Here is a 142,960-nt window from a genome sequence, read left to right as displayed (position 1 = left end):
TGTGACTTTAGGGTTGAGAATGACTGTTCCACTATTTTCATTTATAAATGATAAAGAGGCAGCAAGAAGTGATATTCACTGGAATGAGAGTAATAGTTAATAACTAAACTAGGAAAATAAATATTCTTTTTTTTCCCCTAAAAAAGATTCTAAAAATTACATCCCCGAGCAGCAGGAATATAAGTATGAACAAGGGGGCACCTGGGTGGCCTAGCAGTTAAGCGTTTGCCTTCGGCTCAGGGCGTGATCCCGGCGTTGTGGGATCGAGCCCCACATCAGGCTCCTCCGCTGGGAGCCTGCTTCTTCCTCTTCCACTCCCCCTGCTTGTGTTCCCTCTCTCGCTGGCTGTCTCTATCTCTGTCGAATAAATAAATAAAATCTTTAAAAAAAAAAGTATGAACAAGACAGGAAATGTATTACAAAGCTCACATTCTGGTGGAAAAAATGAACAAGTATCTAAATAAAATCATCCTACACAGGGATAGGTGTTGTGAATAAAATAGGCTAATATGACAGTTACGAGGTAAATGAGCAGGCAACTTTTGATAATGTAGTCAAAGAAGTCCTGTTTTACATGTATTAACATAAATCATATTATACATTTTATTGGATAATCTGCTTTTATCACTTAACAATGTGTGAAAGCTATCCTATACATCTATACACATCTATTACCTATCCTATCCTTTAATAACTATATCTGTCCTGATGGAAATTTTTTACTATTGAAAACAACACTTCGGTAAATATATCTTTGTGTATAAGTATAAATATTACTTTAGGATAAATTCCTAAAAGGGGTATTAGAAGGTCAAAGAAGGTTATATTTGAGGTACCTGGGTGGCTCAGTTGGTTAAGTGTCTGACTCTTGATCTCAGGTTAGGTCTTGATCTCAGGGTTGTGAGTTCAATCCCCACATTGGGCTTCATGCTGGGCGTGGAGCCTTCTTAAAAAAAAGAAAAATACATTTAAGTTTCTGATAGATATTATCAAATTACCCTCAAAAAGGTTGTAAAAAATGAAGCTTTTGCAAAAAGGATATACTTTTTTTTCAAGCAAGTGACAATAAGATCATTTGAATGAAAATATTTTCTCTTTCTATTCTCTGTGAAATGATCGATTCTCAATCTTTACTTGATTTGACCAACCTGCAATATATTTGAATTACCCCTTTTCCCATAATACACTTTCTTTACCTGTCTTCTAAAGCTGTTTGCCTTTGTGGTTTTCCTCATAACACGCTGCACTCTGCTTTTCAATCTACCCTCCTGGTTCTTCCTCACCTCCTTGAATTCTGAATACTGAAGTGCCCTAGTCCTTGGTCCTCTCTCTACCTACATCCAATCCCTTCATGGGCTCTTACCTAATCCCTTCATGGGCCCTTACCTAATCTGTCCTTAAATATCTATTTCCATTTAGATGTCAAAGAGGCATCTGAAAAACTCTAATAAAACTGAATTAAAACTCAAAAACCTCCTCCTGCCACAGTGTTATTTCAAATCAATAAATGACAACTCCACTTTTCCAGTTGCTCAAGCCAACTCCTTTCTTTTATTACCCCAACTTTCTCCTTTCATTCAGGTTTCTGCTCAAGTCAGATTTCCCAGAGAAATCTTTCTTACAGTTCTAAAAGAGTACTCTCCTGCCTCTTAACCACTATTACCCATCCTCTTAGCTTGCCTATTTTTAAAAAATGACATCTCAATATCTAAAATTATATATTTGTTTAATTGATCATTGTTTCACTTACCAGAATATTAGCTGGGGGCAGGAACTTTGTTGGTTCGCTATGGTATCTCTAGCACCACGAGCAGTATTTTTTGTTGTTAGCACAGAAGACACTCAGTAACTATTTGCTCAATGAATGAATGAATTATGCAGGTGATACAAAGATATTATTATTATTATTATTATTATTATTATTATTATATTATTGAAAACCAGGCTGTAGAGGTAGCAAAAGCAATATATTTAGAGACGAAGGAAGGTTTGGGGCCTATCCCAGGAACAGCTATACAGCTTGGGCAAGTTATCCTTCAGTCTATTTCTCCATCTGTAAATTGGGGTTTTGCCATCTTCCTCAGCAAACAAGACAGCTGAAATAGTCAATATCTATTTGGTACTATAAGCCACAGAAGTTTCACTACCTGTAATTTACCAGGAACATTTGGTTCAATTTTCCTCTTAATTTTACTTGTTCTGGTCAAACACAATATAATGGCACGTGTTCAGAGGTCCTCATATTATTATATTATGCCACTATATTATGTTTTATTAAGTTGTGCTTTTTTCCTAATTGTTTTAAAATTTAAATTCAATTAATTAACATATATCATTGGTTTCAGAGGTAGAGATCAATGATTCATCAGTCTTAATAATACCCAGTGCTCATTACCTCTTGTGCCCTCCTTAATGTCCATTACCCCCTTCCCTCCCGCAACCCTCAGTTTGTTTCCTATGATTAAGAGTCTCTTATGGTTTGTCTCCCTCTCTGGTTTCATCCTGTTTTATTTTTTCCTCTCTTCCCCTATGATCCTTTGTTTTGTTTCTTAAATTCCACATATGAGTGAGATCGTATGATAATTGTCTTTCTCTAATTGACTTATTTCGCTTAGCATAATACACTCTAGTTCCATCCACGTTGCTGCAAATGGCAAGATTTCATTTTTTTATGGCTGAGTAGTACTCCATTTTGTGTGTGTGTGTGTGTGTGCGTGTGTGTGTGTGCGTGTGTGTATCACATCTTCTTGGCGTAAATACCCAATAGTGCAATTGCTAGGTTGTGGAGTAGCTCTATTTTTACCTTTTTGAGGAATCTCCACACTGTTTTCCAGAGTGGCTATACCAGCTTGAATTCCCACTAACAGAGTAGGAGGGTCCCCCTTTCTCATATCCTCACCAATATCTGTCGTTTTCTGATTTGTTAATTTCAGCCATTCTGACTGGTGTGAGGTGGTATCTCACTGTGGTTTTGATCTGTATTTCCCTGATGCTGAGAGATGTTGAACATTTTTTCATGTGTCTGTTGGCTATTTGGATGTCTTCTTTGGAGAAATGTCTGTTCATGTCTTCTGCCCATTTCTTGACTGGATTATTTGTTCTTTGGGTGTTGAGTTTGGTAAGTTCTTTACAGATTTTGGATACTAGCCCTTTATCTGATATGTCACTTGCAAATATCTTCTCCCATTCTGTCAGTTCTCCTTTGGTTTTGTTAACTGTTTCCTTTGCTGTGCAAAAGCTTTTTATCTTGATGAAGTCTCAATAGTTCATTTTTGCCTTTGTTTCCCTTGCCTTTGGCGATGTGTCTAGCAAGAAGTTGCTGCGGCCCAGGTCACTGAGGCTGCTGTCTGTGTTCTCTAGGATTTTGATCGATTCCTGTCTCACGTTTAGGTCTGTCACCCATTTTGAGTCTATTTTTGTGAAAGGTGTAAGGAAATGGCCCAGTTTCATTCTTCTGCATGTGGCTGTCCAATTTTCCCAACACCATTTGTTGAAGAGACTGTCTTTTTTCCATTGGATATTCTTTCCTGTCCTATTGAAGATTAGCTGTGTTTCTAATATGTCCTCCTATGCAAATTACCAGAAAAAAATTTCACCCAAAATTCTTTAATTCTACTATGGTGTTGGTTGTACAAGTCTGTAAATATACTAAAAATCATTCAGTTGTACACTTAAATTAGGTGAATTTTCTGGCATATAAATTATACCTCAATAAAACTGTTATTTATAAAGCAAAAATTTGCTCTAATTCCATATATGAGGCTACTGTAAAATATCCTCAGAATTTAGAAATAAGGCAAAAGCAACTACCAAAAGTCTCCTCCACCCCCCCAAAAAGAACACAGTTCAAAAGATGAGCTCTGCCATTAGTGAAACATGCCACCTAAAAAATGGTTTATAAAAGAAACTTAGATACTTGGTCAAATCCAAAGTGACCTGAACAAAATCGCTATCTCAATGAGATATCTGCACCCTCATGATCATTACAGCATTATTTACAGTAGCCAATATAAGGAAACAACCTGTACCTGTAGAGGGGAGAATGGATAGAGAGAATGTGATACACAATCCTACCCACCCACCCACAAGATCATTCAACTATAAAAAAGGAAATGCTGCCTTTTAGGATAACATGGACCTTTAGGGTACCCAAGTGAAGTAAGAGAAAGATAAATACTGTAAGGTATCTATATGCGGAATCTAAAGCAGCCCGTTTCATATAAATAGAATAGAATGGTGATTGCCAGGGCATACGGTTGCGGGTCAAAGGGTATAAACTTCCAGGTATAAGATGAGTAAGTTCTGGGGATCTAATGTTCAGCATGGTGACTATAACCAACAATAGTTAAGAGAGTAGATCTTAAATGTTATCGCCACACACAGGGCTATTGTAATTATGTGAGAGAATGGAGATGTTAAGTAATCTTATTGTAATTATTTCATGTCTACCAAATCATCACACTGTACATCTTAAACTTACATACCTTATGTTAATTCTCTCAATAATATCAGGGAAGAAAATAAACAAAGTGCCCTGTACAACTTAACTTTAGAGCTATCCTGGGATGACTGTAACCTGAACATGGTAAGAACGCAGCTTATTTCCTGGGGCAGAGCGCACAAACGCCCCAGCTCTCTTTGGCAGAGTGGACGCCCGCGGGGAGGGAGTGTCTGCCGTTACGGGTCGCTCGGGGGTTAGTTTACGTAAGGCCCGCGTCCTCTCCAACCCTACATCTGCACCAGGAAGCTGACAAAATCTAGGCTTGCAGAGCTGACGACCCTCCCCGCACTGACCGACCCCGAGGTCACCCCGGGCACTTGGAGCCACGCGGCGCTCCAGCTCAGAGGGTCCTGAAACAGCGCGATGGCTCCGACCCTGGCCGAGCAGGCGCCACCCGAGATTTTTAAAACGGTTAGGGGCGCCATCCCGACCCTCCGACTCAGAATAGGGGTGGGAGCCCCACACCAGTCTGACAGCGCCGGGGGCGATAACGCCAGAAACGAAGCTGCCTCACGCCCTGCGGGTTTCACCTCTGCGAGCCAGCCCTGAGCCCCACCACGTACTGCGCGCCGGAGTCTGCCCAGAACTTCCCCTGGGAAGACGCACCCTCAGCCCCCGGCGCAACACCTTTCCCAGCGCCCAGGCGTGTCCTGGAGACGCGCCTCGCTCCCGCGCGCGCGAAACTGTTCTCCCGCGAGAACGCCCCTCGGGCTCCGCCCGCTGCTCCGCCCACGAAGGGCTGTGCTCGAAACTCCACCCCTCTTCAGCGAGTTCCCCGCCCCACACGAAGGCGCAATCTGAAACGGCTTCTTTCACGAGCCAATCATTTCCACCAGCCACTCATCACCGAGTTCCTCCATCTTTCCGAGGCATGAGACGTCCAAATCCCAGCTCTTGGCTGCATTAGGGCCTCTGTCCTTCCGCATTGCGCACGCTCGTCGAGGGGGGGGGGGGCGGGGATGGGGGGGCGCAGGCGCAGAAGCACGACCTCCGGGGGTAGTCCCTAAACACGTGGGTTGGGTTGTTCCGCGCAGCTGTGGAGCTCGTGGATCCTCAATTTTGGTCGTGTCCATCGTGGGCAGCGGACTAATAAAGGCCATGGCACCGGCGGAAATCCTGAACGGGAAGGTGGTCTCCGCGTAAGCACCTGTCGTTTTTAGGGCATGTTGGGCTGCAGGCGAGGGCTCTGAGCAGAGTGTGGAGGTCCCCACGTTCCCCCCCCCCCTTTTTTTTTTGCTAGAGGGACACACGTAGCGCCAAGAGTAAGGCCAGCCGGTGGGGAGGGAGGGCATAGTATTGAATCCGTCACACCTGAAGATCGGCCCCCTGCAGTCACAGAATGGGGCTTTGGGCACGGTCCGAGTTTCTAGAAAGGCTGCCTGGTGTCTGGGTCTGCTGGCTATTGTGTTTTGGACCAGTACTTTTAACCGGCCCGACTGTGCCCCCAAAATGCAGCTACTGACGGCTTTCTGCCAGAAGAGTGTGGCTGGGACTGTCCGAAGCGCAATAGTCAGAATTCATTAATGCAATTTACCCCCTCACCCTGTAATTCAGAGGTGAGGAGACAGATTAATGAAGTGAAAAAACTTGACAAGGTCATAAGGCTGATTAGCGATGGAGTGACTCCTTCCAGCCTTGGTGTTTTCCACTACACCTGAGTCATCATTTGCTAAGTGGAACCTAGTAAAAACTTCCTTTTCCTTCAGTTTCATGCTCTTCTAAAAACCTTGTCTCCCTCCAGGCCCTGGAGTTACTTTCAAGTTTGGCTTTTGAGTCCTGCGACTATTCCCTATTGCATTTGACCTCTGCTTGTTCTTCCTCTACGGGAAATCTAAATGCCTAACTAGTGGATATGATTGCCAAACTTACTCCCAGGAAGTACACCCTGCTGCTTTTTGTCTGGGAGGTGAGGAATGGAGAAATACCAGAGTAGAAGAGGGAAAGATATATCTTGTGTGACTCTCCTGCCAGTTGATCTTCGGACCTTTGACCTCACCAGTTATTTACTAATTGCTGTATTTGGCAATAGTCATTGTCCTCTGCGAACTTTCCAACTCTGTGAGTAAAGGTTTTTAAGTGTGTTAGGGAGTCCTTGTTGGTGAAACCCACCCTGGGGCAAAATGATTTTTCCTGGAAGGTAAACATGGTGGACAAAGAATGTGAGATGTACAGTAAATGGTAATGAATCTTTCACATTGTTAAAGAGGAACTCCAGACATTTAGACTAGAAATCACAAAACTTACATCTGAGTGCTTTTCAACTTATGCTGTGCTCAACTGCATTGTTTCGGCTTGACTTTGCTTTTTGTTCACTTATAGTCAAACATACTGCCTTTACCAGTGGCTTTTTCTGATAGTCTTCCTTTTTAAAAGGCTGTTTGAAGAGATAATTTAGGCTTGCTTCCTGGCAGGCCACTGAGAATAGGTACTTAATAACGTTTTTGTTGAGTGGAGAGAAGTTAAATATGTTTGCTCCATAAAGGCCAATACATGCATTGTCTTGTTTATGTCTATATCCCAAACACCTAGAAACCTTTCACTCCTTAGTAGTTGTGTGGCTTTAAGCAATTTAGTTAACCTGTGTATACCAGAACTTCCTCAGATGTAAAATAAAAATAATATCTAAGCCATTGAGTTGTTAGGAGAATTGAACGAATTTTTAGCTGAAGAGCATTTAGAATTGTTCCTGGCACATAATAAGTGTTCAATACATGGTAGCTGTGTTAATGATTAGAAATTAGTTCATGTAGGGGCGCCTGGGTGGCACAGCAGTTAAGCGTCTGCCTTCGGCTCAGGGCGTGATCCCGGCGTTCTGGGATCGAGCCCCACATCGGGCTCCTCCGCTGTGAGCCTGCTTCTTCCTCTCCCACTCCCCCTGCTTGTGTTCCCTCTCTCGCTGGCTGTCTCTATCTCTGTCAAATAAATAAATAAAATCTTAAAAAAAAAAAGAAATTAGTTCATGTATACATAGATGATTGATTCATTATCTTTTTGACAGTGATAGCTGCCTTGAGATCAATGTCAGTGATTCTCAACAGTAACTCACATTAAAGTCACTTAGGGAGCTTTTTGTTTTTATTTCTTTTTATTTAAATTAAATAAGAATACATAAATGAGTGTGCCTATCGCAAGTATACAGCTCAGTGAATTTTTTGCCACTGAACTTACCTGAGTAGCACCCAGATCAAGAAGTGGCATTGGCACCCCCAGAAGTCCTCCCTCCTATACCCTCCAGTTACCATCCCCCACAAAGGTAATCATTTTCCTGACTTCTAACACTGTAGATTAATGGTGCTTGTCTTTGAACTTTATATGAATGGCATTGTACAGTATAAAGACTTCTGTGTCTGGCTTCTTTCAATTAACATTGTGTTTCTGAGATTATTTCATATTGCATGTAGTTCATTTACTCTCTTTGCTGTATTGTATCCTATATGAATTTGCTACTATTTACTCATGTGGACATTTAGTTTCTAGTTTATGGTGGTATGAGTTGTAACTACTATGAGCATTCTTTTTTTTTTTTTTTTTTTTAGATTTTATTTATATGAGAGAGAGCATGAGCAGGGGGAAGGCAGAGGGAGAGGGAGTAGCAGACTCCCCACTGTGCTGGGAGTCTACCCTGGGGCTTGATCCCAGGACCCCAAGATCATGACCTGAGCCGGTCAGATGTTTAATCAGCTAAGCCACCCAGGTGTCCATGAGCCTTCTTTTACATGTCTTTTGGTGGAACATACACACATTTCTGTTGGTTGCATATCTAATAGTAGAATTGTAGAGTAGTAGGATAAATATGTCTAATTGGTTTTAGTAGAAATTGCCTGTCTTTTCCAAGATAGTTTTGCCTATGTAGTCTCATAGGGTACTTGTGAAAAATACCAATGCTTGGGTGCCCACACCAGACTGATTTAATTGGAATTGCTAACAATAAGCCACTGGATTCAAATATTCTCTAAATATTTTAAAAGCTCATTTCTATGATTCTAATGCATCCTGAAAGTTGAGAACCACGTACTTAAAACCTTAGGTGTAAATCTAGTTCTCATCATTGAAGTATGGCAGTGATTTGGTTATAAGGATTGAAAACATTTTCTGGAAAAGACTTCCAGGTACTGGAAGGTTCCTCTACCCAGCCCGTTCAGAGTTGACTTGGCTCACTTTTTACATTGCCCTGTGGTGAAGCGATTAGTTAGTTCCTACTAACAATTTTAGACTAAGGTCTCTTTGTACTTATAGATCTTTCTTTCATGTGTTAATAAAATGGCTCAGAGACTGCCATACTTTAGCACCTTGACCTTCATGGAGAGCTCGACTCCAAGAGCTGGTACTGATCACAGTTCCTCAGAGAGAGGGAGCTTTGGAAGGTGTTCAGCCTTCTTGGGTCATGGGTTCATGCAGTCCCCCAGCAACTTGTGCTGAGGCTGCAACAGGCTTCCGACTCTTGGGCTATGGCTCTGGGGGGATCCGAACAAGAAAGTACTTCTTACAGCATGAGTGGGTTGGACACTATGTGCAGCCTCTGGGCAAGGTGTCCCCACCTGTCCTCTTTTACTAGGTTTAGGGACACTCTTGAGAGGAAAGGTAAGTGAACTTACATGGCAACCAGGGACCCTGTAGGGAAGGGGTCCCCTATCCTCCAAGTTTGCAGGTCAACTTTCTTCGTTGCCAGCAACTATCGGTTCTCTCTAGGGATAAATTTGCAAACCTTCAAGGGCCCTGGGCAGTCTTTACCCTGATACAGTGTTTGAACTGTAAAATCTCTTACTTGGAGGGAGAAAGAGTGGGACAGGTCATAGAGTTCCACAGTCAGAATGTCTCCAAAACCCAGTCCACTCAATCCGTCCCATCCTGCAGCTGAAAGTGGTGTGATTTGGCCAAAGGTCACTAGGCTGGTTAATGCAGAGGTTCAGCTGGGACCAAGTCATCTTCTTCGCCCAGTACATGGTGTTTTTCACTCTATCAGGCACTTAACTACTTTGCTAAAAGGGATTTCGTAAACTAATCTTTTTCTTTGCAGCAGTCTTCCTTTCACTGCCATGCTTCCCACTCTGCTGAGAAAGACCGTGCTTGACTTTGGTCTACTTTTATTATTCTTCCTTTATACTTTCCTCGGAGACAGGACTAGACAGAGTTCATCATTCCAGATTCCATCTCTGCCTGTTCTACCCTGTGGGAAATCTAGTTGCCCAATTATCTCCCTTTGGAAGGAAAACCCCCATTTCTCCCTTAAGGGGAGTTCCAAGACCGCACCGTGAGTTTGACAGTTGGGAGAGATCTGAGCGTTAGAGGCAAGTGTGTGTCATTTTTGGATATTTATTCACTTTTCAACAAATATCCATATGCCTCCTGTATGCAAGCACTCTTCAGAGCGTAGAGACTATGGTAACCCGATAGCCCAAAATAGCCCAAATCCCTGTTTGTGGAGTTTGCACCCTCTTGGGTAGACAGAGACAATAAAATAGGTACAAAAATATGAAGTAGTGAGAAGTGCCAAAGGAAAAACCAGAGCAAGGAAGAGGAACAGAGATTTCTGAAGCATGGGGGGACTGTAATTTTAAATATGGGAATTAAGCTCATACTTACCGTAAGGGTGACTTTGGGGCAAATATTTGAAAGTGGTGGAGCTGTGGGCCTCCCAGTTATGGGGAAGGGAGTTCCTGACCAAAAACACAGCCTGTGCTGTGGACCTTTGACCTCACTGATTATTAAATGACTGCCTCGGGATCAACAGTGATGGCCCCAGAGAACCAGACTGAGCAGAGCTGCTGGGTGAAGGACACTGTCATTGGTGGTGAAAGTCCACCCTGGCTTGATGGAGGTGTGCTTTAAGAGATTATTCAAAGTGGGGGGGGGTGTGCCTGAGTGGCTCAGTCAGTTGGGTGTCTGCCTTTGGCTCAGGTCATGATCCTGGGGTCCTGGGATCCAGCCCCATGTCACGCTCCCTGCTCGGTGGGGAGCCTGCTTCTCCCTCTGCCGCTCCCCCTGCTTGTGCTTGTGCGTGCATTCATGCTCTGTCTGTCTCTCTCTCTGTCAAATAAATAAAGTCTTTAAAAAGAGAGAGATTATTCACAGGAGTGGAAATTAGGTGGAAGAACCACCCTGAATTGGTTTTTAGGCTAGAAATTATGATTCTTACCTATGTGTTCTTTTCAAAGTTGAGCCTACTGAATCTTGCGTAATTTGTTTGCCCTTCCCTTCTCTTTGTTTGCTATACTGGAGCCCACTCCCTCCGTTGGTGGCATTTTTCTTGGTCAAGTGTTCTTTTTGGAAAGACTGGTTGTGAAGAGGTAGGGATTTGCTGCTTGTCCGGCCAGTGAGAAAAGGTGGTTTTAGTTCTTGTAGGTTGAGCAGAGCAGGTTAGGTAAGTCTGTAAGCTCCCTGTGGGCCATGTCCCCAGAGCTAGATACAGCAGTGCCCCTTCTGTGGATCCCTGGGTAACTTAGCTTACCTCTTTGTGCCTTAGTTTCTTCATCCGTATGTTGGAGTAGTAATGGCACCTAATTCATAAGGTTGTTGAAATTAAATGAGTCATACTTGTAAAGCATTTAGAGCAGTTCCCTGGCACATAGTGAGTTTTAATGAATTGGTGCTTAGGAAGTACCTGTTGAATAAACAAGTCGTGTTTGTGTTTATTCAGGCTGTATTTTTGGCAGCTGGCTTATAACCTAGAACCTGAAAGTTAGAATTTATCTTGTGGTCAAAGATAAAAATGGAACCGTGGCTATACATTTAGCTCCAGGGCCAGAAGAACTTTTTCTGGAAACAGGATTTGCTCATCACAGGGAAGGGCTACTAAATGTTGATAAGCTTTTTATTTTGTCCTGTAGATAAAATACCCATAGATCTTTTCGTGCTTAAAAAAAATTGCCTATAGTGAGATCCAAAGTGCAGGCCTTTCACAGGTTTTCTGGAGCCTTGAATGGCCAAGCTGGTTTGACTCTGGGAGCCTTGCAGGGGAGCAGGTGGGGCCTTCTGGGAAGTTGTAAATAGTCCCTGCAGCCAGGCTATGGAGTCTAGTTATCCTTGGCAAAGTCTGGAGCTGGCAGCTAACTACCGTGACCATGCCACCAGCAAAAGTCCTGACTGAGGACGTGGTCCAAGAATAAGTGTCCTCATCCTTCAGGAAGGTTGGCTCAGGCAGCTTGGGATTTGGACAGTGAGGCTTTGAGTAGGGGTGTGTCCCCTTTGTATCTCCATTTGCAGGAAGAATCCTCTGGAAGAAGGATCGTCAGCCCGGCCTAACACAGAGGAGGGTGCCTGGAGCAGAGGGAAAAGGCTCCCTCTCCTTCCACTGCCCCTGGTAGGGCCTGGGCAGGGTAGAGATTAAGGCCTTGTGTGGCCAGGGCAAGTCTGTCAGCCTCACTTTCCTCTTCTACACTCTGGGGGTGGTGGTAGCTATGTTTATATCCTGGGGTTGTGGAGAGGATTGGAAGGGTGTGTAATGTCAGGCTTTCGGAACAAGCCTGTGTGCTGTGTTTGCCACAGTGTTCTCTGACATCCGATCCGTAGTGCAGAAAGCCCCTGAGCACCCCTGCACCGTGCAGTTTGCTCCCCCTGCTACTTTCCCATCAGGTGTGTCCTGGTACCGTCTATAAATCCGTGAGCTTGAAGGAGTGAGTGGCTAACGGTGCCACAGGCAGGATTCCTCAGCCACCCAGGCCACCTCGCCCTCCATTTTGCAATTTCTGAAACTCCGGCCAGAAGGAGTGACTTGACCAGGAGTGACAGGCTGGTGGCAGGGACTGCACAGTGTATTCCCCTGCCTTGCCAAGGGCTTGTCACTTGCTTGCTAAAAGGAACTGCAAGCTTGTATCCACTGGATTTGGCTCTTCCTGTTAGGAGATGAATGAATTAATCTGTTTGGAAGGCTTCCAAACTGCTTCTCTTCAGAGAGTCATTTTCAAGGTTGGAGATGCATCAAACCTTGCTGTGTTAGCTAGGCTTTTCTTTTCCCCCTTGATGAAAAGCTCTTCCTGGAGCCTGGGCAGGAGAGGCACGGCTTCGAGTTGCTGGTGCTTGAGGAGTACCAAGAAATAGGGAGTATTTCTGTAAAAGGTTTTGCCAGAGCCTGTAAGAAATTTATCTTTGTTGACTTAACATGATAAACCATCTTTCCTTTTGGTGCCCAAGTACTGGTCCCTGTTTATTTAGTAAGCAGCCTTTTCAACCTAAGCCCTTTTTACACAAGATTTTCCTTTAGCCGTCTCTAAAAGCGGGAAGCTCAGGTCTTTGTGAGGCTTTTCTCAGATAAGCGCTCTGAGCCTCCTCTTCCCCTCCACCCCATCTGCCACCTTCTTTCCACATTCCCCTTGGATGACAATCCAGAGGCCTGCTTGGGACTCGGGGCCATCATCAGCTCTAATGGCCAGACTGTGGTTAATAGACTAATTCTGGGTATTGGGCTCTCACTTACAGATCCTCATACTTGGGGCCATCCCGTGATGTCTCACAACTGTTGCCACCAAATAATGCTTACAAAATGGTGGCCTAGAGGTCGGATATAGTTATATGTTTTGTTGGGCTTACAGAGTTATTTTTAAAAATTGGGTTACTTCCCAATACATTTATGTGTATAATTATACCCCCAAATCTGGATGCCTGACTTTTCGAAAGAAGATGGAAAGCTTAGCAATGCTGTACTCCCTATTCTTAATGTCACCAATTTGTGAGATCAGAGTAGAAGCTGCCCCCTCACCCATGTGAGGGGGGAGGGAGGTGGGACCGCATTGTTCAGGAATCCTACCACACCTGCTTGTGTTCACCTGAACTCTGACACAGCTTTTTTCTTTGTGACCTTTCTCTAATGCACTTTTTTTCTCTCTCTCTAATGAACTTTTAATCCACTTTTAATTGCTACCTTTTATGAAGCCTTTCTTGACTAGTTCAACCTAGTTTCCCAGGTCCTTTGTTCCTTCTAGATCAGTGGTTCTCAAATGGGGCCAGTTTTGCCCTTTTTCTCCATCCCAGGGCACATTTGGATGTGTCTGGAGGCATATTTGGTTGTCGTATGGGGAGTGGCTGTGCGCTAGTGGCATCACGAGGTAGAAGCCAGGGCTGCTTCTACTAAGCACCCTACAGTGCACAGAAGAGCCCCCCCACAAAGAATATCTGGCCCAAATGTCAGTAGTGCTGAGACTGATAAACCCTGATCTAGAAACTTAAGGTAAGTAGTTATTTTACGATTGTGTATATGGATGACTTGTACACTCACTGGGAATTAGAAGATTCATTAGAATTTTATACCATTTAGCCATTTTCATGTCATGAATATCAGGCAATTTACCTTCCATAGGTCTTTGAGAGAGTTTGAGAGAGTTGGGTGCAAGAATTTATATTATAAATATTTATTGGAGCATAAAATAGATTCACATTAAGTGTTCAAATATATATTTGAGGTACTGTCAAATTTAGTATATATTTGCATTAATTATAATAATGCTTATTTAAAATATTTTATTCTTCAACACAATGAAGGAAAGTACTGATATTAGTTGACTGTTCTGTATACTGATATAATGTAGCCATTACTATTATATCACGTATCAGTGAAAACAGTCAGTTTTTTAAAGAAGGTAATTTAGTCTTTTAATTTGACTTAACTAGGAATTTGAAATATATGTATTTCTTGGAACACTAGGTGGCCTCACAATCGCAGTGGTTTTTACAAGGCGCTACATGTTGTTTTTTTTAATTTGAAGTATTTTTTAGCAGTATAAAAGTTGTTATGGACAAACGAAATAAAACAACAAATGAACAACATGAAAATAAAACATTTGTGCTGTATCACACTGTTAAAATTTTACAACAATAATCTACTCCTTGGGAGAAGCAAAAGAAATTTGTGTCCTTTAGAAAAGACCTACATACTAAAGATGAATGTCTCTTCCTTTTTCTCCCTTTTCCTTTTCCACACTTACTCTGTGTACCTTTGAGAATCATTTGAGAATAACTCCTAAGCTTGCGCTGTATTTCAGTGTTTGTTAACTGAGGCAGCTTTATTTTCATCATGTAGATTTCTTAGGTGGTTAAACACCCTTTACTGCCTCCTTTTTCTACCTATGGCTTCTGTGGAAATGTCTCTGTTTGGTTACATTTTAGCAATGCTTTTTTTCTCAGTCAGAAAATGTCCAAAATTTGAAAATGAGCCATCATGTTAAAGAACGAGTTGTAATTTGTAGTGGACTTTTCCAGGAATAATTGTACAAGACTTTGGGCAAAAGAGATCTGGGTGACTATTTACGGGTATTAGGACTCCTTGGGCGTAATGTGATTCTATAGGGAAGTGCACCTTTGACTTTTATTGATTAGGCTCTTTTACAACTGTATGTTGCAGAAGTTGACTCGGAGAAAACCAGTAGTAATGCACATGACTCTTTGTAGAAATTCAAGCACATTTTGACAGGTTAATATAAATGATTTCTACCTTGACTTTTGCCCCTTAGGGGAAAAAAAAAGATAACCCCAAACATTGCATTTTATTGGCCAATAGCAGTGCTTCTCAGCCTTGGGTCCCATTAACCTTTGGGCTCGATCATTGTTTGCTGTACTGTGCGTTGTAGGGAATTGAGTTGCGTCCCTCCCCTCTACCCACTAGATGCCAGTAGCGACTTAGTTAAAACTGCATCTGTGTCTGTTTGTATCTAATTGGCTGTGATTATTTTACTAGTATCGGTCTAACAGGACCAGAGACTGCAATGGTTTACTGCTGCTTTGTCTCACCACATTCACTGGTACTCTAGTACTGATTTCTCCTGCGTTGAGATGGAGGTATGTCTTCCCTGGGGTTTTAGAGAACGTTGAGGCAGGATGGTGAAACTCTGGCATTCAGAGGTCTGCTATTCAGGGATCAAGGGCATCTCTCCAAGTGCCTATTTCTGCCTCACTTTGCCCCAGAATCTTTTCCAGGATAGTGTGACTCATGGGCCATGGCTAGAAATCAAGGCATCTGCAACTCAAGGAAGTTTCTATTGATCTAGGAGGTTTCAGTGATTTAGAAATTATGCTAGCATTTTAGCTTTCTGGAAATAAGGAGCTATAAAAACTTAAGAGTTTCGTGCCATTTAACTCATCACAGCTCTCTGACCCTAAAATAAAGGTAGATAAGGGAGTGTTAACTTTTCTCTCCAGATATGTCTTTTACAGTTTCTTAGCTTCAGGCATGCTTGACACTTGGCTTTTGTTATTACACTTTTCATTTCAGAGTTCTTCAGTTAGTGGCCAGCCCAGAAAACTAAGGCAGGGAAGAAGTTTTGAGGACCATGGAGACCTAATTCAACTGTCTTGATTTTTTTTTTCCTTACTAGAGCAGAAAACTTTCTGCCTATTACTTTAGTGTTCTGAGCTAATTCTTGCTGATGGTGGTTTATGTGCATTTTTAAATGTCTCATTGCTATTCTGATCACATCTCATAGAGAGGCCTAAATGTTGGCTTTTAAACAAATCTTTCTAGTTGGAAGAATATCCTTGCTTAGTGCAACTTCAAAAACAATCCTGCTTCTTAGAAAAAGTTTAAGGGAGTCAGTGTAACTGATCTCAGTCTATGATCTTTTTTAGAAAAAAATTTGCATACTCAGACCCACTTAAATTACAGCGTAGAAAACACAGAACATTTTGGGACACCTGGGTGGCTCAGACGGTTAAGCATCCGACTCTTGGTTTTGGCTCAGGTCATGATCTCAGGGTCGTGGGATTGGGCCCCACTCAGGGAGTCAGCTTGAGATTCTCCCTTTCCCCCTCCCCCTGCTCTCACACACACTCTCTCAAATGAATAAAGAAACAAAAAAAAAAAAAAAAAAAAAAAAAAAAAAAAAGAAAATACAGAACATTTTGTTCTTTGCTCTTAAGCTACTGGGCTGAAATATTTCCCACCTGTACCACCTTGTAGTACGGGGATCTCATAGCTTGCTACCTGCTGGGCAAAAGTATTATTTTTAGTTGTCCCTAGAATCCTTTCTTCAGCTCTCAGGTGGCCATTATTCTAGAACCCTTATAAGATTTGGTAAATAAATTCACAGTATCAGTATGAAATCTGCTCTATGCCTTAAAATATTTGTGGTCGTCAGTGCTTCCAACTCTATTTTACAAACCCCCAAACCTCAGAGTCATCTGTAGCCCTGGCATTTTCTCTGTTTCATGTTCGTATATCTGGAATCCAACCACTTCTTGCCAGCATACCATAGATAGAGTAGTCTAAGACACCATCACCTCTGGCCTGGATTTTTGCAGTTTGGGTAACTTCTTGCTTGTGCCCCTGATTCTCACCTTTCTCCCTATAGTGGGTTCCCAATTCAGCTGCCTGGAGTAATCCTTTAGAAATGTTAAGTCCTATTCCGTCAGCCCTGTTTCAAGTCTTCTCATGGCTTCCCATGACATACACAATAAAAGAGGCTACCTCAGTCTACCTGATCTGGTTACTGCTTCTTCTTGGACCTCATTTACCCACTCAGGGCCTTTGCACTTGCTGGTTTTTCAGCCGGTTGGCTCTCAGAAAGCCGCAGGACTGCTCAGAGCCCATTTCTACATCTTTGGGAAGAGGAAAGCCTCTCCTCCCTTGGTTACCAACATTATTGAGAATCTCAGATACAGGTTTCCCCCACGATTCGAAAGCGTTGCTATGAAAACTTTCACAAGCCAAAGTGGCACAAGGCGAAGAAACAGTTACCATTAATATATATGGAAAATGTTTTGAGTGTTTCCAGACCCAAAAAATAACCTTGCTTAGGCTTTTCTGATACCTTAGGACACATCGTGCTACTAGATGAAGAAAATAAATCAAGATAAAGCACAGATGCTCACAGTCAGAGTTCAGAGCTGCAGCGGCTCGATGCTGAGATGCTGAGCTCCCTGGAAGGGAGCTGGGCAGTGCCTCTGTAAGGGCTTGCTGCAAAACACACACTGAATGCTGTTTTTGTTTTTTGCCTTTTTTCATAAAAGTGAAAATCCTCTGGATTCCTCTGGGTTAGTGAAAACAGGTACTAACGTAGGTCTTTCAGAAAAATGAAGTGGAGAAACCCGAACTGTTGAAAAGCAGGGGATACTTGTATCGAGCCGTTATTGCTGTTGTTTCTTACTATTGTCTTACATTGGGCCTAGAGATGGTTTTTCCCCCCAGTGAATTTTGTTTGGGTTTATTAAAGGAGAGCCAGTAGGAACCTGTGTCTTAGTCTGTTCCCAATTCAGCAGCCCGGAGTAGCCCGCTCTCCATCCAGTCATGCAGGGGAAGCAGCCAGGGCTGGAACTGCTGGGGTGTTTCAGTGGCAGGCCAGTGGAAAACGTGGCGGCTCCAGTACTTCCTCTTCTCTTGTGTCACAGCAGAGCTGTGGCCTCTGTCAGGTCAAATCCCAGGAAAAGAAAGTCCAACAGTCTATTCATTCTTTTGAACTATATTATTGTATAGGATAATTCATACAATTGATTTTTAAAAATAAGGTCACTAGCTAGAAATACAGTTTCGAACTCTTAAGGATGACTTCTTGTATCGTTCAATGTTCTTACCATTGATGAGGCTAATCCAGATAATCTTATTTCTTGTGACACCTATGCCTATTTATGTCAGTGGTTTGTAAAGTGTGGAGAACTGGAGCAGGGAGTAACTACACTAGAAAGAGGGAAGGGATGTTTGCTAATGTCCGTATGTAGTTGTATGTCAGAGGTGGTTAAGATGAAGAAAGGCAGATGACAATAATGGTCCTTCACCAGAGACAGAACCTGTTCAAGTTCATGACTGTATCATAACTGGGCAAAGTTGGACTATTTTGAATATTTTCTTATGGATGTAATTTAATGTACTTGATGTCCTGTCGTATTGTTGAGAAGTTTCATGTTGTTTCATGAGAGGTTATACTTTTGACCTCGTATTTAATCCTTTTGTAAGGAAAATTCTTCTGTGAATTAGAATATAATTTCTAAATTCATAATGACTTTGGAGTGGGATTCATCGATTATCATTCAGCCTTATGTGGATACCCTGTGATCATCTTACCAGGGAAAGTTGAGTGGGTATGAGCTGTAGTTCTTTCCTGCAAAAGTTTTTCATATAGCACCTGGAGAGAGAAAATGTTGAAAAAGATGAGGATTAGCAGCCTTCCGGAAGTGTTGGTTCAAGTTTTCATTTGTTCACTGTATGATCTTGAATGCCGTCAACTAAAATGTTTTTTTCTTTTTTTTTAATTTAAATTCAATTAGTTAACATATAATGTATTATTTGTTTCAGGGGTACAGGTCTGTGATTCACCAGCCTTATATAATACCCAGGGTTCGTTACAACACATACCCTCCCCAATGTCCATCACTTAGTTACCCCATCCCTCCACCCCCCTCCCCTCCAGCAGCCCTCAGTTTGTTTCCTGTGATTAAGAGTCTCTTATGGTTTGTCTCCCTCTCTGATTTTGTCTTGTTTCATTTTTACTCTCTTCCCTTATGATCCTCTGCCTTGTTTCTTAAATTCCACATATCAGTGAGATCATATGATAATTGTCTTTCTCCGATAACTAAAATGTTTTAAACTAACTGTTCTCATACCTCATGGCGCAGTCCATGTGGTTAGGAATTAGAAAAGATCCATGTCTATTTGAGTCGTGGAGAATGGATGGGAAATTCATGGTACATACCATATCAGATAATGTCTATTCAGTGAAGATGTTTTGAATTTAAAAGAGAAACACACGTAATAATCCACATGGCTTATTTGTGCTTGAAACATTCGATGTTAATTCCAACCTTTCCTTTTCCTCTAGGCAAATAAAGGAGAGGCTGCAGAACCAAGTCACTCAGCTGAAGGAGCAAGTTCCTGGGTTTATACCAGGCCTGGCAATTTTACAGGTATTGTGATCGTGTTATTTCCACTCATGTCTTCCTTTCCAAACCTCTCAGTAGCACTTTAAGACAGCGAGCACTTCACATCTCTCTTTCTGTTTTGTTTTGTTTTCTGTAGAACCTCCTTTCAGGTTCTCTCTGCAGGCCGCCCCTTTTCAGCTCAGCTTGTAGACGTGGGGGTATCCTGGCCCTCGGCTGTTCTCCGTGGGCACCTTTTCCCTACTCGAGTGTCTCTTGACCTTTGGTCTTAGGACCGCTTTATACTTTTCGGAATTTAAGACCTTAAAGAGCTTTTGTTTATATGGGCTTACCCATTGATATTTACTGTATTAGAAATTGAAAAAACTTTTTAAGTATTTATACATTTAAAAATGCCAGTAGTAAGTTTATTCTATGTTAGCATAAGTAACATTCTTATGAAAAAAATAGCTTTAAAAAAAACAAAATTCAGTGAGAAGAGGGACATTATTTTACATTTTTGCAAAGAATGCTGTACTGTCTGGCTTATTAGAAGACAGCTGGATTCTCGTCTGCTGCTGCCTTGAGCCTTTTGCTACATGCGGGCTTAGGTGAAATATATGAAGAAAATCTGATCTCCTATATATGTATAGTCGTAAAAGGGAAGGGGTTTTTTTTTTAGTCCTCTTCCCAGATAAGGGTGAATATTTTTCTTTGTTACTACAAGGGGACTCTAGTTTTTACAGGTTAGCTGCAGTGTGGAATCTGAAACTGTATCTGTGAACTTTCATACTTGGTTACATCAGAATCCATTGTATTATGTTGCAGTTTGAATGGCTATTTACCCATGCTTGCTTTGTTTTGTCCTTCATTTCTCATTTGGAAAATAATGGTTCACTGAATTATGCAGATCTTCCAAGTGTTCATGCATTTCATTATGCAGTGTAAAGAAAATCACAAGTGTTAATATTGCCAACAAAGAAAAAGTCTTTAATTATTGAGAAGTTTATCAGGCTCACAGGACTGGATAAAAAAATTCTGATTTTCACTTGAAAGCTCAGATTTTACCATTGGCAACAAATACTGTTAGCTGTTTTCCTTGAAGTAGTGGGCTCACTTTGTCCAATTTTGAGAAAATATTTGCCAAATATTCAAGCGTGAATAATCATTGTTTGTCAGATGTTTTTTCAAGTAAAGAAAGTATTCCATTTAAAAGCGCGGCAGTTCTGCTTACAGGGCCAAAAAGCACAGGTTTTTCCTGGTGATAACCACCTCTGTGTGGGACAGAAGTGCTTTACGAATGCTTCCATTTCTCAACACGGGATTAAAAAGACATGTATGCAAGGGCTCGGGTTTAATAAAATGAATCATTTTTACTGCTTCATCAAGAGCACTTCTTTTTTAAAGATTTTATTTATTCATTCAACAGAGAGAGAGACAGCCAGCGAGAGAGGGAACACAAGCAGGGGGAGTGGGAGAGGAAGAAGCAGGCTCCCAGCTGAAGAGCCTGACGTGGGGCTCGATCCCAGAACGCCGGGATCATGCCCTGAGCCAAAGGCAGACGCTTAACAACTGAGCCACCCAGGCGCCCCAGGAGCACTTCTTTTTTAAGATTTTAGTTATTTATTTGAGAGAGAGAGAGAGAGAGAGAGAGCACGCGCACACAGAGGGAGAGGGAGAAGCAGACTCCTTGCTGAGCAGGGAGCCCCGTGTGGGACCGGCTGAGCCACCCGGGCACCCCCATCAGGAGCACTTCTCGGTGAAATTGGCATCTGTTTTTTCTGAGTATGTGGCCATGACTAGTATAGTTTGGTGCCACGGCCTTGATTTGTGCTGAGTCACCGGCTGTCTTACCCACCATTACCTTTGCAGCGTCAGTACAGATGGCAGTCCTACAGTGAAGAAGGCAGATGACATCATAGTATCATGATGAAGTAGTCTGGCACTCGCAGAGCTTCTGCAAGGGTCTTGGGGTTCCCCCAAGAGTGTGTGAACCACGCTTTGGGAACCATTGCCCCAAATCTGGCGATTTAACCTGGCTCTCAATATCAGCTCTAGATCAGTAGCTTCTAAACCTGGGTTTCTTCTGAATTCTAGACTCTTGGTTTCTAGGACATCTCTCATTTCCCCTTCCTTCCCTCCTCTCCTTTGGTTACTGTTCCTCATTTTCTTGATACCTAAACTGTCTGAATGCCCCAGGGCCCAGTCATGAAGCCTCTTTTCCACCTGTTCTTTCCCTAAGTGAGCTCACCCAGTTCTCCCAGCTGCCTGAGAGAATCCTTCCTGATCTAGGCCCCTCTCTAAGGTTTCTTCCTTGAGCTCCTGATTCATCCAGTAGGAGGCATTCAATAAATGTTTGTTGTATGGACAGATGGACAGATGCACATTTGAAGGGTTGATTTGGATGGCAGGAGACTGATAACTTTCCTTTGAAGTGCCCTTCAGAGATGCCTGCTTCCTCACTTCACATTTCTCTCTGTGTGTGCTAAGTTTCTGTACTGTGTTCATCAAACATTTCAGAGTGAATAGTTCTGAAGTATTTCCCCCCATTACTGTTCATTATCGAAGAGGCCTTAGCTGAGAAGAAAAGCACAGAAGGCCTGTGGTTTTGCCTGGTGTGTTCTCTGCTGTGCTGGTTTTTTTTTTTTTTCCCCTTTTTTTTGCAAATTAATGAGAATCAAAGGTATATGTTGTGGGCGTTCACTTGGTACATTTGGGAGACCAGTTATTTCTTGGCTTATTCTTGTGAATCGTTTGTTGTAGAAAGAGTAAATGTGGTAGGCAAGAACTTTATTTCTGTAAACCTTTCAGAAGGTTTCAGAAAGGAGTCAAAAAAATTCCAATTTTAGCAATACTGCAATTTTTTTTTCCTGTTTTTAAGATTGACTTCTAAATTTGTATTTTAATTTATTGATTCCAGGTGTTTTCGTTACATAAGCACTGTTCTGCAGTTTGCCCCCTGTGTCCTTGCCAATAAAACCGTGGTGGAACAGTTTAACCTTGCACTTCGGCACCACAGTCAGCATCTTCCCATGATGCAAGGCCTACGCGTTATGTTGTAATCCCATCCCCGCTGCCTCCGACCTCTTGTTTTTTCCCCCCTGGTGACTGACGCCATCTTCGCACACACTCGACCAGAAACCCAAGCTCTTCTCTTTAGGATTTCTCTCCCTCAGTCCCTTAAGTCTCCTTAGCGAATATCATGGTACTGATTGTGCCTCTCATAAGCTCTTGGAATCTGTTCCCTCCTTCCAGTTTCTGCTGCTCCCACCCTCTGAGGCCACTGCAGTCACCTGCTTACAGGTTATAGGCTTCTAACCAGGACACTCCAGTCTGTCTTGATAGCTACAGATGCAGGACTGGTCATAATCCGTCCAACCACACCCACCCCATCCTTTATAGAACAAATGACAGTATGTATAGGGTCTCTCCCTCCCCCTTTGCCCCTCTCCCTGCTCACGCTTGCTTGCTTTCTTTTTCTCAAAATAAAATCTTAAAAAAAAAAAACCCAACAGGGATAAGTTAATTGTGGCCCATATCCAAATGCTGCCCAGGTTGGAAAGGGTAAGAATGAAGCAGAAGAATGTATGGCAGAGTGTTTGGACCCCAAAAGCTAAAATATATGCTGTCTGACCCTGTACAGAAATAGTTTGCAGACTCTTGGTGTTGAAAAAACAAAAACAAAAAAGTCCTGAGGTGCCTGGGTGGCTCGGTTGGTTAAGCATCCAGCTCTTGATTTTGGTTCAGGTCATAATCTCAGGGTCATTTGAGCCCCACATTGGGCTCTGCCCTAGCATGGAGCCTGCTTAAGATTCTCTCTCCCCCCCTCTAAAAAATAAAAAGTCCCTAACTTGTTCAGGGATAGGACCTTTTTAGAATATTGTAATTCACCTTTTTCAAGGAAGAAATTAGCATTACTGATAAAATGTTTCAGTGATTTTCTTGATAAACTGATAGGATTAAGATTTGTTCTCAGAAACCAGTCTTCCACCTACTCACTATGCTGTCAGTCAAGAATCGACTGTTCTCAACCATTCTTTCTACATCTAGTCTCCAGTCTATCAATGATTGTATAATCATTTTCCCCTATAAAATGTCCATACTGGGGCGCCTGGGTGGCTCAGTCGGTTAAGCGTCTGCCTTTGGCTTCGGTCATGATCTCAGTGTCCTGGGATCAAGCCCTGCATTGGCCTCCCTGCTCCGCGGGGAGTCTGCTTCTCCTTCTTCCTCTGTGGTCTCTCTGTCTCTGTCTGTCTCTCTCTTCTCTCCTCTCAAGTAAATAAATTTTAAAAATTTTTTAAAAATTAAAAAACATAAAATGTCCATACTGAGAATCTTTGGATTGGCTTTTAAGAGGTCTTTTCCTTTGCATTAGGCTTATAATAAAACTTTGATATATGCTTATAACTATTACACTTTCTTTTTAAAACTGGTGGCAGTTTTGGAACTTACGGTTTGTTGGTTTGTTTGTTTAAGATTTTACTTTTAAGTAATCTCTACACCTGATGTGGGGCTCAAATTTACAACCCCGAGACCAAGAGTTGCATACTCCACCAGCTGAGCCACCAGGTGCCCCTGGGTTTGGAGTTTCAGAAAAATTCTTTCGGAAACATACAGATGGAAAACAGTTACCTATAAAAGAACCACAACAAAAGACTTGAGACTTCTCTAACGCTAGATGCCGAAGATAGCATCTCTGAAGGACGTCCAGATTCAGCCAAGTGAATCCTGTCAAGGGCAAAAACAGCAGAAAAATATTTTCAGATACACATAGACTCAGAAAAATGCCCACATGCCTTTTCTGGGAAAGTGACTTCAAGTTGCATTTCAGCTACCTGGGGGGATGTAGGAAGATAAACGGTAGAACAGAGAAGTTGTGGTTTAAGAAGGACTGGCCATGAGCAGTCAAACCATTTAATCTCAGAGTTAAGTTTGAATAACTCATTGTAGTTATAAATATTAATGAAAATGCGAAGAACGATACTGTTGTATTTGTTCTTCAGTACTTACTTTGCTACTCAGATCTAAGAATCCCAGAGTGTCTCAGATGTGATCACTGAATCCAGGAGGGCTGGGTGGTAGCAGCAAGGAGCACATATAGGAAATGACCAAGGAACAAACATGAGAGGCCCCGAAATTCTAGTGATTCCTCCGCAAGAAGCCACCAAGGCACGGAGGTGCAGGTAACCCCCCCAAAAATCGAGTTCCCCTCAAAGGATTCCTCTGACTCTTGAAATTCAGATGAGCACAAGCAAAACTGAGTCCTATCTGTATAAAGGACAGCTGAAGCTAAGCCATGGCAGGTTCCGTGACCCTGAGGAGAGCTTCCAGTGACAGCAACAACGTGACAAGGACTGGAAGTACTCTGTTCCTAAGGCCCACTTCTTTCTCTGCGGTTGTCCTGTTCAAAGGACTCGTGCATCTGTTATCTGTGGTATCAGTGCGCCTCCCGTGTTTCCCCTCTGCAGTCTTAGGAGAAAACCAAACTTCTGTCGATTGCTGGAATGTGGAAAATATCTGTAAAAAGATAGATGGTTCCATGTGAAAAATTAGAAATATATGTTTGTGATGGAAGAAACTGAGGGAGCATGGCTTCTGCACCACACCTTCCTCTCTGTCGTGAGGGCAGCAGACTGCCCTTTGCCTTCCATGGGTGTCTCTTCTGTGTAAGCTAGAGTTAGTTCCACCCCAGCTGGTTTCTCTTCTCTGTGTAGCTGGGCAAGAGAAGTTTCCACTGCCCCTGGGGGTGCAGAATATACCCTCTGGGTTTTCCTGGCTCCCACAGCCACGGTGTTTTTCTTGCCTGATGACAGTTCAGCCCTCTGTGCTCTGTTCCGGTGTGTCAGCTCAAAGGCAGACAAATTCTGCATGTTTCAGGCAGGCCTGTGGCACCTTCGCTCAGTTTCCAAGGCAGATGCAGATGTCCCCTACTTTTTTTTTTTTTTCTTTCTTTCTTGTGGCTTTTTCAGTGGGAATCCAGTGGGCCTTGTTTGGGGAGGGATTGGTAACACCACCTGTGTTCATATCTCGATTCTGCCCCAACATTCTCCTGTTCTGTAAAGTTCTCTGCAATAAGAGTCTCATGATTAAACATTCCTTTTATCAAAACTAAAATTTTAGAAGCTTTTCTGTACACTTTGCCTTTTCTTGATCGTCTGATTTGCATGTATTTATTATTCTAGGTTGGCGACAGAGATGATTCTAATCTTTATATAAATGTGAAGCTGAAGGCTGCTGAAGAGGTAAAGCCTGGAACAGCCTAGCCGTCACCCCCACCCCCACCCCAGCTTTTGTCAGTGACCCCTTGCCCTTTGTGCCTCTCCCTGTAAAAATTGTCATTGCCCACAGCGGACTTGAGTTTCTCAGTTTTGCAAGTCAGAAATGGAGGACTTAAGCTGCAGTCTCTGGCTTGCACGTGAATGTTTTCTATTCAATGATCTGCTGACTTCCCGAAGAGCAGGAACAGTGGAAGCGAAATTGCTTGAGTGCAGTGGTGACAATGAACAAGTAAAGGATGAATGGGTCCAAACGAGAGACTCATTCTTCAGAACATAAACGAGGCTGAAATGGGGACTAAGGCCACCTGATTTTATTTAGTCATCTTGGTTAAAAGAAATGAGCCTATGTCTCATGTTCTCTTGCCATTTACCTGTTTTAAATGTTCATTTTTGCAGATTGGGATCAAAGCCATGCACGTTAAGTTACCAAGAACAGCCACAGAATCTGAGGTGAGCTGTGACGGGTTGATTGTTAAGAGGACAGCTAAAGTGTGTTCCTCTCTGGCTTTTGGTTTAGCGGAATTTTAGAGATTGGTACATTCACCACAGGGAAGACCTCGAGGAAGTTCTTTCTTCACAGACTCTGCCTCCAGAAAATCTTTGTAAACACCTACAGAGTAAATGGTGCCGTCCTAGGCTATGGCCGCTTCTTACTTCAGCATGTGCTGCGAACCCCATGCGGTGTTCATTGAAAACTTATCCTGGGCCTGTAGCTATTGGCCTTTTAAAAACCAAATCTGTATTCCATTTCTATGATGTTCAAGAAGAGGCCAAAGAGATCATCAGTGATTAAAGTCGGAACTGTGGTTCTCCGAGGGTGGAGGGGGTAACCGTGAAGGAGCAGGCGAGGAAAAGAACTTTCTGAGGTCATGGGAATGTCCTACATCGGCACTGTCCGGTGGGATGGCTACTAGCCCCATGCGGCCGTTTAATTAAAACGAAATGCAATGTAGAATTCAGTTCCTTGGTTGGCTAGACGTGTTTCAAGTATTCAGTCACCAGTACCGTATGTAGTACATGTGATAGAACATTCCTGTCATCTCAGAAATCCTGACCTGGGTGAGTAGCATGGGTTTACTATTGAAGTTCTTACTAGCTCTTTGATGAATTTCTTACCAAACACTGAAGATTACGTCTGGTGTTAGAGTCGCTCTCAGGCCCAAGGGGAGGTACATTCTAAGAGCACTACAGTCCAACTCCTGGGGGAAGATGGAGTGACTGAAAAGTGTTTCTCCATCTTCTTTGTTTCTGTGTATTATACAAATTGTGTGTGGTATTACTTTTAGGTGTTAAAGTATGTTACATCATTGAATGAAGACCAGACTGTCCATGGTTTCATAGTGCAGCTGCCTTTAGACTCGGAGAACCCCATTAACACTGAAGCAGTGATCAATGCGATCATACCCGAAAAGGATGTGGATGGGTGAGTGTGCCTTGGCTCTCTGTGTCACATTGCACGATTCCAATTCTGTTTCTGATTTGGGAATAAACCATATGTGCATCTAAAGGGTAAAGACATCTAATTACTTTCATTTCCCCCTTCATTGCTTCTTTGTTTTAGGTTAACTAGCATCAGTGCTGGAAAACTTGCTAGAGGTGACCTCAATGACTGTTTCATCCCTTGTACGCCTAAAGGATGCTTGGAACTCATCAAAGAGACAGGTAAAAACGAATGAAAACAAAGCACCATGTCTTGGGACTGGTCTAGACACATGGAGGCAAAGAGGAGGTACCCTGTGGGCCCTAAATAAGTGGACTTGATGGGCGCAAGGACCTGTCAACTGGGAGCCTTACCTAAATTCTCAATTTTCTCAACAGCTCTGTGATCCAGGTACTATTATTGCTCAACAGCTTGAGAAAACAGTCTCAGAGAGATGCACAACTGGTCCAACAGGTAGCAGAGGCAAGATTGGAACTCAGGGTTATTTGAGTTCAAAGAAATTTATTTTTTATGAGAAAGTAACTTACCGAATGATAAGGATTCAGACAAAGGGAGAAGTCCCAACCCCCAGAATGGGCCCTGAGTCTCCATAATAGTTTGAGGACTCGACAGATGGCTGGAAACAGATCTCTCGAACAGTTGGCCATGCTACCCCATTACCTAGTCAACATCTTGGTATTTTAATTTCATCATGAACACTTTGCAGAGGTTATTTTTTACAAGGAAATGTGTCCTATTTAAAGGAAGTGGATCAGAAGTTTTAAGTGGAAAGTATTGGCCAACGTAAAGGAAAGTTTTCTGTGGTTGGAAGAAAAGGTCAAGCTATAAGCCTTGGGACAGTTACTGCCGTTCAGTCCGACAACTAACTTTATACGCCAGCATATTTAGCAAATTGTATTACAACCTGATAGAAACCAATCCCGAGCCACAGCAGTTGTAGGCTTCCCACTTCTTATTAATAGTGACACTGGTTGCCCTAATGCAGCTTCAAGTCCTTTGCTGAATCCTAAAAAGTATAGAGTAAGCGACCTTATATAAACACTTCACACTTTGAGGGCTTATGCTCACCATGTTGACATTATGTAGAAGCTTAGCTTTTTTGAATAAAATTAATGTTATTCAAGAAGCACACATTTAAAATGCAACCCACCGTGGGGCGCCTGGGTGGCTCAGTCAGTCAGGCATCCAACTCTTGGTTTCTGCTTGGCTCATGATCTCAGGGTCATGGGATCAAGCCCGTGTCAGGCTCCTTGCTCAGTGTGGGGCCTGCTGGGGATTTTCTCCCTCTCCGTCTGCCCCTCCCCCTGTTCATGCTCTCTCTCTCTCACATGAATAAATCTTTCAAAAAATAGAAATAAAATAAACACAACCTGCCTTAAGTAAGAGATCACTTCAGCTGGACTGGTTAAAGGGGCTCAGGTGGAGTCTTCAGGATCTTATCCCCCCTGTCTTCTGTGTCGTGGCTCCTTCTTGGGCTCTCCTTGTGCCTGACGGAGCTATGGGTCAGGGGCAGAAATGTGGGTGAGCACCAAACCATCTCTATTGAATAGAGTATGTCAGTCCTGAAAAGGACATTGTGATAGTGCCAGAAGAACAAGACATCTTTCTGCTACATTTAAAGTTCCCCTTTATCACTTCCCTGCAAATAACCCTGTGGCTCAGGCCCTATGCGAAAAGAGAAGTGTGGACGAGAAACTGCATAAATACACTTACCAGAGCTGGAAAGACTTACACTCATCTAACTTCCTTTACTTCCCTCCAGCCCATCACATGCACCCTATTTGTTATAACTATTTTCCCCACGTAAGTAAATCTACTGTCTTCTTCCATATGGCCGTTTAGCTGTATGTCAGGGCTGCTTTTTTCTTCGAGTGTAGGTTTTCTTCCCACTCTCCTATGACTCAATGAATGGCTCTTGGCTTAGGCTGCTCCCAAAAACCCACAGCAAGAAGGACACAATACAAGTCCCAACTTGTAACTGAAATCCTAGAGTTGAGAGTGTTATTGCCAAGAAAGGGATGTTTTTAGGAAGATTTCTGTTTGATGCTAAGAACCCATTTTTGTGCACTTGTTCTGAATTTTCCCATTTAGGTGGCATGTGAAGAGGGCAGCTTCTCCCAATACTCTGACTCACCCTGGCTCTTCTTTTAGGGGTGCAGATCGCTGGAAGGCACGCGGTTGTGGTCGGGCGCAGTAAGATAGTCGGTGCCCCAATGCATGACTTGCTTCTGTGGAACCATGCCACCGTGACCACCTGCCACTCCAAGACTGCCAATCTAGGCGAGGAGGTAAGGGGCCCAGGGTGCAGTGGAAGAGGTGTGTGTGTGTGTGTGCGTGTGCGTGTGTGCACGCGCGCACGTGTGTGGGAGGTCTTCTCACATAATGGGAACAGCTAACATTTAAGTGCCGGTGTACTTTGTACTTTGCCTCATTCAATATCTTACTGAACCCCTGTTGCCATTCTCTTGTTTCTTGTCTCATCTTACACGATGAAGGAACATATTCCAATTACCAACTTGCCCAAGTCATGTAGCTCTTGTTCTGATCGTATTCTTTCTATAGCAGCCTGCTTTGTGGTAGATACTAGAGACTGGAGTGGAGCCCTGCAGCCAGATAGCGGATGTGTAATGCAGTGTTGGCCTCAGAGGTGGAGGTGCCCCTGAGGGGCATGGGACAGCGGTCCCGTGACATCTGTCACATCTTGTTATTAGCCCTGCATCAGATTCCTGGACCCAAGAATTCTCACACGTACCGATCCCTGTTGACATGCACGTTCTCTTTTAATCCTCCCCAAGCAGTTTTCTGTGGAAGGTGCTAGTCCCCGTACTCCATAGGAGAGGGAGCGGTCTCCCAGCGTCACAGTTCAGAGCTGGGCCTATGGCTTCAAGCCCATGCCCCTCCCTCCCCCGCATGCTTTCATCACAGTCCCCATTCAGGAAGATGTCTAGTACCAGGGAGCATTTTGGCCTGTGTGGGAACAAGCACAGCACGTTGAAGAGCTGTCAGAGTTCGTGTGTGGCCTGCACAGAGTAGCTGATGACAATGAACAGTTTCATACGAAGCTCGTCTGTTCCACTTCAAGGTTTTGTTGTTGTTGTTGTTGTTTGGTCTTGTTTTCCACTGTGTGATTTCTGAAGTCAGAACCCTCTTTCCCTAGGTAAATAAAGGTGACATCCTGGTGGTTGCAGTTGGTCAGCCGGAAATCATAAAAGGGGAGTGGATCAAGCCTGGGGCAATAGTCATCGACTGTGGGATCAATTACATCCCGGGTGAGTGCTGCTGCAGAATGAGGGTCTTTTCTGAGGGCGGGGTGGGCAGAGGAAGATGTCCGGCCATTAAGTGAAGCCTCCATGAGAATGCCTTGTCCCGTTTCAGGCTAGAAGAGCTAAGGCTCAGAGCAAGTGTGGTGCCCATGGTGCAGGCAGTTGGCAGATGGGAGTCAGGCCAGTGGGGCAGCAGGGCCTGGGATTTTAGCCACTGTGCTGTGCGTTTCCCAGAATGACTTCGTCCGAGGAGAGGGTGGGAGAGGCGGCTCTCACTTTCCCTTCACGTACAGGTCACCCTTTATTTTTACCAAAGGATGGGTGGATTTAAAATATATCGTCACCGTTACGGAGTGCTGTGTAATTCCAGGAGAGGGGCTCACTTTGCCAGGAGTCTTCTGGGCGGGCTTTACAAAGAAGGCGTTTGACCCAGCCCCTTCTAGGCAGCGAGGATCAAGCCAGCCCATTGTCATTCCCTCCCAATCGGTCCCTATATTGGATCGGTTTTTAAATATCGGGAAGGTTTTCCTTTCTTCTGCTGTCGATGTCCCTCTCAGGTGGGTGCACGGCTGTGAGCCGCTTCCTGGTCTCCCCCCGCTGGCTGACTCCCACTCATGGCCATCTGCGTGTTCCTGCCGTGCTCGTGGGTCTCGATGTGGAGCGTCTTCCTCCCACGGAACTTGGCAAACGGCTTAGCCCCACACGAGTTTCAGCCGCCTCTGGGCTTTGTCCTCACCCGCTTGGTGAGGAATACCCGTCTTGGACGGTTGTCACGCAGACCCCGTGCCCTTCTCTGCACATGCCGCGTTTGTCCTCGGCAGCGTTACACCCGAGTCCTCAGTGCAGTAGGCTGTTCCTTCATCGTGAAGTTTTCAAACATAAAGTTTCGCAGGATGATACAGTGAATACTTGTGTACGTGCCTCCCAGACTGGAGAAAGCACAGTCTTTAATCAGACAGCCGTTTCTGTGCAGTCAGGCCCACCGCAGGCCTTGGGCTGAAGCTCGACTTCGATCTTCAGTTTTAGCCACGTCCTCCAGCCTTCTCTCTGCCTTGAAGGCCCATTCTTCTTTCTAAACCTGGTCTGATTTCCCTTCAACAAGGGATCATCTCCCTTTCTCCCTCCCTTCCCTCCTGGAGAACTGGGTGTCGCTTTCATTGTGCCTGGTGTCCTGCACTGTCCTCCCCCTTGGCTCCTGGGCTCTGCGCTGGCCTGTCTGGCTTTGTGCCTTTGAACTGCCGGCACGCAACACCTGTTGAATTGTCAGCGGACTTCGAGCAAGAAGGTTGTTTTTTCTCCCTTCCCGTCTCAGATTTGGAACACAGACGCTAAGCTGCCAGGGACATTAGTCACTGTCAAGCCTTCACCAATTTTAACCTCCCTCCCACTCTCTCTACCATGCTTTTAAGACAGTAGCTCATAATTGATCACTCATTTTCTTATAGTGTAATTATCTAATGGGTGATAAAGAAATTGCTCTCCTACAACTCCTCACTTTGAGTACTTGTGATATGACATTCAGGCTCATTCTGTTTAAAACCTTGCATCTTCTGTATCATATTTCTGCTTTGGGCTTTTTTTTTTTTTTTTTTTTTTTTTTTTTTTTTTAATTGCTCTCCTACAACTCCTCACTTTGAGTACTTGTGATATGACATTCAGGCTCATTCTGTTTAAAACCTTGCATCTTCTGTATCATATTTCTGCTTTGGGCTTTTTTTTTTTTTTTTTTTTTTTTGTCTTTTTCTTTTCTTTTCTTTTTTTTCTGGACTAGATTTGAGAGATGGAAGAAAAAAGCCTGGGTAGGAATCTTGAGTCTTACAAATAGGTATAAAATGTTCAGTTAAACATGAAACTCACTATCCTGTTCACATTTATTCTTCACACAGATGGTGAAATATGAATAAGACCAAGTCAATATTGATCAGCTGTATTTTTATTGATCTGAGGTATATAGGCAAATAACTTTCCGTAAAGCTGGATTTTATTGTTTCCTTCTCAAATTATCTTCAGTAAGCCAAGCAGGAAGAACACTTTCACGTGTTCCTCTGGCCAGTACTTTCTGCTCTGCATTTGAATCTTAAAAGTATTCCTTTTTTTCCCCCAGAAAAAAATTCATTCTTAATTTGGCAAATGACTTAGGATGTTATCCCTGAGGGGACCGTGCGAATGATTTAAATAATCAAAGTATGAGTCAAGCTGTGGTCCAGTTACGGAACACGATGCCTTGAAAATGAACACTTACAAAGAATAGTTTTTAGTTCCTCCAGTGTACCCACCGGTCTGTAACTCAGGGACTGGACTTTATACCTGTAATTCCCAACGAAAGAGAAATTCTGGGGCTGGGGTAGATAACCAAAGTGTTTACTGGTTACTGAAGCCATACACTTAGATTAAGAAGTGGTCGCTTTTTCTGTTGACCACATCATACTTTGCATGAAAACACTGGACGCGTACCAGAGGGCACTCAAGTCGAACAGGATCATGTTTGCTGAAGGAGCAAAACAGAGCTGCTCCTCGTGCAGCAGGCAGCTGTGTGGTGACTGGTATGTGTCCTGTATGTGGAGAAACTAAAATCACTACCATGAATGAAGAGAGGTGCAGCGTATATTAAGCTAATGTCAGTGTTAGCCTCTGGAGACTGCACAAAGGGCAAACCCCTTAACCATAGCTCCTTGGCGTTTTGAAATGACTCCAAGGTTCTGAGAGGAAATGTTCTGCTGTAGCTTACTGCTTTATAGTCTAGAAACCTGACGCTACCCCTCGGAGCTATATTCACCAGCTCGTTATGGTACATATAGAAAATATCTTCTGTATCCAGGATGGGAAGAGAGACCTTTATGTTCAGAGAATGCTTTTTCAATTTCACGGATGTGCACGATTTCTCACTTGATTCTCTGCAAGCTCGTGAAATAGGTCATGTCAGTCCTTCTGGTCATCTTTGGACTTCTGATCAGTAAGGAGCCCACAGGGCCCGAGGACTGGCAGTTAGTAGAAGAGCGGATCCTAGAACTTCGGTGCCTCTGGTCCGACTCTCTGGCTACACCGTCAAGTTGGCACTCTCGGTTGTGGTGATCTGCTCAAAGACAGGGTGAAATGGCTAAGGTTCTAGCAGATCCTGCTTCGGGAGCCTCAGAGCTGCAAGGCTGGCCCTGGCCCCCAGCCCCTCCCGGAAGTGCACTGAAGCCAAGTGTAGGATGTACTTGGTGTGAGTGAGCGGTGATGCATCACTGGGTTTTGTTCTCTTGAATAGCTATTCTTTGCTGGTAAGATTTGTAGTTGTTCTTGTATCCTTTTAAGGGAAGTGTAATTATATTCTTTGCCTTTTGCATACATTTAAGTAGCTGCTTGTCTTTGGAATTGGATGTTGAATTGTTCCTCCAGCTCACGCGTGGAGCTTACAAAATGCTGACAGTTGCTGTAGAAACGGTGTCTGGCAGCTGTGACATAGTTGGAGCTTTGTGCGCCCAAAAAATTCCTTTGTAGGCCTTGGCAAATTAACATTTTAAAAGGCGCTCATTATATACTGGGTAGTTGGTTTTAAGAATAAAAAACACTTGGTATTTTATTTGCCACCTGACTGCAAAAGGATTCTCCTGGTTCTGAAAAACCGCTTAAGCATCTTGTGAAGTTTTGCAGGTAAAATAAGTTTCTACCTTGAAAATAACAAACACCTGTCATCTTACCGTTTGGAAGTAAAATAGGTGCTTGAGCCCTGATGCGACTACACACCCTGAACTACTTAGTTTTTGATACAAGCTGTGATAATTGATCACTTAACTTGGAAGTAAACACCAGAATTATGATTCTCAGACCTTGCTTTGATTTTTTTTCCCCGTTGAACAGATGATACGAAACCAAATGGAAAAAAAGTGGTGGGTGATGTGGCCTACGATGAGGCCAAAGAGAAGGCGGGCTTCATCACTCCTGTTCCTGGTGGCGTGGGGCCCATGACGGTGGCAATGCTGATGCAGGTGCGTGTGAATAAAAGTTTCTCTACTACTGGACTCACCGTGGTGATCATTTCACAGCATATACAGCGATCGAATCATTGTGTTGTATACCTGAAACTAACATTATAGGTCAATTAGACCTCCATAGAAAAGTTTCTGTAATAGTTGTAAAAAGGTGACAGAATTCAAATTACTGCTTTTTTCCCCAAGTAGAAACCTACTCGGAAGTTAAGTAAGGATGCGGATCTGTTGAAGGGGGAAAAAAGGGACTGTTAGAACAGAGGTAGAGAATCAGTCATATTAATAGGGGCAGATAGGGATGCCACAATTCGAATTTACTTTGGAGTATAAGAACCTCAGAAAAAGCAAAGTGCAAACCCACAACTTCGCTAGGTGCTCTTTGTCTTGCTTGCCCTTTTTATTTATTTTATTTTATTTTATTTTTTTAAAGATTTTATTTATTTATTTGACAGAGGTAGAGACAGCCAGCGAGAGAGGGAACACAAGCAGGGGGAGTGGGAGAGGAAGAAGCAGGCTCATAGCAGAGGAGCGTGATGTGGGGCTCAATCCCATAACGCCAGGATCACGCCCTGAGCCGAAGGCAGACGCTTAACCGCTGTGCCGCCCAGGCGCCCCATTACTTGCCCTTTTTAATACACACATCAGCTGCATGGGGGGTGAGGCAGGCAGCCCAGCGCTGTAGCTGCCGTAGCTGCTTGTAGATCCTTGCTTAGGACGGAAGCGTGTTTATAGGTGGATCATAAAGCTGTTCATTTTGTGGTTAGACTGGAGTGACCTGGGACTTGGAATTGAGGTGGTGGAGGTTAAAATAATCACTTCTTCTAAGTTCCATTTGTGACATTTCATTTAGAGCACAGTCGAGAGTGCGAAGCGTTTCTTGGAGAAATGTAAGCCAGGAAAGTGGATGATTCAGTATAACCACCTTAACCTCAAGACTCCTGTTCCAAGGTAAAAATAAAATTTCGCTGGTTTAAAACTTGGTGGATTCTCTGCGTTTAGCTGATGGATACCATGGCAACTACGTGTATGCCCCCCCTCCATAAGCACCACCAGGGTCGGGGAGGGTTGTTGCCAGGATGGGGTTAATTAAATTCGGTGAGTTAAAGATTGATACATATTTTCTGTATTTTTCTTTTCTGTATTTCTTTTAAGTGACATTGATATATCACGATCTTGCAAGCCGAAGCCCATTGGCAGCCTGGCCCAGGAAATTGGTCTGTTCTCTGAAGAGGTGGAATTGTATGGTGAGACAAAGGCCAAGGTTCTGCTGTCCACACTGGAGCGCCTGAAGCACCAGCCTGACGGGAAATACGTGGTGGTGACGGGGTAGGGTGGTTATTCCTTTGCTAATCGAACCGCCGTCCTGATTGTTATTACCGAAGGTTGCATTTGCTCTCAGCATCTATATGTGAAGGTTCCTTTCATTTGGTTTTAGCATTTTCACATGTGTGAAAATTTGATTTCTTATTTGATTCTTACAGTAACCCGTGTAATTCAGAGTAGATTATAAGCCTTTGGAGAGGAGAACAAAGGTTATCCATCTAGTAGGTGAAAGAATTGAGTTTTAAAAGCTGACCTTTTTTTTTTAACCCCAAATTCATTAATTCAGTAGATGTATCGAGCGTTCATTTTTATTGCTTGGCTGAGGTATCTACAAAAGCTAGTTTTTGAGATTAGATTGGGATATTAAAATTATAACAGTGCTTCTCTACAAGATAAAGTGTATTTTCTGCTCACAGAAGAGCTCAAGTACAGCAATCTTTTTAAATGTGTCATTTTTCAGAAACTTCAGCTGAGACTCTTGGAAAAGATTCTTTTCAGATCTTTCCTCTTTGTTACCATTCAGATTAAGAGTCATTCTCTAGGATCTGTTAGGTCTGACTTAGCGATTCACATAAATTTAATTCATACGAATTTAATGCCCCTCTTCTGCTTTCACCCTGAAGGATCACTCCAACGCCCCTGGGAGAAGGGAAGAGCACAACCACCATCGGACTGGTGCAAGCCCTCGGCGCCCATCTTTCTCAGAACGTCTTTGCGTGTGTGCGACAGCCTTCTCAGGGCCCCACCTTTGGAATAAAAGGTATTAATAGGACTAGACTTTGGGTGGCCAGAGGGCACTGCTTCTCCTTCAGTCCTCCCTGGCCCACTTGACCCATGAGTGCCTGTGGGGCCTTCACCTCATTTAGACACCGGGAATGTCCTCCTGGCTCCCCCCCGTCTGGTGCTTTCATCAGATCATCCCAGCTCTTGCTGTCAGTATTTGACACTGCATAGGAGTTCCCTGGGGGGGGGAGGGGGTACTATGTAGCTAGGGGTGCTTTTATGTGACTAATAGTCAACTGTCACAGTAACAATAAAGGTAATCATAGCTATTGCTCATCATGCTGACTTTCTAGAGACAAAGACAAACGCTACAGATGTTTTACTCTTTTGAGAATAAGAAAAGCCTACCCTAATTGAGTATATGCTTTGTGCTGTATTTCCTGTTAAGCAGTTTATGCATTTTACATTATCTTCTAATATGAGATAGTTACTGGTATCTGCATTTTCCCAGTAGCAGCAAGCGGCACCTCCGAGGTAACTTAGTCAAAGGCACTCTTGTTAAATGCCAGAGTGGGTGCCATGTCAATTTCAGGAGCTTTCCCAGGGCTGCCAGCACCGTTTCTGCTGATTACATGAGGATGACATCACTAATCATTCTTCACTTTTAGTTTTTGATAGCTGAGGTATTGCCAATATGCTCTTTTAATTAAAATTATTTTTATTATCAGGGGCGCCTGAGTGGCTCAGTCATTAAACATCTGCCTTTAGCTCAGGGCACGATCCCATTGATCTGGGATCGAGCCCCACATCAGGCTCCTCCGCTGGGAGCCTGCTTCTTCCTCTCCCACTCCCCCTGCTTGTGTTCCCTCTCTCGCTGGCTGTCTCTCTTTCTGTCAAATAAATAAATAAAATCTTTTTTAAAAAATTATTTTTGTTATCGGTTGTTCGAGCTTGCTTTCTCATTTGCTTGGTGCGAGTATCACGTGTTCTGTTTGTTCTAGTGATTACTGCACAGGGTCCACCTTTGCCCTTCTTCTGCCTGTATTAATCTATTTTATACATGTACTGACTTAGCTCTGCTTTTGAGCTTGTCTTAACAACCCTTTCACTTCAGAATGAACCTTTCCCTCATTCTGCCCATTGAACCCAGCATTCTGCTTTTCCTCTCAGTACGAATTGCCCCATTTTTATTGAGTGGTCTCTGCCTCACAAAAAAACCCCACAAAATCTCAACCTCAAATTGACATCTATCTCACTGATGACCTCATAACCAGAAATTTTAGTCTGGTCTTTTGTTAATAATCCAGACGGTCCAGCAAAAGCTAGCAGTTAAGCTGCTTTCTAACATATGTCTCCTATTTAGGAAGAATTGCGGTCTCTGTGTTTGTGTTTGGCATGTATATTTTAAACATTCCTTTTTTAAAATGCCAGAGTAGCGCTTATGAGAGTAGGAAGTTGAACAGGCTTGCCTTTATGTAACTGTAGGCTGGCTCTTTTAACAAATGTTAGGAATCACGGGGAACCTGTTTTTAAAGATAATGAGTAGGTATGTACGTGTTCACGGTTTTGTCATTTAGACCCAAATTTCAGCTGAGACTATTCTGCGTGAACAGGATCAAGTGTTTCAGCCTGGTAAAAGAAAACTAAAAAACACTTGACCAAAGCTGTCCAAATGGTTGAAAGAAGTAAATAGATAATAAGCATAGCAGTGACAGAAACCAGTTCACTTTGCTTTTGCTTTGCTTTGTGGCGAAAGCACACTTAACATGGCCTCACCCTTGACCTGTCCTGTAGGTGGCGCTGCAGGAGGCGGCTACTCACAGGTCATTCCCATGGAAGAGGTAACGTGTCTGGAATTTGGTTTGAATCGGATCCTTTATGATAGCTTTTCCTTCCAGAAATTAACCTTTTTCTGTAGAACTCTTAGTGGACAGATGACTTGTTTCTCATCAGAAGTAACACCTAAGGGGAAAACATCTTAATATGCAGGCTTGTTAGACAGCTTAGTTTTTTGACATGACAAGGACTTCAAGGTCTGGCTTTCAGCGGGAATAATAATTTTAAGTGAGAGATCAGATGAAGCATGAGAGTGGGAAGAACGAACACAAAGTGAATTCAGGGTGGTGACTGCAGAAATGGGAACGCGCTGTACAGGCACGTAGGCTACTCCTCCTGGCTCACAGTTGAAAGGACGTGAGCCCGTCCTTAGTAGTCCAGGGTTGCTGTTGATGCTGGTGGTGTGGCGTGTGTGGGTACGGGACGTGTGCCTAAAGGAAAGCACCGATTTCTCCTGAGGAGAGAGAGTGTAATTTATGTGTCCAGGAGCTATTTGTATTGGGCGTTCGTTCGCTAACTGTACAGTGTTCCATTAGCTTTAACTAGGGGTTGATTGAATTGTAATACACTGATGGTTGGAAAGATGCAGAGAAGTCAAAAGCCTGACGTGGCCTCTGCTCTGTTATAGTTTAATCTCCACCTCACCGGTGACATCCATGCCATCACTGCAGCGAATAACCTTGTCGCCGCGGCCATCGATGCCCGGATATTCCACGAACTGACGCAGACAGACAAGGTAGGCTGCTGGGGCCCCAGGGACACTTTGAAAGGGTTAAAGCACCCAAGTTAATGTGGGCCCCTCGGGTGCTGGTGTTGCAGGCAGCAAGGCAGCTCCTCTCATTTGTAAGCCCTTTTCCTCCCTTTCTTTAAGGCTCTCTTCAACCGTTTGGTACCGTCTGTAAATGGAGTGAGAAAGTTCTCTGATATCCAAATCCGAAGGTTACAGGTAAGATTTTCCCTTCTTCATTTTTCATAGTATATGAAATTGATAAAGAGATATGTATGAATTTGATATTATATGAAATTGATAAAGCTGTAAGGAAGTAAACATCTCCTTAGAGTAACCTATTTTGGATCAAGTTACATCCATAAGCACAGTCTTAAGGTGATGATACACCTAGCAAAGATGGCTGGTAGAGGTTCTCATTCATCTATAAATTATGAGTGCTTAGTCTTGGAATGAGGAGAGCGCCGACAGCCTGCCCTCAGGAAGAAGACTGATACGTCCTTTATCGCGTGGGTAGGAGTCAGGATGCCAGCATCCTGGAGTTTGAATACCTGTTCTTCCCAGCACTGGGGTCTTAAGCAAGAGCAGTTACTTTTATATTTTGTTTGGATTTCCATTATAAATATATAGTCATCAAACATACACTATCCCGTATGACCCAGAAACTTGTGTTCATACAAAAACATGAGTGTTTTTATTATTTATTACTATTATTTTAAAGATTTTATTTATCTTTGTGAGATAGAATACGCAAGCAAGCGCATGAGCAGGGGGAGGGCCAGAGGGAGAAGCAGGCTCTCCACTGAGCAGGGAGCCTGATGTGGGACTCAATCCCAGGACCCTGGGATCATGACCTGAGCCAAAGGCAGACGCTTAACTGACTGAGCCACACAGGTGCCTGAGAAGTCAACTTCTAATCTTACCGTTGATGATGGAACTTTCTGTGAGATGTGGGGAGGTGCTGGACTAAATCTGTCTACTTTTAAACCTGTCTGATCCTTTAAAAAGCTCTAGGATTTGAAATCAAGGGACTTGCCCGAGACCACAGTACCCCACATCAGGTTGGAGCCTTTCCTGGATCCCCAAGCATCCTCTGTGCTCTCCCAGTCTGGCCCCGTGTGCTCAGAGTGGGCTGTGAGCGGCGGACTCAGCCCAGTGACTGAGGGTTTGCCGACTGTAAACAACGACATGTACGAGGCTGGTGAGACCAGTTTGATGAGCCAGTAAGGGCCAGCTCTGAAAACACATCCGAGATTCTAAAACAAAGTCCTCACGGTATAAAAAAGGAACTGTGGGAAGAACAGAGCTTGCTGGAGCCCACTCAGATCTACCACACTTTAGGAAAAAAGGAGAATACATTTTATAGGCACTTACCATTTCAGGATGTGACCTGCATACACACTGTAGGTAAATAAAAGTTCCCAGTTCTGTGAGGAAGAAGAGACAAACCTCTGTTGTGCCTTTTGGAACAGTGAGAAGGCAGTGACAGTGCATCTATATAAAAAGCATGGAAAAGTGATTTACATTGATTTTTAACAATTAATACTTATTTTTGCCCTTCCTCCTATTTCATTTGAATTGGGCTTCTCAGTTATCTGATCAAAAAAGCTTTGCGCTTTGCTTTTTCCTTTCAGTATGTTTGGGTTTGGTGAATTAGGAACAACACTTGTCGCTTGGTATGCTTATTTAGGGCTAGGTTTAGGGAGGTGCCCCTGGTGCTCAGTTATAGGAATACACATGTTAATAATACGTTTGCGGGGGCGCCTGGGTAGCGCAGTCGTTAAGCGTCTGCCTTTGGCTCATGGCGTGATCCCGGCGAACTGGGTCGAGCCCCACATCAGGCTCCTCCGCTGGGAGCCTGCTTCTTCCTCTCCCACTCCCCCTGCTTGTGTTCCCTCTCTCACTGGCTGTCTCTCTGTCAAATAAATAAAATCTTTAAAAAAAATAATAATACGTTTGTGTGTGAGGAGGAAATAAAGCTTCAGCCTGAGGGATTATAGTTTTCCCTTCTGAATAGAACACAGTTTATATTTCCAGAAGGCACCCCATCCGGAGATAGAGAATATATTTTTTAAAAATTTAACATGCTTGGGGCGCTTGGGTGGCTCATTTGGTTAAGTATCCCAATCTTGGTATCAGTTCTGTTTATGATCTCAGGGTTGTGAGATGAAGCCCTGTATCGGGCTCTGTGCTCAGTGTGGATGGAGTCCGCTTGGGTTTCTCACTCTCCCTCACCTTCTGCCCCTCGCCCCGCCTCAAATAAATAAAATCTTTTAAAAGCATTATCATGCTTTTGTTTTGTCTTATTTCATGTTTTATTTTCCTGCCTCTTCAGAGACTAGGCATTGAGAAAACCGACCCTACCACGCTGACCGATGACGAGATAAACAGATTTGCAAGATTGGACATTGATCCAGAAACCATAACTTGGCAAAGAGGTACCCGTGCAGTATAGACGCCCCATTTGCTTCCATTATGCTGCACACCCCATGCTGCCCGTGAGGGTTATTAAAGTGTGAGGTCCAGAAGCTTGTGTGTTGGTGTTTTCACGGTTAAGGCATGGCCAAGATGGGGACTGACTTGTTTTTATGGCCGCCTCCATCAGTCTCTCACCTTATTAGCCGTAGTCAGACCTCCTTTCGTCAGGTTTGTTGGACATTTTGCTGGCTTTTCAGTGTTGATTGGAGTGAGGGTGGTTTCAAGGAAGTGCATGCCTACACCAGAAATAACATTTTGAGAGTTTCATTTTATGCAAAAAGTTTCGGTGTCATGAAGTAGAGAAATTATGTTTTATCACTTTTTGAATCATGTTGCTCTTTTCGCTCAGAACTCTTGTCTGGCATAAAGTGACTTGCTTTTTCTTGCCTACTCATTTTTACCTTAAACTCCAGTAACAAAGTAGGTAGCCTTCAAGGTTTAAACAGTTGGCAATTTAGTGAGTGAGTTGCCTGGCTTCACTGCCATGTGATGCTTTTCTGGGTACAACTGGCATGGCGTAGAATTTTCTTTGGTATCAACAGTGCATCTATCCCGTGTCACTGCTGAGAAGGAATTTTCGTCCAGTCATGCAGAATGCAGCTAATGGCAAATTTATTGACTGTTTTTATGATTTTCACTGGCTCAGTAACTATTGCTAGCTAATGGCATTTTAAAGATAACTCCCTTAATATTGAAAACCACATTGATATTTCTCTTCCTTTGCTTCAGTAGCTTTAGACAGGTGGTATATTTTATGAGGAGTAAGCTAAAGATCCATTTTGAAAATTTAGTATCTTGTTCAGTTTTCCTTTGCTTTATGTCTACTTCATGCTTTCTAGGAAAATAGAAGGAGACAAGGAAAACAACGGATCATAACTATTGACTGGCTATTTTATATAGAGAGATTAAGTACAAAGAACTTGACCTAGTTTTTGAAAATCAGAATAGGCTCCAACAGCTACATTACATCCTTCACTTATCAAGTGGGGTGTGTGTGTGCACGTGCTCACACTGTGCAAGACCCTGCTTTGGGGGTTTAAATTATTGCAGTCTTTATGGAAAACAATTTCCCATGTTATCAAGTACCTTAAAAATGCCTCTCCCATTTGACCCATTTAGAGTGTGAACTGGTTTGTTGTTCATTTGTGGTTTAGGATCATTTGGCATGTCATACAAAAAACAAAATTGGGAGGCACCTGGGTAGCGCAGTCGTTAAAGCGTCTGCCTTCGGCTCAGGGTGTGATCCCGGCGTTCCGGGATTGAGCCCCACATCGGGCTCCTCCGCTGGGAGCCTGCTTCTTCCTCTCCCACTCCCCTGCTGTGTTCCCTCTCTCACTGGGTGTCTCTGTCAAATAAGTAAATAAAATCTTTAAAAAAAAAAAAAAATTGGGGGAACACTAAAATGTTAACAGTAATTAGTCCTGAAAGGTCAAATTAAGTCAGTTGGTTGATCTTTGCCATGTTTTCCAAGGGTGTACAGTTGGATAGATACTCTGTCATCAGAATGGAAATTATTTCTTCTAAATGTGTGGAAGGAAAGAGCAGATCTGTTACCTAGCATGCTTCGGAAAGCATATGCCTTGCCCTGCATTTATGGCTCTTTTTTCTCTCAGGAGGGTGTAAGGTCAGTGAGTCATCCCACAGAACAATAACCTCGGCCTTTAAAAAAACTGGCCTGCTCTGTTTTTCTTTTCACGTGCAATGGACTTTAAAATAGATGCCAGATTTCTCCTTGATGGTTTGAATTCTCTAGACAGAATAAAACCAAACCACTCCACATTTCTTAAAAATACCCTTCTTTAGGGGTGCCTGGCTGGCTCAGGTCAGTAGAGCATGCGACTTTTGATCATGGGTCGTGGCTCATGAGTTTGAGCCCCACGTTGGGGGTAGAGATTATTTAAAAATAACATCTTCTTTAAAACAAATAAATAAGCATATTCTACTTTAAAAATAATTCCTGTTCATTTATGGTATGTGAGCATCATTTCTTAACTTGCACCCATATTCTAGCTTCGCCCTCAGCTTTGAAATCAAATGTTTATAATAGTCGTTAAGTTGGACTCGTTGCTGTAAGACTGCAGGCTGAACTTTATGGTCCTTTTACTAAAAATTGTTCTGTATCTTCTCTTTCTACCACAGTATTGGATACCAATGACAGATTCCTGAGGAAGATCACCATCGGACAGGCCCCAACGGAGAAAGGACACACACGGACGGTAGCTCTTTGCTCCTTTCTAAGGCATTGTTCCTGTGAAGCAGATCCTTGCTGCTTCTGTCCTCCTCCGTCCTCTCCCGTATGGTTGATACTGCCAGGTGCTGCTCTGCCTTCCCCCTTTTAAAATGGAAGTGAGTAGGCGTGTGGCATTGAGCACTCCTGACAGCTTTTGCAATAAATCCCATGTGTCACCTGTGTGTTTTTCCGCCGGCATTTTTTCCTGGAGGTGGTGAGCCCCCAGTGAATATCCTTGCACATAAGTGGATTAAAACAGCCTCTTTTTTGTGTGGCCGTTTACAATATGTCTCTTCCACATAAGAGCTTCTGTGTTGTTTCCTTGTGTATTAGGGAAACCATCACCACATAATCATAAGCTTCCTTCAACAGAGATTGTTGGTCCTACTAGAACATTTATTTGTAAAAATTGGCAACTCAAGGTCCTGGAATCATTGATTACAAATTTTTGCTATTGGATAATTATTTTCATTAAGTTCTTTGTGTACTGTTCTGCCATTGTGTCCTTTGAGGCTATTTGTGTAAGCCTCGGGTGCACACAAGGATTGCTTCTGCAACTCACACTTCTGGTTTAATGCAGTGTCACCTGTTGTGTCTTTTCCCGGCCAACAGGCCCAGTTTGATATCTCTGTGGCCAGTGAAATCATGGCTGTGCTGGCTCTCACCAGTTCGCTGGAAGACATGAGAGACAGACTGAGCAGAATGGTGGTGGCATCCAGCAAGAAAGGGGAGCCCATCAGTACCGAAGATCTGGTGGGTAGCCGGGTGCTCAGAGGGTGCTCTGTGGGGACACAGAGGCTTGGTGATGCCTCTGTGTCTGTTGCCTTAGGGTAGCCCAGCCGTTACTGGTAAATTCTCTGTGATTTTGCTACTTACAAGAGAATTATGAAATTTCCAAAAAGTACCTCATAGCGAGTAATAGGTGGTATGGTTCAGTCATAGACCCCAGGTTTCAGATGGTTTGAGCAACATCTTCACCCCGTAAGTATTTCTAAAAGCGGGTGTATGACCTCAGTTTGCAGAGAGCGTCAAATGTCCCAGTGAGGTCCTTAGCCGCTAAGGTTAGAGTCACACCCTGGCCTCTCCCCACGACAGGCCTCCCTGCACAGAGGACTCTTATCATGAGGCTTATCGATCACACTAATAACCACATTGGGAACAACTCAGTAGCCGGTTTGTCTGATGGCCCTCCTAGGCTAGTTCTCCACTTCAGGGTTATTTCTGAACTGTCTGTGTGGTAATATGAGGTTTAGAATGAGATCGTCTTACGAATTTTTTGAAAGCCTGTTTGTATTGACATACACCAAAATGTTTGGCCTGTGATTAGCAGTCTGTCAGCTGAATTCAGAAAAGGGAGAAAATACTAATTTCCTGTTTTTACAGTCGATATGTGTAAGAAAGGAAATTATTTTAAATTTTTACACCCAAACCAGAAACTTAGAAATTCACCACAATTGAATATAAGCGGGATCCATGGCTTTCTGTTACTTTGTTACCAGTCCGTTCAACTGTGGTTGGATGGCTTAAAAGAGGGGCCTGTTATTTAAGAGTGTGGGTGATTGAAGTCCTGCGTACATTTTCAGTTTCGGCTTTGGAAAACACACACTGAATTTGGTTTTCAGTCATTTCTGCGCAGACATCAAAGTTACAAATAATCCCGTTCTCTAAGAGCTAGCATTTCTGTGCCGTCAACTAGTTTAAAATGGATTCCCTCATCAGTCAGCAACAGTGCTTGATTGAGATGCTTGTTTCCAGAGTTACATGTTTTTGCACAAATTACACGAGAATGTCATTTTCATTCTGTGTGTTTTTCCTGCTAAAAATAAGTGACAACTTCATAGGATAGCCAGAAAAAATAAGTAAATGGATGGTCTAGTTCAGGTGAAAGTCCTGATGGCTGCGCAGTGGCTAAAAAGGGAAGACCTGGGGCGCCTGGGTAGCGCAGTCGTTAAGCATCTGCCCTCGGCTCAGGGCGTGATCCCAGCATTCCGGGATCGAGTCCCACATCGGGCTCCTCCGCTGGCGCTGGGAGCCTGCTTCTTCCTCTCCCACTCCCCTGCTGTGTTCCCTCTCTCGCTGGCTGTCTCTCTGTCACATAAATAAATTTAAAAAAAAAAAATCTAAAAATAAATAAATAAAAATAAAAAGGGAAGACCTAAGAATGCTGAGTTTTGGTTCAAAAGGTTGGGGTTTTCTGGGGCGCCTGGGTGGCACAGCGGTTAAGCATCTGCCTTCGGCTCAGGGCGTGATCCCAGTGTTATGGGATCGAGCCCCACATCAGGCTCCTCCACTGTGAGCCTGCTTCTTCCTCTCCCACTCCCCCTGCTTATGTTCCCTCTCTCGCTGGCTGTCTCTCTCTGTCAAATAAATAAATAAAATCTTAAAAAAAAAAACAAAGGTTGGGGTTTTTTGCTGCTAGGAAACAGCGTGTCATGCCTTTGTTTTGTAGGGGGTGAGCGGTGCGTTGACAGTGCTCATGAAGGACGCAATCAAGCCCAACCTCATGCAGACGTTGGAGGTGAGCAGAGCAGCTCCCGTCTTCCCGAATCGGTCTTCCGTGTCCGAGCGGAGTGGTTATAAAGCACACTTCTCTTGGGGAGTCAGAGAGTTCTCTACCTGCTCATGTCTTTCCTCCTGTTCTTTCTCACTGTCGTGATTGGGATGTTGCTGAAGTATAGAAGAGGTGACTTTGTATTTTTCTGCTGGGAAGTCTTTTTCTTTTGGATTCCAGCTAATTTTCGTACCCTTGGCCCCATGATCCCATTTGGAAGCAGGGTTGGCAGCTTTGCCCATGCCGTCTCGATTTCCACAGGGCACTCCAGTATTTGTTCATGCCGGACCGTTTGCCAACATCGCGCATGGGAATTCCTCTATCATCGCAGACCGGATTGCACTCAAGCTTGTTGGGCCTGAAGGGTTTGTGGGTGAGTAGTTTTGCAAAGTCTGTGAATAAACTGGGTTTTTCCTTTTAACATCAAGGGAGTTGGGGTGGCCTTTTTACAGCTGCTTTTCTCCTCACTTACAGTGACTGAAGCAGGATTTGGAGCAGACATTGGAATGGAAAAGTTTTTTAACATCAAGTGCCGGTATTCTGGTCTCCGCCCTCACGTGGTGGTGCTTGTGGCCACGGTCAGGGCTCTTAAGATGCACGGAGGCGGCCCCACGGTGAGGATCGAGAGTTCGAAGAATCTGATTCTCAGCAGTGCTCTGAAGGCTGAAAGGGAGTTGGGATGACTTGTCCCTCTTTCTTTGTTAAGCTGCTCTTATCCTCATGATGAATAGGGTGCTGAGACCAAGAGATGTTTCGACAGCTCTTGTGCTGGCCACCTTATCACTCGCGGAAATTGGCTTCATGGCCAGTCTTCCTGAGGGAAACATCCAGTAATACCAAAACCAAGGACGTGTGCTTGGCTAGACCCACAGAAAACTCCTTTATGGTCAGACTGTTCTTTTTAAGTAAGTCCCATTTTCCCTCTAAATAGTGACACTGGCAGCCAGCCAACCAAACCATTTAGTGGAGACAGAGGTCAGCCCCTTCTTGAAAGGTGCAAGCTGGGTGAGACTCGCCCAGCCTGGGAGGGAGGAGAAGGAGAAAGGTGGGTATGCCCTGGACTGCCTCTGGGTAATAGAAGCTAGTTCAGGACTAGTTTATCTTCAACTCCATCCTGAACTTTGTGTTCTCCTGAATTCCTACTGGTTAGAAATTGCTCTTTTTATCCTATTATTGTAATACCTTTTCTTCAGTGCCTGCACGTGAAGACATGGTGATACTTTTCAGAAATTACTTGAAGTATTAAATTCCAGAAGCCAGTCTTACAACATGAGAAATAAGACCTCCTTCACTTAAAATCAGTGTTTCTTAGCGTAGCGATCAGGGGTTTTCCTAACATAGCAGTTCTCAAGCATTTTAGTCTCAGAACTTCTTTACACTCTCAGAATTATTGAGGACCTGCAAGAACTTTGATCTTGGTGGGTTATGTCTATGATACTTACTGTGTTAGGGAGTGAAGCTGAGTTATATAGAAACAAAAATTATATTTATATATTTTTCTAAGATTTTTTATTCATTTGAGAGAGTGAGAGCACAAACCGAGGAGAAACAGACGGAGAGGGAGAGGGACAAGCAGACTCCCCGCTGAGCGTGGAGCCAGACACAGGGCTTGATCCCAGGAGCCTGAGATATGACCTGAGCTGAAGTCAGACACTTGACTGAGCCACCCAGATGTCCCCAAAATTATATATATATATATATACATATATATGTATATACTTTTTTTTTTTTTAGTGAAAAGTTTTTATTACATTTTCCTAAACAAAATGAAAGCATTGTACATTGCTCAGATTTCTTCAGAATCTGGCCCAGTTGAAGACCACTGGACTCTCTTCTGCATGTGAGCCCGTGTCACATGTTCTTTGCAAAAGTCCATTGTACACTCCATGAGAGAATGAGAGTGGAAAGAACCACTTGATATCTTAGATTTATTGTGGAAATAGTCTTGACCGTGACCTCATGGACCCCATGAAAGGATTAGGTCCCAGACTGCACTGTGAGAACCATTACCATAACACAGCCCCAGCACAGCTCTCCAGTGTCACTTGTCCCCAAGGCCCCAAAAGCACTCCCAGCCCAGGAGTGCAGGATGGACTCCCTTTTTCTTCCCAATTATAACCAACATGTTTTCCCCTTGCACCCCTTACACCATTGCACCTTCTTCCCTCCTGATCTCAAGGGTTGAAAAATAATGCCAGCCACTTAACCTGGGCAGCTCTGAGAGGAAAGCATCACACATAAAGCTGTGCCCAGGAGCCAGCCCTGCCATTCTCACTCCCTCCTGGAATTGCATGTAAGGCCCAGAACATGGCGGCTCAGGTCCCTGCCCTCTGCCCCGCCTCTGCGTGGCCCCTTTTGGAGTCGGAGCACCATCGTCTCCGAGGAATGGGAGCAGACCAAGCTGAGAAGCTGAACGCTTCTGAGGTACTGTGTACTCACAGTGGACTCCCTGGAATTGGCACCTTCACCTCAATGTTCGTCCCTGTGGGTGCAGCAGGGCCAGGTCACCAGGTGCCGCCATAACAGTGAACTCACTGCTTTAATGCTGACACCTTAAATATACTCTGATGGGGAAAATCCTGTGTCGTGTCCCTCTTGTTTGCGTTGCTCATGCTCCCTGGTTCAGCTCCACGAAGGCGTGGGCTGGCTGAACGGACCAGCTCAGCAACCGTCACAGGGCTCGTCACAGACTCCGCTGGCGGACATTTCAGGGTGGTCTTTGCAGGGCTGACCGCTGCCTTTTTCCCAACATGCACCTGCTGCTGTGTGCTTCGCTCATGGAGGTCCTCACCCCTGCCTAGAGCACCCCCCCCCCCCCTTCACAGATCTGCTCTCATCTCCTTTCCTTCAGGCCACAGAGTTCGCCCACTCTGCTCCAAGCAGTCAGTTTTGTTGTGTGCAGTAGGGTTGGTCAGATACCCTAAGTCCTTCGGGCAGGAAACCACCTTATCCTGCTGTAAAGCACCCCTCCCCCGCCAGGATGCAGCTTCCGGCCTTTTACACCTGGCAACGCATCGTTTTAAGCTAAAATTGGATTATAAAGAGAAAACGCCTCTGACTTCGCTTCCTTTCTTTCCAGGTTACTGCTGGACTGCCTCTCCCCAAGGCTTACACGGAGGAGGTAACGTCAGTCATTTCTAATCACTTGTCCCAGAGAGCACCCCGCCCTGAATCGCGTTTCTCAGCCCAGTACGGTTGGAAATGAGTGGGCGGCTGGCGCCAAGGGCGCCAAAAAGCCTGCAGTGCGCTGAAGAATTACAGTGGATAGGGTTGGGAAGAAGTGCTTCATGAGAACAGCCGCCCCACAGAGGCTGCTGGTGAGGCCGCTGCCCTAGGCCAGGGGTGCTTCTCAGTCAGGAGCACTTTCCCCCAGGGGGCATCTGGCGACGCCTGGAGACATTTGTGATTGTTTGACTTCAGGTAGAGAGTGTTCCCGGTGCTGAGTAAAGGCCAGCGGTGCCACTAAACACCCTACAGCCCACGGGACGGCCCCCACGACAGACTCATTTTCCTCAGATGTCAGGAGTGCTGAGGTTTAGAAACCCTGCCCTAGACAAATGACGTTTCCTTCCATTGTCTCTCCTGCGTTGGCTGCTTCATCACCAAATGCCATCTGAGTGTGAAGCAAGTAGGGACTTTTTTTTTTTGAAATGTCTTTTCTTCTGCAGATTTAAATCCATGATACAGGGCCGGTATATGGTCAGGATGCTGGTTATTTTGCTAGGTAAAGTTTCCCCACGCTCCTCTGGTCTCCAGCAATTGAGGAGCTCAGAGAAGAGCTGGGAGGTTGAATCTTTACCTGTTTAGGTCATTTCCTCTCAAGCGTCCCGAGAGCCTGTTTGGGGTGGTTATGTGAGAGCCCGAGCCTCGTATGAGATGGTCAGGTCAGCTGCTACCGCCGTGCATTCCATTTTTCCGTCTTTTTTGGGAGACTTTTTAATTGTCAGGCAATACAGTGCCACTGTTCAAGCCCTAAATGAAGGATTTCAGAAGCAGCTAGAAAAGAGTTGTTGGTGCCTTGAGTCTGCCTGTCTTCTGAGTTATGATTTGCCTTTTATGGTCATTTGTCTGATTCGTGTGTAGGAGGGGAATTCACAGTTCTGGCCCTCCTGCCGCCCCACAGCCTTTCCTGTGTCTAATTAGAGTGCCTGCCCCTAACCGGCCCAGCTGGTGTCTTCATTTAAGAAATTCTCCTTTTTGAAAACTGTTCTCAATCAGTCTTACATATTAATTGGTTTTCATGTGACTAGAGGTAAAGAATTAGCAAGGCTCTTTAGAATATCAATTAAATCCTAATTTTGGTTTTAAACTATTAAAGGGAAAAAAGCGTAAGTCATGTTTATAATCTCAGTTGTTTTCTGCCTTTATCTTACCCCCTTTTTCTGCTGTTTTATTGAATCCACAGACCAAGGGCTGTTAGTGCTGGGGCTTGCTCATGATCCAGTGTATTTATTTTTATATAAGACTATTATATTTTTATCTTAAAAAGATTTAATATATTTTTAAGCTTATAATAGTAACATCCTTTTGGTAAAAAAATATAAAATAAAATAATGTAAGGGTATGATACATGATTTGAGTCCCCTGAACAGTTTGGTAGATATTTTTCAACATTTAAAAAATTTCATGAATATATACATGTTTTTTTTTATTTGTCCAAAAAATGGAATTAAGCTGTCCATAGTTTTGCAACTTTGGTACACTTTAGTACATCTTTGATAGGTTCCATGTTAATACAGATTATTTCACTTTTCATAATGCCTGCATGATATTTATTGAGTGTATATATCATAATTCACCGGCCCAGTTCCCCATTGAAGGAAGTTTGTGTTTGCAGTTTTCCAAAGCTGCGAGCAACACTGCCATTAACATTTAACATATTTAAAGGTATGTTTCCTTAATTACTTTTCTTTAAATGTCACAATATTTGGTTCTTAAAGGTGGCGTTTATCTTGTTTTCTTTGTCCCCACTGCAGGCTCATGGTTGAGTTCCTTAGAACCTTAGAAAGCATCACTGATCACTTTGTGTTTTCCGACAGCACTAAAAGCAGCTGTGTGACGAACACCAGGCACTGTGCTAGGCGCTGTCTTCTTACGGAAGGGTCGGTGCACTGCTGAGTACAGTCCGTTCATACCATTGTACCATATGAGTACATAAAATCTACAGTCACAAGGTTGTCAGTAAAATTTGCTTAAGAGCAACTAATTCCCTGCAGACGGCCAATATGCTATTAAGATGTGGTGTGATGACAGCAGCTATACTGGCTCTCATGCCTTCAAGACAGCCAGGAAACAAGCCTAGCTCCACGCCAGCGTCATAGGCTGGCGCGTGGTTACACCTCCCCAGCTCCCCCTCACCACCGTGTGAGACCTGCCGTGGGCTTGTTCTGACAGTGAGTGGCTACTGGCCCCAGGAGACACGTTCCCTTTTAAGAAAAACATGCCGCCAACCTTGTGGACTTTTCCCTTTTGTTCTTACAGAACCTGGAGCTGGTTGAAAAAGGCTTCAGTAACCTAAGGAAACAAATTGAAAATGCCACAATGTTCGGAGTTCCAGTGGTAGTGGCCGTGAACGCATTCAAGTAAGTACGAAGAGGAGGAGTCCAGGGGGACGGTGAAAAGTAGCCGGAAACCATCGCCTGGAGCTAATGGTGTGGCGCCGTGGTCAGCTTCATTTTGTTCCTCAGTTGCTGGTACTGGTTATGAAGCCTCTGCTCTGGCAGCCCCTGATGAGAGCCTGCGGTGGGAGAGGTGCCACGGATGCCACCGCAAACTCGGCACTCCTCCCATGGAGGGTCTGGGGTCAGATGCGGCTCCCACGGCTCCCCTTTTCCACTGGAGACCACACAGACCTGAAAGAAAATGTTCTTTTTTGCTCTGTAGAGGCCTTTTATGCTAACAGAAGGTCATGGCCCTACAGAGTCCCCTTATTTCAGTTGGTCTAGTGGGATGTTATCTTGACAAAGAGTCAAACATGTTGAGCTGGAAATGTTCATGCAAGAGAGAACTTGTGTAGGTTGTTGAGGTATCGGAGTGCTAGTTTGAGTCTTGTTATAATGGCCAAACCACAGCAGAACGGGAGACAAAAGTTTTAAAAAGCTAGTATTTATTGATTCCTGCGATGTGCCTGGAATGTTCAAGTATTTTGCATGTATTTGTCATCTAAGCCTCATGACAGCCCAAGGGAGTAAGTGCTATGGTTATTCCCATTTTACCACTTGGAAACCAAAGCATACAAGGTTTAAATAACTGGCCAAGGGTCGGCCAGATAGTAAGTTGTGGAGTCAGGAGTCAAACCCAGTCAGTATTACTTGATTCATTTCCATTTCTCAGTGAGTAACTCACTAGAATTTTCATGGCAAAAACACAAGATAGAGATTGTTCTCTCTGACCGTCCTCAGTGCTTTAACACGAATTGCTGCCTTTCCAGGACAGATTCGGAGGCTGAGCTGGACCTTGTCAGCCGCCTTGCCAAAGAACATGGGGCTTTTGATGCTGTGAAGTGCACGCACTGGGCGGAAGGGGGCAAGGGCGCCTTAGCCCTAGCTCAGGCCGTCCAGAGAGCAGCTCAGGCTCCCAGCAGCTTCCAGCTCCTTTATGACCTCAAGGTGAGTTACTTCCTGTATGGAAACAAAAAGAAAGCACTGTGAGGTTTCTGTGTGGCTGCCTCTCTTTAGAGCCTGTGTTCAGCATCTTCAGCCCTGTGGGTTTGATTCCCACGTAGCTGAGTTTCACCACCACAGCCTAGGCTGTCAACCCCAGACAGCTGTCTTACCAACACACGTTGCTGCTTACTTACAGAGTAGCAGGTCCCCAGAAGAATGCTCTGGGAGGTTGGCTCCCGGCCTAACTTTTGAAAAGACTCACAGTACATTCCCTTTGCTGGCAGGAGAAAGGGTTAAATGTAGGACCAGGAGTGTAATTCACGACAGCCTTGAACCCGAGGCACCAGCCATGTTGTGGCAAATTGGCAAGGGGCTACACCAAGCTCAGAAAAGTTTTCTGACTATACCCAGTAACAGGGGAAAGCCATGTGCTCCTCAGCTCACTTCCTGCTTTGGGGCTGCCTCAAGTTCAGAGGAGCTGTCGGGGGCAAAGCCAGAGCACCCCGGCAGGGCTCAGCGTTCTTTCCGTCACTGAGTAATTCGAAGAGGCACTCCTTAGTCTGTGCTCTCATAGCAGTTAGTTCGGAGAGAGCTTGTGCTTACCGTAGGGCTGTATTTTGCTTTCAGTTTTCTGCCCATGTATTTCAGGATGGGGTTGGACATTAAGTAAGTATGCCCACAACAACTGGAAACTTCTTTAGGAACGTGGGATGGATGTGGTATATAATTTCTGCTTATATTTTCCAGGCTGGTTCTTGGCTTGGTTTCTAAAAGATAAGCATAGACTTTCAAAATCAGCCACAAAAAGGTAGACGGAGGAAACCAGTATTCTTGAATCAACCTTCTCTTGTTTCTGTTTGCCCTTTGCAGATAAAATATGCTGACGTGTTGTTAACGTTGTCCTATGGACGTTGACATTTTCTTATTGAGCTTTAGTTTTATAGACTGGTTTGAATACCTCTTCAACCAGTCATATTTTTAGGAAGAGCCATAAACACAAATCTGCACACAAGTGCAGCGAAAGCATTTATAGGTGCTCTGAGCCCCCTCCACGGCGCCTGAGTTCGGAACCCCAGTCCTGGGAGGCCAGCAGGAGGCCCCGAGGACGTGGAGTGACGAGGACTTTATCCCTCATTTCTACTTGGAACTCTTCTTGTTCCGACAAACAGGAGGCTGCCACTTTTTGTCTCGTTCGGCATCTGTTGGTCTTCAGTCACCCCTCAGCGAAAGTACTTTTGCTTCGGAAGCTCTGCATGTGCCTTGGCATTTATGAAGCTCCCGTGATAAGACGCACATGAAGCCGTCTCTGTCCCATCTTTATAAAACCACAGCTGAATAGACACTTTATTTTTGTCTCTTATCCAAAGCCTCTTCATAAATTATCACTGTTTAGCTCAGAAGGGATTTTTATCTTTATAGATTGTTGCTCCTTTCAGAAAACGACATTTGCCCCATATGTCCTCTTGGCCTTAGTTGCTGGGGAGCATAGAGGCAGATATGTTGCCGAATCTCAGTACTTTGCTCGTCCAAGTAGCGTTCCTTCCCATTTCCCGTAGGCAGTCTGTCCTTAGGCTGTTTGCTCTGCACGCTGTTGCCCCCGAGGAGCAGCGCTGGGGGGTGGCTCTCACTGGGGGGTACACCCCGGCCTCCGTGCGGGGCGCTGTTTGCTTCATAGCCTTCCACAAGACTCCGGTGCACGGTGATCATGTAAGTCGGGGGAGGGGAGGGGGGTTAATATGTAAATGGTTTGCTTTTTACGACCATTTCTAAGCAACAGCAATCCGCAGTCAATATGTTGTGTTAAAAATAGCATCTGCCTCTCGTACACAAACTGGGGGTATTGGATGGATATCGTTTGCCTTCCTTCATCAGTAGTGTCCCGGGTCTGGCTTGACGTGAGTCTCATCTCCAGCGTTGGAACATTTCTTTGTGTTTATGAGGAAATATGTATTCTCGGGTAGTCAGTAGTATTGTTAATGATGTACCTGAGGACGTCCTAAATTATGCACACACGTGTGCGTGTACACACACACACACACACACACACACAGCTTGACCTCTATGGGACGTTTTCCACTGGAAATATCTGGAGCTTGGTATTAAAAGAAAATGTTTCTAACCCAAATATACCTCAAACTGTTTGCATTATCTATATGTGTATGTAGGGGCGCCTGGGTGGCTTTGGTTAAGCGTCTGCCTTTTCAGGTTATGATCCCAGGATCTTGGGATCGAGTCCCAAATCGGGCTCTCTGCTCCCTCTGCCCCTCCCCCCACTTGTGCATGTTCTCTCACTCTGACAAATAAAATCTTTAAATGTGTGTGTGTGTGTGTGTGTGTGTGTGTATAAAAGCATCTTCTCATCCTCTTGGGAACTCTGACCTGGAATGTGGCCCTGTCCCAGTTCAGTGTCATCATGTGCACCCAGTCATGGCATCTCCCCTCTCTTTCCTGTCTGTTAGCTCCCAGTTGAGGATAAAATCAGGATCATTGCTCAGAAGATTTATGGGGCTGACGACATTGAATTGCTTCCTGAAGCTCAACACAAAGCTGAAGTCTACACAAAACAGGTAGATACTGGTGGTTCTTTTAGTTCTTTACCGAGTGGCCTGGAGTCAGAGCCCCCCAAGTCTCCCAGCCCTGCAGGGTGCCCACTGCCTCATTTCTCTGGGTGGTAGCCCTTTCCCCTCTGAATACTGAGTTTGGATGAGGTGGTCCAGGCCTTTATCTACCCAGAGGTGGTATATGAATGTGTGGAGAAGCCATGAAGAAATAGGGAGTGCCTGCCTCAAATGTTGAGAGCCTGCCTTCAGTTATGTTCTCATGTCTGCTCCAAACTAGCATTTTTAATTGGTTATGTAGATGGAAATAACAATACTCACTTTTGGAATATAATTGTGGGTACTTACCTCTCTCACCCAATAGAGATCATTTTTTTTTTTTTTTGGATCTATAATAACTAAGCTCGGGGTCAGTGAGGTCCAGGTGGGTATAAGAGGAATTGGGTGTTTTAAGTAAATTGAAGGCTCTGTGTCATGACAATGCCCAGGCGTGCTTTGTTGCATTGTCAGCTTGTCATTGGTCCTGCTCTTTCCCTTCCCTCCTCAGGGCTTTGGGGACCTGCCCATCTGCATGGCCAAAACACACTTGTCCTTGTCTCATAACCCAGAGCAGAAGGGTGTGCCCACAGGCTTTGTCTTGCCCATCCGTGACATTCGCGCCAGCGTCGGAGCCGGTTTTCTGTACCCTTTGGTAGGGACGGTAAGTAAGTGCTACGGACAGAGAGGGGGTGGTTCGTCTGGGCTTCGCGTCTGAAACTGATCACCGAAGCCATCAAGCAGGCATCAGCTGAGCAGAGTTCATCACCGAGCAGCAAGCTGGAGTCCGGCCCATTAGGATTACCCCTCCTGGCTGTGGCCGGTCCTGGTGTCGGTTCCAGGATGAAGCCATGACTGCTTGTAACATATAACAGTTCCGTTTCCCAGGGGCAGTATGACCTTGACTGAATCCAGGACAGGCCTCATCCGTCAGCTGTGATGGTGTTAATGTGTAATCACAATTGACGTTCACTGGGCGCCTTTCACAGACGAACTCAGTCCTGTCGCCCGTCCTTTGAAGTAGGGGCAGAGGCTCTGCCCCTCCCGGGTCTTCTTGACAGGCCTGGAGCTTAGGCCTGAAATTCATTGGCAATTCGTTGTTTCTGAGTAAAGAATTTCCCCCCTAAAATGCAAATGAACCCTGTAGATGTGACAAGTGAGGTCACTTATTTCCACTTCAAGATGAATTTGTTATCAGATGGTTCTTTGTCTTACGAATTAGGAGCCTTGTGCGCAGGTAGGGACAGGGGCGCTGGCCGTTGGGGCTGACCGTCCCAGGTTGACGCTGCCCTGTGCCTCGCTCTCCCCCATTGGTCTGCCCTACACCTACAGCTTGTACCTACCTGTGGTACGAGGTGGACCTATTAAACAGCCAGTTCACAATGAAAAAGAAACCAATAGATCTCCTGTTGGAGCTACGGTAGTCTTTCAGGATAGTAAGAAAGTGGCAGGAGGTGGCATCATAGAGTCGAAAGTATGTAACGTGAAACATTTTCACTGCTGGTTCTGACCTTGGGCAAGTTATTAAAGACATGTGCCCTTCTCCCCTCAGCTGTCAGCGTAGGGCAGTAGCATCACGTAACAACGGTGGTCAGACAAGTGCCAGTGTTTACGGTGGAAAAAAGTCCTCTGGGAGAGAGTGAAACTACTGAAAATCCTAATTACTGTTTCGGGAGCCATCTTTAGAGTTTTCTACCAACATGCACATGGATGTCTACGCCAGTGGGCATAAGCCCGTTATCTTTAATGTCCTCTTCAGGCTTCTCTGCTGGGTCTAAGGAACAATCATTTCCTTCCCCCTTCTTGTTCCCACACCCAGCAGCTGCTTACAGAGTTCCCAGGTAGAGACCAATTTCAGATCCCTGTACAATGTCCTGATAAGTTACAGTTAAGTTGTACAAGTTCAGCTTCAGTTCATCTCCCGTCTGGATCTGATTGGGAACTTGTATGTATTCGTTATACAAGACGTTGTTACAGGTGAAAGTGTACTGAGTGTTTACTGACAAGCCTTATGGATCTGCAGCTAAGCAGATGTTTGTCAAAGCCCAGTCTTGAGAAAAGAAGTAAGTACAAATGTAATCTATAGGCATTACACCCTCAGTTTTCGAAGGCCAAACTGGACCAGTAAGAATAGTGATTATAGAGCTATCTAGACCTTGTACAGAAATGTCTTGGCCCAAGTTAAAGGATGCTAATTCCTAATGTGTGGCTAAAGCAAAAAAATAGAGGCATCATTGCAAGACTCGTTAAAACAAAATTACAAAGCAGAGAAGCCCCCCACCCCATTTTGGTCTCGTGAGAGGGGAGGAGGTGACGACTCAGCCTCCCCAGCCCCTGCCCTAGACCTCACGTGAAGGTGGAAGGACCTCCTGCTACTCCTTGTTACAACTGTCCGTCTGGAAGACGGCGGTGAAGCCTGGCATTTGGCATGCTGAAGGACACGGGCGCTTCTCTTTGGGGTCGTAACAGGATCAGTGACTTGGTGTTCAGTGTGTAACAAGAATGCCACTTTATTGACAACCATGAAACAGTATTCTGTCTTTGTGCCTCAGGCTTTTTATCAGAAGGGAAGGTGGAAACCAAGATCACTTTATTTTTCATGCTATTTCCCATCTCCTAGATGAGCACAATGCCTGGACTCCCCACGCGGCCCTGTTTCTATGATATTGATTTAGACCCTGAAACTGAACAGGTGAATGGGTTGTTCTAAACAGGTGAGTTGTTACCGGTAAGAGATTTGCTTTTTTTCCTTTGAAGTATATTTATGAATTATGGGACTCCAGCGAAAGCTCTGAAAGTGCAAATTCGAATGCTTTCAAAACTTTTCTTTCTAAACGTCACTGAGCGGAGAGCTAGCAGTGACCAGTGGAGGAAATATTCCGCAGTTTTGGAGGAAATATTCCGCAGTTTTGGAGGAAGAGCATGGCTTGTCGTGGAGCAGTGTAGGGGAGAAAGCCACCTTCTAGTGAACTCTGGAGGGACTGCCATGTAGGCTGCGCTAAGGTCTGTGTACTTTGAGTAGATAGCAGGCAGAAGTTGAGTAAATGTCCCTGAAAGTAGAAAAGAAGGAAACAGGACCAGTCCGGGAATACTTGGGATCTTAAGGGAAAGGTCCCCAAGTACTCATCACAGTGAATGAGCTTTCCCTGAACACATCCAGTTGAAATTTCAAGATCATTAAAAATGTAATCCTAAAAAGCCTTTTCCAGAAAAGAAAAAATGGCTTGTCTGTGAGAAAATGGGAATTAGAGTGAACACCTGTCTTCTTATCAGTGAAGGGGCTCTTCGACAATGGAGGAATCCCCTCCGAGCTGACTTTGCACCTGCACTTAGGCCCCACCGGATCTGTCCAGGTGCTTTCAGACGCGTGCGGGTTTGACGCCGCACCTCGCTCCCTACAGAGGTATTTAGCAGTGTGCTCTGGCAAGATGGGGACTCAGCCAAGAAAAAGGAAGACATGGTTTTAGGAAACCGAGTCCTGATCTGGGCAGTCATGAAGGAGAATCCTGACAGCTGCAAGGAACCTAGAGTTACAAGCCTAGGAGGGAGGAATTGAGAAACGCTGGAAAAAACAAGGCTATCAAAGGACCATAATTCAAAACTGAAGCCCTCACATTGTTTAAAAACGTAGAGGTCCAGGTGGAAGCAGTCTAGTCCTCTTCTAAGCAGCCATAAGGATGGTTGCTTCCAGAGAGGAGACGGTGTGCTTGCTGCCCGGGAATGCTGTCCTTCAGGAGGGCTTCTGTGACACTGGGAATGTCCCTCTGGCTCATGCCTGTCCTGGCCTTGAACAGTCTTCACATAGCAAGTGCGGTGTGTTGTTTTCAGGCCTGCGGGCCAACCCTACAGAGGTGGTCGTGGAAAGGCTGGAGACATGACCGGCTTTGGCAGCGCCAGAGGGGAGTGGGGCAGCATGCAAGGGCCGAGGAAATGTTTACTTCTCGTTTCTTTTTCCTTCTAGATTGCCCCTCTTCAAGGAGCTGCTCCGAACATTTGGCCGGTGTCCATTCAGGCCGACTGTTGGCTAGGAGGTGTGGGGAAGTCGAGAGAAGTCAGCCCCTGCCATGAAGATCTTAGGAAATGAAGAGCAAGCGTTTCCCCAGTAGCCTTTCTTCAGTCTTAATTCCCACCATCATGTATAAATTAACATAAATCATGCACAAGTCTCCTTTAATGAAGTTCCACAGAATAAAAGGAAATGATTTTGCGATCTGGATGTTTAAATATAAACTCTAGCGTTCACAGCCTGTGCTGTAGGATCTTGGCCATCCTGTGGGAGCCCATTTGCCGGCAGAGCCCAGGGCCGAAGAAACAAGTTGCAACATATACTTTGTGACACTTGTGTTTAAAAGGGTAAATGGCACATGCTTGCAGATTTCTGGGAGGACACGTCATCAGGAGACCTCCTGATAGTGTTGAGGAGGAAGTAGGGTATAGAGGATGTGCCTTTTTATCGTACACCTTTCTATGTTATTCCTTTCTTTTTTTTAACCTGAGAAAGTATTGCTTATATAGGTTTTTGTCCTGAACTTCCTTGGAATTCCCATTGCTGTCACAGCCTTAGCACCATTTATTTTGAAGTTCTCAGAAAGGATGGTCATAAAGCACTAACTGTAGGTGAACCCTATCTGCTCTGTTGGTTCAGCAAATATTTATTGAGCTGTGCCTGGGCTCCACCCCTCCCTCCGGAATGCTTTTTCCCTGAAATGTTTTCCCTTCTCTTGTTCTTTAGCTTCTGTCTCAGTTCTTCCTCTCCTGTTCTTTCCTCCCTCTTCCCCCTTGTCTTCCTGCATTGGTCTTTCCAGAAGATGTTGTGTCCCCACTGATGCCAGTATAAACACTTCTGGCATTGGCGGAGCAGTATTTTTCCTGGTGTCCTTGGCTTTATTATCTTTAATTCCTTAGGTTCACATCGGTGTTATAATACAGTCAGTTTTGCCATCCAGAGACGTGATGGCGGTGCTTTGGGATTATATGGCAGAGGAGTGGTGTGTGCAGAGCCCCAGCTTCACCAAGCTTTGTACGGTGCCCGGCACATTGTACACAATGATGTCGTCAGTTCCTGCTTCAAAGCATCATGCGGGCCCAGTCTGCACAGAGTTCACTGTTTTTGATGTTTTTTTCTTAATGTCCCATAAGACCTCATCTGGCATGGGACTTGCTGGAAATTCATTTTGTAAATAAGGGAAGAAAGCAGTCTATTTTCAGACATGGTGACTTAAAGATCATCTTGAAGGATTCAGGCTTCCTAGTATCCCCAAAAGCCATGTGGGTGAACACAATTGATAGGAATAGTGACCACAATTGGTGGGAGAGGGTGAGTGGAGTTTTATAAGCCAAAGATGATAAAGCCCTAATAAGGAATGCAAATTGTTTTTGCATTGTATTGCAAACAATACTAGGTATTGTTTGGAATGAATGGACTATCACTAATGCAAGAATTTTCCTAAGTAGTAGTAAAATATGTCTTCAGTAAAAATTCGAATGGTACAAGTTGCTTTTTCCACCTGGCAGGATATCTTGGGATCTTACTACATCAGCAGTTTGAGATTCACCCTATTTGTTACAGCTGTGTAGGAGTTAAACATTTACTATGGACACTTACCATTGTTTCATGGGTTTTGCATTTACAAACGAGCGAGCAGGGGAATATTCTCTTACGTATCAGTGCAATTTGTGTTGAAGCATCTGTTGGATAAATTGTTAGCAGTGGAATTGCTCGAAAGTGACCTTTAGCTGCAAAATGAGAGCTGGCCTTTGGCTAGAAATGGGTAGAGAGAAATTACAGTAGAACAAATTTGTAAATTAGGTTTATATCGCCATTTTACAGAAAGGTAAACTTAAATTGCACTGCTGTTGCCTACCAGATAAACTTGTTAAAGTCCTCTGACTCTAAAGCCTTTGCTCTTTACCAGCATTCTGCCTGTCAGAGCTGTTCCTAGAAGCCAGCCCCTGCCAGGCAGCACAGAAATGGACTTCCCATTTGTGACAGGCAGAAAGCTGTGCCCATTTCATTTCCCTCCAGAAGGAAGGGATGATAAAAGGTGGCAGAAGCAGAGGGAAGAAATAAAGAATGCTGCTGAGCAATTACTGAGAGCATGGGTTTTGTGGAATTGATTCTTCAATGTGTGATTAAGAAGTGTGATAAAGAGGTGCCTGGCTGGCTCAGTTGGTGGAGCATGTGACTTGGTCTCAGGGTCAGGAGTTTGAGCCCCACGTTGCGGTAGAGATTACTTAAAAAAATGAAAGTGAGAAAGAGATGGCATGTAGGATTAAATAACTGCAGGTTAATTGAAGATGTGAATTCAAGACCTACAGAAGCATTAGTGCTTGGGGTACATACTAGTATGTGTTGTCAGACAAGGTCCAGCGCCTTTACCTTGGGGCTAGGAACCCTTCCAGATCACTGTTCTTAACGGTTCTCTGGGCCACTCATGCATTCCCACCCCATATTTGTAATGTTACTGATAAACAAATCGGACCCCTTATTCTGCACTTCAGGGGCTGTTGCCATGCACTGAAGATGCATATATACTCTTAATTCAGAAGAGGCAGCATTTGTGTGCTACCAAGCAAAGCCGATTACAACAGAATTACTGTTTTGTTCACTGGTACAACATTGATGGTGCCTAGAAACAGATCAAAATACCAGGAAATGACCCACAGGTTCATTTAATGGTGCACGAGGGAAGGGGTTGGAGGGCTTATTCCCAGAAGGTTTCTAAAATGTAAGAATTTTACTAAGGAGTTATAAGTCATTTTTGGTAGCTACAGGCCCAGGCCATGGGTGGTTGGGGACCAGGATGGGAGAAATGCTATGCTCAGTTGAGATCAGATAAATAGGAGTTCAGATAAATATGCAAGCTATTCTATTGGCACACTGTGTCTGGTGATATTAACAAGATAAGCTGTAGGTAGAATAATTTCTCATCAGATTGGAGAAATACATTTATAGCCTGCTTCTCATTATATAATCAAAAGTTACTAATGGAGTAGCAGACAGTGATATGGGTAATAGCTTACTGTCACTTAAGTGAATTCAGGGATGACAGGTTTCTTTCATGCATGAAGTACTGGATACATTTCTTAAACCTCAGATACGGCATCAGATTCTAGTCATATCCTAAAGAAAAGTCACAGTGCAGTATTTCATTTATAGTACTATATTCTTTGTGAGTGTGTGTGTGGTGGAGGTTGGGGATGAGTTATTTGAAGTATACCTTTAAAAAATCTCTTAAAATACAAAATCAGTTTACCTCTCACCGCCCTTCAGTTCCCTTTCATCAGCCCCCCCCTTTTTTTTAAGAAAAGTGGAATAAGATCTACCAGTCATTTAGGAGGCCTTTATTGTTTCAACCGATCCCCTGTCTCACTTCCAACTCCTTCCTAGGAAGACAGTTGTTCTACCCCATCATCATCTGGATAAGCTCATCTTATTTTTGCTTGAAATTGTTGCAAACACCTAGCTCAAGTAGATTTGGGAAAACTTGGATCTTAGTAATAGCATCTCAATCAGTTATGAGTGGCATGGATTTCTTTTGACTTGTTTAAAGTTCAAAAGTGTCAGTAAGCAGGGTTAGCAACCCAGCTGGGGACATAAATGACATTTTCACAGACTGGTGTTTGCTGACAGCACAAAGATAGACTGAATTCTTCATTACAACCAAGGCAGATGCTTAGGGATTTTCCTGTTTTACAGCTCTTGTCTCTAATTTTACCTTAAATCTCTGACAACTTAGAGTCAGCTTTGCTATTGTGTCCTAATGGTTCTTTCTTAAGTCTCAGTGAGAGCTACTGAACCTAACAAAGGGAAAACAGATTCCTAGAAAAACTTCCAAAAGCGGGTAACTGAGATTTACTTCCCCAAAGACCATGATCCTATCAAAGAAAGGAGGTAAGTACAACTGCTTTTCACCAATTCTTTACTCCTCCTTAATAGGTTCTTCTCTCTGCTTGGTTTGCCGGGGAGGGCCCAGGAGGAGCCAATCGCGCAACCCAGCCCTCGGGAGGACCCCACAGCTGGAACTCCCGGGAAAGCCTCGGTAGGTAATGTTAAACCCGAAGCATGTCTCCTAAGCCCTGACAGCAATACCTTTCATTGGTTAATGAAACCAGTGCGTTGTGTGTACAAATAAAATAAATGCTTGCGGTGCTTTTCACTACGGCTAGCAACTTGTTTAGATAAAGACCCAGGAAATGTATGAAAATACGCAACCTAGCCCTCCAGTCACGCTGGAGGGTAGATGCTGCCCATCTCCCGTTCCCCACCCCCGCTTGATTGAGAGGGACAAGATTAAGCAGACATCGGAAATACATAAGGTGTAAAAGATGGATGGGGCTGGGTTCCTGTGCCCTTCTAACCTCCTCCGCACACACATCGAATCACTTCTACCTGCCGCCTAGACTAGGGAGACAAGGGTCTGGGGACTTGGGCCTCTAAAAGTATTTGGCAATGAACCGTAATAACACCATTACACCCAAAGCCACTCCTAGGAAAGTTTTTTGTTGTTTCAATTCATATATGTATATTTTTCCCCAAACAAGCTTTCACCCTGCACAGTTTTTAACCCTACCTTTTAAAGGTAATATCTGCCGTGTCTTTAAATACTCGGCGTGTTGTGGGGGGTGCTTAAATGAGAGTGCCCCTAATTTAAAACCAAAGGTTGCTACTTTGCGTCTCCCAAAATGCGGGGCTCACTTCCCCGGTCCCCACCCCATCTGCCAGCCCTCCCTTTGGGTGATCAGCTGCCGTGGCTGCACGTGGTCGCGCCGCGGGGACTCGCGCGGGGGCCAGGAGTGCCAGGTGCTCTCCCACGCTGCGGGGCGAGCCGCTCGCAGGCAGAGCCCCCGCGCCCTGGCCCCGCCCCGCGCCCGCCCGCCCGGCGCGCATTGGAGCCGCCGGCTGTCGCTCCCCGCGCTCTGGGGAGGGGGCGCCGCCGGCTGCTGTCCCACTGCAGAGGACTGCTCGCTGCTCGTGCGACGGGGGCTTCCCCGTTGCCTGGGCGCCCGGCCCCGCGAGCGGCCCCCCGACCTCAGTAGCAGGGTCGCCAGGGACCCAGGCAGCGTGGGTAAGTGAGGGGGTCGGGGGGACGGGGTCCGGGCCCGTGTCATGTCCGCTGGCCGCCTGCGCGGCGGGGTGGGCGGAAGGTCCCCGCTGGACACTCGCAGTCCCGGCCCCTGAGGAGGCCGGGGTGAGAACCGGGAGGGGTCGTTTGTCCGCCGGAACCTCCAGCCAGCTCGACCCTCGTCAGCTGTGCCCACCCACCCTCTTCGCGTTACAGCTCGTCGCGGCAGCATGGGTGGCCGGTACCTCTTCTCTGCCTTTACCCTTATCTGAGGGAGATGTGGTTTGGCCGTTAATAATTGTGCAGATAGCCTGAAGCTGGGGGCTCGGTCCCACGCCCCCGGCACTTTCCTGTTTAAGTGCTCGGTCCTGCGCTCCGGCTCGTGCCGCGAGGCGCGTCCAGTCGGAACCAGCCGCCTTCCTCCGGGTGGCCGCTTGGTGGTCCGCACCCGGCGCTGGGAGAGAGTCCCAGCTTTCCTCCCGAAGGGCTTGCTCCTGGCCTCCGTGCTTCCCTGCTCAAGGGGGAAAGTGGCGTTAGACTGCGATCGTCAGGAAATGACACACGGACTCTAAGATTACCGCGGCGATGAAAGCACCGTGCCGGTTAAGGAGAATCATTTGCACGCTAACATTCTGCAAAGTTTTAATGTCTCCAGATTGTATTTTCCCATTTCAGTTAGGTTTCTGTTTGGGTATTTTTTATTTCTACCTTAATGTACATTCAAGTGAGCTTCTCAAGCAGGTGTCTTTGGGCAATCCAGGTTAGCTTCAAATCGTACCGTCTGAAGCATGATCTCATTTCAGTATTTCTGTTATATATCCTCTGGTTGGTAAAAACTCTCAGGTGCTGAGAACTCCAAGACGCGATAAGACTTGAGAGAGCTGTAATCAGCTGTGGTTCTAGGGCTTATGGAAGCATTATGTGAGGAGGGACACTGTACAATGTTCATATTTTAGTTCCATCGCTGTTCTAGGATGACTTGTCTTTCTGTCAGGGGCACAGAGTCGGTAACTCCCAAGCTCAGGGAATGTTTACTTACATCATTAACTGATTATCTGAGTTCCAGTTCCTTTTGTGGTTCATAGAATCAAGAGCTACCCAAATAAACCTTCAGCGCTGAAGGATTTACAGAAAAACAGTACAAGGAAAGAGCCCCCTTATTTTAGGACATCCACCAGCAAAAATTAATACAGCTTTTGTTAGATCATCACCTCACATCTGTGTTCATTGGTGCTGTCATACTATCCTGTGGATTCATTTTATGTTTCTGTATAACTAATCAGTTTGCCAATTGCATAGCTTATCAATTCTATCTGGCTTTCAAATTAGTTCCAGAACCAAGAAAACAAAATATAAAGAATTTCAAAAGCTTGGTTTTAAAATAGCAAGAATTCAATCTAGTCTGGGTTCTAGAGGGCTGCCTTATGGTTAAATAAAACACAATTTAAAAATTCTTGACTAGTGACTCTAAGTGCAGATTAGTATCTCCAGACAATTCATTTTTCTGATAAAATTCTAATGCCCACTTTCCAAGCATGGGCTTCAGAAACAGGCAATCAGGTTGAATCTGATCTCCGTTACCTACTAGGTGTGTAATCTTGGGCGGGTTATTTAGCTCTCTATGCCTCAGTTTCTTCCTCTGCAGATAGTGATACCACCACCTACTCATTTTGTAATGTGAGGAAGATTAGAGATGGATGTAAAAGTGCTTAGCATATCCTAATGCACAGGAGTTGCCCAATAAATGTCAGCTATTATTATCATTCGCTTTTACTGACCTTCGACTATGTGCTCATTATGGAAAACATTGGAAAAGTAGATACTTGGGGTGGGGGGAAATGTCAAAATTATACAACTAAATTTAAGAGGGGAGAATGACAGTGATGTTAAATTTCCCAAGAGTGTGTATGAAAAGTAGCACCTCTCTGATGGAACATACATTTTTAGAACAGAAACCTTATGGTATAATGGAAAGAACATTGGAGAGTCAGAGTCTTCAGTTCTAACTCTGGCTATGACCTTCTCTAGCTGTATGGCTTTCAGCACTCCACCTACCCACTCTGGAGCTCGTTTTCTTCATCTGGCTGGACTTGAATGATCTCTAAGATCCTTTGCAGCTGCAGAATTCTTTATTACATGTAATGAAAATCACCCTAGCTTTCTTATCACTTTGCCCTTCATTGTTTTGTTATCGTGGTCTGTTTGTTAACTTGGATTTGGGTCATAAACATCCATAAAGACAGCACAACAAAAGAACTGATATCAGATTTGCAAATAATCCAAGTTGAAGTGTTAACAAAGAGAACAGAGAAAACTAGATTCACCTTGTAATCTTTTTGATATTTCTTATTCTCCAGTCATTTCAGTAGATTATTAGATGGGAAACATGCCTGGTAGAATCAGATACATTCAACTGAAATCTTTCTATAGGAAACAATAGGCTGCTGGTGAAATAAAATACCACTCTCTTTTCTCTCATCAGGTTGATCCTTAAAACAAAAAGCTATCCAGTGAAGGGCTTTCATGAAGAAACTAAAGAGAGAAATTGTAAGTGAGAGAGAAACTAGGAATTGTACACTGGAGAAACCACCTAAAACAACTGTATGGAGTAAGACAAAAGGAGTGAATACATTTGGAAGAAATTTTACGTAGCATATTTTTGCCCACCTTTTTGTCATAAAGGCTACTAAGGAAGAGAGAATATAGTTTTCTAGAGAAAGAACGAGTGTGACGTAAACATGGAAACCACGGTTTCCGAAATTCAAGTTGAAAGCAAGGATGAGAAGAGACCCACAGAAGTTAGTCCTCAAGATGAGAGGCAGGAGGAAAGAGCATCAGTGCTTTGCTTCAAGAGAAGAAAGAAAGCAACCAAAGCAATGAAGCCCAAAGCTAGCTCTGAAGCTGCTGGTACAGCAAGAAAGTGTCCCCCAGAAGCAGGAGCTTCAGATCAGCCACAGCCCCCAGGGGGGGCCTGGGCCTCAATCAAACGTCTGGTGACACGCAGGAAAAGGTCAGAATCTTCAAAGCAGCAAAAGCCCTTTGAGGCTAAAGTGCAGCCTGAAATCAGTGCTGAGGATGCTGATGTTTCTAAGAAAAAGGCAAAATCCGGACTTAAGATTCCCTGCATAAAATTCTCAAAAGGAGAGAAAAGAAGTAATCATTCCAAAATCATAGAAGACTCAGACTGCAGCATCAGAGTCCAGGGAGAGGCTGAACACTTGGATACAAAAGATGACCAGGCAGCAAAGACCCAGTTGCCCCAGGATGTAAGTAAAGATGTCTCACAGAAAGGGGGTGATGAGGTCTGTGAACCAGATGTGAGCAACAGCACAACTACAGCTGGAGAGAAAGTGATTTCAGTAGAACTTGGGTTAGATACAGGGCATTCTGCCATTCACCCGGGAACACTAATCCTTGAAAGAGATACCGAAACGATTGAGGAAAAACAAAGTGTCCAAGGCCAGCAAGTAAGCCCACTTGAAACTTCAGAAACAGAACCTCAGCCACCAGTGGTTTCTGAGGTTCCTCCCCCACCTGCAAGCCCAGATCAGCAAATTGTAGAAGACGCCAGAAGCAATATCCTCGAAAGTGGACCAAATTGGAAAGAGCATGAAAGTAGAGAGATGATAGCTGAAGAGAGTGAGCTGAAAGATACTGAATTGCGCCAGGAATCAGAGCTGAGAGAAAATGAGGTCACTGCAGAGAAACCCAAATCAGAAGAAAGCAAAAGAATGGAGCCAATTGCTATTATTATTACAGACACTGAAATCAGTGAATTTGATGTTAAGAAATCTAAAAATGTCCCTAAGCAATTCTTAATTTCAATTGAAAATGAGCAAGTAGGGGTTTTTGCTAATGATAGTGGTTTTGAGGGTAGAACTTCAGAACAATACGAAACACTCTTAATAGAAACAGCTTCTTCTCTTGTCAAGAATGCTATCCAATTGTCTATAGAACAGCTGGTTAATGAAATGGCCTCTGATGATAATAAAATGAACAATCTTCTACAGTGACTTAATTTCCAGATCATGGGAGGGAAAAAAAAGCTTCATGCTAAATTACTTTGCAAATTTTGGCATTTCTTATTCAGTTACAAATGAGAGATTTGTCATCTGTGGGATTTACAGGTACAGTTCCAGCCCAGAAGTGCTAAAGAATTAAGTTTATAAAACTGCCCTGCCACTGAAATGCAGTCGCTTCTGGATTGGTGGAAGTTAGTACGGATCGCAATGGAAGTAACATACAGGGAGTTGCTAAAATGACATGTGGAAGTTGGGGTGCTTGGGGGGAGGAAACTGTATTTATTGAGCACTTATGGTATGCCAGAAACTCTTTAATATTCTCTGATGTCACAAAGCCTGGTTTCCTTTTGATAGTTCAGTCCTGTGTATAAGTTAACATCACATTTGATTTTCAAAAAAAATTTTTTTACAGTGCACTTTTGTGTTTAAAATGGTGAGTAAGGTGAGCTATTTTTGTGAATGTGTGATTTACAGTTGTTACGCTCGTAGGCAGTAGTCTTACCTCAAAAAAAAATTGCCTTTTCCTAATTGCAGCAGAATGTGCATATTTGAATTAAACATGAGTGTTTTTCTAGTCTTGCTTAAATACTGTGCAAAAGCCATTCACAATTTATATCAAATAGGCAAATAGTTACCAAGTGCAAAGGTGTGGAAATAGGCAGTGCATTGTCCCTCTCCATTTTTCTTCTGCCTCAGACAAACCTGTCTAAATCCATTTCTGCATGGGGTCGTCTGCTGAAAAGTTAGAAGCAAAACCCAAAAGACTAAACAACAGCAACAGCAAAAACAAGAAGAGTGAAATACTGTTTTCCGTCCAGGAGAAGGCAAACTGCCCAAGTAACAAATCACAGATAACATAGGATTCATCTTGCAGGATTGCTTCTCTAGAGACCACATTCATCCTCCTGTCCCCAAAGAGGGAATTCACAGCCGGCCTGGCAGTAAAAGTCCCAGGAAATCATAATAACTTAGTGAAAATATTATTTACTTTTGACCAAGAATGAGCCAAGTTCATGGTTGAATAGAAAGTGAGAAGTTATTGCTAAAGCATATTGTATTTTAAATGTCAGTATTCTCGCATTGTGCCTATGTGTCAAGAGACACCAGTAACAAACATTTTACATGGATTTTGAAAATTAACTTTTTCATCAGTATGTTCAATCCAGCTAATCCCTTACCAAAAAAAAAGAACTTAATGTAACAACGAGAAGGGCTTATTTGCATTTTATCTTGTTATTTAAATCACCGATCTCATCAACGATTGCCATATTTTTTGAAAAAGTAACTGTTTCAATCTTTCCTTGTGTGAAATGGCCATAATACTACAACACACTTCCCTACCTCACAGTAAAGTTCCAAATTGTATAGTCCCCACTGTCTAAACTGAGGGACAGCGTTATTCTGACAGTAGAGGAAGTATAAAGAGTTTCCACTCATTTGTTAAAGAGGGTTTGTACATTCTTGGAGAAAAGAGTGTATATTAGGCGACTAAATGATCTGGTGACTTCTTGCATTATTTATCAATTACGCATAGAAAATATGTGTTATTTTATCCTATAGAACCTTCTTTGTTTCTTGCTGTGAATACATCTTGAGACCTCTGGCAGAAAAACATAATCTGACTTTGGAACTGAACCAAATAATGGATATTATTGGCAAGTGTCTTCGCTGAAGTACAAAATTATTCCCCCAGACTTTTCTACCTTCATGCCTATAACCTTGGGAGGAGAAATCCACAAAAATCCTTCAGTTTAGCAACACAAAAGTGGATTTTCAAAACGTACGACTCAAGAAATGAATTTCTTTTAGTTGTACAATTTTTAAACATTAAGAAAAAGACTGCTAAGTCATTCACCCTAAAAATATTCTTTTAAATTCACTATATGTGGTGCTAATGGACTTGGATGGCTACCAGCAAATATCATATCATATTCAAAAGTGAACAATTTTTTAAAATCTGATCAAAGTTGGTGCATTTTACAGTGTTTTAAGGAATCCTATCTTCATTTATTGCAAGAATGGCTCAAGCCAATATACTTGCATTGTAAGTTCTTTAGCAATCTCTAATGAATGAACACAAAGTATAGTGCTTACCAGTGACTGAAAATATTTTGGAAGGCTTAGGCATATTTGGGAGTTTTAAAAACAGATATGAGATAAATATGTGTAATTAATTATTTCTGTTAAGAAAATAACACTTTCTCTAGTCCTGGGTTTCTACTATTTTTTTTTTCCGCTATGGTTTGATATATATTTTTGGTTAGAATGTATTATAATTGATTGTTTTTGTGATAAGATGTGTACTCTACCTGCATTCATTCTTAAGTAGTTCCTCCTTAATCTTTTCTATTGAGAATATCTGGTGAATTAAATAAATAGGATTCCAGTCTGAAAAAGGAATCCAGATATTAACTGGTCTCGATTGAGTATACCTGCCACTTGGCCAAATCCTATTAAAATGAATTCTAAGGTGATCCAGATTGTCTTGTTACAGAAATAAGCAGGAATCAGATAACTTGGAAGTCTCTTATAAAATATGTTTCATTTCAATCGTAGTTATTTTAAGCAAGTGGACCTTAAATGCAAGACATAAAATGAATATAAATAGGTCCCTATTCAGTTTATACCCATCTGACATGATTAAAATGATCATTTAAAAGGCAATTTAATAATATCACATTAATTTTCATTTAAATTCGCTGTGATAAGTGCTGCTTTTAATGAACATTTTATTAATTAGCTGGGATTCAGTTTCCCTTTGAACTCAGAATTTTACAAAGTGGGTTGGTTTATTGGATACTTGTTAACTTTTTCGGCATATTATCTTTCTCCCTTTTAAGAGTCAAGTATTATTCACTTTGCTTTACAACCCAGTGAATATGAAATCCCTCTTCTATTTTACGTAGCACTATTCACTTAACATTTTCTCAAAGTTCTTTATAGGATATAAAAATAGTACTGGGTAACATTTAAGTAAAGGTAGCAGAAAACAAAAGAACTTTCAAACAGAACTTATGTTCCCTGCCACCTCCTCCACCTCAAAGAATAATAAGCATGTGGCACAAATGGGGTTCTTCAGAAGAGCTGTCTGCGTAATTTTCTTTTAAGGTAATGCATTTGACAGCACGAAGTTTGTGATGATCTTAATTGGTCTACTATTTAGTGGAATCTAAGAAACTCTCTGATTTATTTCTGAGAGATTATCTCATTTCACCAGTGTCTGCGAAAAGCCATACAGCTAAATGTCGTTAGAGATGTGGGTCATGGGAGGGCACCAGTCAAATCTGGCTTCTGCGTGCGATCCAGAGTTAACTTCATCAACGTTTAACTTCAAGTTGCCTTATTTTTTATAGTTAAAGAGTTAATTTGCAGGGGGTGGGAGGGTTTACAGCAGAATTTGTAAAATAATTGTTAGGCTTTAGAATCCCACTGTTTGGAAAGATCCTTTTAATGTTAACTTTATTCAGATATGTAAAGTCTTCAAATTTCATCAGATACTCAATACATCAGGGGTTGACTTTTCTGCCTGCCATTTCTACATTTTTTAAAAGTCCTTGTTTATGGTTTCAGGTTCTTTAGGTTCAAATTCCTATGATGTTTTATCATGTAACATAAAGTTTCTTATTATACAGTATTCTAAATTTTCAGTCAATAGTACATTTTGTGGTACATTTTTGAAAAAAAAAGTTCTTGTAATCCTTATTTAGTTACAAAAATTAAACAGAAGGAAGCTACAGAAAATTTAGATGTCCTGATTAAATTCAGTTTGGTTCAACATGTGTTGGGTATAACATATGCCCAACACTGTAAAGGAGATAGGCTCCCAGCTCTCCAAGAGCTCAGACTAGGGAACAGCAACCAGAGGAACTGGGACAGGGATGAAGGCAAAGAGCCACAGGCAGGGCAGCATCATGAGAGGAGAATAAAGAGAACGTGGTTAATTTGTCCAGAGTGGGGAGGTGGTCACCTAAATACAGAGACAGTTTGAAAGCCTTCCATTTCTAAATAGTTAAACAGTTATATTCATTATGATTTGTGAACAGGTGCAGAAAAAAGCCTGCATAATGTTACATATTTATAGTAGTTCTTTGTCTGTAAAAATGTTCAGTGGATGAGCTATTATGAAAGCAAAAATTCCATTTTGTAATTTCTCATTAAAATCAGTACTATATGATGTGGATCAGATGCTAATATTTAAGAAATACTCTGTAGAAAAAGATATCAACCTGAATTAATACATGTGTGACTCTTAATATAGAATAAATGTTATAGTGGCTCATGTTTATTTATGTAAATCTTTTAAGAGAAAGGTGGTATATCATGTTTATTTCCTAAAAGAATAACGATCACACTAATGAAACTGTTGAGTTAGGACTACCAAGAGTTCTGCTCTGCTGATTGGGTGTTGGGCCGACTTTACAATGACAAGCCTAAAAGAGCCCACCTCCTGCAAAGGGAAACACAAGCATCTCAAACTTGAATTCAATGTCAGTGAACTACCTATCCATCTACGGGGCATTTCTGACTTGATGCCATCTATAAATTTGTAACATTGTACTGAATGTTACATCATCTCTTGCTATACCCATTAGTTGTCTTTTGTACATTATATTAACCTATGAGTCGTTAGTAATCTTCATGGCTTTCCGAATAAGTAAACTTCATATGAAAATGCTTATATTATTCAGACATTGCCTGCTAAAGCTGGGTGTTTCAATCAAAAGTTCCGTGTTTATGAAGACACTGGTTTTATTCCCCTAACGTTGGCAGGCCTGGTTTTCCTAAAGCACAGTGCAATGGTAGTAATTGGACTCTGTGAAGGAATGTACTTTCCAAATCTAGGGACCAATTTAAAGTTGATAGTGTCTGGGGCGTTCAGTCAGTAGAGCGTGTGGCTTTTGATCTCAGGGTTGTGAGTTTGTGCCCCACGTTGGGTGTGGAGATGACTTTAAAAAGAAAATAAACTGGATAGTGTCCTAAAACTAAAACTTGTTCCAAAGCAAACTGTCTTACTAATGTACCAACCCTGTACCTAAGCTTACTTAATATTTCACATCTTACATAGTTTTAAAATTCTTATTAAATCACATCTTTCTACTAGAAAGATAACAGTATCTTTTGCAAACCTGTTTCTCATAGGCAATTCTGCTAATCCTTTAGACCCACCATTACCGCGGAAGCCTGGAGCCCCTGACCCCTTTGTGAGTGCCTACTTCGTTTTTTTCTCCAAAAGCTTGAAAACACCAGGGGGTGAGTTTCTGAGCTGAGGAAAGAGTGAGCGCAGACTGTCCCCAGCTTACAATGGTCAGCTAATGACTTTTTGATTTTACGAGCGTGTGTAAGCGATATGCATTCAGAAGAAAGTGTACTTGGAATTTGGGGTTTTGAGCTTTCCCCGACTAACACTGTGCGGCACGCTACTCTGTCCCGTGCTGGGCGAAAGCTGCCGCGACAGCTCACCCCCAACCACGGATCACAAGGGTCAATAACCGATATCCTTACAACCGTTCTGTACCCATACAACCATTCTGCTCTTCACTTTCAGTACAGTATTCAATAAATCACATGAAATATCCCATACCTTATTATAAAATAGGCTTTGTGTTAGATGGTATTTCCCAGAATCGGGTAATGTAAGCATTCTGAGCTATAGTCAAAGTCGATAGGCTAAGCTATGATGTTTGGTGGGTTAGGTATCTTAAATGCATTTTCAACTTATGATATTTTCAACATACAATAGGTTTATTAGGACATAACCCCATCATAAATGAAGGAGGATTGTGTGTGTTTGTACACGGCAGGCGACACTACACATCCACAGAAAATCTGCCGCGAAGCTGGGCACAGGTGCCATGAGCAATTAAGGAAAACCTAGGTAAGCGGAGGATGGTGTGGTGGCCCCCAGCCTAGAAAAACCCCAAACTGAAAACTGTTTCTGTAAATGCCAGCTCAGCATAAGAGCAGTGGTAGCGGTGTCCAGCAGTTCCTGCACACGAGCAAGACAAGACGCACTTCTCCAATGACTCGTTTTGTGGCTAAACTCAAATAGGACTTTCAGCCTTCATTTTTGTTACAGTGCGGTTATGGGGTGGAGATTCAGCCTTTCACAGCTGTCCTGTGGCCATAAAATGCAGACCTTCCACCTCTGCGCTCCTGGAGATGGGGAGCACAAGCTGACACAAAAGCAGAGGCAATCATTTGTATACTTGTTCTCGAAGCTCCCAAATCCTTACTGTGACATCTGTACCTTCAGGGCACACGAGGGTCTAGTCAGTATGGCTGCAGGTGGGGTCTCTGGACCCCATGTGTGATGAGTCCGTCACAACGAATGCAGCTGTAGGCACGCATGCTCAGATCAATCAAATACCCTCGTACATACATTACACACACAGGTTCCATGTAGAGCAGCCATTTGTGGCATAAAAACTTGGAATCCTGCCTCTCTTTAAACACATCATCCAAAACCGGAGTATTTCCATCCTCCTGATCGGAACTAGTTAGAGGGGCACCTGGGTGGCTCAGTGGGTTAAGTGTCTGCCTTCAGCTCAGGTCATGATCCTGGGGTCCCGGGATCGAGCCCTGCGTGGGGCTCCCTGCTCAGTGGAAAGTCTGCTTCTCCCTCTCCCTCTGCCCCTGCTTGTGCTCTCTCTCTCTTAAATAAATAAATAAAATCTTTAGAAAAAACTAGTTAGAACTGTCCTTGTACTCTGGGTAAGGCTGAGATGTACAGAATGCCGAAACAATCAGTCACCACTCAATTCAAGTGAATGAAGTCAAGCTAACTTTCTGATCTTTTATCCAAGTGTGCCACGCAATTTCACTGATTTCAGAGTGAATTTACTAGAATTATCTTTTTAGTTTTATGGGTTTCTTCTATACCCTTAATGTCTGGCTGATGTGTTTCTTCTGACCTGTGGAGATTTAATAGTGAATGATAATCATTATGGTTCATTACACTCTAAGACTTTTTTATATCTAGGTGATCTTAACCTTTTTTTCCATTAAGGTATAATTTATATACAGGAAAATCCACGCTTTTTTGTGCACAGTTCTACAGATTTTGACAAACGCATATAGTTCTCTCACCTAGGGAGTATTTTTTCTTGTTTTTTTTTTTTCCTTAGATTTTATTTATTTATTTATTCAACAGAGATAGAGACAGCCAGTGAGAGAGGGAACACAAGCAGGGGGAGTGGGAGAGGAAGAAGCAGGCTCCTGGCGTAGGAGCCTGATGCAGGGCTGGATCCCAGGACTCTGGGATCACGCTCTGAACCGAAGGCAGAGGCTTAAGGACTGAGCCACCCAGGCGCCCGTAAGGAGTATTTTTTCTTATTCTGATTTCATTATTCTCTATACCACATGTGCATTTTAATTTCCTGATTGCATCAGTGAAAACTGCTACTTGCTGCAGAAATTTAAAGTAAGGGCTTCTTAAACTCAGCATTTAAACCAGGACGAACAAGCAAGGCTGCCATGCACAGCCATCAAACGGCACAGCCCAACTGCAGAAGTCTTCATGTGGGGACTGGCGCCCTCTAGTGTTGTTTGTGCATAATCTGCATGGCCATCCGTGGTGGCTTTGAATATAGCCACCAGTTTGAGAGAGATGCAAAACTGTGGTGGTGTTAACAGTGAAACAGGAGATGTTTAAAATAAAAAAGGAGGCTTCCATTTATATGCCTTTCCTCCCACACTTTAAAAGATTATGATGGAAAGAAGACAGGAACCACTGAGCTTATAGCACCAGACTTTGCACATATGTGAAGGAAGGGCAATGTTGCAAAATGAGAACTGGTCTGGTTAAAAAAAAAACAAAAACAACTTGGAGACTCTGCTGAAATCTCTAGTCTGCATTTTATTTTTTTAAAGATTTTTTTATTTATTTGAGTGAGAGTGAGAGAGAGACAGAGAGAGAGAGAGCACGAGTGGGGTGAGGGGCAGAGGGAGAAGCAGACTCCCTGCTGAGCAAGGAGGCCAATGAGGGACTCCATCCCATGACTCCGGGATCATGACCTGAGCTGAAGGCAGATGCTTAACTGACTGAGCCACCCACATGCCCCTGCATTTTATTTATTTATATATATATTTTAAAGAAGTATTTATTTGAGAGAGAGCACGCATGCGTGCACACCGGGTAGGTGTGGCGCAAAGGGAGAGGGAGACAGAATCTCATTCCTGATAAGCGGGGAGCCCAATGTGGAGCTTGATCTCAGGACTCTGAGATCTTGACCAGAGCTAAGAGTCAGACACTTAACCGAGTCACCCAGGTGCCCCTCTAGTCTTCATTTTAAAACCTTTTCTCTTACCTTCTCAAATGTTATGTCCTCCTTCTAAAGAATCACCATAGGTTTTTTAGATGTTCCTTCCTACAAGGCACTTAGAACAGATGCCAGTTACCAAAAAAAAACCCTTTTTTAATTAGATATTTCCCTACATATGGTTTGAACTAAGTACCATACGGCTCCCACTGCAGAAAAATGTGGCAAAACTAAATTCACAAGACCTCATTCTACCAGGGCCTATTTGATGCACACAAATCTAACATGGGCCATCCAGAAATTCATACCAGGCAACGAGTAACGACTACAGCTGATGAAGGACTCCTTCTCAGGCTTTCTTCCCACACAAGCCTCTCTCCCAGTCCCCAGGAGAGCAAGGACCAATTCAGTTGTTCAGACAACCCTTCCCAGAGTACTACTATTCCTTCAGACTTCTGTCATGAAAGGACACCATAGTTTTCTAACAGTTTAAGGGAAGATATTTTATCTCTATTATTTTGATACAATATCACCAAGTTGTTTCAATGAACAAAGTTTCAACATTGTATAAACAATGGATGATAATTCATGTGAGAGAAGATGGGTTCATTCTGCACAAATTGGCTACTCAGCTATAGAATGAATTTAAGAGAAGCATTTAGTGATTAGGTACAAAGTTCTAGGGTAATAATAATAATATTGCAAGCAGAAACAATGGGGAGAAAAGAGGGCACACCACATTCACTCAGTACTGGAAGGCAAGAAGAGCTGAAGGCAAAAGAACTCTATTAAAGAAGGTCTCGACTTACTCAGAAAGTGGAACTGGTTGGGAGGCAATGAGGGAAGAAAAGTATAAAGAATACCATCATAAAGGGACGTGGCTGGCTCAGTCGGAAGAGCATGTGACTGTTGATCTCAGGATCATGAGTTTGAGCCCCACCTTGGGTGCAGAGATCACTTAAAACAAAAAACCCCACCAGCTTAGAAAGTCAGTTGTTGAACTACAGCTGAAAAAGAAATTCCAGAAAATAATATATAGGCCAACCTCATAGGATGTGAACGTGAAGAAAATAAATAGGAGGCAAGAAACAAGGGAATATTTACTCAAATGTCCCTGGATTTATCTCTTGACCAAGGAGGACACCAAAAACAGTTTGATGTCCGATTAGAAGAACAAATGTGATGGGGACTAAAATTCTAGGGCCTTTACTGTTAAAGACTTGCAAAGAATCCACAGAAATGCTTCATGTAACAACCACAATAAATGCTATATTTTAAAAATAATTTTTGCATGTAAATTGAAAGCTTCTTGATCAAAGAGGGATGTCAAGGGGTACCTGGGCGGCTCAGTCGGTTAAGTGTCTGCCTTCAGCTCAGGTCATGATCCTGGGGTCCTGAGATGGAGGCCCTGCTCAGTGGGGAGTCCGCTTCCCCCTCTCCCTCTGCATCCCCCACCCCTGCTCATGGGTGTGCTCTCTTTCTCTCTCTCTCTCAAATAAGTATAAGTACATACATACATACATACATACATAAATCTTTTTTAAAAAGAGGGATGTCAAAACACAGAGGTATCCAACATGTTACGGAATTCTAGGAAAAATCTTGTTAGTCATGACTAAATAAAACAAGATCCAGGAGTAGCTAAGTACTAAATAAATAGTGAATTCAACGAACAGTGATGCCAAATTTGAGCATAATGTAAAATAGATTTTTTAAAAGCTACATTGGTGCCACCTTTTGGCCAGATTAAAAATTTACACAAATTACAACCTACGATCACATTTTAATTTCACAAAGAGACCCTTGTTAGAGACACAGTTGTTAAATTCAAACATTATGTGAATAGATTTAAAACTGCCTTGTGACTTAATACTGCTGATTTTTAATCCTATTTTTTGTTTTTTAAGAGCTGGGATAGAAGATAATACAAATAGAGTTTAACCCTGAACGAGCACATCTCATACTCCGTAAGTACGCTCAGTTCTTGATAACCGTCACAAAACTTATATTAAGCTTTTGGAGCAGGATTAGTCAGCGTTAGCACTGCTGATGTTTTGGGCTGGATAATTCTTTATTGTGGGCGGCGGGGGACGGTCTCCTGCGCTGAGAGACATTCAGCAGCATCCCTGGCCTCTCCCCACTAGACGCCAGTAGCAACACGGCCCCCACCCCACCCAGTTGTGACAACTGACAACATCTCTGCATTGCAAAATGTCCCCATGGTGAGAGGGATCACCCTGTGTATGGTTAAGTGTCACCTGGCCACGGGTGCTCAGATACTTGGATAAACATTCTGGGTGTGACTGTGAAGGTGTTTCTGGATGAGATAAACATTTGACCGAGTAGAACAGATTGCCCTCCCTAAAGTGAGTGGCTCTCATCCAGTGAGTGGAGGGCCTGAATAGAACAAAAGGGCTGACCCTCTGAGAGCAAAGGGAACTTCTGCCAAATAAGCTGGGGCATTTGTCTTTTCCTGCCCTTATGGGCTTGAGCCTGCTGGCTTTTGGACTGGAATTACACCATCAGCTCTCCTGGGTCTCCAGCTTGCCAGCTGTGCATCTTGGGACATCTCAGCCTCCATACTTGCGTGAGCCAATTCCCAATAATCAATCAACCTCTCTCTCTCTCTGTCTCTGTGTGTGTGTGTGTGTGTGTGTGTGTGTGTGTGTGTGTGCACTTACACACTGTTGGTTCTCTTTCTCTGGAGAACACTGACTAATACATGCTGGTTGAGAACACTGTTGTTGATTACATTATGAGAGAAAATACAGTAAATAGGGAAGAAAGAAGAAAGCAAAGCAGGGAACTACTGGGTAGTGGCTAGATATAACGTTTCTTTCCAGAGACGGCAGTTGGAAGGTACTAGAGTAGGACGCCAATTTTCTATTCACACAGATTACAGTTGATAAGAACAGAGCTCAGTGGTGCATTTTTGCCTCACACGTCCAAGATGTTCCCTGGCACAGAGACGTACTGACCCCAGTGCTACGAGGACGACACTGCGCAGACCCTGTTGTAAAATGAGAACACAGTCTATAAGCTGGACTTTAAAAAGGTTTTGTTTATGATCAAGTCACATTAATTTATTTGTCATGATAAAATACATGAAATCCACTGTTTTCATTCCAAATAGAGGATACAAAACTTTGTAAAATAATGTTTCTGAAGCAAACTCAAAGTCCATAAGGTGGAAGAGTGACTGTTCTGCACAGCCTCCCGGATTTGCCATGTGTTACTCGTGCTTGGAAGATTTCTTCACTGGGCCTTTTTGATTGCACACGTTTTTGAAATCCAAGTTTCTTTGAAACGAGCTTAAGTTCATATCTGATCTAGTCTGACTACATGACTTTATTTGGCACAAAATAGAAGAGTTGATGGCAGTTCGTGTCCAGGGCGCTGGAGCAGTATCTCCGAAGTAATCAAGCGTGGCACAGAGGCACACTGGCGCACAGCAGCCTCTTGCCTGTGTTTGCAGGACGACCGTGACAGTCTGTGGTCCCTTGTGTTTAGGACATCCAGACTTGGGACCGTAGAATCTTACCAGTTTTCAAAAAGTCCAGCCATACGAACATGGCAGTGCAACAGAGAACCATCAGCTCTAGATCTCACTCTTAGGAATTTAAAAATTAATTATAATAAAATACCACAGAGCTATACTTAGTTTAAAACATACAAAGACACAAATTACATTACAAAAATTCTTCATGTGGCTTATCTGACCTTGCTACTAAAAAATGACACTTATCAAGGATCTGGGTTATAACAGTAAGAATTTGCCTGTGCAGATAAACATTAATGGAATTATGCCATTTTCCAGACTATCTTTTTCCGTGATTACTATGTATTTCCTTCAGTTTAAAGTGAGGCCTTTCCATTATGAATTACTTCCAACAATGAATTACTATGTCCTTATCCCCACTCTATTTCTTGTCCCCATTTACTTCTTAGATGATCTACATCAAAGAAATGAAAATGATATTTTCTCCATTGCTTTTGTTCCTTTTCCTATATGTAAACAATATGCTTGGGGGAACTTTCCATGAGGCTGAAATTGGCAAGGTTTTATTCCCTATAATGCCAAAGAACTAATATCCTTCTTCCTAAAGGCTAAAGAGAAGTACTGGTGTTTAAACTACAATAGAAAAGGAATTCCAGCAACATTGCTGTTTCTAGAAAAAGCTGTTTCTAAAAAAGAAGAATTGTGTCAATTAATTATTGAGTATTAAATAATATATGACTGCTTCTAAGACATTCTAGAGTTTACAGGTTGGAATCCTGAAGTTAATAGATTTAGCTATAGAACACATGTAGTTTTCTTTATATGGTTGGTTTTTATTAAGAATACTAAGAGAACTTAACACTTTTTTTCTTAGAGAAGGGGGTGGAGGGGCAGAGGGAGAGGGAGAGAGAGAGCCTTAAGCAGGCTCCACGCCCAGCACGGAGCCCAATGTGGGGCTCAATCTCAGGACCCTGAGATCACAACCTGAGCGGAAATCAAGAGTCAGACACTTAACTGACCGAGCCACCCAGGTGCCCCAAACTTAACAAAATTTTAATACAAATCCTCACAATACCCCTGTGAGGTAGGTATTACTTAATCTACTTTACAAGTGGGAAATCAGAAAAGCAGAGCATGAAATAATAATCTCAAGATACATAAATCAAGAAATTTTGGATTTCTTATAAGGCAGACTGCACTTAACGAGTTCCAGAGTTGTGACAATATGCTAATAGGGACAAATATTGAAACTAGTCTGTTTTTCTCCAGAAAACAACTATATGTAGGATCTGGAAAGAAGGGAAAATTCTAAGCTGATCCAAGAAGAAAATGTCCGTTTAGGATTTGCCTAATACACCGATTAAGGTGCATATAGCATTTCCCATTTGAAGAGTTTGGTAATCATTACACAAACTGTATTATATGGTTAAGATTATAGCTTCATTTTGCAGATGACATGGTCAAAACTAAAGGGTTTAGCTGAAAGAACCTTTTTTATACAAAGTATATTTTCTTAGTAAGGAATCACGTTTTAAAAAAGTACACTCAGGGCACAGCATTCATTAATCATACAACAGTTATTTTAAAAATATGTCTGTTGAATGAATGAAAAAAATTAAACTGGGGTCTGTCCCCACACCATTATTCACTGGCTCTCTGGAACCCACCTCTTGGGACTTTTTTTTTTTCCTATAAAATGGAGTTAACATTTTTCCACTTCCTAAAACAGAAATAATATTAGGAAGACTAAAGAAAAGGGCACCTGGGTTGCTCAGCTGGTTAAGCGTCTGCCTTCGGCTCAGGTCATGATCCCAGGGTCCTGGGATGGAGCCCCACATCGTCCTGGGATTCAGCCCCAGATCAGGCTCTCTGCTCAGCATGGAGTCTGCTGGTCCCTCTCCCTCTGCCCCTCCCTCCACTCATGCTCCCTCTTTCTCTCTCAAATAAATAAAATCTTTAAAAAAACACTAAAGAAAGAACATTTGTTTTGAATTTCTAATATTAAAAGGAACTATATGAATGAGAACAAAAATACAGTTAACCATTACGTTCTTAACACCCAACAAATGGAGATATATTGCAGCTTTAAATTAATGTTGTCTGCCATGGCTAATCAGCCACAGCAAACTCTTAGAATTTTCCAGACTCTGTCCTGAACTGCTGCCCTACCCCTCAACTCATATGCATGCTCAATCCACCCATTAGCTACACATTTCTTGTGTCGAGGACTAATGACTGGGCAAGAAGGAAAGAACAGAGAAGAAAGAAATCAGAAAAATTGTTATCCTAATGGGAAAAATTAAATTTTACTTGAAGAAGGCTAGGGAATATATCCTGAGTAGCCTAAAATACATGAAATCAACGTTACTATTTGTGTTCATCCTATGAGAGGAAATCTTTGAGGGTAGTGTAAATTTGAATAATTGATTGAATGACTTAAGATTAGATAAAGTTCTGACTCCGAAGAGCAACACACTTGTTTTCAACCACTCCCACTCCCAATATAACTGATCCTGTATCAATAGCTAGTTAGATTTCATTCTCAACACATCTCAGTCTTTTTTTTTTTTTTTAAGATTTTATGTATTTATTCGACAGAGATAGAGACAGCCAGCGAGAGAGGGAACACAAGCAGGGGGAGTGGGAGAGGAAGAAGCAGGCTCATAGCGGAGGAGCCTGATGTGGGGCTCCATCCCAGAACGCCGGGATCACACCCTGAGCTGAAGGCAGACGCTTAACAACTGAGCCACCCAGGCGCCCCTCAACACATCTCAGTCTTGACGCCAGGAAGCTTTAGTCATTTGTCTGAGGCAGAAACTCAACTGCCTTAGACAATGCCTGGTGGTTTCTTCATTCAGCCTTCAAGAAAAACTTACATTTCATAATTCATCTAACCTCACTGTTTACCCACAGAAAACCTTTGTGCCCTTAGAATGAGCTAGATTAATCTTTGAGCTCCCTTCTGACTGAACCCTGACACTGTCAGGAGATGTCCTCCAAAGGATGCTGTATAAAGAAGCTCAGAGTTTCTGTATACACTTGATTTCTAAGCCTCACAAACCAGATCTATTAACATGTCTGGGAGGCTTTGAACAGGGCAGCGTACAAAAAGATGAGGCCGTTTCAAAGCCTGTCTCTTTTGTTATTCTTGACTATCTAATCTTTGAAATTTAAACATTTTAGAAACAATTTAGATCTATCCTTTGTGGTGAAGTTTGACCAGCTATTCCCCAGCTACAGAAAGCAGGAGAATCTATCGTTTAGTCCATCAGTTTTAATTTTTCTGGTGTTATAGCTTTATAAGTTTCACTGCTATAAAAGGGAGCTAAGTTTATTCACAAAGGGAAACTATCACGGATTTTAGACATAGTTCTAGGATATTGACTGTATCTACTCTGCTAGTTTTGTGGATCAGAAAAAAATGAAAACTGTGTCATTGAAAAATTACTTTTTCAAGTGATACTTAGAAAATTAACATCAACTCAGGCAGCCTAGAAAACCCTCTGACACTGAGAGTAGAAAGATAATTTATATTTTATCAGTTTCCTCTTTAAAAACTGATGTAAACCTCTGGTCATTAAAAAAAAATCTCAAACTGCTCTTATGGTCTTTAAGAAAATGCTCTAGAGGGGCGCCTGAGTGGCTCAGTCATTAAGCATCTGCCTTCAGCTCAGGTCATGATCCCAGGGCTCTGGGATCAGGTGGCATCGGGCTCCCTGCTCGGTGGGAAGCCTGCTTCTCCCTCTCCTGCCCACCTTGCTTGTGTTCCCTCTCTCCCTCTCTCTCTGTGTCAAATAAAAAAAAGAAAGAAAAAGAAAAAAAATGCTCTAGATTAAGGTAACAACACGGGGTGTTAGCTGATGTAGTTCTATCTGAATCTGTCTCTATGTTTATCTATCTGTATGTATCTTCCTATTTCTCTCCGTAGGATTTTGTTTTAATGTCTGAATCTTCTCCCTTTCTCTCTTTCACTAGAATATTTTTTATTAAAAATGAGGTATGCTCAATGTCAAAAAATAAATAGAAGCCATGTAAGATGCTGCAGCGCTATTAAGTGAAAAGTGATTTTAAAACTACTTATGATTATTATAGCTATGCCTTAAAACAAAATTTGTATACATTATAACATATAGTTACACATTAAAATAACTTTAACTTCCTATATGGCAGGAAATATTTTTAAATAGTCTTCATAGTGGTGTATTCATGTGAAAAATTAGCCAAAAGTGATATTCTAGAATATTCTTTAAAAAATATTTCATTTACTTCATTTTCAATTTGACTTTACTGATTCTACAACTTAGAAATTCTATAAATATTTACTCTAAGGTTCCTACATCGATTTCTGATTTTTTTTAAATATTTTATTTATTTATTTGACAGAGACAGCCAGCGAAAGAGGGAACACAAGCAGGGGGAGTGGGAGAGGAAGAAGCAGGCTCCCAGCGGAGGAGCCCGATGCGGGACTCGATCCCAGAACGCCGGGATCACGCCCTGAGCCGAAGGCAGACGCTTAACAATTGTGCCACCCAGGCGCCCCTGATTTCTGATTTCTAAATTGTGATTTATGAATGTTCATAGCTCTATTTGAAGGTTACATTTTAATAGCCATATGTATGACATATCTTACAATAAGAAGACCTCATATATATAGCCTTAAAATTGTGGATCAATGGTCAAGAAAAAAAGTTAATTGAAGTTGAGAAGGAAAATAATTTATGAATAAAAATGCATGTGAATTTTCTTTTTCAGAATGTATATAAAAATCATGAAGGAGAAACTGCTACTCCACCAGGATAGTGTCCACATTTTCTTGTGTGAGCTCTGACTCCAAGGCACAAGATGAATCTAACTGTTCTTGTGACAAGCGAGAACTTTTCAGGGGGACATCAGACCAGCTGTCACAATACGGCTGGAATCTCTGTGCTAACGCATTGCCAAACCTTTGGCATCGGTTGTATCTGTAAGATTTACCTTTGTGTGTATACATGTGTTCTAGCAATTGGCTTTTTCGGAGAAATTTATGACCACAGATGGAACAGCTGATTTTTCTTTTCCTTGAAAAAGAAAAATTACAGTTTAATTCTACTGGTTCTGTGTCTTTGGAGATCAAAGACACTTGACTGATCTGCAGAGGCTCTGTGGCGCCCTGGTTTGAGTGGTCAGGCTGCTGCTCATTCTCCTTGACAATGAAGGAGCTGAGCCTGCGGCATTCAAGAGCCTCACTATTTTCATTAAGTGGATGCACTTCACCGAGGTCATTGCTTTCCAGAATGGACGCAGGGACACCAAATGGGAGGGATCCGGACACATGGGTATGAAGATGTTGTCTTAGGTTACTACGGGAATCAAAACGTTCCCCACAGTAATGGCATAAGTGTATTTTGATACTGCTTTCGGTGAAAGTGGGGCCCGTCACCTCTGATGAGGGTGAGGGCTGGCTCTGGGGGATCCCAGATTCTGGGTCACATCTCTCCTGCTTGATGGACACTGGGGGCTTCTGGTGCTCCTCCAAGGCCTGGGCGGCAGGATGGGCCCTCTGCTGTTCTGCAGTGCCATCATCCAGCCCAATAGCAAGAGAGAGCTGCAGCTGGGGGTGGTCACCCTGGACAGCAGCTCTGTTGCCGCTGCTATTGGAAGGAGCTTCTTTGACCTCCAGCCCTGGCTTGACAGCTGTTTTTTGGGTCGTTGAGATCTGAATGCCATACAAATTTGAGGACTGCACAGTCTCTGGTGAGAACACTTGATTCATTTCAGTCGCAATGTGAGAAAGGTAGTCGGCGTGAAGAAATCGAATCCCTTCCTCCAAACGACTGTGATCCACAATCTGTTTTGGCCCTTTCCCCGTGTACATAATGTGCAACAAATAGCTGAATATGTCAGGCTGGATGTCAGTTGGTTGTATTTTTATGCATTCACTGTTAAAAACAAAAAAACAGACCCACACAAGATAAAATGACCAGGTGGCCTTTTAGTTAGCAGTATACGGTCTTAGGCTAATGCAATTTCTTCTTAAGAAGTTCAGACTTAGCAGTCTGCCTTGACAAAACATATCAACAGAAAATTAAACATTCATATTACACCAGCTTTACAGCCCAGCAACAAGTCTTCATGTATTCAACCTACTGCCTGAAGTCAGGAAACATACACAGATATTCTGATTAGTTCAACATTTAGTGACTCCTAAGTGGTGTGCACTATACTAGGTGCCAGGGAGGAGAAAGATGATGAATAAAACAGATACCTTCCTCTTTTAAGGAACTTAATAGCCTTTTGAATATATAACCAAAAGAAGTGAAAACATGGACCCAACAGACACCTGTACGCCAATGTTCATCACAGCATTATTCACATTAGCCAAAAAGTGGAAACAACCCGAGTGTCCATCAACAGACGAACGGATAAGCAAAGTGTGGCATACCCGTACGGTGGCATGTGATTCAGGCAAAGAGAGGAATGAAGTTCTGAATGATGTTACAACATGGGTGAACCTGGAAAATGTTTGGTAAGTGAAATAAGCCAGACACAAAAGGGCAAAGTTTGTATGATGCCACTTATAAAAAATATCTAGAATAGGCAAATTCATAGAGACAGAAAGTAGAGTAGAGTTTACGAGGAGCTTGGGGTGGGGTGGCAGAGACAGGGAGTTATTGCCTAATGGGTACAGAGTTGATGTTTAGGATGACGCAAAGTTTTGGAAATGGTTAAGTGGTGATGGTTGCACAACACTGTGAATGTGCCTAATGCCAATGAATTGTAGGATTAAAATTGTTAAAATGGCAAATTTTATGTTGTATATATTTTACCAAAACAAAAAATATTGAACATTTTAAAAGGATCTATTAAAATTGGTAATATTTAGAATTTAAATTATACTAATCTTATTTTGGCTTCCAAACTATAGTAATATATCTACTCATTAAATCACAAATGAATATAGGTATAACTTTGAAAAACTTTAAAATAAACCCAAGCTCAATTTTTAAATATGAATCTACAATTCAGATCATAGAAATAACAGCATAACAAGAAATCAGGAACACCCTGCAAAATGAGGATAAAGAGAACCCGAGGGAAGTGCTGGATGGCCAGGAACAACGGCACCAGTCAATGGACTTACCTTCCCTGAAGCAAACGTTCCCATCTGCTTCGGAACGCACAGGGTGTCAGATGCTGGCAATCCAGTTCTTTAGTCCCCATATCTCAGGATTCCCTCTTGGGTTTCACTCTTAGCTCTCACCCACCCACTTCCAGGGTCTGTGGCAGGGCTTTTTTATATCAGCACAGAGCCGTGCACTGAGGATTTTCAGTTGCTCCACAGAGATACCACGTAGCAGGCCTGACACCTTTGTATCTCTTGGATTTTGTTTAGCACGGTGCCTGGCATACAGCAGGAGCTTGGGGAGCTGAACCAACTCAAAGCTCTTACAAGACTGATGTGAGGGCACTGTTTCTATTCTAGTTCCTACATTGACACTACCCATGACATGTCCCCCACTCCAACCTCCTCTCCACTTCGTGCCATGCATTCCAACCGTTCCGATCTGTTTCCTGAACGTACTAGCCCGGTTCATATCTGCCTATGTTTTCATGCACTTTTTCCCTCTGCCTGAAATGTACCTTCTTGCATTCCTTTGAAATATCCAAAAAACTCCTCCTGATCCTTCAAGATCCAGGGCTTCTGTAAAGCCTGTTCCAACCTCCCCAAAATAGGGCTGCTGACACTCCACTCTACCTTGTACAGCACTTCTATTAGAGACGCGTCACAGTAATTCTTGATAACAGAAGCCGACAGTGCAAAGCTCTGTTCTAAGTATTTTAATATTATTAACCCATTTAATCTTCTCAACACCATGGGGTGAGTATACATACTATGCCAATGTTTTACAGAGAAGGAAACTGAGGCACAGACAGATCAATTACGTCGCAATTGTTTTCTTTACATGTGTTCTCTATTAGACTATGAACTCCTTGAGGACAGGGAGCATTACTAGCCTGTTACTAGGGTCTAACAGAGTGCTGACCTGTAAGTACCCAACAAATATTTAAATGAATGAACAGGTAAATGAAAGTGTGTAACTGAGACTAGACTCCTAAGTATCTCATACAAGGTCCTTTAAAAAAACATACAGAACTCTATCACCCTCAACCTGGGATGGATTAAAGCTATTCTTTAAGAGCTCAGAATCTGACTACGAATTTCCTGCCCACTCCCTACATACCCATCGTGTTGGGATAACCCTCATTCAAAAAATCAAAACACTTCTTGAACAAAGTATTTGAAACAAATGTCTTTTGAACTGTAATATGGACTATAAGGGTAAAATTATGACATTACACCCTTGCTATGAAAGTGTTATAGAATAGATATCGACAGCTTAGTGGGTCGGAACATAGATCTTTAAGAGCACAGATCTGCATTTGAGGATAACTTACTAGCTGTATAATCTTGGAGGGGCCAGTTCCTTGACTCAGTCTCAGTTTCCTTTTCTCTAAAATAGTATGGATAACAGTAGAATGTACATTAGGTAAATACTTAGTGCTTGGGTATGGAATAAGCCTTCAATAACTTTTAGCTATTATTGTTTGCATTTTTATCTTCCACCATGGATCCTACACACTGAGATGAATTACTGGATGTGCAAAATAAATAAATTAATTAATGAGTTAATTAATTTTATTTCTTAAGGTGACCCCATAACAAAGCCTCCCCCAAATGATATTACAATAAGGCTTAGCTATAGCACATTAAAAACTCCTCTGACTTACAAAAGCACATCCTTACCTTGTTTGGTGAATAAATATCATCTTGAAATAGTTAGAAAAAGCAGCAAGCACGGCTCTGTGGGCTTTGAAGTAAACATCTCCAATGGCAACTGTGCAATCACACAGAAAACCAAATTCTCGCTGCATGTTCAGCTGCTGCAGAAGGACAAGGCTATGGCTAGCTGTGTCCATTGTGGCTCTGAGAAAAAGGACAATTTTTTTTTTTTCACAAACTTAGCTACAGTTCACACAAACCTACAGAGTACAAGGAGGCCTAAATTTAAATGACATTATTCAATAGTTTTTATACTGTTAATTTCACCCCAAACCTAGCTAACATTAAATCCTCTCATTATAAAAATATCAATTCTGCTAAAACTGCAAAATATGCTCTTTTTTCATCCGGTAAGAAGGTAGCTTGGTATGAGTGACACAGAAGCAAAAGGAAGACCTGTCCTTTTTCGATCTATGTGACCACGTTTCTAGTCCTGTTTCTTCACTGGAAGATGGGAATGAGATACTGACCCCTTCCTCAGAGCTAAACGAGGTAAGTTATGTGAAAAGCACTTTGTAATGGAAACTGCTATTCAAATGTTCGCTATAACTGTTCATAACGTATCACCGTCCTGGCTGGGCTGGCGCTGTCACTGCTCCGCGGGGGTCCTCTGTGTGCTTAGGGGACACTGGCCTCCTAACTATCGTACAATATGTTTCGGACACGTATCAGTCACAGTATGTGCAGGAGCCCTTAAAATAGATACCAAGCCCCATCCCCTGATTTACATGGGGCCCGGGAACCCAGCGGAAAGAGCATCCACCCTGATATTAACTGGATTCAGACACATAGAAGCATGGAGGCCCCTGAAGGAACAATAGAGAATGGGACCACTGGTCTGGGGAGAAATCAGGCATGAGGAAAAACATGCAGAAGAACTGTGGCAGAGAAGTCTAGCGTGAGCAGCAAGGGCATTCGAGAGTGCCAGACTTCCAGGCAGATGCGAGGCTCTGCTTCACCCCAACTGTGTAGACAGCCCCCGTGCCTTAAGGAGAAGGCAGCTGTGGTATGAAGGGCATCACTGGCCAGCTGGGAGAACCTTCTCTAAAAGAGCAGTTTCTTAAAAAGAGAATGAAGTGTCCTCACTAGCCAGAGACCAAAGTCTAAGGAGGTCATTGCCCAGAGTGTGGGGTGAGCTGTCTGGAGGTTGGCCACAGCTCGGGCAGCAGACAGCTGAGTGATCAATAATATAATAAAACTAGCTAACACTTACAGTGCTTCCTGTGTGTCAGGCACTTTTCACTCATTTAGTTCTCAATATGACTATACCAGAAAGGGAATATTTAGTGCATCTACAGATGAAGAAACTGTACAAAGAGTTAATTTACTCAAGTCACACTGCTAGGAAGTGGCAGAGCAAGGGACTCAAACCTGGACACTGGGCTCCAGAACCCAAATGTCCTCCCTTTCCACTTCCCAGAGAGAACATGACCCACAAACTGGAGATGCCTAGGGAAAGGTCAGGCATCAAGACACCTGGGAAGCCTCAAGAATGTTTGGAGAGAGGAATTAGGGAGAAACCCAGATTTCCTGCTGCTTAATTTGCTTACACAAATCTGACACAGAAACAAATACTTATTAATGGATAAAGTCTAGGCTATAACTGGTAAACAAAAAGGTAATTATTACCGATAAAAGGTTAAATCTATTTTTATTAAAACTACATATTTAGGGGCGCCTGGGTGGCTTAATCGTTAAGCGTCTGCCTTCGGCTCAGGGTGTGATCACGGCGTTATGGGATCGAGCCCCACATCAGGCTCCTCCACTGGGAGCCTGCTTCTTCCTCTCCCACTCCCCCTGCTTGTGTTCCCTCTCTCTCTGGCTGTCTTTCTCTCTGTCAAATAAACAAATAAAATCTTTTAAAAAAACCTACATATTTAATCTACTGATATGAAATAATATCCAAGATATATTAATTAAAAAAAGCAAAGCATAAAATTGTACAGAGAAGACTACTATTTATGCAAAAGGGGTGGAGTGGTTATTTTTAATTTATACAGAAATATATTGTTTATGTACACATCTCTGGAAAGGGTCAAAGAAATGAGTAAAATGTTTACTTCTGTGAGGGAAACAAGGGAGCAGGGTAGGGGATTTGTACTGTTTAAACTTAAATCCTTTTTTTTTTTTTTTTTTTTTTGAGAGAGCAAGCGAGCGAGCTGGGGGTGGGGAGCAGAGCAGAGGGAGAGGGAGAGGATCTTAAGCAGACTCCATGCTGAGCGTGGAGCCTGATGTCAGGCTCCATCCCAGGACCTTGAGATCACAACCTGAGCTGAACTCAAGAGTCGGATGCTTAACCAACTGAGCCACCCATGTGTCCTGAGCTTAAATCTTTTTATTGAGGTTTAACGTCGTAAGTACATTCCAACATGTATTCCTTTTCCCCTCACTTCTAAAAATTATGAAGTATTTCAGACAAATAGGTACAGAGATCAATGTGACAAACGTGCAGCCAGCCAGCCACCCCCGAGCACATAACGTAAACATTACAAATGTGGTAGAGACCCCCTACCATCTCTCCCTCATTCTAACTACCCATTACCTTGCCTCCGAAGGTAATCACCATCCTGACTCTGGTGTTTATGACTGTCTTATAACATCGTCGTGTTCTTACTGCATCTGTACGTATCCCTTAAGAAGGTATGGTATTATTTTGCATATTTTAAAATTTTATATAAATAATATTGTACTTTAAGAATCCTGCAACTTGCTGCTTTTAATTCTATTCATACGTTACTTTTTAAAATTCTACTTACTCAAACATTAAGTTTCTCCCAAACCTCCCCCAATTAAAAAATAAATAAAAACAAAACTCTTACTCCTTACCATCTCATTTTAAAAGCCTTTAAGCCATAATGAAATGAGAAGTAACAAGATAACAGAACCTACAGAGACCTGAGCCTAAACCAAACTCCAAATTGTTGAGTATTGTTCCACAAGGCCATTTAACTAAAAGTCACTATTTATTGTATTTGCTGCATAACCTGGATTCTAAAACACCACGAATTTATTATAGAGAGGTTTAAAAACCAAAATAAAACTGCTAGAGATTTCACAATGTGAAAAACATGTCTTAGATTCAATGAAATGGTTCAAATTGAAATTAAACTGGGCTTACAAATTGTTAAGAGAAAAACAAAACAAACCTCATATCATAAACATTTTCACCAGATCTATCTACATACATATACATATAGTACATTAGTATAATGATCTATTGAACCACATGGAAATGAGAAAGGGCACACTAAAAAGCCACATATACAAAAATCTTGTGGTTAAGTGGTCTATGAGTAACAGTTAAATTCTTCATTTAATGAACACGTTTTGAAGAGAAATTTAATAAAGAAAAAATTATTTGAAAGCATGCATTATACAAGGCCTTGGGACAGAAGAAAAATACATGCTGCAACCAAGAAGACTGCGGGCTAACATGCACCCCAATGTTTACAGCGGCCGGGTCCTCAATAGCCAAAACACGGAAAGAGCCCAGACGTCCACCAACAGATGAATGGATAGAAGAATGGAATGTTACTCAGCCATCAAAAAGAATGAAATCTTGCCATTTGCAATGATGTGGTTGGAGCTAGAGAGTATTATGCTAAGCAAACTAAGTCAGTCAGAGAAAGACAAATACCATATGATCTCACTCATATGTGGAATTTAAGAAACAAAACAGATGGACATAGGGGAAGGGAAGGAAAAATACAATGAGAGGAAAACAGAGAGGGAGGCAAACCATACGAGACTCTTAAGTATGGGGAACAAACTGAGGGTTGCTGGAGGGAGCAGTATGGGGTAACAGGGTGGTGGGCATTAAGGAGCGCACTTGAAGGAATGAGCACTGGGTGTTTTATGCAACTGATGACTCACTGAATTCTACCTCTGAAAATAATAATATAGTATATGTTAATTAAGTTGAATTTAAATTAAAAAAATTTTTAAAGAAGATTGCAGGCTAATAGGGAGACAAAACATGAAAAGTTGTAATTATGATATGACGTAAAAAGTGGGAAATGTCATAAGATCAGTTCAGAGAACATGCTATGAGGGGGAGATAAATATCAGGCAACCCAATGAAAAATAAGCCTTCTGAACTGGATTTAGATGAACAGACAGAAGGTGAACATAGCATTCCAGGCAGGAAAAAATACAATGAATAAAATTACAGGGAGGAATGTGAATATATAGGTAACTGAAGAATTCAGCTTGGCATAGAAAAAACAAAAGTGAGTAACAAGAGATGTGGTCAGCTCACACAGGGTACCGAATGTAAAACTGAAAGGTACTCCAGTGTTTGAAATGAATGGTGTTAAGATGTTTTTGCAGGAGGGTGAACAGTAGTTAAAGCTTGGACTCTGGAATTAGGTTGGATTAAAATTCCAATTCTGTCATTTAGCTGTGTGATCTCAGGAAGATGCTTACCTCTCTGGTCCTTGGTTTTACTTGTAAAATATGGATAATAACAGTATCTACCTCACAGGTTGTTACATAGATTTAATAAGATAATGCATATAAGCACATAGGAAGAGTGACGCCCACAGTAAGTGTTCAGTAAATACCAATCATCATCATCATCACCATCACCAGGCCTCTGAGTCAAGACTGCTCTAGTAGCAATACATAAAAAAAAAAAAAGATTAACAAGGGAAAGGTATGGAAAAATAAAGACCAGCAAGAAGTCCACCACAACACCCAAGTAATGGCAGAGGGAATGAAGGAATACAAGAGATACACCAGATGTAGAACTGACATGACTTGGCAGCCAGAGTAGATGTGGCCTGCCACAGAGAAGACAAGGTCAAAGGCAAGTCTCAGAATTCCAGCGTGGGTAACCGGAAGAATTCATTCATCCCTTCAGGTCATATTTGCAGAGTAACTATCATGTGTTAGGTATCAATATAAAGGCAGGGTCCCGGAACTCCAGAGAAGAGGCAGAGAAGCCGGCTTCATAAAAGAGAAGTTTCATTTTGGATACAGTGAGTTCGAGGTGCTCACTCCAGGACATCTGAGTAATGTTTAGTGATCAATGGAGACACTATGCAGGACTGGGGCTCTAGAGATCAGGGCTAGATAGGGAGAGGAAGTCCTCTGTAATTACACAGGAGTGGATGGGACTATTGAGTGAAATAAGAGGGAAAAAAAGCTAAGAATGAATCCTCAACGCAGAAAAGACACAAGAAGAGTAATGGGGATTGACTCCAAAATGACCCAGAGGCTGGGTTTGGCAGGGAAGATTTAAAGCAAGGGGCTGTGAAGGAAAGGCAAGAACCTGGGCAGGGAGTGGTCCACCAATGGTGGAAAGTACTGCAGAGAAACATGGGGACGAAGCCTATTATAAACACCTCAAGCGTGGTGACTAAGATTCCTAGTGACCTCTGACAATAGTCTGGGAAAGCAGCAAGAGCAAAATATCTCACTGCAAGCGAACATTAGCAGAGGCCACAAAGGATAGGCACAGATAGGATATGACATTGATGACAGGGAGCTCCCAGAAGACTTTCAGGCTGAAGAGGGGTGGAATCTCCAGAAGCCAGAAGGAACACAAGCAAAAGTTTAAGTGTGGCAGTTAGCCATGGAGAAGAGAGGGATTTCTGACAGTGGCAGGGAGACGGCTCAAGTGAGGAGAGAATCTGAGAGTACTCCGCAGATGGCTTCAATTCATACACTATGAAGTCAGTCCATATGCAGAGCGAAGAGCTGTTTAGACCTTGAAGGAAACCTAGGGTAACAATGCCTGATGCTAATATATAGTGATGAAGTTTATACAAAACTTTCACATAAAATAATTTTTCTGTTTCAGGGGTGCCTGAGTGGCTCAGTCCGTGGAGTGTCTGGCTATTGGTTTCCACTCAGATTGTGATCTCAGGGTCATGGAATCAAGCCCCATGTCAGGCTCCACACTCCTCATGGAGCCTCTCTCTAAAATAGATAAATGAAATCTTCAAAAAAAAAAAAATGAAGGCATAAAAAGAGATTTAATAAATTTTTTTTTGTTTCAGATGAGGTACTTTCTATTAAGCTACAAGTTCACTGACTCTATCATTTTTGTTAAACTCATTCAGTGAGTTTTTAATTTCAGATATATTTCCAGGTCTAAAATTTTCATCTCATTCCTTTTTAGTTTCTATTTCTCTGCTGAGATTTCCTATTTGTTGACATTACCACTTTATTCTGCTTTACATTCTTGAGCGTAGTTATAATAGCTGCTTTAAATCTTCCCTGCCAGTCCCAACCTCTGGGTCATTTTGGAGTCAATCCCCATTGATTAGGGTGATAGTTTCCTGTTTCATTTTGGACAATATCCTAGACATTGTGCTTACTGTGGTAAAGACTCTAGATTCTGTAATATTACTTCCAAAAAGTACTGATGTTTTTGCTTTGTTGTTACAATTAACTTGGCTGGACTTAAACTCCAAATTCTGCCTCCTGTTTCGTTCAGTTGTTTTGGCTGTTGGTGTGCTGTATGGAGGCTCAACATGTGTAAGTTTAGGGGTTGGCAAGAGAGTCAAGCTGAATCATACACAGTATTTGGGGTTCCCCCAGCATCCTTTCCAGGATTTTTCTTTTCTTTCCAGCTGTGTGGTCACTCTAAACTCTGTCTTCTTTTCTTCAAGCAAGTAAGATTACAGGTTATTAACCTAAGTTGGGCCAACTCCTCCTGTCACCAACTGGAGACTTCTCTCACGATAAAAGCCATAAAAAATGGAAACTCATCCGCTGTTGTTCCATTCTTCCAAGTGTAGACTTCATTCCAGTTTCTGCCTGATTTTTGTCACTTTCAAATGCCATCTGGTAGTTTCTAAAGTTTTTTTTTTCAAGTTTATACAGTTGGACCCTTGACCCACATCAGTTTGAACTGCATGGGCCCACTTATATGCAATTTTTTTGGATAAACACAGTATAGTACTGCACATGTATTTTCTCTTCCTTATGATTTCCTTTTCTTTTTTTTTTTTTAAAGATTTTATTTATTTATTCGACAGAGACAGAGACAGCCAGCAAGAGAGGGAACACAAGCAGGGGGAGTGGGAGAGGAAGAAGCAGGCTCATAGCGAAAGAGCCTGACGTGGGGCTGGATCCCATAACGCCGGGATCACGCCCTGAGCTGAAGGCAGACGCTTAACCGCTGTGCCACCCAGACGCCCCTCTTTTTCTTTTCTTTTTTTTTTTTTAAGTAAGCTCTAGGCCCAACATGGGGCTTGAACTCAGAACCCGGAGATCAAGAGTTATACTCTACAGAACCAGCCAGGTGCCCCTTCCTTATGATTTTCTTAATAACATTTTCTTTTATCTAGCTTATTTTGTTGTAAGAATACAGTATATAATACATGTAACATACAAAATATGTTAATCGATTGTTTATGCTATCAGTAAGGCTTCCAGTCAATAGTAGGCTATTAGTAGTTAAGCTTAGGAGGCTGGAGAGGGGGTTGTCAAGTTAAATGCAGATATCTGACTGTGCAGGGAGGTTGGCTCCCCTAATCCCCACACCGTTCAAGAGTCAAATGTAGTTTCTAGTTCAGAATTGTCCCAATAAGAACTACTCTGCCATTATTACCCTTTATCAGTTCTAAAAGTGCTGGCCTCAAGATCCACTTACACTCTTAAGAAGAGCATTAGGGACTGCAAAGAGCTGTTGCTTATGTGGGTTGTATTTATCAATATTCACCATATAAAAAATTAAAAGTGAGACATTTAAAAATTTTTAATTCATTTAAAATAACATTAAACCCATTATATATTTAAACATAAACTTTTTTTCTAAAAATTAACCACATATATTTTGTAAGTGGGAAGAGTAGCATTGTTTTATATTTTATAGTACTCTTTTAATACCTGGCTTTAAAAAATACAGCTGGGTTCTTTGCTTCTGTGTTCAATCTGTTGCTACAAGTTGTTTTGATTCAAGTATATTAAGAGATTTTGGCCTTGCAAAAGCAAGAACCTCGTAGATCCTGAAAAGGTTTCAGGAACCTCTGGGGGTCCGGAGCCACACTTTGAGAATCTCTGCCCTATGCTATCTTTTCTTAATCCTATGAGGTAACAGAGCAGGTACGATATTAGTTCCATTTTATAGCTGAGGAACCATAGGCTCAGAGAAGGTGGGAGAGGTACCCTAGTCAAAAAACTAGCCATTAAATGTGCTGGTAGTACTTCAAGTCTGACTTTTAACTCATGCCCTTTCTTCAAAATCCCCATCTAAAACTTTTAACGTATATATGATGGCAGATTTTGCAAATATATTGAATCGAATAAGGGGAAAATTTTTCCAAGTTTATAAAATGAAACGAATTCAGATATGCTTAAAAGAAAAAAAAACCCACAACTTAGATACATAATAGGTTCACTCAAACTTCTTTGTATAATAATAGACCTTTGAGGTTTTAAGGCAACACAACCAGATTTTATGTCAATACAGCCAATCCATCACAAAATTATTAAAAACATTTTCTAATATAACCTACTTTACAAATTTATTAGCAAGGTTTTTCATATAGCCTTTGCTCATCATTTCTTTGACCATCAATATTATTTTCTCTAGTATGTGGAATAGTTAAAGCTTCCTAGGCATACAGAAAGATCTTAGAAGTTTTATTTAAGAATTTTGGGTGGAGGAGCACTTGGGTGGCTCAGATGCTTAAGCATGTGCCTTCCGCTCAGGTCATGATCCTGGGTCCTGAGATCGAGCCCCACGTCCGGCTCCCTGGTCAGTGGGGAGCCTGCTTCTCCCTCTCCCCTCTGATCATGCTCTCTCTCTCTCTCTCAAATAAATCAAACCTTAAAAAAAAGAAAAGAATTTTGGGTGGAAATTTTAGGATGTGAGAGAAGTTGCAAAAAAATAATTTATCATTTTATTACATTTACAAATACAAGAGCCAAAATAAAAGTGCTTCATCTTAATATGCTATATCTATTAACGAAGTGGTATTTTATACTGTAATAATAGAATTAGTATTGATATTTAAGAGAGACTACAAAACCTAGTTTACTAACTAAATTGCATTAACTCTGGATTAGCTCAAACTAAGTAAACTAGAACAGCTTTATATCAGTATCCATTGTTGTTTAATTCAAAGTTAACTTGATATTTAACATCTTTTGATTTTTACTTATTTAAAAAAATCTTTTGTATTAGTTAGACTGGACTCTCAGATCTATGGTAGCCAGATGATGTCCTGGAATACACAGCTTTTCATTCTCTCAGGCTGTAGAATCTTTAATAAAAATGGGACAAAAGGAGTAAGACATCTGTTCCTGTAGAAAATAAACAGTCTTTAGATTTTTCTCTGTGGTTCCTACCACTGTGACTTTATTATTAAATTATCATTAAGACAAGGAGACAGAAAAGTTGGCAGAGGAATATGTACAGCTTTTTTGAGATACTTACCCATGGCTATAAATACAAAGGTAAAAGCAGAAATATTAAAAGTACCACGTGATAACAGACTTTATACAATGATTTTAAGTTTTTAATGGTACTTTCACATGATTATGGAGGTTTAACATTTTATAACCTAGAGAAAGAATGTTTGCAGAGATCATTTTATCATGGAATAGTAGCTCTTATCACTGACTGTACTGCAAAACTTTCAATGCAGAGTTGTACTGATGCCTGCGTCCTACTCTAGACCAAGCCAAACAGAATTGCTGAGTGAGCCTCAGATCCTTTTTTAAAAAGCTCTCCAGGTTGTTCTAATATGATGCCTCAGTCAAGAACCACTGTGTTAGAAGGGAACCAAGGAAACCGAAGAGAATATTTCACACTGTAAAATTACAGAGAAAAAGAAGCAATTTTACAAGAAATGCTCAAAATGTGGGAATTATACCAATTACATTAAATGAACAAAAATCAACTATTGTAATTCCAATTGTAACTTTAAAAAAAAAAAGTAGCCAGATCTGAAGAAACAAAAGTGCTCTCAAACCAGTAAATTGGACACTGGGGGAAGAGGAGGAACATACCATTTTCAGACTTCTTCTAAAAAAGTATTGAGGAAAAAGAGGTATTTACTCTCACACACCATTATGCCTATTTTCATAACATCTGAAGATGATACGGAAATCGCAAATCTGAAAATATTGAGATAAAATGTGCAGTAATTCTAGGCATCTGCTTACAAAAATCACTGAAAATATTAGAGAAGAGGGTAGGAAGCAGACGTGGTCGATGACACAGGAAGAGCAGTTATGCTCTAGAAACCTTTAACGGAACAGGGAAACGTTAGTTTGGGGCCTGCCTGTTGCCAGCCTACTACATCTCTAACCATCTAACCAACATGTGGGATGCCTGATAAAGCCGCAGCACCAGGCAAACAAGAGTGCTAACACCGGTGAGCGCAAATTGCTAGTGAACCTTAAAAAAATCAGACCCTGTGAAGGAAAATAAACAATTCTTCTTAGACCACCAAAAAATAATACTAATGACTGCATTTCTGAAAGACAAAATAAGGTACTCAAAGGACAGCCGGAAGCTGGATAACGACAATGCTAGTATAGACCTAGAATACAGTACAAACAAGAATAATTATAACTTCTGAATATAGGTGAACCAATACTTCCTTTGCCACAGAATGTTCCACAAACACGTTATCCAGATGGGTTAATGAAGCCCTTTGCTTAAAGTGCCTAGAGTTTTTCACAAAGAACAAAAAGTCATTGTACAGTTGATATGTACAGGTAAGAAATGATTTAGAAAAATTTCAAAAATAACTAACAATAATATAGACACTTTTTCTTCAGATAAGATTAAAAAAAAGAGAAAAATTCCTGCAAGCAAAGGGAAAGCAGATGTGTGAATAAATTCAATTACTAATCCTGAAACTGATGTTTGTTTCAAATACTGTCCTCTTCCTCTACTCTCCCTAAGCGAGTTCAAGTAGCAATATCTTTCCTATCCTGGAGGAAATAATACTGTTCTAGTTAAAATAGCTACTATTATAATGAGTAAATACTACATGCAAGCACTTGTACTAAGTGCTATGTACATTCTTTTAGTCCTCACCTTGATCATGTATTATTTTTATTTCTATTTTACAGATGAGGAAAAACGTGGGCTTAGAACACACAACTAGGGGCGCCTGGGTGGCACAGCGGTTAAGCGTCTGCCTTCGGCTCAGGGCGTGATCCCGGCGTTCTGGGATCGAGCCCTACATCAGGCTCCTCTGCTATGAGCCTGCTTCTTCCTCTCCCAGTCCCCCTGCTTGTGTTCCCTCTCTCGCTGGCTGTCTCTCTCTGTCAAATTAAAAACAAAAACAAAAACGAACACACAACTAGCAGATAGTATAAAGTGAGGATCGAAAGCTAGGTCTGACTCCATAACCTGCACTGTAACTATAAATTGGAGTAGCACTTTTCTTAGCGTTCTCCTCTCAAAGGATTGAAGTTCACATGCAATTTGGAATAAATAAGCAGAAAGGGGGCACAGGAAGTGGTGTGCAAGTACTTTATAATTTATCAAGATAAGAGCACCTGCACTGCTTTTTTAAGACAAGAAAAAAACCCTGCAATAATATAAAACCCCCAACTCTGTTCTGGCCCTATTATTACAAAAAAGTACAAGTTTTTCTTTAAGATGGTCAAGCACCACCTACGGGCCATAGTAAATAAATCACTTTGGTTCAGTGGTGGGGAGGGCATTATGCAACACTTCCCAGCACTGCCCTTGCCAGGATATTTTACGGCCAAGACTCCTGGGCCCCTCCTCCCCAGCTAGACAGCCTGGCTCCTGCGCATTCCCCTCAGGAGATAGGGTGGAAGCACACAGCTCCATTTTCTAAGGCAAAGAGGGCAGCTGAAAGTCCTGCTCAGCCTCTCTGGGCAACCACAGGCGCCAATAAATCAGCCACAGGCGATTCTCTCATCTCTTTCCTGGCTTGAAGTGGTAGCAAGATACAATGCAAAAGTGCACTGACTGGACTTGGGAGATAAGTGATCTAGCCTTGAATTCTACTGCAAATGACAGCATCATAGAAGCCAGGTAAATCTCTGATTGTTTCCTTGTTTGTATCATAGAGACAAGACTACCTCCTGTTTTGTCAAGTACTCAAAATTCATCTATGCAAGTGGCTAGCTACTGCAGGCACTCAATAAGCAGCCAACGACCTGAGCAGAATCCATCTCCACTACCTCCAAATAAGACATTCAGGGAAGGGTTGGGCAAAAACATAGAGCAAGTCATGTGAGGCCCCTCCCTGCTTTGTTGCTGACCATCCCTGTGATGTTCCACTCCTTCCTGATAACCTCCCAGCCATCAGAACTAATCTATGCCGAGTGCTATGCCAGTATCCTGCTCCCTATTAAGGAACTGATTTCTGATAATGGATAGATTACCCTTAATCAAAATGTATCTAGATTGCTAAAGAGAACTTTGATGCCTTAACCTAAGGAAGCAACCAGTGCTGCAAATGTTGGTTATTCTTACAGAGTAGGGCTGAATTTTGGAGGAGACCGGCTTTGAGCCCCAACATACATCACAGGCAATCTATTCCACCTAAAGATAATGCCAACCCCATTCCTTAAAATACCAGAGCTATCACACAATGGCCAAGCCTGGTTTCTCAATAATCTGCATCAAGCCAAGTATAATCACCTCTGGCCGACTGTCTCTACAGTGAGTGAGTTAAACTGGCACTGCACTCCTGGTGTGGTGGAGAGCCCAATAATCAAGGGCTGGAGCCCTGGAGTCCAGTTACTCAAAAGGTGTAGGGCTTCGATCAAGCTACACGTTCCTTAGGCCGGGTGTCTTCATCTGTAAAACAGGGATGAACTAGATTTCCTGTAAGGCCCCTTTCAGCTTTAAAATCTGTCATCCCAAAGTGTACTTTACACACTTGTCAAAATCCTGTGAGAATCAACAGTTTTGCCAAAAAACTTGAGTCTCAAGAGAATGAATGCCAAATGTAATTTCCTGGGGGGAAATGGGCGTTACTTTATGAAACATGTTAGCGGCTGTCAAATTCCAAGTACAGCGCTGGGTGCTGCCTAAGTAGCTTGATTTCTCCAAATAACTAGTGCTAGGGAAGCAGTTAAAGATCGGGCAAACTTTAAAAAGAAAAACTGGATTTACTCAGAATGAGATTAATATAATCTGAAAAAAGGAAGAAATGAATTATGGAGGAGGAGGAACTTCCTGCCCTAGAACCGGGGTAATCACAAACGTGGGTGGGGGAGAGGACAGTGGCCGCAGCGTCTCTCAGTTTGCACCAGGAGACCCGCCCACTTGTGAGAAGGGTTCGCGCGGCCGCTCGGGGAACGCCGCGAGCCCGTCGGGGGTTCCCGCGCGGGGTCAGGCCCCGGCACCCGCCTTCTGCGAGCAGCGAAAGGCGGCTCTGGGCATCCTCGGCCCAGTGCTCACTCGCGGTTGCCATTTTCCTCCTGTGCCCTGATTGACATGTCAAACGGACCAAAACACCCCACTCCCCAGCTACTTGCATCTGTCCCGCGACCGGCGCAGCTGCAGGCCACCGCCCCGGGCGGCTCGCGGCGGGAGGGACTGAGCCCGGAGCAGCCCACAGGGGCCGGGCCGCGTCGCTTACCCAGACGCCGCCGCGGCGGCCAGCCTGCTCCTCCGTGCGGGAGGGGCGGCTCCCGCGCCGCGCACGTCACGCGGCGGCGCCGGCTCACGCACCCCGCGGCCCGCTCTCGCGCGGCTTCCCGCGCCTGCCGCCCCACGACGGGCCCACGTGACCGCGCGCTTGGTAGCCGGGGAACGAGGGGCGCGGGGGCTGAAGTGTGCGTGCGTGCGTACGTGCGCGCCCGCCCGCCTACTCAAGTGGCCCGGCGGGGGTCGGCCAGCGCTCGGGGTACCTCCGCCACGGTCCTCAGTCGTGACACTGTAGGCGGAAGCGCGGAGACGAGCCCGAGCGTCACAGGCTCCCCACACACAACCGCGTGACCCGGGGACTTTCCCCAGGGTGTGCAAAAGCACAGCACTGCCTCACTTCGGGCGTGGGGGTGGGGAAGGATGAGCCCGCGTGTTCGCGGGGAGAGGGGTGGGGGCGCGGGGCCAAGGAGGCTGAGCTGCTGGAGCCTGGGAGGGGAGGCGGGCTGGGTGGGGTGGGGCATGGCGGGGGAAGTGACTCAAGGCCAGAGGCGGACAGGCCCATGGCTGGCGGAGTGGGGGGAGCGCGGGGAATGGGCGACCCTGGACCGACTGGCGGCGCACGGGACAGGGCGAGGGTGCCGGCGCCCCCAGAACGCCAGGGACGAACCGAGAGGGAAGGCCCAGCTACTGAGCACTCCGGGACAGGGGTCTGACATCTGGACGGAGTGGGAAAACAGCATCCTGCCCTTGGGGAGTCGGGAGGAGCCCAGTCCCATCCAGCTGTGCAAACAGGAGGAGGAGGAGGTCCCAAGCCTACCCTTGGGAGAGGGGCGAGAGGGGTGGTAAAGCCGCCGCCGCGCCGGCCCCCGCGGTGCGGGTTGCGCCAGCCTCCCCGGAGCCCGACGCAGAAACTTGTTGCAAACAAACAGGCGACCGCGGGTGCCCCTAGCAGCCAGCGGCGGAGTGGGTGGGCGGGCGAGAGGGAGGGGAAGGCTGGCGGACGCCGCAGCGAACTGGTGGGCAGACCCGGAGTCGCCGCGTAAGCGGGGCCGGCTCAGTGCGGTGCGGCAGGCGCGGCTGTGCGGCAGCGGAAGTCCTTTGTTGCAGCACAGTCCCTGGCAGAGCCAGAGCCTCTCCGCGCAGCCCAGCCCGAACGCCGCGCGCCGCCGCCACTGCAGCTCGCGGCCCCTTCGCCTCCGCCCGCCTTTCCCGTGGCTGATTTGCCTTAAACTCCCTAAAACCTCCGCAGCCCCGGTTCCTGCTGCGGCCGGTGAGTATCTGCCAGTTGTGGGGCTATTTGCGCAACTTTGGCCCGGGCGGGAGGACGCGGGCCGCGGGCCTGGCGGAGTGCGGGGCCGGAGCGGTGCCGACCCGTGCGGGGATCCAGAGTGCGGCGGACGCGCCGCGAGGACCCGGCGACTGGCGGCTGCCTGGCCGCCTGCTAGATCCCGCCGTTCGCCAGCGCGCCTGGTCCGGGACGTGCGGCCTCCCTGGGTAGGAGGCGAAGCCCCCGCGGAGACTAGTTCCCAAATTAGTTACCTTCTTTTCCCTTTCTTTCTCTGCCTTTATTTTTTTCGGGGGGGGGGGGAGGGGAGGTGTAGACGGGAGGCGGGAGGACCCGGTTGATTGACGTGCCTAGAGCCCGCTTCTCTCAACTTACAGCTGCGGCTCCTCGGCGGGTGGGAGGGGAAGTGTCCCGGAGCCCGAGGCCGCAGACTTGGGCGCGCTCCGAGGGAGGAGGCGTTAAGAGCCGTGCAAATTCTTGCCACGCTCTTTTTCACCCCCTCTTGCCGGCACACACGCTTTTTGTTCAGTAAAAAGTAGTGGGTCTCGGGTTTGGGATTTTTCGGTGGAAAAGATGTGTTTCCTGGGAAGAAAGTGCTTTCGATTCCAGTGGTGGGCGCTTGCTAGAAGTTCTGTAAGTGTTCGGCAAATGTGTTGGGTGTTGATCGGAGTCGTTACCACTAAAATATGTAGGCTTGGGTCTGAGCTCAGCCACCCTCCCGGTCTTAGGTAAACTAAGCCACGAACGCGTCTGTATGATCTGAAAGGTTGACATGACCTTTTCCAAATTGGGAGCGTCGGGGAGATGTCGATGAAAGTCCTTGATGTTTTCTGGGGACAGTAGTGCATTTTTATGTGTGTAATGATAACTCTAATCGAGCTTAAACGTGGTAGGTACGCGCAGATTCTGCATTGGCTTGAGTGTATTTCCATACGGTATGTCTCACTGTCTCACGGCAGGAAAACTATTACAGGAACAATTTTCACGAACCCAAGGAGTGGTTCCAGGCTTTTTGAGGCGTCTTAGAATCAGTTCCATGATTTGAAGTTCAAGGCCCTTTGGAGCAGAAATGTGAAGGATGCAGTTCTCACGTTAACTTAAAAGCAATCACCACCTTCTTTAAAACGAAGAAATTTGGTTCTATGAAGTTTTGAGAGTGCAAATGGATGTGATGGGGAGAATTGGGATACAAAAAGGTGAAGCTTGAATGATGGCTGGTCATTACAGCCTCAAAATTTCCTGTTGATTCACTTGCTGGCAATCTGATAGTCTCAATAATAACTGAATGGCTTTGGGAGCTAGATGGGGGCTTCCTCATCTTAGAGAAAATTGAAACATAGTCCATGTGAAACTATTTTCAGAGATCAATAAAGACAGTCTGCAGTAGAGCCTTTAATTAACATCTTATATTAATTTTAAGAGATTTCTCCATTACGAGCAAATTTTTACGGTATAGAATAACTCAGATTGCGTGGCCTTTCCTGAAGCTTTTCTGTTCAACCCATTCCAATGGGATGGCCTTCTTTGGGGGAGTAGTGGAGGAGCCCTGGTGTATCATTGTAAAAGAAAAAAGAAACCATATTTAACCAGGAGCTTAGCGGGGCATGAGCCCAGTCTTTAGTCTTGGCCACTTGCTCTTGACCTTGTGTTGTGATTTCACATTAACAGTGCTAAATTTTTGTACTGTTTCCTTATTCTCTTTTGCCAGGCTCTGGAGAAGATAAGTTCATGGAGCTTTTTAAGAGTGTTTCTGTGTTCCTTGTAGCACCATTTGCTCTCCTAATGTATGAGAAAAGTGCCTTCTTTCAGGCCTCTCCTCCTCCAGCCAGGAAAATGCTAAGCCTTGGCTATTAACCTTCTGGCCCAAAGGGGAGACAACCATTTGGAATACAAAGGCAGAAGAGTTTCCATAGGTTTTTATTTTTTTTTATTTTTATTTATTTTTTTTTTTTAAGATTTTATTTATTTATGTGACAGAGAGACAGCCAGTGAGAGAGGGAACACAGCAGGGGAGTGAGAGAGGAAGAAGCAGGCTCCCAGCGGAGGAGCCCGATGTGGGACTCGATCCCAGAACGCCGGGATCACGCCCTGAGCAGAAGGCAGACGCTTTAACGACTGTGCTACCCAGGCGCCCCCGATAGGTTTTTATTTTTTAAGCGGTAGTCTGTTGTCTTCCAAAAAAATTGAGTTGTATTTGAAAAACATCTGCTTGAGAGGTCACTTTGGTCTCCATAGGATGTATTCTCCTGATTATTTTTTTCTTGTGCTAGTATATGTTACCCTGAAAAATTGACATTGTTAATCTTATATGCTTTTATGTGAACCAGATTAAAAGTGATTCATGTATATTCTATTTTTTTCTCAAAGTGGAAATACTTATAAGATCCATGCTCTTTGTAAAAATTCAACCTGTATTAGAGTGCATAAAATACAAAAATGAAAATCATTCTGATTGCCACTACCCAGAGATAATAACTGTTAGTAGTCAATTCCTTGTTTAAAACAAGAAGAGGCAACATTTGATCATAACTGTGCTGTTGTGTATGCCTCACCCTACCTAAGGATGGCCTGTGATGATTCATGGCCTTATGTTCTCTATTCCCTGTTCAGGTTGGTGAGAATTGACTAGGTGGAGAAAAGGAGTGTTTTGCATTGGACTGGTTTAAAATTCTATGATCAAGTAACAGACGTGAGCGTTTAAATAGAACAGGGTTGCTATTTTAAGTTTGTCCTTACGAAGTATTTACCTCGGTGGGCTAGTTCTCACAGTTTTTCATGCTAATGATGATGTCCAGCCTCTGATGGGTTGATTTATACTGGCCAAACTCCTTAAAAAAAAAAAAAAACAACCACCCAAAAGCTTCATGTTTGTAGAGAGTTTCATAATTTCATAGTTGGGAGGAAAGGAGTGGCCATACTTGCTATGAAGACCACTGCCCAGATATCCCTGTGCTGATGTGGTGTGAAGGGTTTCCCTTGATCAGTAGCTAGAGGTAGCATGCCAAACACGAAGGAAGAGAATTAGAATGAAGAAGGAGATTAATGACTGTGCAGGTTTTCGATGTGGCATGGGAGGAGACGGCACGTATTTAAGATAGATTTCTAACTAACATTGTGGCTGTATGGTAACTACAAGAGATCTTAGTCAAAGTGCAGAATCTATTATTACTTAGCCTGGTATGTTCAAGAAGAATGAGTGTGAAGTGGTTGATGATGTTCTGAAAACAAAGACCCAAAATAGTACATAGAAGTTTAATCACAACAATTATTTGAGTGTTGGGGACATGGGTTTTTTTGTTTTGTTTTGTTTTTACACTACTCTGCTTTGAGTTTAAAATCGTTTTCCAAATAATATTGGAAAATTAAGGAATTAAATCACCAACCAGATTTTTCATTTGTTATCTGTGTGAGATACACATAATCCTTTTTTTTTCAAGATAACTAAAGAGCTCCAACCCCACTTTACATCTTTTAGTATTAGGGAAGGGCTTGCTCTGATGGGCCGTGGGAGTCAGCAGATGGAAGAGGAGATGGGGAGGGGGCAGGGCATTCTGCCTGCAATATGGGGCTGTGTGAGAGTGGGTGACTGGGAGGCTCAGGGCGTTCCAAAGCGGCACTCCAGTTAATAGTCATTGCCAGGAAGAGTGCTGTCTGGTTTATAAAAGCTGAAACTCAGGGTTCTGAATCAAGACTCCAGAGTTTGAGTCCCATCTTCTACTTATAAGATGAGCACTTCAGTATCAACCACTAAACTTGTTGCCTCATTCACAAAATGAGGGTAGTGAAAATACCTATCTCAGGGTTGTTGTGAGAATCAGTTGTTTAATGTATGGGAAATTGCTTGTAAATTTTTGACCACTATGCAAAAGTTGCCATGATTGAAATAATACAAAAATTGAGTGCCTAGCAGGCTCAGTCGGTGGAGCATGTGACTCTTGATCTCAGGGTCATGACTTTGAGCCCCATGGTGGGTGTAGAGATTACTTTAAAAAAAAAAAAGAAGGAAGGAATTGATAAGCAAAATAAAACACCTATTTCAACATTTATTCATTCAGAATTGATCAAATATCAACTAAATGCCAGGCAGTTGTTAAAGGCTCAGTGGATACAGTGATAACTAAGACAATGCCTTGATCTCGAGGAGCTTACGGCAAAGCAAGGGAGCCACATAATTATAATCCCTGCCAAGAGTGTGGTGATAGACACAACATTCAGTTTGGATGATACATTTTTTTTTGTCACCGTATAGTTGTAGGTAGGGGCTGTTTTGGAAGCACAGAAGAGGGGCATCTGCATTATCCTGGGATCAGGAAAAACAAAACACTTTCCAGAGAGAGTGAGCTGGACATGGAAAAGTTCTGAGCAAAGGGAATAGCATAGCACATGTGAAAGCATGAAGGCTTTCGCTGTGGTAGGTCCTGGGGATGAAGGGGAATCTTAAATCTTAAATAGGTTTAAGGCTTAAAAATGGAGTTAAGCTTCTTAGAATGAACACACTTTTTTATGATACTCTTTTTATTGGTTTCATTTTATTGACTTTTAATTAGATAAGTGAAATTTTCAGGGATTTGGTTGGAATTAAACAAGAAAAAGGTGGTTATAATTGGAAAAATTAGAGGTAATACAAATTAAAAAGATGTGTGTATCTGCTGAGGAGAGGAGCCTGGGTAGAACTTCCCGTTGTCCTAGAGCCGTCCCACCAGCTGCTCCTTCCAAGAGCATTTACTGAATACTTACTATATTGCACAGAAACAAGCTAACTGCCTTGCCTCAGGTTGCTCATAATCTAGTGGGGAGACCTATGGACAGACACATAGATAACTGTGGTAGCCAAACCTTACTTAGCATTTACTCCTTCGCAGCCACTGCCTTGTGATAACACTAAGAAGGATTATCATCCCCATTCTCAGATGAGAATTGAGGCACAAATTGCTTATGCAGCCTGTTCAAGGTCACATACCTAATAAGTGGCAAAGCCAGAATTTGAACCCAGGCAGTCTGGTTCGTCTGTGTGTTAACACCTACTTTATGTTACTGTTATGATGATTAAAATATAGCATAATAAGTGCAAAATAAGGAGATGATACAGAGTATGAAAACCTAAAATAGTGGGAGAGGGAGGTATTACAGAAGGTTTTCTGGAGGAGGTGATAAGCTGCTGCTTAGATATGTGGGAGGTTCAGGCAGAGGAACCGATTGGCATGAATAAAAATGGAGCTAAGAAATACATTAAGTAAGTAAGGTGGGCTTAGGGGGGCAGAGTGGAGAGGGCAAGCAGTTTTATGCTGCTTGAACATGAAGTTTGAAGCAAGAAGTAGCCAAACATAAAACTTGATGGGTGGGCACTGTTGGCTTTGCTAAGGAGTTTTTACTTGAGCCTGAGAATATGTGAAGGGAACCATTGAAGGGTTTAAGCAGGAGAATGGTCTGGTCTGATTTTTTGTTATTAGTTGTTTGAGGGTGAAGGATGGATTTGAGGAACCAGCTCGGGAGCCTGTTGTATAACTCAGGAGTGACGTTAGAGGCCTCAGGAGGGCAGGGAAGGTAGGCATGGAATAGTGGGGCAGATCTGAGAAATACTAGAAAATTGCTGAGACTTAATAGTTAACTATTAAGGAAGGGAGAAGTCCCAGGTGACTCCCAAGCAGCCTGGGTGATTGGTGCACGGCACTGCCAGCCGAGGCGGAGAATACAGGGGGAGGAGCAGATTTAGGTGGGTCCCAAAGTCACAGAGGCACTTTGGAATAGATATAAGTTCCACAAAATGAACCCTAAGAATACGAAGAATACCAGTGCCACGTGCAAAAAGGTGACTTCCTGGTAAAGCTGCTTTTTGTGAGAGAAGCCTACTGTTCACACGGTGCCCTCTAGTGGTCAGAAGATGCCATGTTGCCTCTTTAAGAAGAAGCTCAAAATGCAGAGACTGCCTGCATTAAATACTTCTCTACTTCTTTTTTCCTTTAAGTTTCATTTACTTATTTGAGAGAGCGCGCATGTGTGAGCATGAGTGGGGGAAGGGGCAGAGGGAGAGAATCCTGAAGTGGAATCCTGAGCACAGAGCCTGATGCAGGGCCCATTCCTGGGACCCTGAGATCATGACCTGAGTGGAACCAGGAGTCCAGTGCTTAACTAGTTGAGCCACCCAGGTGCTCCTCTCTTCTCCTTCTGGAGGGAGAGAGAAATATTCCAGAAGCCACTGTGTTCACTTTGCTTTCTATGTGGATAAATTTATTTCCTAGACCTAGCAGCTTACCTGTAGTAACACCTCACTTATTCAGAAGTTATTTGGTTGGCAACCTCAGCTCTCCAGTCCCCTGGCCAGAAGCAAGACGAAAGCAGATTGTTGCCTATCAGCAAGTAAAATAGATGAAACAAAGTGCAGGAATTGAAATCTTAATCTTACAGATTACTTACCGAGGTCCTCTCAGAAAATTAAATTATGTAAATTCAGCTTCAGTGAGTTTTTGTCTAATTTCATAACCCATAACAGATTGAAATGGTGGGCAGCGGGAGATCAGCACCCCTTTTAGAAGTGATAGCTGTTGGCTTGACAAGCAAGGAGGCAGAAAAACATTAACCAGCCAACAAACCACAGTCTCCCAAAGCACAGCAGTCTCAGGCCGTTTTGTGTAGGTGCAAACCACCCTTGCCTATTTGAAGAGCTCCTGTATTTCAGCAAAACACAATGCAGAGGAGAAAGCAGACAGCCAGTTGGTTCTGTACTTGGGGACCGGGGTTGAGGAGCCAAGGGCCATTGCTGTCAGCCACTAAAACTGGAAGTGACCTTGAGCATGTCCCTGAACCTCTTACGGCCTCAGTTTGTTTTCTCATCTATAAAGCATCGGGTTGAACTTGATCACTTTGTAAAATTCTATGAACTATGTTCGCAATGATGACATTAATACTTAAGGAAAATTGTATTATGCGTGACTAAAAAGGCAAGAAGAAATTGTTGCTTTAATTTACATGAGAACCTTGTGAGGAGTATATTATCCTTATGGATGAGAAAAGCAGGTTTAGAGAAGTGAAGATGTTTCCTCGTAGCTAAATAAGTGATAGAGTTGGTATCCAAGCCTATTGGTGCCTGCGTCCTGGGCTCTTCTTAATGCTTCATTTGAACAAGCATGCGTCGAGTGCCAGCTCTGTGGGCAGTGTGTGCTCGGCACCGGGGGCACAAAGGCCATCCAGTCTCATCCGTTTCCTTTGGAGGTCAGTGAGGTAGGCATTGCTGTATGGCACCCCTGTTAGTGCAAATGATAAAAGTCATGCTGTAGCACTCTTAGGACTGATGTAAAGCTGCATTAGGGTTTTAAAAGATTTTAGGGTGTGAGCATAGGACTGACTCACCATTTATAGCATTGTTTCTATGGGAATATGTGTTTCAAGTTCCAAATAACTAACTTAAAAATAAAGTTTGGGAACATAACCCAATTATAATTTCAGAACTTCCTGTGCTAAGTGCTGAATTTACAGTCTAATAACCAGCCAGAATGCCTGTTCTAAAAAGTGAAAAAAATGTCAACCTTGATTGTGTCTGTCATTTAAGTGCCTTGAAGTAAGACTTTAGGAGCATCTGCAGAACGGGTTCTTCCTGGAAATTTCAAGGAGAAAACCTAAGGAACTTAAGTTTAGACATTGGACCGTATACTTTGGAAAATGATATTCTAGGAAAGAATTTCGCCAGGGTGACCTTATTTTTATAGGTGACAAAATCACTGAGGTAATGACCTCCGGCTCAAGAGTCATGCTGCTCGTGTTCTAATCCCACCAAGTCCTCTGTGGCCTTACAGAAGTTGTATAACATTGCGTACGAATACACGTTATACACACACACACACACACACACACACACACGTACGTATATGCACCCCCCCCACACACACACCTGCTTAGACTAGAGCCTGACCACTGATAGATAGTAAGGCTTAACAAATGTTGGCTATTCCCATTATTGTTGTATTACGGTTGTCGTTTACTCTACCTTTATAACCTCATGTACCAGTCCAGTAAAGCCTATCTGCTTTCCCTCCCATTCCATTTGCATGCTTTTATTTATGCTGCTGTGTACCCCTCTCCCAGCTCTTTACCTATACACTTACACAGATACCTGCAATGCCTTTCCCCTTGCCTTCTATTTTCTCTATCCTACTCATTCATTAAGGTTTCACTTAAATTCTACATCCTTCCTAAAGCCTACTGTTCTAGTACAATCATGCTTTTCCCCCCTCTAACTCTTGCTGAACTTTATTCAGTATAATTTAATACTTAATTATTCTCAGATTGTTTCTTGGTTCAGAATTTAATTCCTCATATGTAGTTAGCTCTATGTTTACCATCCTTCTCCACCTTCTACTTCAATGCTTTATGCAGTGTTAGGAATGTTGTAGGTGTTCAATACATTGATACTCTGATTTATTAACGTAAGAGAATCCTGTCATTTCACTTCAGGCTTTTTAAAAGGACAGTCTATAACCCTCAAAATAAATCCATATACACATATCCAATCATAGAAGACACAGAAATAGATATGAGAAAGAGAATGTATATACCTGAATGACCTTTGAAATCCAGAGGTAATTGTTAGCAGTTCAGAGATTGGGGCAGTGAACTGAGAGTCTAATGCTAGGCTCTGCTGCAGATTCTCATTGAGGCTATGCGAATTGTCCCCAGGGGAGCCTCCTTGGTCTATGGCACACATTAAAAAGACATTATTTGCTTTACAGAAGGAGTCACTCCAAAATTACTTTAAGTTACTTCTTCATTCAGTTTGTATGCTCATTTATAGGCCCTTCAATTATCATTTGATTAAGGTAGAGGCAAAAGAAACTTCAGCAAAGCTGTTTTTTTCCAATTTAAGAGATTTATAGTGATGAAGGAAAAGTATTTCTGATACCCTACTATGTCAGTGAGAAAGTACTGAAATAGCTTACACGGTGTAATGTAGGGAACACATCTATGACTGGATGCACCGATATAGATAAAACATTACAGATAGAGTTCAGATGTGGGTAGTCGCTTGTCCAAGAGCACCCGGCCAGTAAACCCTGTATTAAGGATTCCTGCGCAGTCCTTGCTGAGTGTTCTTTGCAGAAGGGCACATTACATAGTCCCAAGTGGTGGGACTATAGTCCCATAGTACCCACCTGGGTGGTCAGAAGTCTGTCCTATAATCCTAGTACCTACTTTACCACAGTTAACTATCCCCTTGATACACTGTTTAACAGTCTTAGATCTTTGCCCTTCCATGAAATAAGAATGTTGGACCAGATTAGATCTCTCTAAACTCTAAAAATCTTGGGTATCTAAGTTAATATGCTGAATGTGCTTGGCAGCTGTTTTTGAATGAGATGAAACTTTCAAACTAAAAATTTAAAAATTCAGTGTAAAATGTTTCGCATCACCTAACTCCTTTCTCTTCCGGGAGCACCGCATGCATACAGATATCCTTCTGGCCTTAGAACCCTTGGCTCTGGATCGTATTTGAAGTCCTACTCTCCTGGAGTCCTTGATTTCTAGCTGTAATAAAACTTGTTTCACCAGCGATACAGCTAGTAACACAAAAGCAATCACAGATTTCAGTTTTAAGACAAGAACAGCTAAACCCTTTTGCACTGTTTGTGGGAATGCAAACTGATGCAGCCACTGTGGGAAACAGTATGCAGGTTCCTCAAAAAGTTAAAAATAGAACTACCCTATGGTCCAGCAATTGCACTTCTGGATGTTTACTCAAAGAATACAAAATATTAATTCAAAGGAAAATATGCACCCCTATGATTATAGCAGCATTACTTATGATAGCCAAGATATGGAAGCAGCCCAAGTGTCCATTAATTGATAAATGGATAAAGAGGTTGTGGTGTATACACACAATGGAATATTATTCAGCCATAAAGAAGAATGAAGTCTTGCCATTTGCAATGACATGGATGGCGCTAGAGAGTATAATGCTAAGCGAAATAAGGCAGAGAAAGACAAATACCAGATGATTTTATTCATATGTGGAATTTAAGATACAGAACACATGAACAAAGGGGAATAAAGAGAGACAGAGGCAAACCAAGAAACAGACTCTTAACTCTAGAGAAACTGATGGCTACCGGAGGGGAAGTGGGTGGGGGGATGGATTAAATAGGGGTTGGGAATTAAGGAGGGCACTTGTGATGAGCACTGGGTGTTGTATGCAGGTGTTGAATCGCTAAATTGCACACCTGAAACTAGTATAACACTGTGTGTTCACTTTACTGGAATTAAAAACAAGAACAGCTAAAATATAAGCAATCCTTTTATTTAAAATGTTTGCAACTGTCTTATAAGATAAAGTTTTTTGGTAGAATTATTAAGAATATCAAAAAATTGAAAGGAGAAAACTTCTCTTGGAATTGGAGTGAAATTGTTTTTAATTAGTAAGTGAATAAATTTTTTAAAATTTTAATGCAAAATTCTCAAGAGATAAGCTAAAAGTCTCATAGGAATTTAGATCCCTCACCCCTGATTCCATGCCCTAGTTCTTTTCTTTTTTCTGTTTTTTAGGGGTTTGTTTTGTTTTGTGTTATTAGGCCTTCTCCAAGCTTTTCTGAGGTGTAACAAGAACAAAGTTGTTGGTACTACTATGTGTGGGACTGTTATTAAAAGTTACCCTACCTTTTAAAGTCCGTTTTACTGGAACATGGATGTTTGCACTGATGAGACTGCAGTTCTGGATCAGCCTGGAAGCTGTCGTGTTAGCATGACTTTTGTGCAGCCTCAAGCTGTGAGGGGAAGGTAGGGATGGATATAGAGAGACATCCGAAGACAGTGGGGTTCATACCCATGCCTTTCTGACCCGGAGCCCTTCAGTCTCTCCCCCAGAGCATGATGCCTTCTTCCATAGAGGAGGTACTTTACTGAATACGTGTTGAGGGAAGTCACCGATGTAGAAAAAGCCAAGATTCTCCATGGTGTGTCCTCGAGATTGCAGAACACCCATGTGGTTGCCGGTTCTCAGGACGTCATAGATTCTGGCGCCCCAGAGCGCTCAGTGCATATTTGTTGCATTAACAAATGTGCAGTAAAATGCCACTGGTGCTCTTGTTTTCGTGGTTGGTTTATGTTCACACGGAGTGTCTTTTACGAACTTAAGTGAATTGCGGCCGAAGCTGTGGCGGTGCCGGTCACGTCGGTGTTGTACGTCGTTGCACCAGGTTTGGTGGTGGGCGGTAAAACTGCTTTCCATTTAAATTATAAGAGTTCTTGGAACTTTTAAGCTCTTTATGTCATTATTTGAAGCACAGGAGTTTGTTTTTTTTTAAAGATTTTATTTATTAACTTGACAGAGACAGCCAGCTAGAGAGGGAACACAAGCAGGGGGAGTGGGAGAGGAAGAAGCAGGCTCCCAGCGGAGGAGCCTGATGTGGGGCTCGATCCCCTAACGCCGGGATCACACCCTGAGCCGAAGGCAGACGCTTAACGACTGCGCCACCCAGGCGCCCCTGAAGCACAGGGATTTAAAACCCGAAAGTCTTTACAGATTAACTGCTGGCTTTCTTCTGGACTCCTGTTTGGAAGGAAATTTTAAGATTATGTAGTCAAACTTAGCTCCTGATGCTTGAATAAGCAGCTGACAGTCTTACTTCCATTAATTATCACATGTCAAGAACTATACGTTTTACACATTGCTTCTATGAATCCTCGTGTTTGATGTGTTTTTGTTTGTTTTTTAAGATTTTGTTTATTTGAGAGCGAGAGATAGAGCAGAGCAGGAGGGAGGGGCAGAGAGAGAAGGAGGCTCCCCACTGAGCAGGGAGCCCCATGCAGGACTCGATCTGCTGAAGGCAGGCGCTTAACTGACTGAGCCACCCAGGTGCCCCTGATATGTTTTTTGACATGTTATTATCACCACCCTGACAGGTCAGGAAACTTGGGGTCAGTGAAGGTAAATAAGGTGGCAAAGGCACATTGGAACTCGGGTCTTTCGGATCCGAAGCCTGTGTTCTTTTCCTTGTATCATATTATCCTCAATGGCATTTCATCCCTCTTCCATGCAGGGCATCCACTGTCCTCCAAAAGAGTTTGTTTCATTTTTTAACAACTCTTATTAGTAAGAATTTTTTTTTTTGAGATAACATCTATCCTTTTGCCTCTTCTCTTTATTACCCATTAAAGTTCTCTCTGAATCCCACAGAATGACTATAGACCTAGAAATCTCATTGTATATAAAATGGGCTTGGGGGGGGGTCAGCATTTATGTGTGTGTGTATGTGTGTCTCTGTGTGTGTGTTTTCCTTTTTTTTTTTTTTTCACCCTTTGAGTAAGGTTTTGTTGTTGTTTGTTGTTTATATAATTTTTAAAGGCCATATGTCAGTGAATTTTAAGTAGTGGATTTACCTTGGTAAAGGTGGATTTACCTTTGTTCACTTACAACTCCCTATTACCAGGCATTTCAAATTATAAACAGCATATTGATGACTATCTTTGTGCATATATTGCTTTTTGTATTTAGGTACATACTGAGCATGCTTCCTCATTGGGTACAGACATCTGATTTACAGACGGTTGAAAAGCTTGAAAGATTGTACATATTTGACATGTTTGACCTGGCTTACAAAAGTGGTACAGTGGTTGCAAGTTTAAGAAGACAGTAGGTCTCCTTAAAGGCCACCTTCCTTTCAGTAGAGGCACACGGCTATGCAACTCTCTGTCATTAGGCAGGAAGAACAGGAAGAAGGAGGTAGGATGGGTCTTCAGGTAGTGGGGAAAAGGGGTATGTGATCCACGTGATCTGTGACGGACAGATAAAAAGCAGGTGGAAATAAGCTGTAGATACCTCTTAATTACCCCTGCAGGGATTGAAGGGTTTGGGGACTGAGAGTGAACATTTTATTTCTCTGAACAGCTTGTTAAATGTTCTTTTTATGCTCAGATTGTGTAGGAACTTGTTTTTAAGTAGAAGATAAGATTCTGAAGTTTTGTGTATACAGATTAAAAATTGAGGCTAAACCTGGATCTTATTTTAGTTTTATAATATAGTGGATAGGGCTTCTAATGCTTTTAATGTTTTCCTCTCCCTCTTCACCCAAACTCAACTCACTACATTAATAATATTTATAGTGTCTACCATATGTTCAGTGAAGAAAACTAGTTGCAGAAAGGTATATATAGAATGATACCATTTTAGGTGGCGCCTGGGTGGCTCTGTGGGTTAAGCATCTGCCTTTGGCTCAGGTCATGATCCCAGGGTCCTGGAATTGAGCCCTGCGTCGGGCTCCCTGCTCTTCGGGGAGCCGCCTTCTCCCTCTTCCTCTGCCTGTAGCTTCCCCTGCTTGTGCTCTCTCTCTGTCAAATAAATGAATAAAACCTTGGGGGGGAAAAAAAGATGATACCATTTAGGTGGTTAAAAAAAAAAAAACCTACAAGAGCAAAAACTATGTGTCTGGGCACATAGTAGGTACTCAATATCTGTCGACTCTGTATGGATACATATAAACAGATCTGAAGATACACAATCCAGAGTCTTTGGAGAGGTTACCTCTGGGAAGAGGTATGCGACCTAAGGTGTGTTTTTATTCTCTTTACTTATATATTTGAATTTTTTGCACATGTTACTTTGTATACTTTTTTTAACAATTAAAAAAGGAAGAAATACCATTTGAGGATAGACACCTCTTTCCGTAATGGACCCACTGCTTTGTTGTACCCTAAAGTGCATGCCCAGCAATGTAAGACATACTCTGACTCTGCAGAATGATTGCTTCTCCAATAATCAAGGGAAAAGCACTGAGCAAACCTATTTGCTTGTTGCCATTTCCATATACTCTAATAAGCATTTTAAATAGAATTTTTTCTATGGAAATTTTCAAACATACAAAAACAGAATTATACCTGTCTCCCAGCCTCAATAGTTATCAACACATGGCCAATCTTGTATCATCTATAGTCCCCACACCCACCTCACTGGATTATTTTCTAGTATGTTTTAGATTATATCATTTCATCTATATGTCAGTATGTATATCTAAAAGATGGGAACTCTTTTAACACAGCCAAGATACACTCATCACACTTAAAAATGCGCGGTAGTTCCTTAATATCGATTTTGTGAGAAGTTTTTAATACTCTGCAATTCAGTTACGTACTTTCAGTTTAAGTTGCTATTTTATTTTCTTTCACCGTTTGTATCCTTCAGGTACTTTTAAACTTTTTCCTTTCACATTTAGGATACACTTTACCCCATAGAGTTGTGATGAAACCAAAATGATGGTTTTTGCTTTGGATACCTTAGCTTCTGTTTCTTAAAATCCAAATAAGCTTGAATAAATGGCTGGGTTATCTTCATCTTCACATCTGAAAAATGATTCAGGTATATATTATTTGAGTTTTGCTACATTAGAGTGGAGAGCTCTTTTATACCTTTATTGTAATAGCAAAATCACGCAAGTCCCAATGTATCATCAAAGTGATTTTTCTTTTCAAGTGCTTTTCTAAAGCTCCCTTGTCTGACTTTAATGTCTTTGTTTCACATAGGTCTCTAATCAATAGAAGATGGCAAAGCCCAGCCACAGCAGCTACGTCCTTCAGCAGCTAAACAACCAAAGGGAGTGGGGTTTTCTCTGTGACTGTTGCATTGCCATCGATGACATTTACTTTCAAGCGCACAAAGCCGTGCTGGCTGCCTGTAGCTCCTATTTTAGAATGTTTTTCATGAACCATCAGCACAGTACTGCACAACTGAATCTCAGCAACATGAAAATTAGTGCCGAGTGTTTTGACCTCATTTTGCAGTTTATGTACTTAGGAAAAATTATGACTGCTCCCTCCAGTTTTGAGCAGTTTAAAGTGGCCATGAACTACCTGCAGCTGTACAACGTTCCCGACTGCTTAGAAGACATACAGGACGCAGACTGTTCTAGTTCAAAATGTTCATCTTCTGCTTCTAGCAAACAGAACAGCAAAATGATATTTGGGGTAAGAATGTATGAAGACACGGTGGCTAGAAATGGCAGCGAAGCCAATAGGTGGTGCGCAGAGCCGAGTTCAACAGTAAATACGCCACACAATCGAGAGCCCGATGAAGAGTCTTTACAATTAGGCAATTTTCCCGAACCACTATTTGATGTATGTAAGAAAAGCTCTGTGTCCAAATTGTCTACTCCAAAAGAACGCGTGTCACGGCGCTTTGGACGGAGCTTCACCTGTGATAGTTGTGGATTTGGCTTCAGCTGTGAAAAGTTGTTAGATGAGCACGTGCTAACCTGTACCAACAGGCATTCGTACCAAAACACGAGATCCTATCACAGAATAGTAGATATTAGAGATGGAAAAGATGGTAATATCAAAGCCGAATTTGGCGAAAAGGAATCTTCCAAAGCATTTTCTACACAGACAGACAAATACCGAGGAGACTCCAGCCAGGCTGCAGACGACTCGACGTCGACCACCGGCAGCAGGAAGAGTAGCACAGTGGAGTCGGAACTGGCCGGCGAAGAAAAAAGCAGAGCTGCTGAGAGGAAGCGAATCATTATCAAGATGGAGCCGGAAGATATTCCTACAGACGAACTGAAAGACTTCAACATCATTAAAGTTACCGATAAAGACTGTAATGAGTCCACTGACAACGACGAATTAGAAGATGAACCCGAAGAGCCATTTTACAGATACTATGTTGAAGAGGACCTCGGTATTAAGAAGAGTGGTAGGAAGACTCTAAAACCCCGGATGTCGATGAATGCCGATGAAAGAGGCGCTCTAGAAAACCTGAGGCCCCCTAACAACAGCAGTCCGGTACAGGAGGATGCCGAAAACGCATCCTGCGAGCTGTGCGGACTCACGATAACTGAGGAGGACCTGTCGTCCCATTACTTAGCCAAACACATTGAAAATATCTGCGCGTGTGGGAAGTGTGGCCAGATCCTCGTGAAGGGGAGGCAGCTTCAGGAGCATGCTCAGAGATGCGGGGAGCCCCAAGACCTGACGATGAACGGGTTAGGGAGTACGGAGGAGAAGATGGACCTGGAGGAGAACCCTGACGAGCAGTCGGAAATAAGAGATATGTTTGTGGAAATGTTGGATGATTTTAGGGACAATCATTTCCAGATAAACAGTATCCAAAAAAAGCAGTTATTTAAACATTCTGCCTGTCCTTTTCGATGTCCTAATTGTGGCCAGCGTTTTGAGACTGAAAATCTGGTGGTGGAACATATGTCCAGCTGCCTGGACCAGGATGTGTTTAAGAGTGCCATCATGGAAGAAAACGAAAGAGATCACAGACGAAAGCATTTTTGTAATCTGTGCGGAAAAGGGTTTTACCAGCGGTGTCACTTAAGAGAACACTATACTGTCCATACTAAGGAAAAACAGTTTGTCTGTCAGACATGTGGGAAGCAGTTTTTAAGAGAACGTCAGTTGCGCCTGCACAATGATATGCACAAAGGCATGGCCAGGTATGTCTGTTCCATTTGTGATCAAGGAAACTTCAGAAAACATGACCATGTACGGCATATGATTTCTCATTTATCTGCTGGTGAGACTATATGCCAGGTCTGCTTTCAGATATTCCCAAATAATGAACAGTTGGAACAGCACATGGATGTTCATCTGTATACATGTGGAATATGTGGAGCAAAATTTAATTTGAGGAAAGATATGAGATCACATTATAATGCCAAGCATTTGAAAAGAACATAAGTCATTTTCTACTGTACTAATGTTTAGTTGCTAGCAGACAAAACACCAAAGCAAAGGATATGAGCTATTTAGAAATTGAGTTTCTAAGATGAATTGTTGGGGGAAAATTTCAAGGTCCTTTTACCTTTAATATTTTTGTTTAGGATCTTAAGTATCTACATTTTAGGTGTTATTAAATGTTTATCATTTTTGTTATTTCTTAATAGAATTCTTTGATTTTAGTTTGTTTTAGCTATGATTAAAATTACTTTTCAATGTAGACTACAAGTGGTTGTTACCCCTTCAATGACTATTAAACTTTAGTTTTTTTTTATCATAAGGTGATGACTTCACTATTTCTATGTGGGTTTGTTGTTTTTTTTTTTAAGGTTATCCTGTGAAATTTTAAGTCCAACATCATTGGCCATTCGTGTTTATTTAAAAAAGCTTTTTTTAAGTAATTAGTTCTTTGAAACTATCTCATCTACTTTTAGCTTTTTTTTTTTTTTTTTTGGTAAGTTGAACAGTGATTTAGCCACTGTTTATTTCCCCCTTATCGTTGAAATTCATATTCTTAAATTGACATGCTTTTTAGGCAGGTTAGGTGTATTGACTCTAAACTTGAAGGTTGACATGGGCTCAGACTTGGCCTAAAAACATTGATGGACCTAAGGAAATTCCTATAAATGAATATTTCCTATAATTGATAAAATATTATCATTTAATAATCACATTTAAAACTTATATTAAGTGTAAAACCCAATGACTTTACCCCACTTGAGAAATTAGTGGGGACAAGTCATTTTGTTTTGTGATATTAAATTTAACTATGATAGTTAATTAAAAAGACATATCTTGTATTCACTTAAAATAATTTAAGATATTCTGATTTCTAAAGTGTGTTAGTTTATCAGTTATTTTTGTTTATAAATAGACTTTAATAGCTCTCTAGGAATATGACATCTAAAGGAAAATGATTTTTCACCTTTAAAATTACATACTTTTGGAACTTACTTTGAGATTTGAGAAAGCTGCCATGTATATTGATAAATCAAATAAAATAAAGAAATTAATTACAAATCTGGTTGTTCTATAAAAGTAGAGTGTGGAAAAAAATGTCTTGTGTTTTATACTAAGATTTGGAGGAAATGTGTTGGCAAATTGCAGGTTATCACCATGCTCTTACTATTTTTTGTTTTTTCTGTAAAGGACTACAAAATTTGAGGACTATAAAATAATCACAGAGCATATAAGTGGAAATAGTTTATCACTTTTTAGTTTAAGTAGTATTGTTAGTTGTTGCTGACACAGGGTCTACATGAATTACATGTAAATTAAAACACTGGCAAAACTGACCCCACCAATAAACACATCTATTGAATAGAATGCCTTTTAATGTGAATTACTTGCATTGTAATACCCTTCTCATAATGAAAGGGATTTTAAATAACATCTGTATTTAAAGTATAATTTGTAATTATAAACAGTAACTTCACAACATTGCTCTTTTTGTTTACATCAGATTTTTAAGATATGCAAATCATATTTTTCTATACAATTTGCATAAGAGAATAAATTGCCAAGAGAATTGAGAGACATATTGACTAACACAGATCTAATTGAAATAGAAGTATTAGAGCACAGTGTGAGCTCAGAGATTTGTGGGGATACACTGCGGTGTTGAGTAAGAACAGTACAGGAGGCGTGTGATAGGAGAACAAAATAATGGGAAATAGAGGTGGGGGAAATACACTAAAAGATAAACGAGAAGTAAGGAGTTTTTTTGTTTTTTTTTTTTAAGCCACATAGCAGAAAAAACGGGAAAAGTGATTCATCTTAGCCTTGGACACAGTAGTTTATCAAGGAATTAAATCTGAAATGCAACTTTAAATGAAATATGGTGTATACATTACCGATAGGAACCTGCTAAAAGTTCTGTAACAAACCCAGAGACCATCAGAGGCTTATGTAAAGAGAGACAATAAACTCAGTCCAAATTTCCAAACTATTTGTACAGTATCTTAGGTAGATATAATTTTTAGGGGGATCACTTTTTTCCGTGACCCTCATGAAAATCTATTACAGTGGCTTCCTACCATTAAAGAACAGGGTTCTTCCTAAATACAACCACGCTGTAAAAAGGATTATCTGTTCCATTAGGGAAAGGGGTGGGGGTGATTTAGTGTTTTGACATGTACTAACAGCCAACAATTAGCAAGCAAATATATAAACATTGAACATGATCTAACTTTACATAACTGAGATGTTTATGGTTTCACAAAGCCCCACCTCACCGTGTTGTCTCCTCCCAGTTTCATATTACACAGGACACCTTGTGTTTTGGAACTAGCTACAGGGCAGCACAGGCTTCTATAAGTGTAATGTACAAATTTGTCTTATGAAGGCAGAGAGTACACTGAAAGGCTGCTTGCCTCTTAAGGGGAATGAAAAATGTCAGACACCTCTCTCCAACCCAGTTTCCTCTGACTTCCTTCTGCTGGGATTACAGAGCTGTGACTCCTTGCTATTGCTTCTTGCCCTCCATGCTGTGAAGGCAATGAATCAACGTTGTGGAAGCCACCTTCTCCTCCTGCCTTTATAATGTATGTAATTAGGCTCCAAATCCAAAAAAATGAAAGGAAAATCTAGGTAGATATATGTGGAATCTTGTGTCTTACAGAGTCTTGCTTAAAGGGCCTGTTCTCCAGCAAGAAATCCTGGAGAAAGGGAGTCAGAGCCTAACAATCTTGTCACCAGTTACAGTGCAACTCAGAGGTTTATAATTCTTTAGTAACAGGACCAAAAATCTCAGATTAATAAAGTACAACAAAGTGGCAGTGGAGTAGGACTCAGAAATTTGTCTTAATTTCTCCCATATTTTTAAAGTAAAAATATTCAGAGAAATGACTCTCATGCGTAAAATGATAGGTGGCTAATGTTTAATGTATAAAGTTTGATTATGGACAAAACTTGGAAGAAAGTACACAAGTATTCCAGGGGCTAGTTATAAAACGAAAAGAATTAAAATAAGGACAGACTTTGCTAGGGCAGTCAGAGCATCAGTTAAAAGGAAAAACAATGGACTGACGTGAAAAATCTTTAAGTACTGTAGTTGAGAACAAAAACAGGAACAAAATGTGAAAGTTGAATAAAAAATAAACATTTGGAATTGTCTAAGTAACAGTAGAGATTAAAGTAATTTGATAGGTTAAAATAATATTGATACATTAAAATAATTACAGCTATAAAATACCTAATGAAATAATTGCTGGGAACATGCGAAGGATGTGCCTGAATACTTGAGATGATACGCCAACTTTTATATTCTAAAAAAGCAGGAAGAGAGACTGGTGGTGGTTGGCAACTTTCTCCCTGCTTAAAACAACACTTGTTCCTCTACACCCCTAGTTAAGGAACTTACATCTTTAATATATCTCTGGAAAATCCCCCCAAAGAACCAGTTTAACAGTTAACAAAACTTGTCATCGTTAACAAAAAGGTAAATTTGTATCAATCAAGAGAAAAAACCTGAATGTGTATGTGTACACATTGTTGAAAATAAAGAAATTTGGTGTATTTCTTAATTTTAAATGGGTTTTAAGATTTTTTTAATTTTTAATTTTTTTTAATTTTTATTTTTTTTGGCCATTGATCTACTTGATCAGTTCCTCATCTTTCCTCACCAGCGCCACCTCCTTTGTAACAAATGCTTCTTGGTGATAAATGCTAGTGTTCTGCAGGCACCCTAACCTTAACAATGCCTAGGATTCCAGGGTGCCAAAAAGCACTGTGGGGACATATCCTTGGGAAAGGCCCCCCATCTCCTTGATGCTTGAGGTGTAGTGAACGGGGTGACAGGATGCATGCCAGTCAACTGAAGCTAGTAGGGTTCTTTTGGGCGTTAAGAGCCGGAAGCTGCAGCCCAGATTTGGAAGCCCGTGATCCATGCGTCCTAGAGCTCTCAGTGAGTAATCCCGGCATCCCATTTAGTTAGGCTCTTTAGGCTCTGCTGAGTGCTTTACAATACACAATGTTAATTAAACCTCACAGCTGTATGAGGTAAGTATTATTCTAATTTTCCAGATGGGGCACTGAGGTTCAGAGACAAGTGTTTTTCCTAAGACCACACAGAAACTAAACACTAGAGCTGGAATTTGAACCTAGACCTATTTGATTTCTGTGTGCCTGTACTTAACCACTAAGCCACATACCTCACCTACCAAGAGGTACAAAGAAAGGGCTTTTCCGCCTAGGAACATGTGATCAGGCTCCTATGAGACTCTGCTCCATGTTCATCATCTGTGATCTGCTGCGCCTGGTAAGGTAGTGGGTACCTAATGAACATGCTGGAGAACGTGAAAATTGATCGGTTGGAAACAAAACTTTCTATGTGAATGGGTCATTAAGAATGATGTTTTAGAAATAAATACTAAATACTGACAGGGTTTCATTTTCCTTTATTTAAATTTCAACCTTTAATGGTATTATCAGCCATTCTACAGGGCCCATTGTTAAGTGCTCAATTAAAAATTAATTTGAATTCAACTTCTGTATTTCTACCTCTGTGACTTTTTCCCCTTGTTTTCCCTATTCCTGACCTTTATGTTTTAATCTCCAACCAATCACCATTTTATTGGTTATGAGATTGATGAGTGTAATAATTCAAATCATTTGAAAATATTTCCAAGAAAATTCAGGACCCCAGAATAATCAGTTTCCTCTTTTTGTCTTAACAGATGATATGCATAAGAAAATTTTCATTTCTTTGGCTGAAAAACAAAACAAAACCCCTAACTGCCATATAATGATTGATTTGATTAAAGTTTATAGAGTAATCTAAGTTTATCTAAAAACAAAAATTGATCATTCTACCTATTTATAATTCAATTTACCAAAAATATTTACTGTTAACTTATTAGGACAGGCTTACTCAGAAATGAAAGATAATTTCAAGAAACGACGGCTGTTTACTCATCCCAACCTAGCAGCAAACTTTAAAAAAATGAACATTTAATGCTTTAAGTGAAACAGTCCCCCTCCCGATCTAATCCGATTTTAACTTTATGCATTTATTGCCTGATTTCTAAAACCTATACAATAGGTTTTTCTACTACTACATTAAGCCTACTACTTTAATGGTCTTTCTACCATCTGCGAAATGTTGTTTTTTAAGTGAAAAGAGAAAAATAAGGTAATGAAGGCTCCATAGATGATGTCTATATAATCACTTAGGTGGCCCACTTTCATTGCCTTCTATCAAACTCAAGGACATACTACTTGATAACATGGGTAGAGTCTCCTACTAAAACCAGATGAAATTTAGCTACTTATTAATTTATCTGCTGGCAAAAGGCAAAGATGCAAGGATTTAAAATGCAAGGATTTTTGTGCCTGTGAGTATGGGTAAATATGAATATTAACTAAATGACAATAGCAGCTTATGAACGCATGCTAATTTTGAACTAATTTAATACCACTTACATATTTATATTCATATGCTTAGTTGACTTTAGCATTAAGAAGCTTAAATCCTGTTGTTTCCTTTTACTTAGGAGAACCAAATCATTGAGGTCCATTGGTAGTGACAAGAATTGTTCACCCTTCCTATCAAAATCCACCACAGATCACTAGGGGGCAGGAAGCTATTATAATTTCTCATTATCTTACTCATTTACTGACAAAAAAGATGGTGTAAAGATTGCAATCCAATACTTGGTTCTGAATTGAATGAATCAATATACTAATAACCATTTCAATAAGAAGGCACAGGAAACTCTAGGGCCAGGGGGATGACAAATATGTAAACGACATTTCATTTCAGAATTAGGAATATTAACAATTTCATGTGAGAAAATTTGCATAACCCTCTGTACGTACCTATTTGAGAAAGGAATACAGTCAGGTAGACAGCCTATGAAGTGCCCAATGAAGCTTTATTTTGAAAGTTATTATGTTGTTTTTATTGTACTTAAAACAATTGCTTATACCAGTCAGAATCAGCAGAGCTCCTTTTTAGATGACAGAAATATAATTCTGTCCAGATTATGAGAGTCATCTTTTCTTTCAAATGCTTATGCATTCCCTGACGTGGTACAAAATATTTTAAGAGACAATCACTTTTTTAAAAAAATTAGGGCAAAGCATCGTTGCAAAAAATATAATTCTACCCAGAATCCCTGGGGCAGTTTCGGAGAGTTAGGAGATTAGGAACTGGAAGGAAAACTCGGTGTGTGTGTGTGTGTGTGTGTGTGTGTGTACTTTATCTTCATTTGCAGAGTATACAACATTTAGTATTTGAAGAAAACAATGTTAGCTTGATGGGTGAAGGCACTAAGTAAAAAGAACATAACTTTTAAATGTGTTGAATCTATCTTTCAACCCGAGATTTACCATTAACAAGTTGAAGTACATTGCGGGGCACCTGGCTGATTCAGTGGGTAGAGCATGTGGTGCTTGATCTCAGGCTCATGAGTTCGAGCCCCACCTTGGGTGTAGAGATTATTTAAACAAACAAACAAACAAAAAGTTAAAGTACATTGTAAAATGATTTGAAGGAAGACACTTCTTAACTGCTTCCTTCTCCCTACTTTCCTCTACCTGGCTGACCTCCTATCTTCTCATGTTGCATGTGTCCTACCCATTCTAGCTTGAATCATGCAAGAAAAAAGAAAGTGCCCTTAAAGCTGAAGAATTATATTAGTAATAGGAACACCTTATATTTGAAGGGTACAATGAGTTACATTAAGGAAGAAATTAAATAAGTTTAAGTCCCAGGAACTATGCTTTCCTTCCCATTCTTTGTTGTAGTAACATTGTGCTGTCCTGGTACCAAAAGCCATGAAATTCTGACCTAAGAATTATGTTGTATCTTGTAGAGCAGTCAACTTGTAATGTTATTTTTCTTGAGTTTTGTCTTTTTCTGTGTGGCAGTGGTGAAATAGGGCCTTCTAAACCTCTGGAGAAGTGAGATCTGAATTTGGAGAGGACATGGGGAAGAATCAATCTTCAACAGATAATCTTTAAGTCCAGACCCAGGAATATCAGATCTGAAGTGACACCATCTTTTCTGTCTTCCTGACAAACCTCATCAATCCCCAAAGTTCCAGTTTCAAGGATCCAAGAAAACTCAGTAAAGATCACTTTGGAATCACTTTGCTGTGACAAAATTGATTCATGGTGACTCTCCTAGTATTTGTGGAAAATCTGCTAAAGAAAAGTAACTAGAATATTCATATGACATCAGTGGTTAAAGCTACACTAAAATGAAATTTTATATACTAATTATCTTCCATGGTCCCTTCTAAAATAAAAGGGTTTGCTAGGCTACTATAAATATATTATAAAGAGATAGTAACATATCTGTGTAAACACATATAATCCTAAACTTAAAATAATCTGAATCACAATTTATATATTATGAAATGTAGTTAGACAATTAAAAAAATTATACCCAAAAATCTATAGTTTAGAGTATAAATAAAAAGATGTGGGTACAGAGAAAAAAAAGTGAAACCAGTATTTTAACAAGGAAAAATAATCTAGTTATTACTCATTGTAATGTAACATTTGCCCTTCCTCTTTTTCACTGTATATACCAGTCACAAACTTGATTATTAATATTAATGAAGTTCCCTTTTAAGCCTGTTAACTTGAAGGAAAAACAGAAGTGGTTATTACTTCAATAGTGGTGGATTTTCATAAATCACAGACAACAAAAAAAATGTATCTTAAGACACATTATTTTCTTCTGAATTTAGCAATATAATCTAATAACATAGAATGAGTTTCTGTTAAATATTTATTCTTGGTATTAATGTATAATACCATTATTTCTCAGCTTTCAAATTTCAAGATAAAATTCAACTAAGTATTGAGTGAAACAATGATTGCTGTGTTTTAAAAACCTTTCACTAGGAAATGAAATGTTTGATGAGATTTTAACCTAGCTTCAAATACTTTGTTTTATATATATATATATATATATGCTCATAAACACATTTCTTAACCATATGAATCTTACAGCCATATTATTTCCTAATTGTGAATATACTTGTAGTTTTACTTTTTGGTTAACTGTCTATCCAATTCATTATTATTATTATTATTATTATTATTATTATTTTGTTTCTTATGTAATATCATGTTATATATTTTCAGAAATGCTTAGTTTTTATGCCTATTTCTTCAATTGTTTTAATAAAGAGTTACACAAAGAAATCTAACTTAGAGTATACATAATAGTATATGCAGAAGTAAAGTCATTTAAAATCTCTAGCTATAAAGTGGGATGATAACTTGAATATTCATTCTACTAATCAGACTAACAAAAAATTAGATAAAGTTAGTTAAAATGCGATAGTGGGTATTGGGGACTGAAGCGAAGAGAAATCCACTAAAGACTTCAAATTCATATGAATTCAACTGTTTTAGGAGAAATAAGTTTAGAAGAGTGTTAGATTCTAAAAAACAAAAATCTATAGCTAATCTCTTGGGAACCATAAAAAACTGTAGACTTCTAACAAGTAGGAAACAGACAAGATAAAAGATTACTGATAATTAAAGATGCCAGATCAATATAGTAGAGATTAAACAAATAATTTTTGACTGACTAGAAGTAGATTCAGAAAAAGAATATGACTTGAATTTTGACTGTACTAAACTACAAATGTAATGAACTACAATAATTATAAGTGATATAAATGCATTCTATAATGTGATTATTTTCTGTATATCAGCATAAAATGGAGTTACTGAGTTACATGGGAAATTTGTTACATTTTTTCAATCGGTTGCTTTTACCTAATAAAATTTCTTCCTCTATGTTCAGAAGTTAAACTGCCTGTATATTACTTTTATTTATACTGTATTTTTTTCAAACTGGTTCTTTTAGAAAATTATTTGTCTGAAAAGTTATTATCAACTCCTTCCATTCTCTAATACAAAAATAATAAAGTATCTGATACAGCTAATTTTGGTGTTCCTGAGCAGCTTAAGAAGTACACAAAACAGGGGCACCTGGGTGGCACAGCAGTTAAGCGTCTGCCTTCGGCTCAGGGCGTGATCCTGGCGTTCTGGGATCGAGCCCCACATCAGGCTCCTCCACTATGAGCCTGCTTCTTCCTCTCCCACTCCCCCTGCTTGTGTTCCCTCTCTCGCTGGCTGTCTCTATCTCTGTCGAATGAATAAATCAATAAAATCTTAAAAAAAAAAAAAAAGTACACAAAACAGGGGTCCCTGGGTGGCTCAGCTAGTTAAGCATTCCACTCTCCATCTCAAGTTATGGTTTTGACTTCAGGGTTTTGAGATCAAGCCTCATGTTGGGCTCCACACTGCGGTATGGAGCCTACTTAAAAATAAGGAAAAAAAAATTTTTTTAATGTACAAAACAAATTAACTAAAATTCCTATTGCCAAATCCTGGTTTCTCCTATATAGAATGATTGGAAAAGTCCTAGCTCATGGCAAAGACAGATGGCAACAGATTAATTAGGTTTCCTCATAACATAAAAAGAAAGAAATATTTATAAAAAATCCACCACAGAGTATTTATTTCTTCAGAGGGTTAATTTTCAAAATAACAATTTATTCAGAGAAATAACTTCCTTCTCAATATAGTTCATTTTGTTTATTTTCAGGTTAAGAGTTTAATAAGTTGACCCCCTCCAAAGTGATCGGCAAAGAGTATTCTCTTCATTTCAGTCCAGTTCCCAAAGATGACTGAGCTAATTGCACAGAATTAGTAAGTATTAGCAATTACAACAACACTGGGTCAGACTGTTCCACAAGAGTCTATCCTCCAAGTCAGCTCCGTACAAAACTGAAGCAGGCACAACCAGTTTTATTTTCACAGATTCACTTCTCTTATGGAAAAGCCTCTCTTCTGGGTTCAGGTCTTAGCCTTCCACACCAGGAAGTGTCCCACCGCAGGCCACTGTGTATCTACAGTTAAAAATCTTTAACTTTTAAAGATTGAGTTTTTCAAGGCTAAAAGAAACAATGGTGAACTTTTTCCTATAGTGACAGGTGATTGGAGAAGTATTTTGGGACAGGGTACTTCTAAAGAATTTAAGGTGGAAGTATTTATAGCGATCTTAAACAACTGCTTCAACTCCAGGTTGCTCACAGGTCCTCAAATTAGAGGCTGCTTCTTTCCTTTTTTTCTTCAGGCCAACATTACTTCCTCCAAACAATCCACAACCTTTTTTGTTGTTGTTGCTGTTTTGTTTTTAATCCACAACCTTTATAAAGGTTGTGTCCGGGTAGGAATTGAGAGGATTCCAGAAAATCCATAATTTTTTTCCCCCTGGTAATTCTGGAAAAACTTATTCTTACTCAGCCTCCTTAGGATAGGCCTGACTACCCAGGCACATAGTTTTAAACCTTAACTTACTCATCTTTGTATCTCTAGTACAGGTATTTTCAGATGTGAGTTTGTTTCAACTTTTGGTCTTGCAGTATTATTTAATACAGAAATATAAGAGAAGGAGAATTTTCCTCTTATACAAGAAAAAAATGAAACTATTATTTCCAATTTTTGATTAAATTATGTGCCTCAGGCCACTTTTAATAAACACTGAGCTAGTTAATCGCTATTGTGTTCCAGGTACTTTTCTGGGTACTGGGGATTAATTAGAGGGTTTGACATATGTTAAAAGCTTTTGTTTTTTCCACACTGTGTGGAACTTCAGTCTTTGGATTTTAAAAATACTTTGAAACATCCTACTATAAATAATCTGCCAAAGAGATTTCCCTTGTTGAAAGTCAGTAGTAATTTCTATGTAAATAGTAGATTAGCCAATTTTGTTTCAATTGTATGTTAATAGTCAAGCTTTAAAAATCATTGTAAGGGGGCTCCTGGGTAGCGCAGTCGTTAAAGCGTCTGCCTTCGGCTCAGGGCGTGATCCTGGCGTCTGCCTTCGGCTCAGGGCATGATCCTGGCGTTCCGGGATTGAGTCCCACATCAGGCTCCTCCGCTATGAGCCTGCTTCTTCCTCTCCCACTCCCCCTGCTGCGTTCCCTCTCACGCTGGCTGTCTCTCTGTCACATAAATAAATAAAATCTTAAAAAAATAAAAATAAATAAAAATCATTGTAAGGTACAAGAAAATTTAGAAAAATTACTGATAATCCTGCCATCTAGAGATAATCAATTTTGATCCATTTTTTGGATCCACTTTTAATATATGTAAGATCATCCTACATATAAAATAAGATACAAAAGTCTTATATCTTATTTTCCCACTTAATTATACCAGGAACATTTCCTTTGTCATTAAAAATTCTTGTATACAATGTTATGGCTACATAATAATTCATCATAGGAATGTATTATACTTTATGTAATCATTTTCTTATTGCCAGATACTTAAGCCATTTCCCTTTATTATGGTTGTTATTATAAATAATGTACCTGTATGTTCTATTATTTTCTTAGGATGAATTCCACAAAGAGTAACGCTAAGTGAAGGGTATGATCATATTTAAGGTAAAGAAAAAATATTGTCACATTGCCCCCCAGAAAGAGGGTACTAATTTATATACCCATCAGTAGCATTTACCTGTTTTGCTGCACCATTGCTGGCACTGATGAATATTATCTGATCATACATTTGCTAATTTGATCATTTTTAATGGGCTAGGTTTTAAATGAATTATGAACCACAATCATCAAAAAGAACAAATTTAAAAAAAAATTAATACAAATAAGGAACAATATAAAAATTCCAAGAATGATCGGTATATGACAGTGTTCTAGGGCTGCAAATGTTTATTTCATATAAAATCAAAATGCAAACACTGTCTTTTTTGGGAAAAACTCAGATGCCATTTAAAGTATAAAATATATAGGGGCATCTGGCTGGTTCAATTGGTAGATCAAATGACTCTTGATCTCATGGTCCTGAGTTCAAGCCCCATGTTGAGGGTAGAATTTACTTTTTAAAAAAGTATGAAACATCAATTTGCTAGGTTAAAAGAGCAGAAAAAATATATATGTAACTAATGAAAATGCATATAAAATTGCTATTGTGATTTCAGAAAGCAGTGTTAAAGATGAATGTGGTGGTTAGACTGCAAGATTTATTTTTAATAACTATGCATTTAGTACATAGTTGCTATACAAACCTCTCCCTTCTGAAGCTGTAATTTTAGTGTTCATAAGAACTAGCATGTTTGCTTTTATGCAATCTTGCTTTGCTTGAAGTAAGTGTATGAGGGCTGTCTGAATATAGGACATCTGATGAATTTGTTTTTCTGCTTTCACAATTGTAGCTGAGACTCTGTCTCTAAACCACACTGTATCATCAGTTCTACAAAGAATTTGTATCACTCTACAGCCTGCTAATCCCTCTTCCCTTCTTAACTACATAAAAAGCAAAAAATTTCCAAGAATAAAATCAAGAGATCTGTACTCACAATTTAAGACAACTTTAATAAAACTTTGGTTTTATCTTTGTTTCCCTAATATTTTCTTTAAAAGGTTCTCTAGTCCAAATTTTTTAAATGTCTTTTTTTTTTTTTAATCTTTTTTTGGGGGCACCTGGGTGGCTCAGATCCTTAAGCGTTTGCCTCCTGCTGCGGTCAAGATCCCAGGCTCCTGGGGCGCCTGGGTGGCACAGCGGTTAAAGCATCTGCCTTTGGCTCAGGGCGTGATCCTGGAGTTATGGGATCGAGCCCCACATCAGGCTCCTCTGCTATGAGCCTGCTTCTTCCTCTCCCACTCCCCCTGCTTGTGTTCCCTCTCTCGTTGGCTGTCTCTGTCAAATACATAAATAAAATCTTAAAAAAAAAAAAAAAAAAGATCCCAGGCTCCTGGGATCGGGCTTCCTGCTCAGCAGGCAGTCGGCTTCTCCCTCTCCCTCTACTGCTCTCCCTGCTCATACTCTCTCACTCCCTCTCGGGGAGGGGCAGAGGAGGGGGGGAGAGAGACAAGCAGGCTTCCTGCTGAACAGGGAGCCAGGACCCTGGGATCATAACCTGAGCAGAAGGCAGACGCTTGAACAACTGAGTGACCCAGGTACCCGTCTTTAACTTCTTTCATAGAAGAAGAGATGGGAATCGTGGTTAAAACCAATACTATTTAACCAATGAGATTAACAAATTAATAGCAAATGTGTTTTTAAAAATTAGAGATGACATACACAACTAGATAAAAGAAACTAAAATTATTCCTTGATTGATTTTTACAGGATTCTGTGAACATTACTTCTTGGACACAGATAGCTTTGTGTGTTTCTTAGACAAAAACTTTTCTCCAGCACTGTCTCACACAAGTCTGATATGGGCCATACATTACTAGCCTCTTCAAAAGATGGTTCCCCCCTCCCATAGCCCCAGGAAAAAATCATGACACCTAATGCTCTTAGGTGTATGCTGTCCATCTGAAGAGACTATTTTTTGTTTGTGTCCCTCTCCTTGTAGTGACACTAATCTTCTGTTTGTCTCAGCATACACTGTTCTTATCCTTGCTCCTGCTACAACCCATAGAAAGAATGTCTTTCCTCCTCTCTCTGCTTGCAAACTTCAGTGCCTGGCTCACGTGTGCCATCGCTTCCAGGAAGCCTTCACCAACACACTCTCCCATGTCTGGATGTTCCCCTTCTTTGTGTTCCCACAGCACTTCTCTCAAATTACCTTTATCTTTTTATTAGAGTCTTAACCTCATAAAAACTGACCATTTGTCTTTTTACACTCACATAATAGGTACCTGTTAAAGCTCGTTGAGTGAATGTCTCCAGCTTTTCCCCATAATGTGAAGTGTTATCGCTGTTTTTGTCACAGCAATTTTGTTGCCGTCTTCCTTCAGGAGTCCAGATACAGGGGTCTGCTTCTACCTCCTATCAGCTACAGCCAGCTAGTACTTCCAAACCTAGTCTCATAGTCTTCTTAAACATCTACCTACTCTTTAACCCATCTTCTTCATAGTTAAAACAATCTTTCAGTTGAGCTTGGTCATAAAACATGACTCGGTCGTGAACACGAGCGCGTGAGCGCATGCTGGGGATGAGAGAATCGTGCGGGGCGTGAGCCTGGGTTATTTCACGGTGCTTCAACGTGCAGGTTTTGATTAATTTCCAGATTTTCCCGTGAAGAACTCAAAGTGGCAAATAAAGCACTTGCAACGGAAAATAAGGAAACCAGTGGCGAGAACAGGGAGACGAAATCAGGAAGCTTAAAGTGGCAGGACAAGCAGGGAAAATGGAGAGCGAGGTGGAGAAAGTTTAAACCCTGGGAGGACGCCTCGCAGTCGCTTCCCGGTCTCCAAGTTTGCAGGCCGTCCGCGCGGCGCACAGAAACCGCCGGCCTCTCTGGGCGCTCCCCCGGGCTCCTGTGGTCCCCGCCTGCCAGGCAGTTTTTATCAAGTGCTCACACCCACAGAGACGCTGCAAAGCACGCGAAGTAAAATTCCAGGGGGCCGACCTCCCGTCCCAGGAACTTCAAAGTCATTTCTTTTTGTCCCCGCCCGGGGAGAGGGGGGGGAGCCGCCCTCACGCCCAGGCCACGCCAACTCCCAGTCCCTTCTGTTTGAAGGGCGCAGGCGGAAGAAAAAAGCTGGCTCTGGCCCTATTTCCTCGGAGCAGCCAACTCTGAAGGAACTGCCCCGCCCCTGCGTGCTAGGTTAGTTGGGACACTCCGCTTTGAACTGCATTTGAGGTCTTAGGAACTGAGCGAACCGCTCAGGTGATTCCCCTCTCTGGGCTCCCCTTCCGCGTCTGCTCCCTGCATCACGGCCCAGCCATGCCTTCCCCACCCACTTGGGAGTCCGCGCTGCTCATTGGCTGGATGCCCTGCCAATCTAGGGGACGTTGACGAATCCCGCCTTAGGAAAGGCAAAGATAGAGCTAAAGCGCTTACACCTGGCTGGAGGGGCGCGAGCCTAACGCCCCTAAGTTGCCAGCGGATCGCGAGGCGGGGCGGTCGGAGGCTGCGGGGGAGACAAGGGAGACCCTCATTTGCATAACGGCCGCCCCTTCCCTCTGAGTGCCGGCCGGGGTCCCGCCCCTCACCCAACTAGAAATCTGTTGGACTACGGGCGGGTCACTCCGACCCAGGCAAGCCTGTGGCGGGCGGTCCTGGGAGCGGATTGGCTCCGGGAGTTTCCAGAAGGCGGCAGGGAGGCGGCTATAAGAGCCGGGAACCGAGCAGAGGGAACGGGAGGGTGTGTTTGCGCTCGCGGTGTCTGGTGTGAGGCGACCGTTAATTGACGCCGCAGATTTTTCGGTCCTAGGTGTTGTCGCCTAACGTCGCTTGCCTTTCTTTCAGTCAGGATGTCTGCCCGCGGCCCGGCTATCGGCATCGACCTGGGCACCACCTACTCGTGCGTGGGGGTCTTCCAACATGGCAAGGTGGAGATCATCGCCAACGACCAGGGCAACCGCACCACCCCCAGCTACGTGGCCTTCACCGACACCGAGCGCCTGATCGGCGACGCCGCCAAGAACCAGGTGGCCATGAACCCCACCAACACCATCTTCGACGCCAAGAGGCTGATCGGACGGAAGTTCGAGGACGCCACGGTGCAGTCGGACATGAAACACTGGCCGTTCCGGGTGGTGAGCGAGGGAGGGAAGCCCAAGGTGCAGGTGGAGTACAAGGGAGAGATCAAGACCTTCTTCCCAGAGGAGATCTCCTCCATGGTCCTCACTAAGATGAAAGAGATCGCCGAAGCCTACCTGGGAGGCAAGGTGCAGAGCGCGGTCATCACGGTGCCTGCCTATTTCAATGACTCGCAGCGTCAGGCCACCAAGGACGCGGGCACCATCACGGGCCTCAACGTGCTGCGCATCATCAACGAGCCCACCGCGGCGGCCATTGCCTACGGTCTGGACAAGAAGGGCTGCGCCGGCGGCGAGAAGAATGTGCTCATCTTTGACTTGGGCGGCGGCACCTTCGACGTGTCCATCCTGACCATCGAGGACGGCATCTTCGAGGTGAAGTCCACGGCCGGCGACACCCACCTGGGCGGCGAGGACTTCGACAACCGCATGGTGAGCCACCTGGCGGAGGAGTTCAAGCGCAAGCACAAGAAGGACATTGGGCCCAACAAGCGCGCAGTGCGGCGACTGCGCACCGCCTGCGAGCGAGCCAAGCGCACCTTGAGCTCGTCTACGCAGGCAAGCATCGAGATCGACTCGCTGTACGAGGGCGTGGACTTCTACACGTCCATCACCCGCGCCCGCTTCGAGGAGCTCAATGCTGACCTGTTCCGCGGAACCCTGGAGCCGGTGGAGAAGGCGCTACGTGACGCCAAGCTAGACAAGGGCCAGATCCAGGAGATCGTGCTGGTGGGCGGCTCCACCCGCATCCCCAAGATCCAGAAGCTGTTGCAGGATTTTTTCAATGGCAAGGAGTTGAACAAGAGCATCAACCCCGACGAGGCGGTGGCCTACGGAGCCGCGGTGCAGGCGGCCATCCTCATCGGGGACAAGTCAGAGAACGTGCAGGACCTGCTGCTGCTCGACGTGACCCCGTTGTCGCTGGGCATTGAGACGGCTGGCGGCGTCATGACCCCACTCATCAAGAGGAACACCACGATCCCTACCAAGCAGACGCAGACCTTCACCACCTACTCAGACAACCAGAGCAGCGTGCTGGTGCAGGTGTACGAGGGCGAACGGGCCATGACCAAGGACAATAACCTGCTGGGCAAGTTCGACCTGACTGGGATTCCCCCGGCGCCCCGCGGGGTCCCCCAGATCGAGGTCACCTTCGATATCGACGCCAATGGCATCCTCAACGTCACCGCCGCCGACAAGAGCACCGGTAAAGAAAACAAAATCACCATTACCAACGACAAGGGTCGTCTGAGCAAGGACGACATTGATCGAATGGTGCAGGAGGCAGAGCGGTACAAGTCGGAAGATGAGGCCAATCGCGACCGTGTCGCCGCCAAAAACGCGGTGGAGTCCTATACCTACAACATCAAGCAGACGGTGGAAGACGAGAAACTGAGGGGCAAGATTAGCGAGCAGGACAAAAACAAGATCCTCGACAAGTGTCAGGAGGTGATCAACTGGCTCGACCGAAACCAGATGGCAGAGAAAGATGAGTATGAACACAAGCAGAAAGAGCTCGAAAGAGTGTGCAACCCCATCATCAGCAAACTTTACCAAGGCGGCCCTGGCGGCGGTGGCGGTTCCGGAGCTTCCGGGGGACCGACCATCGAGGAAGTGGACTAAGCTTGCACTCGAGTCAGCGTAAACCTCTTTTCCTTTCTCTATTTTCTCTTCTGTTTGTGTTTCTTTGAAATGCCTTTGTGCCAAGTATGAGGTCTGTTGTTGGAAGTCTTTTGCTCGGTGTATGCATAGGAAAGGAAGGGTGCAGCAACTTAGTTTAATTACAAAAGGTTAGTTCTAAAGTTTGATTTTTTAAAACCATTATTTGAGGTTTCTCTTTAATGCGTTTTGGGTGTTTGCTGACTTGAGCATTTTTGAGTAGCTTAGTTTGTGCATGGAGATGTGTTTGAGATGGGAAACCTGAAGTTTGCACACAAGTTCTGTGGGAGCTTGGTAACAATAAAATATATAGAAGCTTGAATTGTTTATTTTTATGTACTACTTTAAGACTAAAATGAACATTGCAGTAATGTTAAGGACAGGCATGTTTTTTGCAAACATGCATAAATACAGATTTAAAGTAAAGCTGAAATTGATCTCAAAATCACGGTCTTGGAGTTTTCAATTTTCCTTTCTCAGTTTTACCCATGTTTGTCTTTAAGATACTAGTATGAGGTGAAATGTATCTAACTCAGTCTTGTCTAATTCTCAGATGAGATTCCTGCTTTGAATTGCCAACTTTTAAAGGGAGAAGATCTGGGTAAACTTTCCCCCTCCTTTTAATAAAGAAACCAGACAGGTGTCTGCCAGTGTACTCAAACTCCTAAGGCTTTGTTAAGTGTTCAAGTGAAAATCCAACTGAATATTCCAGCTATATTCTGGGGTTAAATATAAAATGCTTCTTTCTCTAAACTAACAAAAGGTGGGTGGGGAGATGTCCTCTGATAGTAGTCTGACACAGTAGGAAACAAATTGCTTTTTGTGGCATGCGGGTGCCTGAAACCAGAGCCAGCAGGGCAAACTTAAAGCCACTTAATATTAAGAGTCCAATTTAGTCAAACTTATTTCAACTTTTAATTTTCTAGTGAAACAGCCTAACTTCTGAGCTTATCCAAATTCCATGAGGATAGGTTTTCAACAGTTACAATTGCTTGGGGGATAGAGGGAGATAATGATTTTTTTTTCCCGATTTGAGAATCCCAGTGCTTTTGCAATACTTGCCTTAAATCAAGAATAGATTGATTCTTTACTCTCTGTTGAGCACAGAGCCCGATGTGGGATGTGGGGTTCAATCTCATCACCCTGAGATTAGACATGAGCCGAAACCAAAGAGTCAGCCATTTAAGGGACTGCGCCACTCAGGCGCCCCAGATTTTCTTTTCTAAAAGATAGTCCTGTATTTTGTAATATACAACTTGTTCATTATCCTATGTATCTGATTTGAAATTGTTACAGATAAGAATATTGCACCCCTTTGGGATCCAGTGCCCTGGGCTTAACCTTTAAAATCCACATCCTTAGGAGATGGGGGTTCATATTTGTATTTTTTAGTGAAATGACACTTCTACTTTGTTCTGATTTATTCTCTTTAAGGGGAATTTGGGAGAAATCAGTAAAGGTGATTGGAAAATGCATAGTTAGCCTAATATTTTCACCACATACAGACATTTCGGTATCTCTCTTCAATGTAGACTTGCTTCATGTTGTTCATAAGTTAACAGTGCGTTATAGAAGCTATATTTTTAGTAGTGGACCCTTCTGTATCATGCAGAGAGATTAATTTTTGAAGTAATATAAAAACTAGAGAACAAATTAGCCTAAAAATATTGAGCTTTGTAATGACCCTCTCACACAAGAGCTGACTGACTCTTAGGTATGTAAGTTTTTATTTTATTTTTTAAGCAGAGTCATTTGGGTGGGTGGGAGTGAGATAAAAAGGCAATTTTGAAATTGTTTCAAAACTTAAAAAAAATTTAAGGTAATTGCTCTTTACACTCTGAAAAACTGACGATAACTTTTTTTGGTGCTAGTGCCACTTTGGTGGAAAGTTTTCAGCAAGGAAGCATTAAAGGTGTTTAATTAACTATAGATAGCATCATATAAATACTTAAACTACCTTAGTACTAACAGAATCAGGTCGATACTAGCTTTAGAGTGATGTTTAACATGAATTTTTACTAAGACAATGCTCATTCTAGTAAACTTTTATTAATCCTTTATTTGTTGAAAGCATTTATCCCTTGTTCTAACATCAAAATATAATGGAATCTTTCTGCAAGTGCAATTTGGTATTAGTATGATTCATTTTAGACCTTTGTTTACAAGAGATTAGTTTCTAAAGTATCAGAAAAATGACCAGTGGTAGTCTCTTTGACTATCCTATGGCCTGGCCTCTGGTAACTTGCTATAACACGAATATCAATTTATGTAGATACTTCATTTTCTGTTATTCTGAAAAGTAATTTCTAAAACTTGTAGCCTTCTTGAGTGTTTTTAATTTAATTTTGTCTTCTCAAATTTATCTCAATCTGAATATTGTGAAGATAAAGCCACCAAAATAGCCATTCGGTATTTCCAGGGGTCAACTGAAACTGGTAATTGGATAACTCCCGGGAACTCCTTAGGAGATGTTAGATCAGACATAGTCAAATGACAATGGAAAAAGTACTTGATATTAGGATGAGGCTAAATTACAGCTTAAGGAATAATTAGCATCACTTGAACTTGAAAGTAATGTTATACTAGAGACTAGTGGTCTGGACTAAAGCTAATGCAATACATACAGATTGCTAAGGGATTAAAAAAGAACATTTCTCAGAATGGGCACTTAAATTCTTACCTGAATGTCTAATATAGTTGTCCCTGTTTTGAGGCAATAAATCTAAACACCTGTCAAAATAAGACCCACAGGTTCTTCCTAGTATTTGAGATGCATGAAATTTCAAAGCAAGCTTACTCTAAATTTTTTATGGTGTTAGTTTGATGTGTATAGTGGTGATTCATTAACATTTGTTCATGAGGAGATATTAATGCTGTTCACGTCTTTAAACTTAGCATGCATAATAGGATATCTAATGTATCGCCTGTACGATATGTCAAGGAGACTTTAACGAGAATTTCTTTATTCTATGAATTGAGTGTAGTTTATAAAAGTTGTGCTGTGAGGCAGGTTCCCCTTGCTTTTGAACGCGGGAATTGAGGTTTTAAAGAATCTCAAATCCATATATCACAAGACAATTGCTAAGGCAATATATATGTTTAGGTTAAGGAACAACAGGCATATTCAGTTATAATGTCTAAATAGGAATGAGTTTTGAAGGATTCTCCTTAACCGTTACAATTAGATACAGAAAAATGGATACATTCCTTAAAGAAAAATTACAGATCTTTAGAGAGAGCTCTTGGAATACTGTAGGTTATCTGAAGTCCTGAAATTTAATAGGGTGATACTTAGTGTTAATGTCTTTCGCTTAGAACAATCAAGAAGCCATAGGCTCTTTCCTCTTTCAGTATAGACTAGGTGGAGATTAGATAAATGGAGTTGATAATTCAAATATTGGCATTGCCCTTTTCTTACATATTAGTTTTTAAAGGTAGAATTATAATACTTTGAAAAATCTCTGTTACGACTTTTTCATAGTATAAGCATACATTATATTCGGTTAATGTCTTGGGCCTAAAATCTGAGACCAGCAACTTAGTTTTATGTTACATGCTCTTAGTTATATGACCTTGAGAAGTTTCTCTTAATTAGGCAAGAAAAAAAAGAGAATCTTTCTCTCACAGGACATTTGGAATTGTTAAATATTTAGACAGTACCTTTATCCCTACTATATAACATCATGATTTTTTTGTTAAGATTTTATTTATTTGAGAACGAGAACGAGCAGAGGGAGGGGCAGAGGGACAAGCAAACTCCCCACTGAGCAGGGAGCCCTTTGCAGGGCTTGATCCCAGGACCCTGAGATCATGACCTGAACCAAAGGCAGAGGCTTAACCCATTGAGACACCCAGGCACCCCATGAACTGCTTTTTTTAAAGGGAAAATTATATTTCCATTTTCTTTTTTTTCCTTTTAAAGATTTTATTTATTTATTTGACAGAGAGACAGCCAGTGAGAGAGGGAACACAAGCAGGGGGAGTGGGAGAGGAAGCAGCAGGCTCCCAGTGGAGCAGGGAGCCTGATGTGGGGCTCGATCCCAGGACCCTGGGATCACGCCCTGAGCCGGAGGCAGACATTTAACGACTGAGCCACCCAGGCGCCCCTATATTTCCATTTTAGATTATGAGATTCTGATGTCACTAAAAAATCTAACCGGTAAGAAATCTAACCTAAGAAATGAATAGGTCACTTTTTAAATAATGATTTAGAGCCATAAAAACAATCTTTTATTCCCTTTTTTTGTTAGGGTTTGGTAATACAGAAGTATAAGATGGCTCCTTCAGAGTTACTGAGGTTTTCCTATAAATATTATGTCCCTCTAGCACAGGTGAAATAACTTGTCATGTAACTTTAATGTAGATTATTGTTTTCAGTTCTCACCTCTTATTTTTTACCTTAGTTTTGTACATTAGACAGCCTGAAGTTAAACTATGGTGAAGTATAAAAGATCTTTGGTTTTCTATTAGCATTTCTTCACTCACTGGGATAAACTGAAGAAGTTGACTGCAGTGTAGTCTTCCTGACATTGGTAGTGTGGTGAATGGATTCTATCCAGAGTCCTTGGTCTTTCTCAGGCCTTTGTGGAGTGTTCTCCCTGTCCTCCCCACCCCAAGTTATATACATTGTTAGGTGAAAAACGCTTGGTGACTGAAATATTCTTCACTCCTACTTCAAGTGTGTCATCTCATGTAATAAGCCAGTCCTGAGTCCACAGCCTCAAAGCCCCACTGCCAGTGTCTAAGTGGGTTTCCATATATCTGAACAGCAGTGGACTGAGTGGAACCTGAATCCAGCTGATTAGTTTTATACCACTGTAACCAGTTATTGTGTGTTACCAGGTAGTGAGACATTGGGGGGGGGGTGCGAAGGGGAAGCAGCGGGATGCCTATTCCCATATTTTTTAAATTGATGGTAATATAAACAGTTACTATTTACTGAGCATCTCTTAACCTAATTAAGCTGTGGGGATAAAACAAAGGCAGAATATAGTAGGCATTTTCAATCATGTAGTGTTATCTAGCATTGCTGACATCAGTGTTGGAAGGAAAAATATCAACGAAAGTCCGTAGCAAGAAGGAACTCAAAGACACAGGATTTGAAAAGTGAAAAGCATAAATGTAAAAATATAATTGAATACTCATTGACACAAAGCATGTTTCTTTGCTTTGAGCAACACTAATTTTGAGTACTTTAGGGTGGTGCTTTACACGCATTACTCCTTAAAAAAACTCGTAACCACGGATTTCGGTATCTTCAGGAGGATCAGTGTTGTCTTGCCCTGGGTAACGAATCTAGTTATGCAGCAGAACCAAGTTAAG

The 142,960-nt window shown here is 42.3% G+C and overlaps 6 protein-coding genes and 1 non-coding gene across 13 annotated transcripts in view; 4 read left to right on the top strand and 3 right to left on the bottom strand.

Moving 5' to 3' along the window:
• LOC103672312 (coiled-coil domain-containing protein 170) overlaps positions 1 to 254 on the bottom strand; it is a 41,086-nt gene extending 40,832 nt beyond the window's left edge. For 2 of the 3 annotated variants that reach the window (XM_008700997.2, XM_040641802.1), the window contains exon 1: positions 202 to 254. The gene's annotated coding sequence lies outside the window, so the exon portion shown is untranslated. The remainder of the gene's footprint in view (positions 1 to 201) is intronic. The other variant, XM_040641803.1, reaches the window with a different exon arrangement.
• A 5,237-nt stretch (positions 255 to 5,491) lies between these two features.
• On the top strand, positions 5,492 to 59,501 carry MTHFD1 (methylenetetrahydrofolate dehydrogenase, cyclohydrolase and formyltetrahydrofolate synthetase 1). Its single transcript, XM_040641799.1, has 28 exons — positions 5,492 to 5,640; positions 19,237 to 19,321; positions 25,456 to 25,515; positions 25,948 to 26,001; positions 26,838 to 26,974; positions 27,113 to 27,213; positions 29,144 to 29,280; positions 30,150 to 30,261; positions 34,099 to 34,226; positions 35,077 to 35,174; positions 35,379 to 35,552; positions 36,173 to 36,309; positions 38,067 to 38,113; positions 38,737 to 38,844; positions 38,980 to 39,054; positions 41,171 to 41,273; positions 43,453 to 43,529; positions 44,156 to 44,296; positions 45,993 to 46,061; positions 46,356 to 46,467; positions 46,569 to 46,708; positions 49,174 to 49,215; positions 51,576 to 51,676; positions 52,525 to 52,702; positions 55,159 to 55,266; positions 55,805 to 55,957; positions 57,914 to 58,007; positions 59,255 to 59,501. The coding sequence occupies exons 1-27, from the start codon at positions 5,600 to 5,602 to the stop codon at positions 58,001 to 58,003; spliced, it is 2,808 nt and encodes a 935-aa protein (XP_040497733.1). The 5' UTR covers positions 5,492 to 5,599; the 3' UTR covers positions 58,004 to 58,007; positions 59,255 to 59,501.
• A 4,714-nt stretch (positions 59,502 to 64,215) lies between these two features.
• On the top strand, positions 64,216 to 84,578 carry AKAP5 (A-kinase anchoring protein 5). Of its 4 annotated transcripts, none has more exons than XR_005837694.1 (6): positions 64,216 to 64,361; positions 66,841 to 66,905; positions 73,520 to 73,581; positions 74,182 to 74,255; positions 78,546 to 78,605; positions 84,521 to 84,578. XR_005837694.1 is itself a non-coding variant. In XM_040641801.1 (2 exons), the coding sequence occupies exon 2, from the start codon at positions 67,097 to 67,099 to the stop codon at positions 68,369 to 68,371; it is 1,275 nt and encodes a 424-aa protein (XP_040497735.1). In that variant the 5' UTR covers positions 64,216 to 64,361; positions 66,841 to 67,096; the 3' UTR covers positions 68,372 to 72,659. The 4 variants fall into 4 exon arrangements, 1 of the variants encoding a protein (XP_040497735.1); XR_005837692.1 differs by having other exon boundaries at positions 74,121 to 74,255; XR_005837693.1 differs by having other exon boundaries at positions 73,520 to 73,630; positions 74,121 to 74,255.
• Positions 84,579 to 84,836: 258 nt separating this feature from the next.
• On the bottom strand, positions 84,837 to 102,602 carry ZBTB25 (zinc finger and BTB domain containing 25). The gene is made up of 3 exons (XM_040641800.1): positions 102,497 to 102,602; positions 88,923 to 89,102; positions 84,837 to 86,055 (listed from the first exon to the last, which is right to left on the bottom strand). The coding sequence occupies exons 2-3, from the start codon at positions 89,093 to 89,095 to the stop codon at positions 84,921 to 84,923; spliced, it is 1,308 nt and encodes a 435-aa protein (XP_040497734.1). The 5' UTR covers positions 89,096 to 89,102; positions 102,497 to 102,602; the 3' UTR covers positions 84,837 to 84,920.
• A 1,021-nt stretch (positions 102,603 to 103,623) lies between these two features.
• Positions 103,624 to 121,502, top strand: ZBTB1 (zinc finger and BTB domain containing 1). Of its 2 annotated transcripts, none has more exons than XM_040641798.1 (2): positions 103,624 to 103,774; positions 118,289 to 121,502. In XM_040641798.1, exon 2 carries the CDS (start codon positions 118,307 to 118,309, stop codon positions 120,446 to 120,448), a length of 2,142 nt encoding a protein of 713 aa, XP_040497732.1. In that variant the 5' UTR covers positions 103,624 to 103,774; positions 118,289 to 118,306; the 3' UTR covers positions 120,449 to 121,502. The 2 variants fall into 2 exon arrangements, with proteins under 2 accessions (XP_040497732.1, XP_008699150.1); XM_008700928.2 differs by lacking the exon at positions 103,624 to 103,774 and adding an exon at positions 117,142 to 117,319.
• Positions 121,503 to 130,091: 8,589 nt separating this feature from the next.
• On the bottom strand, positions 130,092 to 130,160 carry LOC121105291. The gene has a single exon (XR_005837760.1). It is a non-coding gene; the product is annotated as a small nucleolar RNA SNORD2 (small nucleolar RNA).
• Positions 130,161 to 135,259: 5,099 nt separating this feature from the next.
• On the top strand, positions 135,260 to 138,083 carry HSPA2 (heat shock protein family A (Hsp70) member 2). Its single transcript, XM_008700919.2, has 2 exons — positions 135,260 to 135,475; positions 135,687 to 138,083. The coding sequence occupies exon 2, from the start codon at positions 135,692 to 135,694 to the stop codon at positions 137,600 to 137,602; it is 1,911 nt and encodes a 636-aa protein (XP_008699141.2). The 5' UTR covers positions 135,260 to 135,475; positions 135,687 to 135,691; the 3' UTR covers positions 137,603 to 138,083.
• Positions 138,084 to 142,960: the final 4,877 nt, after the last annotated feature.

The sequence above is a fragment of the Ursus maritimus genome, unplaced genomic scaffold (genome assembly GCF_017311325.1).
Source record: "Ursus maritimus isolate PB19 unplaced genomic scaffold, ASM1731132v1 scaffold_25, whole genome shotgun sequence".
NCBI classification, from domain to species: domain Eukaryota; kingdom Metazoa; phylum Chordata; class Mammalia; order Carnivora; family Ursidae; genus Ursus; species Ursus maritimus.
This window is presented reverse-complemented; position numbering and strand designations above follow the sequence as displayed.

Coding starts and splice junctions, on each gene's coding strand:
- MTHFD1 (XM_040641799.1), top strand. CDS start 5,600: ATGGCACCGGCGGAAATCCTGAACGGGAAGGTGGTCTCCGC. Junction 5,641..19,236: donor AACGGGAAGGTGGTCTCCGC/GTAAGCACCTGT, acceptor CTTTTCCTCTAG/GCAAATAAAGGAGAGGCTGC. Junction 30,262..34,098: donor TGGGATCAATTACATCCCGG/GTGAGTGCTGCT, acceptor CCCGTTGAACAG/ATGATACGAAACCAAATGGA.
- ZBTB1 (XM_040641798.1), top strand. CDS start 118,307: ATGGCAAAGCCCAGCCACAGCAGCTACGTCCTTCAGCAGCTAAACAAC.
- ZBTB25 (XM_040641800.1), bottom strand. CDS start 89,095: ATGGACACAGCTAGCCATAGCCTTGTCCTTCTGCAGCAGCTGAACATG. Junction 86,056..88,922: donor ATATTTATTCACCAAACAAG/GTAAGGATGTGC, acceptor TGTTTTTAACAG/TGAATGCATAAAAATACAAC.
- AKAP5 (XM_040641801.1), top strand. CDS start 67,097: ATGGAAACCACGGTTTCCGAAATTCAAGTTGAAAGCAAGGATGAGAAG.
- HSPA2 (XM_008700919.2), top strand. CDS start 135,692: ATGTCTGCCCGCGGCCCGGCTATCGGCATCGACCTGGGCACCACCTAC.